The sequence below is a fragment of the Colius striatus genome, chromosome 16 (genome assembly GCF_028858725.1).
Source record: "Colius striatus isolate bColStr4 chromosome 16, bColStr4.1.hap1, whole genome shotgun sequence".
NCBI classification, from domain to species: Eukaryota; Metazoa; Chordata; class Aves; order Coliiformes; family Coliidae; genus Colius; species Colius striatus.
The window spans coordinates 15358471-15502649 of record NC_084774.1 but is presented as its reverse complement, the minus strand read 5'-3'; the positions used below and the strand labels follow the sequence as shown (position 1 = coordinate 15502649).

At 43.0% G+C, this 144179-nt stretch overlaps 1 protein-coding gene across 2 annotated transcripts; it reads right to left on the bottom strand.

Moving 5' to 3' along the window:
• Nucleotides 1–56150: 56150 nt before the first annotated feature.
• Nucleotides 56151–142859, bottom strand: NFATC2 (nuclear factor of activated T cells 2). 2 transcript variants are annotated; one of them, XM_062008978.1, is made up of 10 exons: nt 142727–142859; nt 133431–134457; nt 131946–132114; nt 115379–115581; nt 113189–113361; nt 102465–102605; nt 87936–87991; nt 86954–87080; nt 84611–85306; nt 56151–56536 (listed from the first exon to the last, which is right to left on the bottom strand). In XM_062008978.1, exons 1-10 carry the CDS (start codon nt 142857–142859, stop codon nt 56481–56483), a joined length of 2781 nt encoding a protein of 926 aa, XP_061864962.1. In that variant the 3' UTR covers nt 56151–56480. The 2 variants fall into 2 exon arrangements, with proteins under 2 accessions (XP_061864962.1, XP_061864963.1); XM_062008979.1 differs by lacking the exon at nt 56151–56536 and adding an exon at nt 60745–60817.
• Nucleotides 142860–144179: the final 1320 nt, after the last annotated feature.

Sequence of the window (144179 nt, the reverse complement as noted above, 5' to 3'; positions counted from 1 at the left end):
GTCTCTGTGACTTTTGTGCTCTTACTGTACAATTATTCTGTGAAGTGTCATGACGTGTTTTGGGATTTTACAAAAATATCATTCCACCTTCTCTAGCTAAAGCCATACTGTCTGTCTTTTGGAGAGGAGGGGAGCTCTGTGCTGAAATGGACTTTCTCTTTTTTGTTTCCTTTTTTTCTGGTATCAGCTCACACTACTCTTTAAAAATAATCTTTCCAAGGAGCATATGAAAGGAAAAGAAGCTGTGCAGAGAATTCTGCAAGGAGCAGTGCTTATTCTCATTCAGAATGACAATGAGGAGATGTCTTCAGCAGGGCTAATGATGTATAACAAAGAAAAAAGCCAACGTCTCCCCCTTACCAAAACCTTTCAACACAGACAAGTCACTTTTAATTTACAAGTCTGTTTGTCAGAGAATCATATATTTTAGGAAAGGTCACTCTCTGAACTTCAGAGAGTGTGGTTAAATCCTTAGTTCTAAGCAACATCCACCAGTGTGCTGTACCAGCATCGCTAAGGGAGGGGAAGGGGGACTAGTGAGGCAGACAAGCAGCTTTTTTTTTCTGATCTAGAGTTCCTGGCTGGGCTTCCTGTAAGTTGTCACAACCAATAACTTGTAATGCCTCAGCTCTTGTAAGCAGCTGTCTTTCATGTCCTAGAAAAATGTTCAGAGCCTCTCAAGACCAAGTCTTTTGTCATGGTGTTAATGGCTCTTTTGGCATGATGTTAATGACTGAGGCAATGAAGCCACAGCAGCTTAGTGCTAGTGAAGCAGTTGTGCTCAGGAGCTGCTGTGTGTGTTATGCAGGCTCTTCTTTTTGGCAGGTGGATTTTAGGGTAATACTTGGGTATGAAGGATCAGAAAAATGGCAGCCAATATACAAAACTGGCTGATTGCCAGAGTAAAAGCTGTAACTTCATGTAATCTAACACTCTCCAGCGGCTGGGTTTGAATAGAATAAGAACTGATGACTCATTCCTTCATCTCAAACTTTGAATGAACCTAAGCATGAAATTAAAACACAAGTAGCTTTTTCCTCTAGTTTATTTCCATGTTTCTCTATAAACCCCAATTCTTACTCAGGCTGGAAGTGGAGATCCTCCTAACATAGCAAAAACTGTGCTTCTAATACAACTGGAAGCACAAAATTCATAAAACTCAATAAGAAAGTCTGTTCTCAGAGTTCTGCACCAATTATGTAGGCACCAATGTCCATTTTCCTCTTCCATATGTAACTCCATTGCAATTGATGTTTAAAATTGAATTTTAAAAGGACTGGGTCATGGATTCTTAACGAAGTAAATGTGTGTATTTGAATACAATGTGCTGATGTGACAGTGGAAATGCAGATGCAGCAACTTCATGCAGTGCATACAAGGGACAGCATGGTTAATTGTGCGTGTTTCAGAGCAAAGAGCTCACATCATAGCCATACTGAATAACTTCATCTTGTAATGAGCCTAAGCTAATTCTGAGGCCTGCCTGAAAAAGATGAGTATTTGAGCTTTTCAGACGTGCCTGGATTTCAATGGGTTTGAAATCTCTGTCTTCATGGTACAATGAGTTTGTCACTGAGTTGTGTTTGAGGAAAGGAAAACATGTTATTGTGACCATTGCTGCAAATTATTGTTGCATTACAAAGAGAAGAGCCACAACAAGCCAGTCTTGAGAAAGGCAGGATGAAAACTCCAGGCAGTGTGGAAAATTTTGAAAGAGTTTCTTGTGATCTATGGTAGAAACACATTGTATTTTGCACAGAAACAGGGAGAACTTTCATAGCAGGCTTCCAGAAATGTAATGGCATTTTGAATTTGATTTATGAAAGTAATAACATGTTGCACTAGGGATATTTCATCACTTCAGGTCATTAATATAATGCATCAGTGACAACATAGAATGGATAAATCATAATATTCTTTGTAGCATTATGTTGGAAAGTATGTGATTTAGCTCCTGACATACCACAGAAGTCTTCAGACAGCAGGAGGCTGCAGTGAACTTTATACCAACTATTTAATTTTGTTAAAAATAGACATTTTAAAACTTTAACTATAGCTTGTTCAACCTAAGTGCTGTTGTATTTATCTGGAAGCCTACTGAAGATCTTACTGATTACACTTGTCACTTCGTTGGTCGAATCAGGCTTTTCAAATTGTGTGTTCCACTTTGGAGATCTTTTTGTTTTCTAAAACATTGATGAGGGACAGTCCAAAATATTTCCTTGCTGTTTTCTCTTGATATTTTGCAGGCTTAATTCATTGTTTTCTGATTCACTGGGGTTTCTAAACCTGCTTGTGATTGACATCTTACAGTTTTCAGTAATTTTATAGTTAAAGATCTGATAAAGGTAGCTACTAAAACCCCATGGATTATTATACTTGATGTTATTCAGGCTGATTAGGATTTGCCTGGCATTTTTAATAATGTAGTGCTGCAAAAATCTCCAGTCCCATCTGAAGAGTTATTCAGGAAATATTTCTTCTGATTTCATTGACTGTGTTTTCTTGATGAGTTTTGATTGAAGAACTCGGGGCTTAACTTCAGTGATTGCAAATGTGGAAGTAACAGAGAAGTACTATCTGCTTTTCTAGCCTTCTCCCTCTTACACCTTGCTAGGGTATGCATGTGTTAATACTGCAGCTGTGATCTATCTTTTATAATTATTTGGAACTAATGAAGTTTGCTGTGAATGGGAGCCATCCATGCAATTACTGAAGACAGTGTAATCTCCTTCAGAGGACGATTAGACTAAAAGCAGTTTTACTGCTTGCCCATTTCTTGCTGCTATTCTTGACTTCTTTCCCTTCCTTTGCCAGTAATGCTCAGTCTGAACATCTTGTTATCCTAAATTCCTATCTCCACTGTGTCTTGGATAGAGATGTAGCTGTGTCTAAGGACACTGCCAACAAGTATTAGTGCCTAATTGAAAACTCATGCTTTTTTTCCACACACTTCGAATGGACAAGCCATAGGATTGCAGCCACATCCTTCTCTAGGCTCTCCTTTCATCCCCAAATTACCTTGGTCTTGGTGCTTTTCTATATAGCTTGTGATTTTTTTTTTTTTCCTTGCAATCCTCTACTGTAAGATTTATACAAGAACCTTCTCCTCTGCAATTTCTAACAAGCAGGGTAGTTCCTTTCCATTGAAATGGCTTCCCAGCACTGCTTTTGATTCCAAATCTTATTGGAAAATCTCTTTTATTACCTGTTTCATTTCCTTTTCTTTCTTCCTCTGTCTCACCCTCTTCTGCTACTATTATGCTGACTTTGTAACTGGATTATTTAAGCGTGAAGAGCATTTTAGGTGGAACTTTATGAAAGACATTCCTTGACATATCTATAAAAAAATGCAACTTCCAAATAAGATTTGTAATCTCTGTTATGCCATATCAGAGACACTGCATCTAGATTTAAATTAAGACTATGAACATCAAAATGAACAGGAGCCACAAAGTGCCAGAGGGAAAGAATGGAAACTCAGCACTGAGAGGAAAGTGCAGAGTTTATAATGAGAGCAAAACTTTATCCCTGTGAACATATTTGTTATTCCTTCTCTGGCTTTGCCCAGTTTAATAAAATCTCAAAGAACTTTCAAGTCTGCACAACTCCTGCTTTTTAATGAAACTGATGAAAGAGATTAGAGATCTATGTGCTTGTAATCTCTTTCATAAAGTGTGTAGTTTTCTACACATCAGAAACTGCTCCTGCATAAAAATGCCCATGAAAGGCAATTTTTAAAGAAATCCCCATGATATTTATTCTCATTTTATTGGATGTGAAGCTGCTAAATCTAATACTCTCTGGATGTTCCCGGATTCTCATTTACACTGGAAAACAAAGATTGCCAAGGCATCTATCTCCTTTTTCTGATTACCACTGACTTGCTGTGGACAAGTCACTGTCACATCCCCCTGCTACAAGAGCAGTGTTACCCCTCTGTGCTGTGTAGTTTGCATTTCAGTATCATTGAGATACTACTCAGCTATTGTCCATCATGCTGCAGTCAGGGATGCCTGGGTTTGTGAAGCACTTTGAACTCCATGGATTTCAAATGAGTCTGTGATACAAAGCTACTAGTATCTCTTTTGCAAATGCCTGTTGGTTTGAAGAGAACAATCAAGTCAGACTGTGGTGTAGTCAGTGGTAAATGTGTATGAACACATTTTCCCTACTTGTAGATTGGGAAAAGTAGTATTTATGTAGTCCTTGCCACCCCATCAGTGGTGCTTAGTGATGCCTCTGGAGAGAGCCCTGGCCTCATCCACTGCCTGCCCATATACTCTTGAGATCCACAGGACTCCCCAGATATCTCACTTCTTTCCTATCCTGGAGACTATGAAACTCCAGGACCACCTTCCAGGGCCCCAGCTCTCTTTGTGCAATGAGTCTCTGTGCTCTTACACATGTTGAACCAAGGTTTTCCCTTAGCTGGTGTACAGCAAATCTGTACACATCTGCTAAAAAGCATCAGAGCAACTTCTGCAGCAACTAGGAGTTAGAAATGGGCTGTATACAGTATTTCCAGGCTCCCTGTTTTCAATTCTCTTACTTCCAACACCTGCAACATCCCAAAGGGCAGCTGCCACGTGAAGGTGGTTATTTCTGGACAGTTTTCCAATACATGCAGCAAATTTCTGTCTCTTGTGAAATCCTACTGTGGTTATAGGCTTAGATGTATCTATTGAATCAACTGATCTTAACATAGGCTGAGCTTTTGCTATGTCTCTGTGAGATTCTCCCCTGCATGGGCAGTCAGACTTGGCTATCTGTGGAGGAACTCCTCGGGACACAAAGGCTATTGCACAAAGACAAGATTTCACTGGGAAATGTGACCTTGGAGATGAACCATCTCCAGTAACGTGTCTCTGCTCATTGCTGCTGTTCATGCTCAAAGCCCTCAGAAGTCTGGAGGTGTGTTCCCATCTCTGTCAGAGTCAGTGGGAGTTCTGTCTTTGAATTCATTATCTTTTGTGTAGGACATTAACTGTTGTAGTAATGACAAAACACATGTCAGAGAGGCCCTGTTTCATGTCCTTCAGTATCTAAAAGGGTGCTAGCTAGCATGATATCTCCTGGAACAAGGTGTTACTTAGAGCGAGGATGGCAGGCTATGAAACCTTACATCATTTTACACTATCTGGTATCAGTGCTCATGGCTGGCCATCAAGCTTAATTGAAAGCACTTGTCACACTCCTAAATAAAATATTAAAGCTTAAAGCTGAGAGGCAGAAGCACATAAGTGATGTATGAAAATGTTGATTGCCAATTTCCATGTTCCAGGTGTGATTCATGGGGATGCTGCCTGGGAAGCATTTATATCCAACCATAGCAAACACAAACAGAATGACACAGTTTATTAAGCCAGAGGCAAATGTAAATGATGAAAGACTGCTGTGTAAAACCACATTAAACATGTCCCATTACATGATGTACACCACATTTTGTAGCTGCTTAAACATAATGCTCCTTTCATTCCTCTAATTCCTTGGTGATTTAAATTTCTATATTTTATGAGATAGGAAAAATAATAAAATATGAATTGCACTCATGCATGATAATGTGCTGTTATCAATGTAAAAATAAGAGATAAAATGGTGTCACTGGAAGGGATGTAGCTCTCTAAATACCTATTGTCAGAAAGGGAGAATTGTTTTGCACCCAGAGCTGAATATGGGGGAGTAACCACACCTTGCTTGTAGGTGTCCATCATACAGAGAAGCTTCTCAGGACTAAGGCACAAAAGTGCATAGAGAGGGTAAAACTGCACCAGGACACTGGAGGGCCCAAACCACACTTTTCAAACAACCCCTGCTAGTGGGTTTTTGTATTCTGAGGTACTTTTATTGCATCTGGTAAGAGAAGAGGAAAGGAGGCTGCTACCAGGTACCAGTCCAACTGACAAGAATGATTGTGCTGTTGTTTTGTAAGAAGAGCACAAGAAATATCTTTGAACCCCCACAGATACATGTAGTTCCCATAACACAAACCATTAACCACCCATCATGGGCACAGCTATTTTTTTCTGGGATGGACTGGCCAGCCCAGAAGAAACCAGTGTTTAGGGATTTCTTTCTAACCTCTCTTGCTTTTGAAAGTCATTGGACCTGTTTTGCTGTGCACCAACTTCCAATTTCTTGATGGTCACATGCAATAGCAAATGCAGAGCGTGACCTTGTGCTGCTCTCTGTGTGCTGGCATATCAGTCCTGCCTGAAAGTTTAATCCTATAAACACAGAAACGTGAGAAATGCTCAGAAATCCCTTGGTTTTTAGGAGAGTAATTTCACTTTTCTGGCATTAAGGCTTATAGAAAATCTTTTGCAGGGAGTATTCATCTTTCCTGATAGAAGGGCATTTAAATGCATTTAACAATTCATTGAGTTTCCACTGGTGTTATGTGAAGGGCATATATTAACTTGGTTCCACAAACCTTGCTTTTTTAAAGAAATGGCTTTTTTCCAGTTTATGGAAATCTGACAATTTGGGATCAGATTTTTTTTTTGAACTTAAAGCATGATTCTGAATGCAGAAATCATCTCTGTAATATGCAGGCATCACTATCAGGCACCTGGGTGTGCCATGGGGCTCATTTGGGTGGCATTGACAGCTTTCTGGGTTCATGCATGCGAGGCAATCAGGGATGGTTTAGCCTTCTTCTGCTGCCTTGTTCCTATCTGGTAGGCAACTGGCTGTACTGTTGTAGAAAGAACAATCTTGTGCTATTACCTTATCATCTCTTTTTATGCATATCTGAATTACAGTTATCACAAGATGCAGAGGAAGGAAACCTCTAAAAGCATAAAGGAAGTATTTAGTAGGTGGGTTTGTTCTGACTTACTGTTTAAAAATGGAATTGAGAAGGAAATTGATTTCCTGTCCTGAAAAAATATTTTCACTGTGGCATAAAAAATGTTTGAGCTGTGCTGCAGTGTGAGGCTGAAAGCCTTTCAAAACTTGGAAGGAGGTCTACCTACTTTGTAAAAGGCATCTTCCCAGGGCATGGACACTCATTTAGGTTAATCCAGAGAGAAAAAGAATCTAGATCTGTGTTCCAGGCACCACTGGCCAGCAGTGAAAACATTTCACACTCCTTAGATCCCGTGAAAATCCTCCCAGAGACTAAAATGCTTCCAGATGAAACCCTTTTAAAAATTGATACATTACTCTGTTTTTTGTGAAACTGGCACTTTCTGAGGGTTGTTTTTTTTCCAGATGGGCTGAAGACAATCAAATTCTGCTGTCAAGCCACAGAGGAGAGAGACCCATTTTGAAGAAAGATATATTACTTCTGCACTGCAAAGTACTCCCATTTATTCTACAGTATTTATTGTACTCTCATATCCCAGTTCTTGTTAGTGTGCATTCTGTGGAAACCATCAGCCAGTTTCAGTGATAAACTACTGATTTCAAAGCACAGACAGTGCACAGCACAAGCAGCAGAGAGCCATCATTCATAGCGCCAATTAAAAATATTTACAGTTCTGTATTTCCTATGCAAACTTTAAACACAGCTTTTTCATCTTCTTAGAGCTCTGGTTTGCATAAATTTGATTACAAATTGCAGCTCACAAATGTGGGGAATAGCAGTGATGTCTAGGATGTGATAGAGAGGGTTTGGAGGCATTGCAGGTCACCACTATGCATTTGCCCAAATCTATCCTGACCCTATGCTCTTATTTTTCAAGCATTTAGGCTCTTTGTGTAAACAGTCAGACCTGTCCCCCCAAGCAATGCACTTGCTGATAACCAGAGTCCCACTTGCTTTCTCCATAATTAATGTTCAGGTGTGGCAGAGGGGATGACAAAGAACAGGGTGCATCCATCTTTCCCTTCTGTGGGAAGCCCTCCTGGGCCTCGTGACAAAGTGGCTTTTAAGGAGTGTTGTCTCAGAAACTCAACTAAATGCATTACCAACAAAGGCACTGCAGCCTTAGAGAAGACCATCACCCTCATGGTACTTGCAGCTCATAACAACCAAATAACCAATGCTATTTTCTCAAGGATTCACAGAGGGATGTCACTTCTTTCAAGTGTTCTGCTCTGACTGCTAAGGGGAAGGTATTCTCAGCTGCTCCAGAGTCCTGAACTGACAAGTTTAGTGCAAAGCCAGTGAAAGAGGTTTCAGATTCACATCCCCTTGCATTTTAATACTTTTTTTTCTTTTAAGGTTTCAGCCTAGAATATCAGAGATGTTTCCAAGCACAGCTAATCACAAGAGGCTTTCAGAACCTTGGATGATACAAATTGTAGCAGAAATTACCCAGGATTTTTATCAGCAGCTAAATGAACCTAAAGGCAATGCTTCTTACAGCGTTTTGGCTGCATCTAGGCCAGAATAGGAAAATAAACTTCCTTTTGCTTTAATCCCCTTATGTTTTACAGTTGGAAATCGTTTCTAGGTCCTTTTAAGGGTAAGTGGTCTTCCTCTCAGAAGTAATTGCACTTTAACACAGTGTAAAACACAGGCTTACACTCATCCTTTCATAAGCTGGTCCCTCTTAAATGCAAGTCACACACAGCTGTACTTCATTCATGGTTTGCAGCACCTCTCCTGGCACCTGCCTCACTGGGCTTCATGGGACTGGAGAGCACTCAGAGGACAGGCAGTGATAACCTGCTGTAGGAGAGTTTTGCTGGGTCTGTGACTTCTTTGCTATCTTTGCCTGTGAGACGTAATGAGGGGCACAGGAGATGTGACGTTTGGAGACGTTTTCAGAAGCTGATTTTGCTTGGCTCCTTCTTTTTTTCAGTGAGTATTTTTATGCACCTCCCATTATAGTCATTAGACTTGTGTGGCTGTTCAACCCCTACATGCTCCACATTTGTTTCCTCCTACCTTTTTAAAAATAGATATTTCAGTGTTCTGCAGCATCACATTTGTTGCTGTGGAGACGATTGTGATGTTGCCAATGGAGATATGACTTCACTGACAACCTCTGAAGAAGGACAGACACGTGAAGACACAGTGTGGCTTTAATTCTGTTTTGAGGCCCATTTCCTAATAACCCCATTCTGTCATTCCCTCTTCCCTGGGCTTCTGTATGCTGCATCTTGAACCTTGAAAGATGCATAAATCTCTTTTTCTTAACCTGAGCTCTATTTTGGCATAAATAAACACATGTAGCAGATGCAAATTGCCTGTAATTAGAGGTAGAACACAATGCTAGTGCAACCATTTGTTGATTCTTGCTGCACTCTCAATCTCAGCTGCGCTGCCATCGCTGCCTACCAACACCCATTGGGCTGTAATCTGTAGGGAGAATCCCCTGAAAGCACATGCACAGAGAAATGGTCTAATATTCAGGGGAAATGAAAGCAATTTCCTAGTTCTTTGTGTGGGCAATCCCAAAGAAAAGTGTGACAGGTTGGAGGGAGGGGAAGGAAAAAGAGATGGGCAGGGTGATAAGCCATTATATTGCTCATGCTGAGTGTCTGGCAGAAATATAAATGATCCCCTGCAGGGTATGGATAGGGCCTTGTGGGTTCTTCTGCAGGACAAAATCCTTTCTGTGGTGGAAAGTTTTCTGTTTGGGTGATGCAGTAGTATAGTGCTATGGTCAATGTCAAACTAAAGCTTTCTGAAAAGGAAAAACTCAGCTCTATTGAGTAGTCTAGAGCCTGTATAGCAGTCCATGTAGTTTTTCATTGTTACAGAGTTTTGTAGAAAATTCCCAAACTGTGTAAACAAATGAGCTGTATTTGCCACTGGGGAAAAATGGTGCATTAGAAATACAGCAGTACTTCTTCCTGGCAATCTGAGTCCTCAGCAGAAGTGGCTGGTGCTGTGATGGTAATTGGGTTTCAGTTGATTGCAGCAAAGCTATGAATCAACTGCAGCCCATTTTTAATAATGAAGAACTAAAATATAATCAGAAATATATTCACAGCTCTCCAGCTTTCAGGGATTATCTGCAGCAACTGGTGCTTGTAGTCTCTCTTTGGACTCAGATTCTCTCTTCTTGTCTTTTTTTTAGTTTAAGCATTAGGGAAAAAAAATCAATATTTAGAACAGTTGATTTGGCATGAGATGGAACAGAATGCAAGAATTAATACTGCTCTTTTCTGTGCTCCAGTGCAGTCTTATTTCTGATTCCCTGTTGGAGGAGAGCTTCTTTTCCCTGCTTCTACCCCAGCCTGAGGGAATCAGCAGGTATCACTGGTAGCACAGTCTGGCAAGCAATGATGTAGTCTTGAAATCACTTGTGAAAATGGTGCAGTAGCCTTCAGAGCTGATAATGGGAAACTGTATTTTAGCTCACTTGAATAAAGGAAGATATTGTGTGGTATTAACAGAAGGATAAGTTACTATGGTGATGGAGACCATATAAATAGATGGAAGTAAATATATGTATAGTGCCTTTTAGATATGATCTGACAAGAAGACTGTGACCTATTTCCACAGGACTTTATGGAGCAATGGAGTGTGTTCACATTGATACTTTGTGGAAGTTAGAAGTGATAGAGACCTTGTTTTCTAACAGAAAAACACTGCAAGGACTTTGTGTGGTAGAGCAGCACCTACTGAATCTGAGACTTCGGCCATAATTGCTGCAGGCCTTGTACTCCCTCATCTCCAGCTCTGAGGACTGTGGTTACAGTGTTAACAATGCCTCTGTCCTTTCTTTGTCTTTTGTCTCTAGGCACTGGGGTCCGGTGAGGTCAGCTCAGCTTAAGGTTCTTTCCTCTCTGACCTTCCTCCTGTGTTACTATAGGCAAAGCTTCAAAACTGATAAGTTTTTGGTCTCTGTCCTTGATTCCTGCTCTTTCTGTTGGTTTGACTCTGCCATGCAATGTTCCTTTGCTCAGTATGCAAAGTTGTCTTGATTTTAAGCAGGAGGATATTACATGGTGACAATCAAGAGATCGAAAGGCAATGGATGCCCCTGATATAGAGGCTCTTGCAGAAGAGCAAGACCATGCTAAAGCTCCACATAAAACCATGTCCTGGGCTGCAGCTGGATTTGTGAGCACAGCTTTACACACTCAGGGACTCTGGGCATAACTTACTTGAACAGGCCAAATAAATGACATAAAAATGTGGGAGAGGGGATGAGGGGAGAACACTTGATTTCCCCACCCCATGTCTGGATGCTTAGGTTTCAAGGTAGACAAATGCTTTTGAGGGGAGGAGAACAGAAGAAGAAGAAGAAAGATATTCAATTGCTTCTCCTACTTTCTTCACCTCTCCCTTCCCCCAGGTCACTGGATCATTTTCAGCTAACCCTAAATGTAGTTGTGCTTTTCTCTTCCCACATCCCCACCTTTAGGCTATGGTAGCTTATCTAGTTGAACTCTTTATGTCCATTATCTGTAAAATGCTAAAGTGAGTTCTAGGAAGGATTTAGGCAGAACTGATGGTAATGTGATGATCACTTAGATTAGTTTTAAAGCCTTTTTGGCTTTCAGGATTTTGTTCATGACTCATGTCTGTTCACAAGACATGATTATAGCAGATTTTAGAGCAGTGGCATGTATGCAGCTTTGGAAGGCCTCTTGTGTTGATTTAAAGGAGACCTCTCAAATGAGAAGGTAAAAGTCAAGCCTCAGATGAGACATCAGGACTTGATTTTTCTACCAGATGGTATTTATTTGTCTGCATCTGCCATTCCTCAGAAAAAGCTTTTGGCAGCAAGAGCTGTGCTGCATCTTCATGATGCATGCAGGGGAATCTGCTCCCTGTGTTGGTTCTGCAGTGATGAAAGATGGAAAACTTGCTTTTGTCAATAAAATAAAAAGATATGACTCAAAGAGCAAAACAGGAGCTGAGTAAGGCTGCTCTGCTCTACCACTGTCAAAGCAAGATTTAAAGTGGGCTGTGAAAGAGCACTAAGCCACTGCCACACACTCGCAGCACCCTCACATCATTTGCCTGCTCAGTTTTCCACAGCTCCCCCTGGAAACAACAGTCACAGGTCACTTTGCAAAAAAGTGGACACATCAGCTTCCAGAATGGCCAAAGTCCCAGCACTACTAATGCAAGTCAAATACCCACTTTGAGGGCACATATTTATCTGTGCATATAATCCATGTTTTATTTCCCCATTCAGGGTGTTTGTTTCTCTCAGAAATGCTCCCAGCGTGCTGCGCAACCAGCAATTTTTGTGTATGTGATTCAGCCTCCATGAAGGTACCTTCTGCCTTAGCTGGGTAGCTGGTGGCACCAGCTATCTTTGCACTCACACCTAGCTATTCTGGAATTGCCAGCAGAGCCTGATTTTCACCTCTCACTTCTGCCAGCGTCTGACTCCTGAGGCACACACTATTTGCACTCATTTTCACGCCAGGCTCCCGAATGCCAGACGGGTTCTCACCAGCCCTGTGCTGAACTGTTCCACCAACTCAAGGTAAGATTTTGATTTACAGCAGAAGCCAGCACCAGGCATTCAGCTTTCTCCTTTTTTTGCAGTACAGAGACTGATTTGATAAAAGCTGTTTATTCAACTGTGCAAGCAGCTGGTGTGATCACGTACTGGTCAACAGTAGTGTTTTGGCTGCCTTGTAGCTGCTTTGGCCGGAGCCAGTTAACTGATTTATTCCTGCACAGGCAGTCATTGGGCATATGAATCACATCCATATTTGCATTTCCTAAATTTAGAGTGTGCATCTATGCATCCAGTCTGTATGCACGGTTTGGGCATGTTTTCATTTGCATTTTGTCACATTTGGCTGCGGGAGGTTTCCATCATTTTGGGTGGCGCAGGACCTCTAGTGGGCTGCGATGTCAGAGCACCGCTATTTCCAGAGCCATCCTGGGAGGACTTGCTTGCAAGGGAAGACTGCTGCAGTTACACCAATGAAACTAAACAAATCCAACAAATATCTCTGTTATATGGAGATTTGTCCATCGGGTACCTTTGTGGAAGGCTGCTCTGGTGAAATGCTATCAGCCTGGCTCCACAAACCAGCGTAACCAGTATAGTTTCTGGTGGAACTAGCCTATAAATCACAGGATTACAGAATGGTAGGAGTTGGAAGGGACCTCTAGAGATCATCCAGTCCAACCCCCTGCTAAAGCAGGTTCACCTAGATCAGGACACACAGGAATGTGTCCATGTGGCTTTGAAAACCTCTGGAGAAGGAGCCTCCACACCCTCCCTGGGCAGCCTGGGCCAGGGTTCCCTCTCCCTTACAGTGAAATAGTACTTTCTATTAGTACTATTAGTACTTTTTCCCATATCTTCCATTAAATACACTTGCTTAATATTATATAGCCATCAAGTTTCCTCCCATGGAGTCAGCAGGTACATTGAGGAGTCTGGACCAACACAGTGCAGTACTTGTACTAATGAACCCTGCCACATTTTTCTTCAATTATGGTGTTCCCATGGCTGCTTAGGTCCCAGGGCCATAACCCCAGTGTTCATTGCTGCACTTGGGTGCAATGGCACAGAATTTGGCCTTCGTGCTGTAAGCACAAGAGGCACACAGGAGAAAAGCAGAGCAGGGTGTGAGCAGTCAAATCTCACAGCTCTTTTATTTCCATTTTTCAGACATTTTCTCAGTACCTGATTTTATTTCCAATCCTGAGAGTAAGAGAAAGCTCATAGGGGTCTGGTTTGGTTTAGAGGAAACTAATACTCGATTTCATCCACATTCACTGTTGTGGAAGCTATTTAAGCAAAGGCAGAATAAATAGCAATGTTTGGGTTCATTGGCAATTTATCCTACTGAAATGAAAGCTAGCCTTTCAGGTTTAATTCCAGACTGGAGCAAAGCATATTACCACTGTTGGCTTTTGGTGCTGCTTGTGTTTTTGGCACACATCTGGGAGGCTGTGAAGCATTCCTCTATCCTACTACTGAGGCATTAGACCTTGAAGAAGATGCTAATGAAGCTTGAAATCACATTTACATTGCAAATGATACAATTTGTTCTGCCTTTATACAGAATTAATTTGAGCTGTTTGTTGTTTTGTTCCAATTGTGCAGCTGAATAATGCTGTTGCTTTAGGTGGCTCAGTGCTCTAAAGATCTTATTCATAAACAAGGCAGAGCAAATTGAAAATCTGCTGTGTTGGATAGATGATCTATTCAACCTTGACATTTGTTTCTCAGCCATCTTGAAATTACCAGGCAACATGGGAGTCCTGTTCTCTCTTGGTATTGGTCCTGATTTGTTCAATTAGAGGCAGAATTTTAACTACAACTACTTTAGATGACTACCTAAAGGGTTAAACCACCTCCCAAAGTGGTTTTATTAGTTCTTTTGAGTAGACAACACAGGAAAGTGTGAGTAACTGACTAACAACAAGTGGCAGGCCTTAGAGAAAACTAGGACTGAATTCATAGCAACCCCTCTCAGGACTAGCTTATTGATTCTGCCACCTCAGCAAGAGTTTTTGAAGACCTTTTTGTAGTGACAGCAGACAGCCAGGCCTATGTTTAGTTAGCCCAGTGTGAAGAAGAGTCCATCCAATCCAGTGACCTTGTTACAAGAGTTTATATGATTAAGAATTGCACAATTCCCCCATGACCTTGCTATGAATCTAAGAGCAAAGCTTATTACATGTTGGAGAGCCACACAATGTGTGCTTAGCTATATCTGAGAGACCCCAGCATCTCTCCAGGGTCCCACACTGGGTGGTTAACAAGGTGACGGGCAAACAAGTAGTTTGTGAGGCTGAAGAGTTTGAGCAGGTTTTCCCTCGTGCAATGCATAGACAGAGCAGATTTTCCCTTGTGTGTGGCATAGACAAAGCAACTCCTGTCTGTCTCTTCTCAAAGATTGTAACTTCATGACAAATATCTGTCTTGGCACGTAGAAAAAAGAAGGATGAGTTTTGTGTCTTTTCACCTTCTGTTGCTGGAAAAGCAGCAAGTCTTGGAAACATGACTGCTCTTCTGTGTATTGAAATCTCAAGTGAATGTGGGTGACAAAACAGGTTGGAAACCCAGGATCATGTCCTGATCCTGTTGCTGTTATTTCAGCATATATTTGAAAGGCGAAGATCACATTTTCTCGGCCTGTAGTGGTCATGTGCTTGTCTGGATGCAGCGTTTGTGTGGCAGAGATTAAATCTGCGGCTGAAGCCCTTTGTGAGCAGTTTACCTGCCAAACAGTAGCAATAAGTGTCAATGTCTTGGTCAGTAGAAGAAAATAGAAATGAGACTTGCTGTGTTATTGGTGCCTGTGAATACCTTTGAATCAAGGAGTGATGATTCCCCCCAGGAGTAGATTTAGGAGGCGTGCTTTAATCAGGATTAGTTGCCTCTGACTTTGTCTTGTACAGACTAGGTATTTCCTAGACACTAGTCTTGCATTGTTTGATCAAAGCCAGATGAGCCCCAGAAGGACAAGGCCTAAACAGCTTATTACAAGGCTGAGTCTAGTTCTAACAGATGTTAAACATCCACAAGTTCAGGTTTAGTCTGAGATTGTGTTCCTTGGCCAAAGCAGCCCTGCTCTGGAATGGTCAGAAAAACAGGAGCTGGTTTTTATTAGCTAGGGAAATATCTAAAGCCCATTGGTACAGATGCTTGTGGGTCACTTGTTTTGATTTAGCAAAACAGTCTCAGTCTCAGCTGACTTTTAAAAGGTTACTCATAATAATTTTAGGAGCCAGTTCTCGTTTTTACTGATAATGAATTGTAATGATGTGGGGCATATTCCATGAACTCTTGCAAAAGGGGTAGGTACGTTGAAATCCTAAAATAGTGACAGCTCTACCTTGCTTTTGTGATGAGGTAGAGGCCTTCTGATATGGCAAAGGTACAACTGGAACTCTGTCTCCATGGACACTCATGGCAGTTGTTCTCACATCCAGAGTGGATCTGTGGAAAAGCACCTTGGATGATGCCTGCAAACCATCATCTACCATCTACTGAGACGGTTAGCTTATGTTTTGCTGTGATTAGAGCTAAGCTAACGTTATCAGGCTTTACGTGTGTTTGGAAGGTTGTGGGTTTGTTTTTGGGTTGTGGGGTGTGGACAGAAATACCTTAAGACTTTAGGTTGAATGCAGTTGACTACTAGTGTGCTAAAGTACCTAAATGCTTGAAAAGAAGCTTTTAAAAGGGTGGTAAGAAAATATATGTTTCTACTCATGCAGTAGGTAGATGATATATATTCAGATATTAGTATCTTTCATATTGGACATCTAGATGCCATTTGGCAGTTTGAGATTAGTGTTTACACACTACAAAGTTTCAAGCAGACTTGTATCCATACTGAGATTTCTGCTGCATGCAGAAAAATGGGGGATTTTTGTCTGTAGTTTACTTTTTTCCCCCTTAAAGAAAAACATGAAACACAACACAAACTAAGGACCTCCAGTACTCTAAAATGACATTACTTGGATTTATTTTCAAAGAAAGGTCATTAGCTTATCTTCTTAAATATTATGTTTGGGCAAGGGATCATCTCATTTATACTTGTATCTAGCAATAACTATCATCCACCTTTCGAATGCTGTTTTATACTGTCCTCATCATTTCAGATATCTTCATCTATTTGCATATGGAACAAGAACATATCCTTAGGCAGTGACCTCCCTAAATGCAATGTGTATCCAGCTTGATTGACATCTCCTGTACTTCCTGAAGAGACTTTTGGATAAGTGTAGAGTGGTTCAGCTTCGTCTACGTACGGAGACACATCTTTTTTTGGCTTTCTGCAAACAGAGCCTTCAGAACAGTCACATCTACAAATTATTTAACTTTCAAATGCTCATTAAATTTTTGGCTCCTTCTGCAGGCTGTGCAAGTGCCATGTACAAAATTCTGGAAGTGAGGTAGGAGGAGAAACAGGATAAAAATTGCTTTTCCTTCACACTGTTATACCCTGCAATGCATTACTGTGTGGTCATGTACAGTCACACATTTGAAGTGTCCTGTGCAGTGCTCGGGGAGGGCTGTGATGTGTAACTGAGCTCTATAGTTAAGTTCATAACAAACCTTGACTAGCAGAAAAAAGGATGGACAACACTCACAAGGAATTGTCATTCAACTCTGTAAGTTTTGCTTGCATCTGAGCAGTCTGAAAAGTGACTGATGCTTTAAATGCCTGTGTGCCTCACACTGCTAAAGCAGGGAGAATTAGTCTGGTGTCTGATTTAAACCACAATTTTCACCATCTAAATCTTTTTTTTCATTCCCGCTGCATAGTTTTAGCAAGAAAAGCGAGTGAAAAATTGCTGTCATAAAAGACTCATCTGCTTTCCATTATACTGACATTTAAGGATTGTGCACATTAAAATGCTTCTATGTGCTACAGAGAGCGACAGAAAAAACAGGAGGTTGAAATTTATAACAAATGGGAGGTTTTTTAATTCATCCGCCCTGGGGTGGGTGTGGAACCAGATAAAGATCTCCCTGCACCTAACCCTTTCATTCCCTCCCCACATCTGCAGGGCAGGGGATTACATTTCTGGTGTGTAGGAAAACATTTTCTCAACACCCTTAGTAGTACTGATATTTTCAGCCCAAAGTCAGTTTATTGTACTCCCTTGTAGGTGTAACCCTACAGTCAGAGTTTTAATGGGATCTGGTTTATCAAGGGCTTTTGGTCTCTATTGGAATGCAATTGTTAAGATGACTTTTCTTTAAACTAGGAAAGCCAATTCCTCCTGTTTTTCTGGGCAGCTTCCAGCCACTGATATCTTTTGGTTTCTCACAAGTTTAGGAGCAGTGGTTTTTGAGAGTGAGATTTCTAAATATACTGGTTGTTTTATAAGCAAGTGGCAGACAAACAACTCTGTGTTCCTCTCCGTGGCACAGCAAAGGGATATCTCTCTGGGTAGAGGAGCATCAGCACGGAGTAAAATGTGGTCCTAAAAACTGCCTTCCCAGATAGCTTCAAATGACCCCATGAAACCACAATGGAAGTTTGTTTTTATAACAACAGCTCAGATCTGTCTTGGCATTTGAACCACAAAGTGCAAGCCCAGGCCTGAGAGGTTTTATGGCAATTCTGAGTGATTTTTCCTCCACAGCTTTTTCCTCAAACTTTCACATAATCATAAAACAGCTAAAAACTGTTTTTAAAAAAGCTTCTTATGGTGCAAACATGGAGTGTAAAAGCACAAACTCTCAGCTTCTGTCTCTTATTCTCCAGCTACCACTGCTGTATCAAATTTATTGTGTTTACAAGTCAAAAGCATGGGGGTTTTTCCCATCTCTGTGACTTCCTGCTTAGCCTATTTTTTGTAACTGAAGTTGTGTTTGCTCTGTTTTGGATCATGCTCCTGCCAGCAATGAACCTGGGCTGGAACTGCACCTGTCTTGGGGTGCTACTACCCGAGACTGAAAAGAAATGCTTGCTTTCTTACTAGTATAGCACTTGTCTCTCCAAATAGTCAAACCTTAGCTTTGCTAGTATACTATATGTTTTGTCTTAAGAGGGAAACTAAAAAGAGACACTGATGGGTTTTATAGGATTCAGCTTGCACTGTTTTTTCTGGCCTCTAGAAATCTTTAGTATCGATCTAGCTTTGTAGCAAATCCCCATCTTTGGTGTTTGGCAGTTACCCAGCCTCTGGTTGCAAAAATGATGTGTTTATTGCTTTGTAGTAAAGAATGAAATAATTAAGACCCCACACTGAAGCTCATCTCACACTGGAGCTGTGTGGTTCTGATTTCTGGCCTCCATCTGTCTTTCAGAGCTGAACATCTCTATTCATGCTAAGGCACATTGAAGTAAAGAAACGAATTGTCTTAGGCTCTCTGAAGATGGTCACTCATTGACCCATAAAATTCTACATCTGAAGGCTGAAGGGAGGTGATTTACCATCTAAGTAACTTCAAGTAATGTACAATGTAAGGTAGAAATTAGGCAAAGTTCTGCACAGCAGTATCAGATATCAACCCCCAGCCTACATTTGTGTGGGTGAACTTTTGCATCTGCAAATGATGATGCTCCAGTTTATCACCCCATATGAATGATGGGTTCAAACACAAAGCACTGAATTTAAGGCTCTGAAAGCTGCAACAGTGGGTAGCAGGAGGAAGTGAAGGAGGGGAAAGAAGATGCTCACAGGGAATAAAAGTGAAAGGAGTGAACACTTCCACTGAACCACAAATTGTTGGCCCTTTGTGTCCTGCTGATGCATTAGTGATCGATACCAGCTTCCTCCTTACAGTGTGTAGTGCACCATTCTGTTGCTTTGCTTGCCCTGTTTTTTGAGGCTGCACAACAGGAGCTCCTAGCAAGGACATAGGGAACCAGAATCAAAATCAAGCCAGAGGAAGAGTTATGGCAATCTAGAGGAGGGTGAACAGCAAACTGTAACTTTTTCAATGAAAAAGCCCAACCAAACAGCACCCCAACAAACAGTCTTGTTTCATCAAAGCATTTATTGTATGTCTCATTACACACATAGGCAGGTTTCTCGGCTTCAGTAGATCCCTGGCTTTAATATTTTAAGCATGTGCCTAACTTGGATGTATCTGGGCACAAGAAGTGAAAATGTCTTTGGAATATCTTACATTATAAAAATAATAAGACATTGTACTTAGGTAAGTGGAGAAAGTCAGACTGGAAAAATGAATGTTACTTAGTATGCTACCCAAAACAAAGGTATTGTATTTTCTAGTGTGGGGCAAGTCAAGGTAAAATTTGGTATGTAGGTTAGTGTTTAAACTGCACAAGAGATCAAAGGTCCTAATTCTAAGTTTGGGAGTAATATCAATGAATTAATGCAGGGCAAGCCTGATGTGGGATGAGAAGTTGGAGATTGAAGTTGTTTTGTGCTTGAAGAGGTATGCACTGATGGAAGTGCTGCTTTAACTGTTTGACAGAAACTGTGCTGGCAGGCTTTTGCAGGTTTAATGAGTTTCTCCAATAGGAATGTTCTCAAAAACAGTTTTTCTGAACTCTGACTTTGCCTTACTAGAAGACTTTCTCTCCAGGGACTGTCAGAGGGAAGATGAGGAGCTGTCCTGGCATTCCTTTATGAAACACTTTTGCAAATGGTGTCATTTGCAATTCCCCTGGTTTACAGGTTCCATTTGTTGCCCAGAACATCAGTTTGTGAGCTCTGACTTTGTTTGTGTCCCAACAAAGCGGGTTGTCTTGGAAATAGTTTACCTTCCTCAGACTATTCTCTCTTTCTCTGCCAGCAATGCTTGCTACATCATTGCAGTGGATATTGTTCATTCTAAATGAGTTACTTATAGAGGCAGAGTAGACTCTCTTCTGGACTTTTTGCTGTAACAGGTTCATCTTGTATTCCTATCATCACAGGGATCAATATTGGCAATCTAATGTAGTGTGTATATAAAATGATTCAAATATCTATGAAAATGAAATAACTCTGAAACACATGGACAGTGGCTTTCAGAGTTTTGCACATGACATGGCTCAGAATAAATCACATCAATATCCTCCACAGAAAGGTGCTGTTAATATTTCTATTTTTATCCACATCATCAAGGTTAAAAAATAGCTTTTCTAGAAAAACTATCCTTTGTTTAAAGGCTTGAGAGTACTTGAGGTTTTCATGGTAAATAGTAGTGTGCATACTGCTAGTTATTTAAATACTAATTGTGAAGATTTACTGCAGAACTGTAAATGTTAAAGGCCAAATTTATCCTGTCTCATACCATGCAAGTCTCATTAAATGTGAGATCAAAATCTGACCCAATAAAAAGACTTTTGTTCAGTGATCCTAACCATAGCTTTTAAGACAATTACCTTGGCTCAGCATTCTGATTTGATCTTAAACAGGAACCATATTCCTTTGGAAAGGATTTATTGCACCTATTTGAATCAATAATACTGTTAAAAGAATGATGGGAAAGAAAACTGAAAATACAATGAGGTAAATCAGTGGAAAAGGACAGTAAATTTTATGGAATATATAGACAAAATTTACAGTTAAAATAGTAGCCAAGGACTCTGTTCTGGTGCAGAGAATGGATGGTGTAAGCATTTAATCAAAGTAGCTGAAAATCTCCTGTAAGACATAGATCACAGTCAAGTCTGAAAGAAGACAGTGAGGGGAAGGAAATCTCTTGACAGCTTCTGAATGCCTCAAGTGCAGTGTATGCTAACAGTTTTAGGGCTTAAAATATTTATAACATGTGATACTGAAAGTCTGAGAACAGAGGCTCTCATGGCAGACAGACAGATCTTCTTTTGGCTCCTGTCTTGTCAGTGGAAGGGGTGAGAGGCCCTGCTACTTGTCAGTGCCTCTTGCTGTCCCCATCGCTCCCCACCAAGCTCTGGGTGAAAGGCTCCTGGGGAGCAGCAGCTAGTGCAGCTTTTGCATCCAACCCCTAGGTCTGGGCTCACCTGCCTGTCCCATCTGAATGAAGCACAGATGGCTTCAGCTGGGCATCAGCGAGAGGGAAAAGATAAAAAGGCAGAGAGAGGAGGGAAAACACTCAGGAGACAGTGACAGGCAGCTCAGGTGTGTCTACACAGAGGGATAATCATGGCACAACCTAAAAAGAACGACACCTAGTTTAGTAATGCCAGTCTGTGGCTTTGCCTTTAGTTTTGCTGCTGACTAGATGGGCAAATTATATCTCCTAGCAGAGAAATTTTACTACTCCTTGAAAATGTCAGTAATAATCATAATTAGTGCATGGAGTTGTCTAAACTGTGGCTGAAAAGCTTCATATCTGAGCAGTGAGATGGCATTATCTTTTATTATTAATAATTACATGCCAGAGTGATCATTTACCACCAGTTATTACTGAGAGCCACTTGGACCCAAAGTCCTTTTCCATGCAGATGCCTGCTCTGCAAGGTTCTACTGTAATGAAACAAATCTTGGCAACTTGCTGCTTGTTCCTGCCAAACTCCAGCTCACAGGCAAGAGGCACCAAACAGGATAAAACCTCCAAGATCTGGTTCGGTGATAAAGTTTTGCAATTTCCTCACCCCTTGCATCCAAAGGCTTCTCAGTGCTTCAGTGTCTGGGTTTGAAAACCCTCTGGATTCAATTGAAATCCTCTTGATTTTCTTAGCTTATATTTCTGAGCACATCAGGGGACTGTGAGTGGACTGTGTTGAGCCTGGCTGGCAGCCGTGGCCTCTTCATTAGGAGAAGAGGGATGTGTAATGTCTCAGAGTACTTAACTCTAACTGATTAGCTTGAGTTAAATCCTAGCAAACACAAGGCTGTTTGATACTTTCAAGTCAAAATCTGCCAGCTGACTTCTGTTTGGAATGCAAACTGTCCTGGGGTCTTTCTGGTATAGTTTTGGGGATGGCTAAGGAGGAACTCCTGCATTCAGCCTGGTTGGGGTACCACATGCATTGGGCTGTGCCCAGGGAAGCTGCTGCACTAGAACTGATGGCACATCTGTGGGTGCCAGATTCTCATCTTGAAGTGACTCAGGTGCATGTAGCTCAAGGAAGCTCAAAGGGCTTTCTCTTGTGTTTAGAAGGAAAAAAGATGAAAAAAGGAAACAAGTCTAGCTGAACTTTATGTCTGGCTATGCCACAGACCTCTCCTTTGACTCCTAATGGGAATATTGTCATTTCAGGGTATAAGGTATGAAATTAAAGCTGCAAAGGTCATCATTCTGATTTCTTCAACTCCCAAGTTTGTGACTCTGCAACATCATCATTCAGCTCAGCTAGTCTGCAGTTCAAAACACCTTCACACATACATCTGTACTTACTCATGTATTATTGGGAAAAAATGTTGCTCCTTTTGATACACATCTAGAGACAGACTATGCAATTACTTCCACCAAAGCATTAAGAATTTCACCCGAGTGGGTGGTTGATCAAATTCAAGTGTTTCTGACAGATTCTCCAATTTTCAGTTTTCCCCTGTTTTTGCTACCACTGGGTTGTTGGTAGGGAAAGTATCTTCAGTGCTGCCAGTGCCCTGTACTGCTGCTGTCCATTCTGCATGCAGAATGGGGTACCTGCAGCCTGCTGTGCACATCTTTGCTGCATCTCTGTTTTCTTAGTGAGCTACAATAAAGCCACGTTCCTTTGGTCAGAGGAACGCCTGTTTTCACGTGGACTCCTGAAGAGGCAGCAAGAGAAGGCAACAGCTAATTTCTGTGGATGGTGGTTTTCCAGTTAGAGTGCTTGAGGTGCAGGCTGTGGGTGAAAAAGGTGATGGTAGCACTTTTTGTATGCAGCAGTTTCACTGAGTGGAGGATGGGGACAGGAAGGCAGGGCAGGACACAGCCCTTTCCTGCAGAGACCTCAGCACCAGAGTCCTCACTGCTCCCTTCTTTCCCTCACCTCCTCAAGCAACTTACTGTTGTAAAATGTTTCATTAATGATTCAAAAGTGTGTTGAATTGTCCCAGTAGAATGACCTCTCAAATCCTCATGTGGCTCTTCCTAATCACAATAGGTTTTTTAAACCAGTACGTTGGGTTATCCTTATTCAGCCACCCCTTTTGATCTCTGAAGGTGGAGATTTTGATGTTAAGTATTATTATAAAACCTTGTTTCTATGAGGTTTTGAAGGTCCTAAAATGTTTGTTGCCTTAATGGTCATTGCATTGAGGTCTACAACTTCCTACCAGCCTATGACAAAACACACACTTGTGAGTGGTAATTAGAGGCAACGGTTTTATTTTAAGCCACATGAATTCAAATGCCTGTGCTTACACCAGCCCCTGAGTCACAGAACAGTGAAGGGCTGGTGATAGCCTCTGATTAATCCCAGCTGGGCTGTGAGCCAGTGGCAACCTGAGGCTGGAAGCTCCATCTGCAATTTCCAGCTGGCTCAGCCAAGCAGGGCCCTGAGGGTTTCACTCTGGGAGTCTGTTATTCCTAGGCAGAAGGCAAAGCAATCCATTGATTTCACACTGGTTTGGGGTTTTTTGTGGTTTTATGTTCCTCAGATAAAATCTTGTGCAAGTACAGATAATATTTAAATGGGGGTTTTTTTTAAGCAGAAAAAGAAATCTGCTGGTTTTTCTGTTTTCCCAAATCTGCCTCACAAATGTTGAATTCTGGAGATCACAGTCCTTTTTGAAGATCAGCTCACTTCTGACATCCACAAATGTTGCTCTACCAGTTCCTTCACAACGCTTTATTTCTAGAATCTATATTTTCCACTGTGGATCCTAGTGAGACGTTTCAGGCAGCTGCATTTTAGTCTCTTGAAGTAATTTGGTAAAGTATCGAGTAGCAGAAGCATGGATGACAATATTAATGAAAGTAATAAAAACAGATTAATGACTAAATCCAAAGAAACAGAACCCCAGCCTCCCTGCAGACATGGATATTAATGAGATTTCCTTTGTTTCTCTCCAGGGGTGGGCAGTTTCTCCCAGCCCACCAATCTCTGCAAGTGCCAAGGAGTTTGTTTACTTCATGCCTGATTCCAGTTAGAGCCGCAGGCAGGAGTTGGTAAATACAGTAAAATATTGTTAGAAACAGGGGTTTCTGACCTGATGGTAAATGTGACAAATCAGTAACTTTAATGGGATTCTTTTTAATGAGATGACCAAAGAGGAGGGAGAGGCAGCTTTGCTTTTGGTTATTTATGTGAACTGAAGTGCTGAGATCGCTTTGCTGGGGTAGGAAAGACAGGCATACAGTTTTCCATCATCTGCTCAGTTTATTAGGGGAATTTAAATATATGGAAATGGATGAAGGGAAGGAGGTGAATTAGAGATACAGCTGCTGGCCTGTTTGTCTTCTTGAGTAAATAGGACCAACAAGAGTCTTGAGGGCAAATTAAAGACAATCTTGAGTTAGTAATGCATGTAAACAGCTACTGGCTACTTGGCACTTTGTTTTTAACTAGTCTGTGTTGGATGCACCCTTCGCTCACTTCATTTCAACAGGCAAAATAGGGACAAGTTGCAGCCCCTTACAGCGATTGGTGGGGCATAACATCTCAATATTGGTCTGCCCAGAGCCTTTGTCCAGGGAAAGAAAGTAATAATGGACTGAATTTAAGAAACAAACCAACCCAAACCACTGCAGTGTGTGTTTGTCTGTGTCTGTTTAGGGAAGCAGAGAAGGTTGATTTGCAAATTCCTTCTGTAAATGACTTGTGATCCTGCAGCAAACTCAATTTGTATCCGTAATGAAACCTTATAATGATAGTGGCAGTATTAATATCAGTGTAATTAATAATACTATTTATATCATCAAGAGACAGTCACTAATTATGCAGAAGGATTGATAGCTAGCAGCAGATTAACCTCCTCTCAGTAGGCAACGGCTTGAACTTGTTTTCATCCAAGTAACTCATTAAGGGAGACGCTGAGAAGCATTGCCATGGTGGGAGAGCACTGCTGCAGGACAGCAGCTGAAACCTGGGCATCAGCCACTGCAGCATTGTGAGGTGGGCACAGTCTTAGGGACAAAGTTTCCACAGTTGAAGTTAAATAAAGTTATGCTTCCTAAATAAAGCGCTCTCATGCCTCTGAAAGGGAATCTGGTTCTCAGGAGTAGATCAATGCGACCAGTACGTTTCTGTCTAACACTGTTCTTTCCATTTGAGTTTGTCTGGATCTGGCTAAGTCAATTCCCTAAACATGGTTGTATGAAATAGTGGACACCATGATAAAGAAAAATTGTCATTTATAAAACCAAGAGCAGAAGAGGTTCAGTCATTCCCAGCAAGGGCATTTCTCGTGATGGGTTGGACTCCACATGGGTGAAAACTGTGGGAACTTTTTTTTTGTTGTGTCTTTCAAAATTTCTTGACTACTATGTACTTGGTTGAAGATACATCAAACATTTTAACTTGATAAATTCCTTCTCATTGTGTTTCTTTTTACATCAGTTCCTTCCCACGTAAATGACTGGAGAACTAGCAGGATGATGAAGCAAAAAATACTGTACAAATAAAGGCTGATCCATGATGATGAAGAGGAGAACTGTTTTCAAACTGTTTGAAGCTCCCTGGGTTTTCTTAGTGCTACTTTAACTCAGACTTCTGAAAAACTCTGAGGCATAAGATGTCTTTGTTCAAATTCATTGCTTCTTTCCCTTTATTTAAAGAAGGAGGAAAAAAAGAGTGTGAATCAGAGACTGCTGATGAGTTATATAGGAAAGTCAGAATTGATAGCAGCTGTAAAGAAGAACAAAACCACTTTAATATCTCATCCCTTTCTGGTGATAAAGAACATGATCTCAATTATTTTTCTCCTCAATGGACCTGTTTCAAGTGAGAGGTTTTTGTTATATGCAGTTTCTTCTCTGAAAACAAACTATACTGATAATAAAAAGTAGTCCTTTGAGTAAGCTTTAATCCATGAATTCTGACAACCCAGCAATCAAGGCTTGTCTCTTCATCCACAGGCTTATGGTTTATACCACACAAAGGGTTGTACATGTGCAGTGCACAGCCAGAATGATGCTCTGTGCTCTTTTGCTATAGGAGAATGATGTTGTGGTAAGAAGACAACGGGGTTCTCAAAAAGAGGTTGGAAACCCATCAAAACAGCTGCTGAGCTGCCTCTTGCTAGGAGCTGGCTTTCGAAAGACTGCTTAAACTACCTCAGATAATTTATGCTCTCGAAATTTCAGACAATGAAAACTGGAAGCCTCAGATACTTCCCCACTGACAGAGAGCTGTGCCTTACCTTGGTCTTTCTAGCAACCAGCAGTGGCTACTCAAAAGCAATGGGCTTTGGATTAGATAGCCATGGTGGCGGCAGTATCGTCTGAAACCTGTCACAGCTTGATTCAGACTGGTGTAGAGATGCCTACTAGTGCCACATCAGTGCTCAGTGCTCTGCAGATAGTAGCCTTTTACAAAGGTAGAGTGGTAGATGAAAATCCCATTGTATCCCTTCTGGTGCTACATGTTCTCTGATTTTTTTTACTGAGCTTATGAAGCGTTATCATAATGTAACTGCTCTCTGACTCCACAGCTTCAGGAGGGAAGGGAGGAGAGAGAAAAGCTATCCTTAAAATCAATTGAATTGCAAGTAGATAAAGGGATATGATATCCAAATACTCACACTAGAGCTCTTGAACAGCCAGCAGATAATCCTATTACAGGGACATGCAGGGGCTTAGCTGAAGTGAAAACACTACAGGCCAAATTCATCCTCAATACAACCAGAGGCAGCAAATTAGTGCCTAGAACCTCCATAGACCTTTCATGGCTCTGAACTGTACCGTCATAACCTCTGCCTGGCTCTGTGGAGGATAGATGGGCATGCACACAGTGGGAAGCAGATTGTCCTAGAGCTTCAAGTGCTTCCCAGGTCTGGTGGCAGCTCTCAGCTGAGCAGCAAGGCAGTACCTGCAGCCCCTCTGCTGCCTCTGCCTTGTGGGAGCCTCTTCAAGCAGCACTTGGTTTGATTTGAGGTTTTACATTTTCAAGGAAAATAGACTGTTCTTTTGTAGCTGGAAAGAAACGTGTTTGCAATGTGACTAGTACTCAGCGTAGGATCAGACTCTTGCTGGTTTTCATCCTGAGAGACTGAGCTTAGGCTTATCCAGAGACACAGGCACAACTCCAGAAATATAAACATCAAGCTGGGCTTTCTCCTATCCAGAACATCAAGAAGTATTTGAGCTCCAATTTATTGAATTAGAAAAACAATACAGCTCACATTTTTCCTTCCTTCTTTAATGTTTTCTATTTACATCTTGGAGCATTTTTCATCTGTCATCTTGGGTTTTAGTTTCCCATTCTCCTGGGCAGTCCTTAGTCACCCTTGCAGCCTTGTTCACCTCCTCTAGATGAAGGTATTGGCCCTGCAGCTGGCTCACACAGACAGCCTGAGCTGGCTGCTAGATGAAGCCAGGCAGGAGTTATCTGAGGCTTCCCGTGACTGGATTTTTTAAAATGATTTTTATTTTAACGGGAGTTTGCAGATAATAGCAGAGTAACACTCACGTTTCTGATTCCTAGCCTTGCAAGGCTCCCTCTGCCCTGAGCCATGCGTTTTGGGTTTGAGCCTGTGCTGGTCTTAACTGGATGTTAGTCTTCCTTTGCCACCCCCTTTCTCTCCAAAGAGCCACACCAGCACCTTCATGGAGTCCAGTCAGCATTTGCCAGCTTATGCTGCCAGCAAAGGCCATGGTGCCTCCTTGAGTGATGCTGAGACTTAGTGTCTGGGAGCCTCTCTGTAGCAGTGCTTAGTTTGAGAGGGGGGGTTCCACATTTTCTGTGGTCAACAGAAAGCTTATCTCACTCTGGTGAGTACAGATCCAGCCCCAACTCAGTAACACTCAACAAGAGAAAAACTCCTTCCTGCAAGTAAGTGCAGGTCTCACCAAATAATTAGCCTGGCCACATAAGAGAACATGCACAATAAACTGCTAAGGTTTAATAGCAGGCATGACATTTGAGCCTATAATTAATAAGCTCCCAGTCTGCAGCCAGCCCATGCTTTGTCATTGAAGAGTTGACTTCGAATAACTTGGCCTTTCAGCAGAAGCCTATGGATTCCCCCAGTGACCATAATGTGCTGAGTAGCAGCACAGGTTTCACACACACTCTCTCACAAGGGAGGAGAAGCACTGCAGACTTCTGTATAAATTGATTTTTCATGTAAAAGCCCTAGAACAATGAGTCTTCAGCATGCATATATAAATAATGAGTGTGGTTATAAGTTGGCTGGTTTCTTTTTAATTGACTGTATGTATGTGCTTAATGACTTTGAAAACAACACCAAACTTTTCTGCTAAATCAAAGGAGCTGACTTTCCTTCTTGCAATGGTTTCCGTGTGCTGAGTTTAACAGTTTGTCTAAGTTACAGAAGGAAAGGCTCCCCTCTTGTGGCTATGAAGGAAAAATGCCTTTTCTGCTCTGGATTCTCCATCTTAGCCATAGAGAAACATAAATAAGTTATACAATTACAGTTATCTTCCACTTCAGCGCAGCATGGAGCTTTGCCCCTCATGTGCTGTGACTGTGTTTTAGCAGTCTGTTCAGTAGCTGTCGTGTTTGCCTGGGGGTAAAGAGAAAGATTTGGGAGGGACTGGTTGAAGTTATTGCAACTAAAAGTTAGGCTCTGTATCAACAGTCAGAAACAGATTTAAAGAAAGGATTAGAGCTGGTTTGTGTTTAAAATAACTTTCTTAGTAAATATTGAGTTTTATGTGTTGGATTTATTGTGCTCTATAAAGTCTGCTCTTGAAGAGAAGACTTTATAGATAAATGTTTAAGCCATTCTGTAACTCAGCACTCATTCATGTTCTCAGGTGTTCTCTTTTATTACATCAGGAATGCTGAAATGCATATAAGTTACAGGATGGCTGATCTTGTGTCCAGATGGTGTGAAACTGCTTTTGAATAGAACCTGAAAGTTAATTTGGAAGTCACAAAAGCAGCAGCTTTAAATTATTAATTAAAAGTTGTCTTGGAATTCTTTGGATGCATCAGAAAGAAAAGCAGTGTTTGCAGAGGCCCATTTGACAATTCAAGTGAGCACATATAGGAACAGTTTTCTCAGAGTCAGCAAGCTGAAGCACTTGTTTCTCATCAGTCTGTCTGCCAAAGTTTTGGAGCTAACAGGACACAGCCTCTCATGTCTCATTTGTATGTATAAATTGCAAGAAGAAAACAAACTTTCTAGCTAGTTTTCCAGTGTGGAATGACCTACTCATTGAACACATATAATGAAACTCAAATACACTGAATTTTCTTTTCTCTATGATCCTACAGAAGAAACAATTGCTCCCCAAAGCAGAGTTCATTCACACACTTAGATGTGCAGCTTCTTGGAGAATAACTTCCTTCAGGCCAGTAGTTTGGCTTCTAACTCATTATGGTGCATAAGATAACTGGGGCTCCTTCAGGTGAAATGAGCTTCAGAAATACATTCAGCTTTTCAGCTCTACATTTGAGCAATAATAATTTATGGATCTAATTAGGCTCTGGTTTGCAAGAATGATGAATATTCACATTCTAAATAGATGAGAAATATTAAAAATGTATGACAGCTTTATTTGTTCCAGCTCTGAGGATTGTGGGTGAAGATTTTCCTGAATGTGCTGAGCTTACAGCATCATTCAAGTGCTAAAGTAGGAAAACAAGGCGTTTAGGCTGATGCAGGGCAGCACCTGCCAGGCAGCCCTGGGTGCAGTGCCCTGTCATTGCAGCCCATGTGCCTGTTCCAAAAAACAGCTGCAACAAAAAACTGGGGCACATTGGGCTTTAGAGTCTCTGTGAAAACTTGTTCTATTGCCATAGCTAATAGCTAAGTCATTTTCTAGCATATTTATTTTTAGGAACCTGATTTCTTAAAGTTAAGGACAGTGTTTTCCTAACAGCCTCCCCTTATTTTTTGTTTTCCGGTAACTTTGGAATTTCATTCTTTAAGCTGGAAGGCTTTGATAACTCTTTCTGCATTTCACCTTTAACTTGATGCCTTTTGCTCTGAATTCCTCTGCAAATAATGAATGCAGATAATCAGCTGTCTCATTGCCCTTAATAAGGTGTTTCATTTACAAATTCTAAGCTGCCTACAGAGCTTCACGTTGGAAAGAGTGTCCTTTGTTTTTTAATCTCCTTTTACTCACTCTCTGTATTTTGCTTTGCTAGCACAAGGGTACAGTATTTGATTTGCTTGTGTTACTGTGATCTTGACATAAGACCAAAATACAATTTTACCATCTATATGACCAGCCAAGACTAAATTGATGCCATCAGCTGAACACTGGTCTGTCAGAGAGCTCATCATATGGCATTTCATTGGAAATGCATGTTTGTATTTGGGGTTTTCTTGGTGGTTTTCTGTTGTGTGCTTTTTTAAATGATATCATTATAAGTATCAGGCTCAAGGAATTCAGAAACAGATATATAGATATCTTCCATAGTCTAGTGTTCTGTAGGGGGATTACTGTGGTCTTTACATTGGTATGGAGTTTGGAGCACAAAAACTCACACTGAGGAAACATTCTGTATCATGCTGAATTACCAAGTAGTGTGTCAGCCAGGATATAGAGGTCTCTATGTAATGATGCAAGTTTCTTTGGATTGGATTTGGTTTTCAGAAATTACTTGTGTACATATAAAACAAACCCAAACATTTCTACCTTGAAGCTTGTTGTCTGGACAGTACCAAATAGGCACCCTGAGAACTCTTGAGTCTACTATTTATGAATGAAAATTAGGTCAGAAACCCTAGAACTCAGCATTCATAAATTTCAAATACCTTGAACTAAAAAATTTACAGTCATGGAAACTATCTCTCTGCAACTTGAAAAGAGGAAAAACCCACCAATTCTATAATTCTATATTTTATTTGCTTTGTCCATCATATGAACCACTTTCTCTCACAACAGCAAGTTCCTCACACTATAGCAGCTTGGCTGTGACACTCTGGTCGAGATGTAGCAGCCTTCCCATTAGAAACTGCCTTTTCAGTGTGGCACGAGTGGTAGCAAGCCCTTTGCAAGACAAAGCTTGGTTTATGGGGTCTCAAACTGGAACAAGATTCCTTCTCCAAAAGGGTTGAACAACTTCCTAAAAATATGTTATGTTGGACAGTGCTGTTGACACCAAGTCCCAAGGGGACTAGTTACCACTTGGCTGCTGGACACTGGCTGGTTAGAGCCTGTGAAAGGACAGACTCTGATTTGATTAATTTTTCACCTAAGTGGATCAGACAGACAAAATGGGAGCGTGAGGAAGGGTCATTATCCCTGTTCCATGGACTGGGAAATGGAAGACAGTTACTCATTGAGAGTCACACAATAGATGTGTGGGTGCCAGATGCTGCAGATGCCAGAGATGGGATTGAAACCCAGATGTCCGTGCACTAAATTCATAGTTATCCATCCTCTCAAAAATCCAAGGTTTGCTGATTGTATTTAGACAATTTTGGCTACTGTAAAGTGATATTTCAGAGAACCTTACAATTTATTAATGTAAAAGACTATTTTTACTACCCCATTTGTCTCCTTTAGGAAGGAATGAGTTTAGCCTTCTATGAGGTAAGAGAATAACAACTAGAACAACTTTTCAGCAGTGGATGTTACAACACATATCTGAAGTGACTTGCCAATGGCACCTGAGAAATCTGTGTTAGAAGGAATAGTTCTGATTCCACTCTGTACTGCAGTGATTTTCAGGTATCTTCATTAATAATTTGTTCCTTGGTTTTCCTCTGTTCTTTGATGCACTTTTCAACTTTGCAGAGCATTCAAATGATGTTATTTTCAGATTGATAAAAATGCCTCCTTATGCCAGAATAAATGGAGCATCTCTGCTGGATGTGGTTGAACTGATTTGTAGCAAAGTAATACAATTTACACAAGGAAGCCACTACTTTCAAACAAAATGGGAGTAAAAAAGTCTGTAATTCTCAAGACTATGAGTTTTGGAGCATAAATGACAACAGAAGTTTGTGGAGCCTTTTGGATAAAACTAAAGGTCAGCTCCATTAAACTAAATAGAGCATTCCTTATCTGACATGTTGACAAGGACACCCCTGCCTATTCTAAAAGGGAGTTTCAAATGATCCCAGATTTATCTTATGTTCCCAATAGGGGCAGAGCTAGCTCCAAGGGAAGTTATCCAGGCCAAAAATAAACAAGATACACATGAAGCAGTTTGTGCCACCAGGAAACCTTCCAGGGAATATGTGGAGAGGAGAAGGAAAGCCAGCAGAATCACAGCTTGTCTTTCCTCTCTCCTCATTATGTCCTATCTCTATTTCTTCAGAGAATGTAAATCAAAGTTTCTTACCCAGGAGACCCTCTGCCCTTCTCCTCACCCTTGCTTCTCCAAGAATACGGCTCCATGTCCTGCTTCTGCCCAGCATTCAACTCTCCCTGTCCCACAGTTGCATGGAAGCAGCTGCAGTGATGCTCGGTGCTGCATTGCTGATCCTGCATCTGCTAACATTCATACTCAATTACTGACTTCTGCAGGGGCTGGCTGGTGCCAAACAGCCATGTTCTTCCCACGAGTGTGTGCACATAATTTCAATTCTATAGCTCTAAAAAGCAAATTTAGCCTTTTTCAGCTGCTTTTACTGTGGCAGACAGGGAGGGTCACAGTAATCACAAGTATTGGGACAGGTGCCTTTTGCATTTACATATTGTTGAACTGGGACCAACCTTTTAATTTGCAAAGAGACCCCAGGAGAGCTGTCCTGATGGCAGACATTGCTCTCTGCACTAGAATCTGACATGGGCTTCATAATTTGTTGGAGCAGAATCACTAAATTACATGCTGCTATGAGATACATGACCCCATGAGACACAGAACAGCTCCTTAACAACAGCCTTCGAGGAGGCATGAGCTCAAATACCACTGCAGAGAACAAAGCTTCCCAGTGTTAGATACAATACTTGAAGTTCTACCTTATGAAACATTGTAGACTCTGTTTTCAAAGGAAGTCCAAGTTTGTGTCCATAATAATAGCATGTTCAGAACTCCATGCCAGAGCAACAGTCTGTCTAGCTAGGCGTAGACAAGCATCAGTGCACGCCAAAAGGAAGGCTGTAGAGTGTGTCTCCTTTATAAAAGCAACCCTAGGGTTTCAGAACTGCTTGCTATACACATGCAGGATGGAGACAGTTTGAAGATGTTTGGCAGTGAGGGCCAGGGTATAAAATATGAGTCTCAGAAGGCTGTTTTGTAGCCTGAACTGTAGATTTTGCAGCAGTCTCAGTATCCTCTTAGCTGTATTTTGGAAATCAGAAATCTATTCCAGAGATGTGTGTTGCCTTCCATTTAGTATTAACACTTAAATCTCTCGTCATCAAAATGACAGCAGTCCCATTTGTCCATGAATTGTCATTTACCATCCCCAGTGATAACTGGATGATAATGGTCAGCTTCTTGTAGAGTCTGAGACTTGAAGGAAATATACTCACAGAATTGCATGTGAAAACCAGATTGCTAGTGTCACTTGCAGCAGTGAAAACCCTTGTGAAGAGGTGGTGTGGTACATTGCTACAGTACAGAAAACTGTGTTAAAACACTGCATATAAAAAAAGTCAGTTGGCTTTAATAGCTGTTGTATGTACAGAGACAAGGAAGAGTTTTATATCATATATATATAGAAATAGATACATGTTCCTATATGGATAGATGTTTTTATATATAAGGCCACACAAAGCCACAGCTTCTTGGTCTTGTTCTTTTGCTGTAACATTTAACAAAGCTGGCAGATATCTATTCTGATATTATTACAGTATATTTGTTGTAGGTACCAAGGGTTTGTTTGTTTGTTTGGGGTTTTCTTTGGGTACAAGGAAGGTAATTGGTAGGTTGCTGGGTTTTGGGGTTCAAGCAGATGCAAAAAAATCTGAGGCTGGCTTGATCAAGAGTTCAGTTGGAGGAGTGTGAAGTATCCAGCTGGATCACTCCAGAAGTTCTAGGGCAATAGTTTTGCTCGTGTCTGTCTGTAAGATAACTTTTGACTTGCTCAGTCTTGGCAAGAAGCTCACATTTGAGACTTTGGATCTCCTTCCAAGAAGGAATAGTTAGTCCAATACGGACACTTGACTCTCACAGTCCTCATAGGAACTGATAAAATGATGGGGAAGTTCCATTAAAGGGCGCTAGAGGGGTTTGTTTTTAAAATGATTTAGAATGAGGTCATGCCCATGGGACTCAGGCTGGATAAACCAGAAGGGAGTGAGGGACCTGTGTGGCTGGGTGATGAGCTGCTTGCCAGGCTGGAGATGGGGTGACACCACCTCAACACCCACTGTCCACAGCCCAGGGCTTGCAAACCGTTATGAGCTTTGGCCAGCAACACATTAGCCTCTCGGTGGGGCGGGTGATGACTCAGAGGGGTGTCTGAATCATCGGGGCTTCCCCTGGGTGAGGCAGGACTCGGGCACAGGGCCCTGCCGCAAGGCCAGGCAGGGGAGAAGGAGGACGAAGGAGCTTCTGGCTCCACAGACGTGCAGCCCCCGCAGCAATCTCCCTCCTGAAGACCCTTCCACCCTGTAGCCACAGGTGAGAAACAGGATCAAGATGCCACAGCGTTTGTAAAAGTCATTCCTATGACTTTTTTTCTCCGTGTTTGCTTTCAAGGTCTGTTTTCAGTTCACCAGGGCTACAAACTACAGCAGCTTCCCTGCAAAGTCTGCAGTAATGTTAAAACAGGAATAAGTGGTGAGTGGCTGTTGCAAACTCCACCGGCCTCCTGGCATTTTCGGCTGTTTTCCACCCACCCTTGAAAATCGTTTCTGGCCCAAAATGGAACTGAGAGCTGTACCACATGCTCTAAATGAAGTGATAATTAAATACTTCTACTTGATGTAGACAACATTTCTTTGAAAAGACTGTAATATATTGCAGATGTCACAAATTCCCTTAGAGAATGATGAAGGGAAGAGCATACACACTGCATCTCTCGTCAGGAGGCTGGGATGTAACCTGAATGGTTACAACTAATAAGGTCTAATGCTGAAGCAGCCTTTGTCTGATTCAAATTCCCATGCACCTTCTCTCACAGTGACCTTGGTATCAAGAATATTGTAGATGCTTCCACCTGGATGCACATTCTGACACATGGGAGATAAATGATGGAGCCATAGAACTTGAGAGATGCTTGGAGTCTAAAAGAGACAGGTAAGAACTGGCACATCTGGTAGAAAAGGACCTACCTCTCTCTGGGTAGAGGCTCAAGCCATGCTAGAGGAGCTGGCAAGTGGTTTCCCTCTCAGGCTATCTCAGTGCAGGATGGAGCTCCACAGCAAAGTAACTGAGAGGCACATACATTAAAACCCTTCCTGGCAACAGGAGAAAGGCTGAAAATCCAGGTCCAGGGTAGCTGGAAGGCTCTGCTAAAGTTACTGTGGTTGAAATCAGGGTTGGTCTTTAGGTTTCACGGTCAACAGTCATCAATCTCAGAAGAGCCAGATTACCCAGCTTTTGGGATATATTTTTGCTGTTAATGGGCCATATGTTCAAGTCCATCCTCGTCCATCCCCCTTTGCTCTCGTGCAAGCTCTGGCACAGACTCAAGTCCAGCTCTAGCTCTGTCTCAAGGGACAAGTTTGAGCAAAATGGGTCTCTTTGTACAGAACCAGGCTCTCTTCAATGCAGCCTGGGTGGATTAGACAAAAGCAGAGCTGTGCATACAGGGGTTCAGTTTTCCAGCATGAATCTCAAACTTGGATTGGAACACTTTATATGTCTACCAGATCCAAATTACCACCAGGCCAATAACTGTCTAAGTGGACTGAAACTTGCATGTCACGGAGCTTGTCCCCTGTGCTCATCACACACACGGGCTCTGTCTTCAGGGAGGCTCTGAGATCAAATTCTCTTGGGTTATGTTTTGAAGGAGGATATTTTTTTCATAAGCCACAGGACTAGAAATCCAGACTGTCCTTTCTATGACAGTTTAAGCCCTTGGGTATCCGAAGGGCTTCTAATGAGACATTGTGGGTCAGAAGAGGCCCCACTGCATGCAGTGGGGTAGAAAAGGGAGGTTTTGGGGTATTTCATCTGAATGTACCCCACACACAAACAAAGCAAGGCAGAAAGAATAAACTAGGAAATAAACTTTTCATGCAGTAATGGCTACTTACAGGGCTGGAAAAGCTGTCTCCTACTTTGGTGTCAGAATGGAAGAGAAAGCCTGATTAGGTAGAGATTCCAGTTGGGAGAGGAAAGACTGGGAGCCAGCATTACTGGCTTTAATTAGTTTGTGTTAATGAGCCTTTTTAGTGGCTTGCCTACTGATACAACAGATTGCTCTTCAGAATGATACTGCCCTATCTTGTTGGGATCCAACAACTAAGGTGTGATAGTGCAGGAGAAATAACATTGATGTAAGACTTCCTGGCCTCCAGGTGAATGTGGCAGTAGTGTTTGCATTTTGGGGTGTCAGTGATGGTGGATTAAATCTTATGTTAACACTGCATATGTGTAAATTTGTAAGTGCAATTTAGAGAAGGAGCTCAGCACGGGGAAAAAAACCAAGCCCAATTCTTTGTGTTTTCATTCTGCGACATGTTGCTTTGAACTACAGCCAGCATGAGCCACCTCTGCCCTAATTCAGCAGCACCTTCTCACTGCACTTACTGAGTTGTTCTCCCTGGGACTGTGTCCTGCAGGTCTCCCCAGCAGAAACAAAACTGGGTATTCATTGATCCCTCACTGCAAATTGAACTCCCTCTCTTTTTTTGAAGGTGGCAGCCTTGTAAAGATCTGAAGCTGGTTATCCACTGTTTGCTGCAGCGAGATTGTGCTTGTTGTGCAATGGTAAAAGTTACATTTATCCAAAGAGTGAAGCCAATTTGTTTCCTTGCCAGAGGAAGGACCAGTGTGTTCTGACTTTGTCTGCAAAATTGAAAGGTGCAGAGAGGGATGACTGGTCATCTTGGCAGTGCTGCTTCCATTGCCCTCTTCATGCTATCCCTGACCTGTCCTCATGTCTTCCACGCCCATCTCAGTAGCTCTACCACACCAGATAGTTACATCTCAGCTCTATCCGTGTTCACCTTCACCTTCCCGGTCTCAGGTGCTGTGTGGGGAAATGTGTGTCCTCATGCCATTGACAGTAGCCAGAAGAAGGCATGGACACCCTGGCACCCCAGATGCCAAACCAGCCTCTGGCAGCCCCACCCTTGGGGCAGAGGGAGCAAATTGCTCCTTCACCAGAAATCTGGGGATGAGTTGGTCTCAAACTGGACAATTTCTAAACAAATGACTTGTAAGGTGCCTGATGGCTCTGAGGGCAGCATTAAGGGTACAGCCACTGTAATCAGTATTTTGGACAGCACAATTCTTATGGGTGAGAAGGAAGTTTCAAGGAGGGATTCAAGCGTGCAGAGAGGGGTCACAGTTGCTTTGGTAGCTGCAGTGGGCACCAGCATGAAGGTGAAGCACAGGAAGCTGCAGTTGTACTATGGGGAGATAATCCCAGAGATAACAATCAAAAGCAGAGAAAATCTTTGTTTCAGAGTAATGAAGCAATTAATTAGTGCTATCTTTGCTCTTCTTTTGCTGGGGCTGATAACAGTGGTGGCTGAACAATCTGGGGACAGCTTCAAAGAGGCTCTTCATAATAAGACATATGCAGCGTCTTACTGTGTAAAGAATATGAAAGCTGCTCCTGTAAATATTCATAGACATTTCCACATTTCTTTCAAGATTGTTCTGCAATGTTGTGAGTGCTTTTCATGGATGTTCTCTTGGGAGAAAAAGGAGGTAGGAATCCAAGATGATGCAGAAATAAGAAAAAGGGGGAAGAGAAAGCAGATGGCTTGGTGGAGAGCTTTCCTTAATAAAGTACTGCACACTGAGGATGTGAATTTAATTGCCTGTTGCTATTTGTCATGACCACATAAAATTCAAAGTGCTTTGGTATTTAAATAGTTATAGAGTCAGAGATGAGTCATGAAGCAGAGCTGATATTTTATCCATGACCGTATTGGTGAATGGTTTTCTAATGCAAGGAACTTATTTCTCCTCTCTCTAATGGTCCTTCTGTTCTCAGATTATTTTGTTGTAGGTAAGTATGACAAAATGAATAGAACTAATGTTTCTGGGGTTAACTATTATTATAGACTAATTGTTTTATTTAAAAAACCACACTGGTACACAGTATTGCAGAGATGTTCCAAGTTCTCGCTCTCACAGTGATTTAATCAAGAAAGAGAGAGTTACCTTCTGGCTCTGCTTCTGTAGGACACTTTGAGGGAAAGTTTTGCTGCTGTTGGTGAGCAGATCTTTGAGTCAAGTCTCATTTTGTTCATCTTTTTGCCAAGAGACAATGTGCCATTTGTGTGATAGGCACTGCAAGCATCCTGCACAAGGGAGTGAGTGTTTGGGAGTGTATCCAGTGGCATGAACCTAAAAAAAAAAATCCTGCAAAGCTCAATTATGCATGTAGAAATGGATATCATTTCCAAATGTCCAAGTTTAATTCTCTTAGTATTTCTGGGTATGGCAAGCTAGAGTAGGCTGAAACTGGTACAATAAACAGAATCAGTTATATAGCATGTGCTTTGGTACAAAGTGTTCTCTTGTCCTGAAGACAACAGCTTCTCCAGCAGCCCCTGCACTCCTTAAAGAATTTCTGATGGTGCACTGGTAGTTTTCTCTTCCCCTGAAAGAAGAGTTAAATTTGAGAGAAGACAGATGTTTGTCCCAAGGAAAGCATTGCTGGTGTTAGAGTCAGGGACCTCAAACAGAGGCTGCTTTGGAAGATGCATGTTGAGGATTGTTAATGCTGGAGAGAGGACTGACTCATCACATCATCAATTCTGCTCCTCTGCCAATACAGCACAAAACATCTTTTATCATCACGCTCTCTCTTTCCTCTTCATTTCTTTTTTAAAGGAGTTTACAACTGTTCAGTGTTCTTGTCTTCCCTTTTAGCAGCTTGCTGCTGCTCTCTGGCTGGTGGTTACAGTTTGGGACGATGGAGCTCCCACTTGCCCTGTGCAGGAGGACTCTTCCCATTCAGGCATTCCCAAGGACAAGCCTGATGAATTCCTCAGCTTACCCTTTCACTCCTAGCACTGAGTTCCACACATACCCCTTAGCTGTAAGAAAACTAAGCTTTCCCCTCTGAGTCCTTTCTATTTTTTGCCTGCCTTAATCCCTCCTTTCTCTATGTTGTGGGAAGCACTGTTTACCTTCATGGGGACAGCAAGAACACTCTGGCCACGTAATTGCCACGAAGGCTACAGCGTGGTCCAGACTGTACCAGGCTGCAGTGATGTTTTTCTGGAGCATGACAACAAGCGGCTGCTGTGAGAGCTGAAATTGCTGCTTTTTTCTGTTCACATCTGCATTTGATTTTCAATCAAGAGTTAGTTGGTGAAAAGCCAACTAATCTGCAGTTCTTAGTGGGGGTTTTTTGTTTGTTTTTAAGAGGCTGGTTTGAGCCAAGTGTAGTACCACAGAACTAGTTTTTAATAGATTTTTTTCCCCCCTGAATTATAAGTACTTTTGGATACAGACTATTTTAATGAATCTTATGGGAAAATTATTATCCACCATTATTTCTATTAGTATCTTGTGCATGGCTTATGAAGGGCCAAGACCTTTCTGTGCCAGGTGCATTACAACCCACAACAGAATGGCAAATCACCCACCCAGGCCCTCACGGTGTCAGGGGTGCTGCTGGGGAAATGGGAGCCTCCAGCTTCATGCTCTGGAGCCAAGGAATCAGAGACATTTGACTTTTGTGAGAAGCAGAGGAATTTCCACAGGTTTTGCATGAAACTTGTGCATTTTGTTGGCGTGGTGCTCACATCCTCTTCCATTTGCTGCTGTTGTGGCAGACAAAGAATTGCTTTTGTAAGGAAGATACATGAAAAGTCCCTGTTCAATCAGAAATTTCAAAGGACCTGGGAAAGGATCCATTTGTGGTTCAACTATCTTTAGCTGTGGAGGACAAAAGGAGGAAAAGACCTTGGATCATTGAGTTTTCACTTTTTTTAATGGCAGTTTTTCTATGAATTACAGTAATAGAAAGCACTGACCTGTAATTAACATAATCTACAGAAGGGCTTCCACTATTGCTTGTCTTTTATTTATCCAAGGCTTCACTTGATACCTCACTCTGCTTTTAATAGAATGTTTTAAGCTGAACATACAGTTACTGTTGAAAGGTGCTGAACTTCTAACCCTCTGAAACTAGTTTCCTCTTAGTATGTGGAACATTGGTTGGGAGCGCTGGCTGGGTGAGGAAGAGAGCAAATTAATCATGCTGCCAACAGGAAAACATAAAAGGTAAAATCACCTAATATAACACAAGAGTGGTGCCATAAATCATCATCATTCATATCTCAGTGCTTTGTACTTGAATGTGTGCTAGTGCAATATCAGTGTAAAAATCTACCTTGGTCAACATGTTTGTATATTACACCCTGTGTGACCACAGCAGTGTGGCACTGAAAGCCTAAAGTACTTTGTGAGGTCCCAGGAAACACGTTGCCAAGACTTCTGTGCCTGTGCAAACATTGTAATGTGATGTAAGATTAGGAATAAGTGAGTGTTAGGGAGCTGGAGGCTGTTCCCAGGGGAGGGCTGCCCTCCCACAGCCCACCTTGCCCACCCTGGCTGTCCTGACATCCTTAGGGGCCTGTTCCTCTAGATACTTCTTTTATATAGGAGGAATCTGACCTTTCAGAATGTAGAAGTTATCCTCTTTTTTTACAGATTGCTTTATGTATAGTTTCTATAGCCAGTAATTTTTCAACTAAAGGTGTAGGCTTTAGTGATGAAAATCCCAAAGTCCCATCCCTCCTCTTCCTTCCTCTACTAACAGGCATGATGCATTTGCTGTAATAGTTTTGGCTTGTTAGAGAATCTATTTAAACAGCTGAAAATCCTAACTGGCTATCTGGTTGTAGGGCAAAGTACAACCTTTAGCAGTCCATGATTTTTTTTCTGCTATATAGCAAAAGCTTGAAAGGTCCCTTAGTAATGGACATCCCAGGACTAAAATTGGTTGTTCTTTTCTGGTTAGTTGTCTTTTAGGCATCAAAGGTATTAACTGCAGCATCAATATGGAAACCCTGTTCATTTCCCACCTACCTTCAATTCCCTGGGTTAATCCTAGTGGACTTAAAAATATGTGATAGTTGGAAGCTGAGTTCTAAGTGAACCTGCTTGAGCAGGGAGTTGGACTGGTTGATCTCTAAAGATCCCTTCCAGCTCCCACCATTCTGTGACTCTGTGATTGAGTGAGCTGCTGCAGTGTTTTTGTTTATCCAGGCAGCTGATGAAGGTTGGCAGCCCTGTTTGTACGGGTATTAGCCACAAAGGGCAGCTGGATGTGGCAGCTGATGCTGCCAGCAGCGGTGGGAGCATGTGCATGCTTGGGGCTGGCACCCTCAGCGGAGTGACAGGCTCTGCTCTGCCTTACAATGAAAGCAGAACAGACAGGATTTTACATCTCTACCTGTTTCAGGCTTGGAGGGAATTTTTATGGGGGTTGGAAAGCTTGATCTACATTCTAGGGTGTGCACAGTGCCATCAGTTCCTGCCTTCCCTGCTGTGCCTGAAAACCTGTCTCTTGATACAGTTTGTGCTTATGTCCAGCACATTCCCCTGTGTATCTGACCTAGGCACTAAAGGAGGATGAGCAATTAGAGATTTTAACTTGAAATTTCTTTCCTTCCTCCATGCTTGGCCTTCAGAAAATAGTTGTCTTTTTTTTTTGGGAAGGAAGGAAGGAAAACTGTTGAACTTCTGTTTACCTCATTTTGTTTGAACAGAGCCCTGTGTGTTAACCCTCCTCCACACAATGAAACTCTGTACAGTGAAAATTGGCTAAGTGGGTCCTTATTCAGGGTCATTCATCACCATGGCATGGCCTCGTGCATACATGGCAGATTTACATCAGTGAAACTGAGGAAGAAAAACAAAAGGGCCATGATCTGAAGGAAGGGCTGGCATTATTTATGAAGTGCCTGAAACGTGCTGAGGACTAGATGAAGATCTAATCAGCCTGGCTCTGTGCGGGTGCTGGTGGCAGGGTGGCACACCATTGAAGGCTGCCTGAGGAGGACAACATTTTAGGCAACTTGAGGCTCCTTAAAGGCATGTCATAGTGTACATTTTGCACACCAGACCCTCCCCTTTGTGAGATGTGGCATTTGCACAGGAAACTGTCTAATGATAAGTACAGACAGTAAAACTGGTTAAAGGACGTAATGTTCCTGTTAAACTCGCTGACTTGAAGCCTCAGGACCTTCACCAGGCCTGGAAGCCACAGTGATGTTTTGAGATCCCACTTTGCTTGTTTTGTCCAGGCAAAATAAATGCCAACAAACATCAGAGAGGATGCAGAGACTGAGAATGTGCTTCTTGAAATCAGTAATTCATGCCCCCTGAGGGGCTCAGATAGATCCCTTCCTTTGTCTCTCTCTGCTGCATTTCAGTGAAGGACCAGCAGCAGCTCAGAAGTTGTTGCCCAGGGGCCCAAAACCCAAGCAAGGCTCAGAGGGCATCCTTCAGAAGCTGCTGGGCTGGATGCAGGGTGTGCAGTGTCAGCTGCACGCTCTGCTCAGTCACAAGTTCTCAGCTCTTTCATAGCAACGGCAATATGATCTCAAGAGCCCCTTGCCAGGCCACACAGATGCTGTCTCCCACTCCCTGGATCCTGGTGGGTTTTGTTAGAGGAGGAATTGCATCTCTTGGCACCGGTGGAGATGAGAGTTGTTCTGGTTTCCGAGGCATTGCTTTTCAGTGAGTGTCTCCAGCTGCTGTGCTCTCCTTCACTCAGGGCACTGACTCATGCTTTTTGCCATCACAATAAGTCTGTTTTCATAAACAAAATTAAGTGCACTCTGTTTATTCATTAGGGAGATTTGAAGTCTCTCAGCAACCAAGAAATATGCTTTGTGGGATGAACTCCTCTCCCTTTTCCCCTTTTCTCTTTTAACAGCAAAGGGAAAAAAAAGGTTTGGGAAAACACTGGCCTGATGTTACCAGTGTGCTGATCCAGTGCCTACTGACAGGCAACTCAATGATGGAAGAGAAAGTATTGATGATTCAGCTGGAGCTTGTACATCTCAGAGACTCAGTGCTCTAGAAACTGGTATTTTAAATTGCACAAAGATGAAGAGGAAAAAATGGAACAAGTTAATGAATTAGGCTTTAAACAACACTCTAGGTAAGTATAGTACAGATGGAGGGTCCTGGCTTGGCAGCCAGAGAGAGAAGTTTGTCTGGCATGTGGATGGCTCTATGCCAGTGGCTCTTGTGTGGGTGGTTTTGGGCAGAACAAGTCCTGAGCATGGGCAAAGCCAAGCTGTGCCTCTGTTCTCCTGTTGTATCCATCTCACCACCTTTCCTGCAGTGGGAACACAGCTGGACCCAGCTCCTTATCCAAAATGGGATAAAATTCAAACTACCCACAGTGCTGATAGCTTTTAAGCTGGATCTGCATCAAGGTGAGAGGCTCATCCAGCCTCACCATGCCAAGACTCCTTACTTTTGGGTATCATTCCTCCCTGCTGCCAAGACTCTTGCAATTGCTGCCAGCTGGGATTACTGATGCATTGATGACACTGATATTTCTTCATTAAGGAATGGACTAATGCCTGCAGTATAGCTTGAGAGAAAAGAAAAATCTTGCTATGGTTAAGCCTGACATAGTCAGATGGAAACCGTGTGAGTGAGATCATGGCAACAGGGTGGGTAAAATGTTGTGGCTGAAACACCCCCTGTGCTGTCATGTAGAACAAGTGTAAAGGCAAGTAGCAACCAAGAGATGGCATTAAGCATGTGAAGACAGAATCCAGCTAAACTAATAAATCAACACCTTTAATTCACACATGTTTTAACTCGAGCATCGAGATCTAGAGATTCTGCACCTTGGTCAGCTGCAATGCTGCAGAAGGAGAAGTGCAAAATGCCACTTTAAGGATCATTATTAATACAGACAAATGCTGACGTTAGCTGAAGAAAATGGACTGGATCAGAATCAGCAAGCCTCTGTAAGGATATGTCTTTCCCATATCAGCTCACCAATACAGATTTACTCCCTAATGCGTGTCTTCCAGAGTGCCAACATGAGAGGGTACCCACTGCTCCCTTCACAATCTGGTTTATGTTATGGAACCCAAATCAGAGACTTGCAAAAGCATCTCCCATCCTGAGATCGTGCCTCCCTTCAGCTAGTTGTCACCCTGCAGAACAGAATGTAGAGGACATAAGAAACCCCTGAGCTGGTGGGAAGCAATGAGGGAGGGAGTTCAATCGACAAGGTACAAGGTCTATATACACAGAGTGTAATCCCAGCCTCTAAAACAGCAAGATCTGGCTTTGAATATTAATTAATAAAGCCATACTATTACAAAGGGCAGAATATAGCTTGAATTCCTACTCTTAACAACCACTCAGCAACTTCTTTATTAGTATGCAGATTTAATATGTATTGAAGAGGAAATAAATGTGGAATTTGCTGTCTGTGCAGCAAGTGGAAGGTATTGTGGCCATTCTTGAAATCTCACCTTCTACCACATACCATAAATGAAGTAAATACCTTTCACTTGTGCTTTAGAGAGATCCATAAATCAGAAACAAAGGACAGCAGAGTAACAGGGTGGTTTTTCTCCTTCTAGAGCACCAGATACCCCATGCCAACAGCAACAATGTCAGTGTGATTGGTAGTTTCCATGCCAGACAATTCTATTGGACTTGAACACAGTGGTTGCTTCCCTTCCAGGGAGCCAGCCCTCATTTACCAGCACCCAATCTTCCTCAGGGGTCGTTCCTCAGTAAGAGACACTGGCAGCCACCTCAAACTTCCTCAGTTTTGAGCAGGAGTATGGGTATTGATCTGGCATCTAACTTCTGATAACTGGAACTTGTCCCCAGTTATGACTGCAGCTGCTGGAGCTGAGGCTTTGGATGAGCCCCTTCCCCGTGCCTCAGTTTCACCATCTGTACAAACAAGGTTATAATATTTCCCTGAGAAATTTGTGCTGTGTGGCTGAAAAAACACACTGGATAAAACCAAAGAATTTTGTAATTTTAAAATGTTTAAATTTAGGAATGTTTTGTTTTCTGTGTGATTGACAGGGAATGCTGGGGGTCTTCTGGCTTTGATTCCCACATGGGAAAATGGATGCACTGATACGTGTAGGAGTTTATTGGCTTGAAAAGAACCATGTCTTCAAAAGCATAATCAGGTGGACTGTCCTGCTAAATAGTTACCAGCATTTGACTGTGCATAATTCTTCAAAGGAGACATCTTAACCTGCAGCCATTCTCTCATTGCTGTGTCTACAAATATTATTTCAAGACTATTCTACTTCTGTTGCTCTTGGGTTCCTTCACCAGTGAAAAATGCTCTGGGGGAAGAAATGGCCAGCCTGAATGAGTAAGGCTAATTTTCAGATCCTGCAAGGTCAGTATCTGTCTCTGATTGCTTATAAAACAGGTGAATCTCATGACTTGGTCTCTTCATCACCTTCAGGCAGTTCTGCTCCTCCTCCTGAGAGACAGCCAGTGATCCACTCCAGGTGCTGCTCTTTGCAGACTACAGGTGTGTGGCCCTCAAAAGACTTGAACAGAATTTCTAAGAATCTGTGGATTCAGAAACTAAAAAAAGACCCCACAGATATAGCAGAGATCATAGAATCATGGAATGGTAGGGGCTGGAAGGGACCTTTAGAGATCATCTAGTCCAACTCCCCTGCAGAAGCAGGTTCACCTAGATCAGGTCGCATAGGAACATGTCCAGGGGGGTCTTGAAGACCTCCAAGGAAGGAAGGTTTCATTTGGCCAGAGCTGCTGGATGCTGTGCCTTGGAGTGTCAGCTTCCACAAAGTCACAGCTAAAGCTCCACTCGATGTGTCACATATTTGAAGCAAAATTTGTCTCCCAGGTTTGGAGGAGAGAAGCCTCATGGGTATTTCTGTCACTGCATTCTTTTTCCTACTTAATCACGATGCTTTTCAGGCATAATTTCTTCAAAAAAAGCCCAAACCACAAACCAAAGCAAACTTATCCTCACACTTTCTTTTCATCCACCAAATCCTTGTTTCCTTAAGTTCTCTTGATGGAGGTCTTACTGTGGATAAGAAAAATAAAACAGCTAATCCATCATTAGTCTTATTTCAGAGGGTTTCAGGTTGGCCAGAAAAATCTGGGTTTGTCTGATGTAAATTTAGAGAAATGGATTAGTTTTGTCCTGTAACCAACCCAAAATGGGTCTTGTTTAGATGCAACTCCTTGTTTACAAAAACTACATGTTTAGCTTAGCCTAATTCTAAAGCATGGAGAAACAATTGAAGTACTGTTTTATTGTTGCCAGTCCCACTCCTGTTGTGTGAACCAGAGAAATTGTCAGAGACAGTCCATTCCTGCAGGGTATAAGGGCCCCATCCTTGCTCTGGTTTTCATAGCACCTCTGGAAGCCATGGCTGCTCTCAGGCCCTTTGGCTGCTGTTTGCCAGGTAGGCTTGTGAGGTTTTCCCAGCTGTTAAATAGGGAGATTGGCTTTTGGAGACTATAACAAGAGTGTTAAGGAATGAAGAAGGAGGTCAGGAAGCAGCATAGCCATTAAAGCAGCTGTGCAAACACTGATTGAACACAAAGCTTCTGTGATTAACAGAAAAGGCATCATCTGTGATCATCACCCACTATCCAGGAGATTAAATGCAGTGGCAGAGATCAGCTCAGCTAAACTCCCTGATTCCTTCTGAGACACCCAAGCAGCATGAGGTGAACCAAACTGCATGGAAGACTGCAAAAGTAAGTTTTTTTTCAGACAAAATAGTTTTCACAATCACAAAACACTAGAATTGGTGTAGCTGGGGAGAGATGGCTATGAAGCCCTGAAGGGGAAGGTGGGAGTATATGCCTGCATGGTTCTCAGTCTTGGAAAGGCTGGACAAATTGACCCATGCTTGGAAAAGTGCATGTTTCTGTCTGTCTGTCTATCTGTTTGTTGAGAGGAGTAATTGTTTTGCCTGGCAGTACTTCTCACTGTGTCGTGGTTCAATCCCAGGCAGCAGCGAAGCCCCTCACAGCCCCTCACTCACTGCCACATAGTTCCCATAGGGGAATTGGAAAAGAAAATCAAAACTGGTGAGTTAAGGACAAATATAAGAACTAAATTAAAATAAAATATAATAACAGTAAGAAGAGGAAAGTATCATAATAGTAATCAGGAGAAACAAAACCCAAGAAAAGACAAGTGATGCCCAAGGCAACTGCTCCCTACCCACTGACCAATGTCCCAGCAATGATCTGTCCCACCTCAGCCAACTCCCTCCAGTTTCTGTACTGGGCATGGTGTAGAATAGCTCTGTGGCTAGTTGGGGTCAGCTGTCCTGGCCATGCAGCATGTGTGGTCATTACCAGTAATTCTCATCCTTCTCCAGCCAATTTGCTATCTTTTTCCAGCTAGAAGTACATAGGTATTTGGGTGTATAAAGGACAGCGTTAGAGCAAATGGCTCCAGATATTGTAGTACAGATTATGGCAAATTTTGCAAGATCAGACAATAATATGAGGAGGTCTGTTTTGTCATACAATTAGGTGGAACATATACACATTGATGAATCTTGGATGGCTTTTAATGCCTTGAGTTCACCTGGTGTGAAAACTTAAAGCACATGAGTTTGTGACAATTCTGACACTGGAAAAAATGAGTGAATGCAAGGGGTTGAGAGGAAGCACGTAGCTGGTGAAATAGGCATTGATATTATCTGTCAAAACTAACAGAAATAAAACTCAGCTCCCGTGATTACACCTAGGCTATCATTAAAGGCTTGCCACAAAATCACAGTATTCATCTCTGTTCTGCTCTGCAGGGACAGAGGCTGTAATATTTTCCCTTCAGCCATGCTGCTGCACTGGTGGTTCCCACTGAGGGCCAGCAGAGCACATCGGTGCAGACAGTCCCCATGGCTTTGCCTTTCCCAAGCTGACGTTCTAATCTGCTTTAAATCTTCCACAATACCTTGGAATAGGCATTCTTGGTTGCTTCTCCTCACTAGAGGTGATGGATTGGACTGTGCCTGGGGGAACCTTTTGGTCACATTTCCTCTGCCCACTCCTTGCAGCACTGCTGGAGAAGAGGGCTCAGGGCAGCAGCAGGCTCCCAGCAAAGGGCCAGCAGCAGCCTTGCTGTCTCTCCCCATGCCCGAGGCAGAGAGCCAGGATATAGCCTAGGGCAAGCCCAGAGCTGGGAGGAGTTCCACTGCAGTTCCTCCCAGCTGGCGGCTATCTGGAGCCCAAAGGCACAGGCTTGCTTTTAGGGCAGTTAATATTGCCTGGAAATAACTCCTTTAGTTGCACACACTCTCATAGTTGTGCATAAATACTGCAGCTGGAAGAGGAGGGCTTCTTATGCTTTTAGCTTGGTTTCTGAAGAAAACAAGGCTGGTATGGTGAAGGCTTGGATGCTTGTTCCCCATACCCCACCCCTGGCCTGAAAGTCCATTTCACCCAGCATTTCTGAGCTGACTACCTACCTACCTACCTAACAGGTAGTCAGACAGCTAACAGACTGTAACTCTGAATAAATCAATAGAAAAATCTTTTCCCTATTTCTATTTCAGTGTATCTGAGTGACAGAGAATCTCTTTTTCCCCCATGGCTGCTTGCCTTGCCCTAGTCTGCCTCTGTGCTCTCCTGCTTGATCTCAGCTACAAATGCAGCCCTACCATGTATGGAATAAAGAGGTGCCTTTGTGCTGAGGATTCAGCCAATTTGAGAGCGGCTCAGCTTCCAACAGCCCCCCCCTGCCCTCAGCAATCTGCTGTGCCAGCAGTCTTGCCCTTCAGTTTAGCCAGAGCTCAGACCCTGTGCTGTGGACTTTCCTTCCCTAAATAACTGCAGCTCCTCTAGGCCATGAGTTGCCGGAGCTGAGATCTGCTCACAGGAGCAGCTGAGGCACGGGTGGTGTGCAGGGAGAGGGAAGCAAGGGGCAGGAGCTCATCTCTCCTGTGAAGCATCTCCCTTAGCAGCAGCCCAGTTGAGCGTGGCTGCCTGAGCAAGCCAGTGCTGATGTATGTAGAAAAGAATCTGGTACAAAGCGGAAAAGCAGCTTCTTAAATTGAGTAAATTACATTTGTATTAAAAAAAAGAGAGAGAAAACAAAAAAAGCAAGCAGTTGTAAATGGCATATTTACACAGCAGAGCACGCGAGCCAGGGAGGGCTCCTATCAAATCCAGATGTCCACTAGAAACAGGGATCTTTCTTCTTTGCTACTACCACTAAAAAAAAGATTAAAACTGGGGCAAAAGTTGTTGAAGGGGCATAAAGGAGTCAAAGCTACAAACTCCGGGAGATTTCCCATTAAGACTAAAAATCTGGGGTACTGTTGTACTCGTTTAATTTGGACTCAAGCTATAAGTTAAAGCCACGTCATCAGGTCAGGTGCTCAAGTTCTCAGCCCTTAGCTGTGGAATTTCCAGGTTAAGTTACTTAAATTTTCCTGGTGCTGAATAAAGCTAAAATCCTGTGTGCCATATATTTGCTCATCATAAAATGCTCTCTCTCCTAGCCAGTAACAGCTTCTTTGTTGGCGAAGCCTGTCTGGTTTATGAGCTTCCCAGCCTTTGTACAGTGTACTGGGAGTTAAGAACTTCCACATGGTGCTTGCTTTGAGGCTTTTGTGAATAAGCAAAGCAAAGCACTTGCTCTATGTCCAACAAATGCATCAAATATGGTTTGAATTCTCTGTTTTTAAATGCAAAGGATAATATTGATTTTGTTAAGGTAAATGTCTTTAATTGTACGCTGTATAAACTCGACTCTTACAGAGACATAATGGGCTCTGGGCATTCTTCCAGCACAGCAGTATGAAAAATGTCTCTTTTAGTGTCTCCAGTAGAGAAACGCAGAATTAAACGTAAACAAAAATCAAATGGGGTACATCCCCACTCTCTGAAAAGCCTATACTGCTGCAGAAGGACACTTACACAGATGGAAATCAATGCTGTTGTAAGGAGAAGACTCTGGAGTACCTGTTGATGTGGACTGTTTAGTGCTTTATATTGGGATAGAAAATGAAATGAGGGAAAACAGACAGTAAGAGAAAACGTAGAAGTTCATAACAGTGTCACTGTATGAATGAATTTGTATTTCAGCTACAGAAACCGAAAGGGACCTTGATGCAAAGGGATACCAGCCAGCTCATTAACAAAGAAGTTCTCCCTACTCTGAAATCCAATGTACGTCTCATTTTTGAGTATTTAGAGGGGAGTGATTTGGACAAGACTGTCAAGTGGGTGACTGACCCATTTGAAATTAGTTCATCAAAGGTATTTAGGAATGTAAAGATATTTAAGAATAGACCAAACACTCATGCAGCAGATGATATCCTTTCATTTATTGCTAAACTACCATAGTACAGGCAATATGTAAAAATATTTTACAGATAGCAAAAAAAATCATTACATTGGAGGTTAACAATGTTGCTGTAGGAATGTGAATGGTAGAAACCCCTTTGCAATTCTTAAAGTTAGGCTTTTGAACAAAGAGTTTGGTTAAAAAGACATCTGTTGGGATGATCTGAGTGACAATTGCTCACTCGTGTATCTGTGAACATGTGGTTTTACCTGAACATACAGGGTAGGGCTTCAGCAAGGAGGCTTGGACTTTGGGGCAGGGGGATCACTTCATAAGTAGATCACACGCACAAAATCACACACTAAATCACACACACACAAATATGTAACTCCCAATTAGGCCACATCACTAAGACTGAGCTGTACCTTGAGTCTCTATTCCCAGGGCTCACCACACTGTTGGTGTAGTATGGTACTGATCAGCATCAGTAAAACATTGGCAGTTTATTCCTAGAATACCTGATTATTCCAACACCACCTGTGGATTTCTAGGCTATTCATTTCTGTGACAGTCATTCTAGAACTTTCTACCTAAATTTGCTATTTTGTGAGAGTTATGGAAAAGAAACTCAAAATACTAACTTTTCCCCAGATAACCACTCGTTTGCAGCCTATATATGATTTTTTACAGTCCCAGCATCTTCATTTGGAATGTATTGCAATGTGGTTCAGGTGCCAATTGATTTTTTTTCTATCCAAGGAACAATGAAATGACTAAAGAAATCTTGCAGACTGTAGTAGCTTTGATACTGGCACATAAACAAATTTCCATCAGCTGTCATCTGCTGCAGTTATAAAGTGGCAGACATAAAAAAAGCCTGATGTCAATCTTCTGTCAAACATTCAAAAAGGTGAATTATTCATTTTGAACTGAGATGAATAAAGAATTACAGCTTTCCACATGTGATGGTAGATAGATGCCTTAAATTTACAGGTAAGAAATCACTGTAATGTAAACAATGAGGGAAACAGTTGATTTCTGGAGAAATTCACCCAATCTAAATACGACAATCTCAACTCTCTTCCCACTGCACAGGAACACATCATATAAATAAGTCAGAATTGCAGATAAACTGGACCTTTAGATGATTTTAAGTGTTGCAAAACTTATGAAGATCTGAATCAATTTAAGATTTGAAATTAAACCAGTCATTTTCTTGAATCCCATCTGGCAAATAATTGTTCCCTATTAAGTAGCAATTTGGAAAGAAATAGAGGGGGAAAAGTCAGATTGAAATATTTAGAAACACATTTCTGGAGCGTTTAAAGCTGTCTTTGAAGTCTTTGAAAAATTTATCAAATACATATTTTTTAGGACAATACAATTCAACAACAACTGCATAGAAAATGAATAAACTCAGAAAAATGAAAATTGATCCTTTATAAATACTATCCTTAATCCAAAAGGTGTTGCATATTTGGTCAGACAACAAGCATAGACACTTTTTTTGGTAAAGATATGGATTACAAAATATACTTTAAAAAAACATGCTAGCTAATTGGAGAACTGGTTTAGATATGTTATTAAGCAGCAGCATTTTATACAATAGAGAATAACATAGTGCTGGTTTGGGAAATATTCTACATTCAGAAAATGCTGTATTCCTACCAGAAGAATGGAAGTGATACATATTTACATGGATACAAACAAAGCAAGTGCAAAAACCATGGCTCTTCGACATTCTTTCTACCAATAAAACACATGCATAGACACTTTCATTCCATCGCTGCTGTTTGTTGTTCAGATCTTACACTTCGCTCATTCTCATGGAGAAAAACAACTTCATCTTTCATTGCAAGTATCTTCATGAGCAGTTCTCCTGGCAAACTGTACTTCCAACACTCGTAACTGACACCAAAAAAAATCTTCCTGGTATCTGTCCACTCCCACTCCACTCTCAGACTGTTTACATATCATGAATGATAGTCTTATTCTATGTATTCATATAGTTGATACAGAAGTTTATAGAAGCCCATCCTGTATTTGCAGCCAAAGCTTGGATGGAAAAGTGGAAGTAAAAAAAAAACACACACACAGACACACACACACACACACAAAGAGATGAACTTCTGAGTTCCAATGAGCCCCATGTCCTTCACATGGTATAACTTTGATGGAAAATGCATTAGAGTTGTTCACCCTGTAGACAATATATTTGGAGGCCTTTGGTACAATGGCAGGAAGGCACTGTGGTGAAACATTCAGACAACTGAGGAAAGACAGAATTTCCTCATGTGCAAATATGGCTATCTTCCAGATAAAGTGAGAACAAATTACTCACTAAATGGTATTAACTCTTCCAAGGTTAAGCTAAGGCTTCTACAAAAAGAGAGCAAGTTGCATTAAGTAAAAAAATATTAATACTGGAAAAACACTGCTCAGCAAGAACAGGAAATAATTTAGTACTGTATATTTTGAAGTTCTTCAGCATAGCTATATAATTTTAACGTAGCAGTTTTCTTTTTAGGAGACAACAACGTGCCACGCTATGGCTGAGGCTACTCCTTTTCTCTGGAAATAAATATCGACTTGGTTAAAGCTGTGCTATTTAACTAACAGTTGCATGTAAAAGCAGATAGAGTAGTACAGCCTGACCTCATGGAGCTGTAAATAAAACCACTAAAATGTAGTCTATATTATATACATCTTATGAACCCTTAATCCAGTATCTGGCTCCATGTGCCAGCATGTGTCTGGCTGACTGGAGCCAACTATTGGATCACGACCCAAGTTTGTAATGGAGGGGGGCTGTGTGTTCACATATAATCATATGTATATAATATAGCCACATGTATTTATGGTTATATTATATAAATATACATGTATATGCACCTACACAAATGCACACAGATTAATATCTGTGCTTTAAAAATGAGGAATACAGCTAATGCAAGCACGACTAAAGCACTTGTAGCACATTAAAAACAAAAACCCAAAGAATCCTCTCCCCCTCTCTCTAGCAATGTGCCCGAAGGAGCACACAAGAGCAGTGGCAATCCTGTCTTTTGGTTAAAAAGCACATGTTTCTGGGGTGCATCCTGCAAAGCTGCTTCCAAGAAGCATTGCAGGAACTCAGGGGTTTGCCTGCCCGAGTCCCTTGGGATGCTGAAAAGCCTTTAGCACGAGCCCACACTTTTCTTGTCTGCTATACGCATTTATGCCTTATAGGGGAGAAAGATGCTTAAATGATCAGCGAGGGACAGAGGGAAAAAATAAGAATGTGGTTATCTGACTTCAAGACTGGCCATTCATCTGTGTACAGAGGACTATTGATAAGCAGTTGCTATGGACAAGCACCAAATAAGCAGCAACATTTTTAGACTACATCAGTGCATCTACACTTGAAAAGATGTTCATGTTCTTGATATTCTATTCAAAATCCAGCAAAATAAAAAGTTTCTGACAGTTATTTGGGGATTTTTGGTTTTCTGTGAATGGGGGTTTTGTTGGTTTGGGGTTTTTCTTTAATTTCTCCTATACTCTACAGGTTGGATCAGGGAAAATCAGATGGTCATTTTTTAATACTCCCAAACATTGAATTCTGTGAAACCAACAGACACATTTGGTCTTTTCTTTTAGCTGCAGCAAAGAACTTCTGACAGGCAACTTTTGGCTTGAGGAATTTTTTCAGAATTGTCCAAAACATCAGACTGCATTAAAAATCCACAATATGTGTCAGACTCTGGCAAACTGGCAGTTTTAAACCAATCTAAATAGCTTATTTGAAGGTATATGAGCTAGCCAAAGTACTATATGAGTGCTCTTTAACAACCAATAAATGCCCTGTGCAGAAGCCGTTTCAGCTGCTCTGAGCCTCAGGTTTGTTTCTGTAAAAGTCATCAATAAAAAAGGACACTTTCACCCCTGTGGGTAACTGGATGAGGCTCAGCTATCTAGACATCTGTACTCACGCAACATGTGGATCTCACAAGATGAGCACCAGAATAAGGCACCCAGTGACATTTTGGTGCTGCTGAAATGAGACACAGGAGACGCATCTTGGACAAAGGATGTGAATCTTGCCAAGGGGACTCGTGCCTGCGCCCTGTTGTCTGCACTAGTGCTGCAGTAGGTGTTGGCAGTGTTTCAAGGGGAAAAGGAAACAAACTCCTCAAGCTGTGTTATTAATGCCAGTTTGGGATGTGAAGTCAGGAAGGGCTCTGCTCTACTTCTGAATCCAGAGCTTAGACCTGCTCTTGTGAAATTCAGGTTTCAGTTTAACATCTGAGATTACAGCTGAGACCTAGGTCAGGTTTTCTGGAAAGCCTAACGTTTTCAACACTGAAAATCTTGCAGAGTTTAAGCACCAGCTTTTAGGAGCAGAAAATATCTTATTCTCAATATTCCTGAAAAGGTTCCTGTTGAAGCTAGCACACACTCTGCAGAGTTTACACAAGATCTTGCAATATTCAGGAACCAAATCTGCAGCTGCTCTGCTGTATTCATATAATCTAATTCCTGCTGTGAGCATGTGGACACAGTATTCAGCAAAGTTTACTGTGAAAACAACTGAAAACAAGACAGTTTCACTGTGATTTCCAGAACTGAGCTCAGGCTCTTAAAAATATCAGCTTCCCTCATTTACAAAACCAGGAAAGATCACGATGCGCTTCCTACAACATGATGACTTTTACTGTACACTGATTACCCATTTTCTCACGCTGTGGTCGCAATGACACACCATAAGGCTACAAACCCGCTAGCTGTAGGACTGCAGATGGCAGCGGTTATCTTTTACCGTGATACACGTGTCAGGGCAGTATAAGCTAACACATGAAGCAAAATGTAACAAACATGCTAACTCGCATGGAAATTTAACCTTTCCAGAAACTGCTGGTAGCTTTGCAAAGCTTTAAAAAGACAAGGTGAATATAAGTAAGTGTATATTTTTTTCTGGAACATAAGGCTTCTGTAAGATGCAATTATTTTCCTCTGTAGCTTGTGTGGTTAAATGTTAACGGCTGCTAAATGAGAGAAGTTATGAGCCAAGAGCAGGTTCTATATGAAAAGAAACAGCAACAATTTATCAGAGAGAAAAATCTACCTAAGATGTCTTCATACACTGCCTAAATATTAACAAGGATCAATCATAAAATCTTTGGATTTACTGCGACTCCTATATATTAATCTCTGGTTTATCTGGGCTTATTTTACCTTGGGACAGCTGTCGTAACTGCTGAATTGCTCTTTTCACTTGTTCTCTGTGAGCATCCCTTTCCTTCAACCTTCAATCCAGTCTGACAAGAAAAAATGAAGAAACTCCTGGATTCAGCTGACGTCTACTCTTTGAAATACTGATCACAGTGCTCAGAGGCAGAAAACAAATGGCTTTTGATCCCAGGTCGGATAAAGGCCGAGCGAGCTTGGGTTGCCTCAGTTTCCTACAACAATAACATTTCTCAAAGGGCTTTGAGACCTGGAGGACAAGACATTGTTAGTGAACTACGAAATGTCATGATTCTTTTATGGAATATATTACTCTTTCTTCCCTCGTTTCCCACCCCACCCAAATAAGCGCTAATATATAACCTCCCTTGCCTTGTGTGGTGTTCAGGAGTGACATATCACTTCTCCCTTATTACTGAGATAGATCAATAGGTAGATACTTTACAGCAGGCTTGAAGAGTTTCCTCAGACAGATGCTCTGTTATACGAGAACAATACAATCTTTGGACGAAAGGAAGGGTGTCCTTCTCGATGTTTACAGAGAGAGGTGGCGAGTTGCTTAGTCAAGGCTGTCAGCTTGATGCCAATACATTGTTCCTTGCATTGAATCGGTGCCTTGAGATGAACAGTTACGGAAGCAGGAGGTTGCAGGGGCACTGGAAGGATCTAAGAGGTCAGTTATGGAAGGATTTGGTAAAAGTTGTTTCACAAATCTCTTCTTCTATGTCTGATTTCTGGCAGGGAGTCCAGAAAATTCCTTCCTGATAATTTCGTTAACTGTGACATAAAAGAAAGAGGAAGAAACGTTAGAGCACTTAGAAAATCACAACAAGTAAAAGCAATCCTTGGGCAGTTTGCTGTTAAGCTGGAAACATCCCCTCTGTATTCATAACATAATTTAATTAAAACCTAACTTTTGATCCTTTTCACCCAGACTACAGATTTTTGGAAGGCAGGGGGGAAGGAGCAGAGAGAGAGAGTTTACACAGTGTTCAGCATGCTTCAAGTACCATAAAAACACAACTAAGAAGCTGTACCATGTGTCCAGTACCTGCTACATCCCTTACAACACTTTCCCTCTTTCACAGACACTTCCTTTAACCGAGGTGAAAAAGAAAACTCTCTAAGTATCTAAGCATTTTAACACTTCCACTAGGCTTAAGTAAGAATATTTTGAAAAAGGCCAGGTTTGAAGGAAATACAGTGCTGAAAAGACAGAGCTTGCAATTCAAGTGAAAAAGTGATGACTTTTTTGTGTCTGGGGATTTTTTTTTGCTGTCTTTTAAAATTTATCTGAAACCTCACTGTAGACTCTATTTGCTTTATATTTTTACTATAATTTGTTTGTAGATTGTAGCATAAGCAAACTTCCATGCACCACAATGACACCTGAAGAGGCTGGAACAGGCCTGTTAATAAATCTCAAAAGAAGACACTGACAGACTTTGTTTAAAAAAATCAGAACAATATTACATGTTACAGACAACTCTCTCCTGTCTACCTTTCACACTTATTTGCCCAAAGCACCCTTTGGTACCTCCTGGAACAACAATTCTCTTTCTAGGCTGCACTTTTATTAGGAAAGACCTAAAGCATGAGCATTTTTGAGCAAAATTCCAGAACTGCCTGTTTTAGGGCTCCATTTCACATGCAGCTCCTTGGCACTGTATTCACCAAGGGACCCACACTTTGGAAACTGTGTATCTACTTTGAAAAAAATTCCTCAAATCAGAAGAACAATTTTTCTAAGATTTCAGAGCTCAGATCTAAAGGATTTGTGCCCATCCATATTTAAGAGCTAAGACAAGGACTAGCTCAAACCATAGAAGACCTTCACCCAAGTCTGACTGATGCAGCTGTAAGATTCCTCCATATTTAGGGCCATTTCTAATAAATGTTTGTGAAAAAAATTACCACTTCCCACAATTAAAAAAACCGTGGTGCCCAATCTCTGTCTCTGGGAAGGGGAACACATGTGTTAGGTTTTAATCATTATGACTAGTAGTTTGACATCTCCCTCCACTCTGCATGCAATGGAATTTATCTCTGAGAAAGTAAAATCCATGTTTTACCCAAAGCTCCATCTTATTCTTGTACAGATGCCTGCTTGGTGGGCTACAATCAGCAAGGACTATGTATTTGCACAGGTGCTTGATGGGGGGAGCAGGGAGCCAGCACTCTGCATATCTCCTGAATGGACCTCATAGCTTGTGCCACATAGGCAGTTCCCATCCCTCCACAGTCAAAAATCACACTGTTAACAGCCCAGAGCTTCTCTCCTCCTAATTCCAATCAGGAAATGCCTGATTGCAACCATTTGGTGCCTCTTGGAGAGGCATGGCTGACAGAAAAACTCCTGTCCTCTCCTGCAGCCCAATGTCCTACCTGCCACCATCATCTGCTGACTTCTATCAGTCTCTTGGGTGAACCCTTGCAAATAAAGCGTACACGTAGGGTTGGTGTGTTGCTGCTGTGCAGTGCAAGCAAGCAACCAGTGGGAGGTGAGGTTGGTCCACTTTCAGGCAAAAAGCCTTCAGCTCAGTCAGAAGAGCTTCCTGTTTGCTCTACCCAGGAAATGACAGGAGCAGGTCTTCAATGGAAATTTGTCACAGCCTCTGCTAAAAATAGCACTGAGGTGAAACAAGTGGGCACCCACTCTTACAGGGTCATTTCCTTTCTAAAAACAAGTGGGCCGAGACTGTGGGCCGATTTATTTATCGACACGTTTGGTTGAGCAGCCAACGTACCAAAAATGCCGTGTATGAGTTTCCTTTCATTTAACAGAGCCACCACTTGTGGAAATATTGGAACCAACTGTCATCTGCATCTAGGAAGTGTTAAATATTGAGTGGAAAATGAGAAGATAATGAAATGGAATGTACTAAACCCACAGTATTTTGAGGAGTCCAGTTTGGTTCTGTTTCCCAGACTGAGCTTTAGGCAAAGCGAAGTCTGTCCCGCATCAGCGGCAGCCTGTGAGCTCAGAGCCTGGCTGGAGGTTGGACGGTGTGGTAAAGGGCTTACTCAGCCTCCCAACTTCACTTTCTCTCCTGTGTGCTGCATAGGAGGTCAGCAGTGGGTTTTGTGGGTTGAGGTTATAGGGGGACTACAATCTGAAAAGATTTTCAGGGGAACAGTATGAAACATTCACACCATAGATGGGCTGCAGGGCTGTGCTCGGGTGCAGCTGAGCTCTCGCTATGTGAGCTCTCACAGGTGGCAAATTGGATTTTTGCTGTAAGCATCTAAAGGACAAGAGAGCTTCCTATTATCTGGTGGCCTGAAAGTCCTGTTGTCATCCCAAATTTCATCTAAATCCAAACTGTGAGGGGTTAGGTACAGCTTAAGCTGAGCAATGCTAGCCTGGGAGCTCTAGGGGAAAAGATGTGTAAATTAGTGACTGTCTCAGCACAAAAACTCCTAATCTACAACCAGAGCTCCTAAATCTAATGAGTATATAAACATAACAGGAATGGATTCCAAGGCAAGTATCCCTCTCCCGGCTTGGAGCCACTTTCAGACCAAGTCTAGTGAAATCACACATCTTTGGAGATCTGCTCCAGATCCGGGAGCATGTGGATCCATATCCAGGTTTAATCTCAGGAGCTTGGGTTTCAATGGTAATCAGCAAACTGAGACATATCTAAACTTCAGAGGAAGCTGAGATCATGTGCTGAACTTGCTGTTCTGAACTGCCATCTATCTTTTTTTGGTAGCACGGTTAAAATGTATCTCAAGTATCGGTTCTCATTATTTGCTCATTTCTAGCCAAGAGGAAATGGAGATGATGTGATTAATAAATAAAATATTGCTATTTAAGGTGGCATGTGGCAGCTCTGGAGAACACTGCTATTGATCCACTTAATGAGAGAGAACTGATTAAGCAGGGCCATGAGGATATATGCAAAGACAATGGAAGATTAAATCATTAAAAAGGGTATTGATATTACAGCTGATATCAGCCACCTTCTGTCTGATACTGCTGCTGTACAAGCATTACAACAGCCCCTGTGCTTGGAGATCCCTGAGCAAGCTGGATGTGAAAATTCTGGCTGAAATCATGGCAGAATGTCTGTGTTCTTCTGAACACTCAGCTTTGGTGGGTTGGAGTCAGTCTCTCAGGCTCCAGTCCTCAAAGACTAATTCCCATGCTCTCAGATAGAAATCTGGAGTGTATTCACTTGCGGGATGACAGTGGGTTGTATCAAATACCAAGATTCAACTAGTAGTCCAGAGACAGAAAACAGTCTCCAATTTTAGCTGGCAATGAGTCAGGCCCCTTGTAATTGATTATACACACGCACACCCACTCATGTGCACACATCACACACACGGTGCAATAACAACTTCACTGGTGATGTTCCCTGTGTATGTCTGGAACAGCCCTGATGAAATGGATGTTGTCACATCTGCTCGTGGCAGTGACTGGGGTCTTGTGCCCTTTGCAGATCCTGCAACAGTGAGGGTCTCATCAATGAAGGCAAAGCTCAGCTTCAGTGGGCTCCTCCCTGCACCAGGCAGCGATCCTGCAACACTCTATGTTTGCTCTTCTGATGCAACCAAGAGGCATTTCAACATGCAAAGCAAAGACAAGACATGCAGGGAAGAGCTAATGGCATAACAGCAACTGGAGAGGAGAGCTCAACACTGATTTTTTAGTGTGCTCTCAAAACATGACCAGACAAATCATGATCCTAAAGTGGTTCTAGCTGCTGCCTGGGAACAACAGGTTGATTGAGCCCAGCATGCACAACCCCATCTCTGCTTCCCTGCCCACCAGACCCCAGCTACTTCAGGACAGCTCTGTGGTACACAAGTGGGGAAGAAAAAGGATGAAAAAAAAATAATAAATAAGATTTAAAACCCTTTAAGCCAAATAAAAAGGGGCATGACTTTTTAATTGAAAAAATAAATAAAGTTAAACAGAAACACACAGCTGGAGGAAAAAAAAGCAGAAAAATACCAATTACCTTTCTTTTTGATTGCTTGGATCAAAGATCACAGTCATTCTTTTTCATATAATGTTTTGTATCCAGCTAAGGTGTGTATCTATCAGCTCTGAAAAAGATTTGCAAAACCATTTTTGAGAAAAAAAGGTAACTTTTGACCTATGTTGCAAGGTCAAATGTTACAGTTTTCAGCTACTCTTTTATTTTGTGGATGTATTAAAAGGACATTTCAGTATATACAATACATAAGGCAGAACTTAACCGCTGACCTTTCTATCTGCTCAGATCCAGCACTAGATTGTACGTTTTTCTCCTCTTTTCCAACTGATCTTATCTAAAAATAAGTATGCAAAAAATTACACTCCTAAACTGATCACTAAACATGCAAAAAGCCGGCAATGTGATCTGAGACTCCAGAGGCACAGGAGGTCCATGCATCTTGTACATCAGGTCAAAGACTAGTCACTGCCTTTTGCAAAATTCAGTTCTGTTATCATCTCATTGGCCCCAACAAAACACAAAACATTTATGTCAAATCCAAAGTCAGTCCTTTTTAAATAAGAGATCTAACCAGAGTGGCTGTTTAAATTAGACTTTGCCTTAATTGTAAAGAACAGGAAAGATACATGCAAAGAAATCACAAAGGTTCCAAAGTCTTTGCTTCAAACACAAATAAAGTGATTTTTTTTTTCCTCATAAAATGGCATCATTTAGAATTCTGGGGTTCTTTTTCTGTCTGACTTTTTCAGTTTCCTTTTCATCATGAAAGCACTTGGCACTTGTGCAAAAAATATGTGGAAATAAAAATAAATAATTGCAATATTAAGGAGGAAAAACTGCTGCTTAAAAACTAAGCTTCGAGTGCAAGATTCAGAAGTGTCTTTGCTGCTGGATTTCAGGTGACTATATATAGAAAAGAAATATTTTACTTGGCTCCTTAAGATTGTGCAGCCACGTATCATACACTGGAACCTACCACTCAGTACACAGCCTATTTTATATTCTGCATCCTGGAAAATCAGCTTTTGCACATGCAAGCATAGCAATCGATTGGTCAATACAAACTTAGATCTATCAGGCACAAGGAGGCCAAACCCAACAAATAGTGTTAGGGAAAAATATTGGGGCGGGGCAAGGGGCAGGGGGAGGTGTTTTATAAATTAACAGCAATGAAAAGCTGTTTTTCTGGAAAATGGGGATGTATAACTACCAGGGGTTTCTTAGCTGTAAAGCTTTAATTTAATTACACATCAAAAAGAGGTTTTACTCTTCATCAAAATAATGGCAGCTTTCCTCCCTTGTCCTGTTTGTAATCTATGTAGTCTGTGTAAATTACAAACCTCTTCAATGCCATCCAGCCCAGCAGCAATCATGCCATCTCCAATAAATAAGCAAACTCTTGGATACTGATCTCAGCCTAAGTGACAATTTAATTCCCAAGATGCCTTTTTGCTAATATTTTCAATAGGCTCAAAACTCACTGGTATCTTTCCATGAATTTAACATCATAATCTACATAGTTGAATGAAAACAGAATCTAAATAAAACGCATATTTTTGGCTAAAGCCTGTCCCAGCTGAAATCAACATCTAAACTCCTCATGATTCACAGGATCTGGATTTCACTCACAACATTTAAATGTCCTTCCCTTACATTTCAGTATAGTTCCAGAGTGAGGTGCAAAAATAAAACTATCAGTATCTATGGTACTATCCTACCCAAAATCTCTAACAGGAAGCTGGGTGTGCCTGTAAGAAAAAGAGCAGAAAATGAAGAGAGAATTTCTGCTGAGAAAAAAAAAACCCCTTGTCTCCTAAACACACTATACATCAAAACTACCCAGAAGGAAATACTCAAAACACAAATCTGTCTGCAACACTAGCTCAGAAATTTTAAGGACTTTCTAAGTATTTCCATTACTGTTAGTGGGCTTCCAGAAAGACCAACAGCCTGCCACTACAAAAAGTGCATTAAAACTGTCAGGAAAAAGCATGACTGAGTGGTTAGAGCAGAAGACTGGATTGTGGGACTCCAGAGCCTGGATCTCTGCTATATCATCATCTTGCCATATGGCTCTGTCCAAGTCCAAATTATCCCTGAAGGACCAGATTTATTACAGGTTTGCTTTGGTAAGAAAAATGCAGGAAGATTGTGAAGGTCACACTCAGGGAACTTAAACAATACATGCCTAGATAACAGGGAAAAAAAGCATGAAATGATGATGATCTGCATAGAATGAGCCTGTACGGAGTGTGTGAATGTAGAAGAGAGCAATCACTTTCAAAGGTCCCTAGAGGGATGTCTTAAAGTCCTTAGATAGTTTAGATCTCAAATTACCAAAGGCATGAGGTGCTGAGCTCACTCAGGCACTCTAAAAATCCTAACAAGCAATAATTATGGTTACCAATCTAAAGCTTTTAAACTATAAATGTCAGAGTGCTCAATACCATTTAAAACTAGCTCCTAAGTATTTCTATTAGGAAATTGAGCTATAATAGGTAATGGAGAGCACTTTGAAGACAGTTACCTGCTCTGAATTTGCTGTGTAGCATCTAAAGTCAGCAGATGACTAAAGAGCATCCGTCAGCCCCGGAGATGCCGTGTCCTGGAAGACACTGGTGTTCCACTTGTGAGGAGCTGCACATATGCTCGCTCCACCGACTGTGCATCAAGTCTGGGACTGGTATCCCCAGACAGCTGGTAGCCTGAATTGATTTCTCTGAGATGAACAACCCTTTCCTTTTGTTTATCCACATATAATCCTCAGACAGAAGTTGTTACTCTGCAGTTCCCTCCACAAAGCAAAAATAGTTACATGGGAAGGAGAACAGCAGTTTGCAGCAGGGGAGATAACATGGAACCTGTGCTGCTGTCCCTGTACTACCTGCTGTGCATGGAGCCCTTGGGTGTCTGTCCTATTTTGCCATGCTTCACTTCAGCTTGTTACACAAATGGTTACAATCTTGTAAATCAGTAATAAGTTGCACCTGAACCTGTAAGTGATTAGTAAAAAATCATTACACTTCCATGGCCAGAGGACTTTCACACAGTTAATCAGTTAAGAAAAGAACTGGGTGTTAACTAGTGGTTTAATTCCCCTGGAAGCCCAGTTTATTGGGACCCTGTAGCAAGGAGACTGAAATCTGAAGTGCAAACAATGTGTAGGAGAATTATACTGCTCACAAATGATACTTTCCTGGAGAAACAGATCTCAGATGTTGCCCTAAAGTGAGCTGAATGGAGGATTTCTACAGCTACGCAGGTGCCACTTGTGCTACTTTCAGTTATTTAATCCATTTGATCCTGGTTTGGATCTACTGGAAATCAACGAGTTAAGTTCTTCAGGCACTTTCTCCATGAACCAGGAAACTGGGTTTATGCAGTTCTGGCAGGACACACATGCACACATGCAAGACCTTTCTCATCCTGGGCTGCTGACTGGAACAGCAAGAGAGAGCGCAATTTTTGCTCCAGAGAGTGATTTCCTGTTTGCATGATGGATTTCAGTATTTAGTCATCAAATTTGTACCAGAAGATTCTAAGATAGGCACAAACCCTGCCTACACATCGACTGGAGGAAGGATCCACTCAACTGGCAATCTGGAGAGTGCACAATTTCATGCCCTTTCACCCCTGCCCTGTCAGGCTTCAGCACATCCCTGTGAGAAGCCCTCAGAGATCATCTGCAGGCTAAATCTCTCTGGTGTAAAAAACCTGATTTAAAGGAGCTGCAACTTAGTCACTGCATGAGTACAGTGGGAAAAGGCATCCCATCAAGTTTGAGTGTTTCTTCAAATCTCATTCTCAGAACCCTTTTTCTTCACAGTTCACAGCACTGCACGTGCCGAAACTCAACCTGAGGGCTGGTGTGCAGGGTGGCACCCACTGCCAGGCACTGCCCATCTCATTCACAAAGGTCTGGCTCTGAATACTAATGCTGACACTGTTGGGAACTATATGAATATGAAGAAAAACCTCTTGTATCATTTAATTTGCTAAGATGATGATAAATATCCTGTTTATTTATTAGATAAACCCTTTAAGTCTGTTTAGTTGCTACACATAGGGCATAAAGAGACTTAAACAAGAAGTAATAGCTTTGTGCAGCTCTTCTGTGAGTGTCAGCTGCCACTTTGGGAAGCGTACCTTGAAAGTGGAAAACTAGAATAGCCTGGATGTGATGAGGAACTCCAGGCCACCGTGGATTTGGTTTGTAGTAGCTTTCCATAACAAAGTCTTTTTTTAACTGACTTTCTTTCTGCTCACATATATTTAGATATGACTTTCATTCTGCAGTACTCTGATGCCAGATAGTTTTGGCTGAAATTCTAAGGGAAGGGACACATGTTTGAGTCATGCAGTTGGCTCTCTCTAGTCAATAGTTAGCAAGTTACTGAGCAAAGATGAAGTTTGCATTTCGTTTTAGCTAACATGCAGTGAGACCAAGTAAAATATTCCAAGTAGAATACATACATAACAAATAATTATACAACAACTTACACCAGAAGGGGATGGAGTTAATTTTCTTAAACCACACTAGTTGGCTAAACCAAACAGAAATATCAGGCTGATAGAATGAAACTTTAAGAAATACAGGGCAAGAGTCTTCATTTTGTCACTCCTAACTCTTGATCTAACTCTGCGGCAGCTGCTGCTGCTGCAAAGCACACGGGTGGGCTGTGCTCACGTCTATTTTTGTGTGTGTGGTTTGGACCTTATGAACTTGCTACATAACTGCTGAGATAAGCAAAGCCATTTGGTACTAAGGCATATTCCTTTTACATTAAAAACAGTAAAACCAAAGGAGCTTAGTGATGAATTTTTCCTACAGTAGCTTGCGCCTCATGGTTTAAAATCTAATGAAATTGGGAATAGACAGCACAATGCCTCTAAAATAGTATTTGCCATCAGGAAAAGCACCCAAGTGATAGCACTACTTATTCACATGTCAGTTTGCAGTTTCATCATCCTCTTAGACTTAACCTATTTACTAAGAGGCGAGATGAGTCATTCAGTGAAGCGTTTAAAAAACAGAGAGAAAAGAGAATGGATGGGAGAAAGCTATTTTTTACAGGAAATAATTGGGGGGTAGGAACCAAAGAACAGTTACAGCATGTTCAGGATTAACTGAAAGTAACAAGAACAGGCAATGCTGCTACTCTTGTTTTTTAATTATTTCTGTCACAAAGGAACTACCAGAACAAATATGTAATTGAGGGGAAACAAACCATTTAACAAATATTTAATTAAGGGGAAACAAACCATATTACTCCTCCCTCTAGGCAATTTCACAGGGGATGAACAGTCAGTAATGTAACCTGTTTTCCTCCCTTGAGCACTAGAGCTTATGTCCATTAATCCACAAAACTATTTACTGGCTCTGATTCTCCGGCATTTTATCTTCTGCTACCTCTTATGTTTGCAAGTGTCCCTGATGAAGGGCTTGTGGATTCTTGCAGAACCCAGGCCTCTCCAGCAAACCAGGTTTCCTTCAGAACATGTCTGAACTTAAATTTGAGCCTGGTTCTCAGGAGAAAACAGCCAGCAGAAAATCCCTGTCTCAAGGTAACAGGGAAGATGCATCAGTGACCTACAAACAATTTTGCCAGACAAACCATGCTGTCCTCTGGAAGAGGCATGCAAATAGCCTTCTGCTTGCAATTATTCTGCTTTCACAAATGACTCTTGTGACCAGCAAGCACAAAGAAGGCAGATGTTTCTTTTGTGCTTTACTTTAAAGAGGGCTATGGGCAGCAGGCACACGGCTCATAGTGAAAAGCACTGAGCAGGGGAACCCATGAAGTCAGTTTTGCACACAGATTATTTTTTCATGACTCCACATCCTTCAGCAAATGATTGCAAACATTTAGACTTTTAAAAAGCTCGTGCCTAACTTTACATTAGGCCCTGAATGGTGAGGGCTGTTTCAGGAGCCCTGCTATCAGGAACTGCCTCCACAGGCAACAGAAAAGGCTAGGCACTGATAGAGAGGTCTGTGGCTCTTGGCAAGGAGAGTCCAGGTTAGCTGAGCACCTCACTTTGGGGCTACAGCTACAAGTCCCAAGATAGCTGGAAACAATCCAGACCATTCAATATTTATGTAGTATTGACAGTGTTGCAATTCACATATAACAATGTCAAGGAAGTGCCACATACAAGATGCTGTGTGTTTGCCCACATACATCTGTTTGCTTTTATTTTGCACTTTGACTATAAATCCTTCAAGGCAGGAACTGGGTTTTTTTCCTTTGGAGTCACACACAGCATTTGCCACAATGGAGTTCTCATCCAAGCTTGAGTTAATAACATAAAATAATAGAATAATAAAAATTATACATAATACTCTGGAGTACATGTAAAATTAGAGACTATTGTGAACAGAGGGGGAGAGCTAATTATAAGATATCTATAACTAAAAAACAGGAGTGCAAAAGATGATGGGGAGCAGACACTATAACTGACTTTGCATCTCACTTTGAGAAGGCCAGGAATGTCTGACAGTAAATATTTTGAGAGAGTAAGAAAAAGGTATATGCATCATCCAAAGACTTCAAACTTTCAATATGAATCAATGCCAGAAAAGAAAAGAAAAGAAAAGAAAAGAAAAGAAAAGAAAAGAAAAGAAAAGAAAAGAAAAGAAAAGAAAAGAAAAGAAAAGAAAAGAAAAGAAAAGAAAAGAAAAGAAAAGAAAAGAAAAGAAAAGAAAAGAAAAGAAAAGAGAAAAGAAAAAGGAGAAGCCAGAAATAAACCCAAGCTCCTTGATGTTCAATAGCCGTTGAGGTGACAATCTTTAGCTGAAGTGCAGCCGGTGCTATTGAGGTTGGGCAATTCCCAGCTTCACCATGACAGCAATAACCTACATTTGTTCAGAAATCAGTCCGCAATTATTTGCAGACCTTCCATCCCAATTCCAGATCAAGACATAGAAACAACTACTCAAAGAGACTGCCCCAGGGAATCCTTCCCAGGATTTAATGATGAGCCATCCTAAATTTTCCAACTGTGAGGTCTGAGAGCTCTGTGTATCCCCATGCAACCCAGGCAGGAGGTGAAATACTATCCTCACTGCAGTGTCCCAGGGGCATGCTGCAAGACACTGCACGTACCTAGGAAGACCACCCTAATCACTCCCAAGTTCTCATCAGCTGCATGACAATGTTCTCCTTTATACAGGAGGTTGCACAGCCAGCTCACGAGCTCTACATCTGTAGATCATATTGAACCTATTAGTTTGCATTTAACCATCTATTGCTAAAGTCCTGGGTGAATTCCAACCAAACAACGAAGGCTTTGGAACCACATCATGATAAAGCACCCTCTTGCCTAAAATAAAGATAAAACTTGCTTACGTTTGATATGATCTCATCTGACTACAGAACACATTCAGAAGCAATTGGCAGGCCATCCCCTCAGCCAGGAATGAGGACTGAATGGGAACACTGTTTGTCCTGCAGTTGGGGAACTAGCCACAGACAGCTGGAAGACACAGTAGCAGCAAAGTTGAAGGCCAAGATCACCATAACTCTTTCTGAGCAGTCTTGGAAGGAGAATGACTGCCAACAGGAATGAAGTGCCCCAGCTAACACACACAGTATAATGAAGCTGTGCAAAGCCACCAGATGTGTTCCACAAGGACAGGGTTTTTTTAAGCATTTTGGTAACTAGCTGTCAACTGAATCACTGGGGACTAGACATCCAGCCATGTAGAAAAAAGTCAAATACATAGAGACAAGCACACATTACCTCTCCAGACCTGGCCTAGACTGTATCCATTTCCCTGACAGATGAGATGGAATAAGTGTTGAGGAACATCAATGGAGGGTGTCCTACAATAGAAACTGGGCATTGTCCTTTGGGATGCAGAGTAAAGATAGGCAGCCTTCTGTACTAGTAAGGGCTGACTCATGGCTGGGAGGTAATGCTGACTCCTTGCAGCAGCACTGTGAGGAAGGACTACAGTGTGTCTGTGCAGCACCATGATGTGACTTCCCCACCATCACTATCAGAGTGACGCTCCACAGCGCTGCCGTAATCTCTTGTCTAGGACATGGGAACAGCTCTGATGGCTGACGGCCACCAGTCGCTTTTCTGCAAGCTCAACGTGGATGGGAAGTCATGGTTGGGAGAAACTCATCGGAAGCAACAGGATGGTTGTCCACCCTTCCTTGCGCTCCCCTGCAACTTGTGATGCTCAGAGGCTTGACTGTGGGCTGCAGAACCTGTCCCAGGCAGCCCCAGCTCTCGCCGTGTTCCTTGGCACTGCAGCACAGTCTGGCAGTGAGCACAGGTGCAACACTTCAAACCACACTGAAATGAATTGCTGGCCATAGCATCACTGAGCCCAGCAGAAGCAAAAAAGACAGGTGCCTGGTAAAGGAGAGGTGATATTCTAGGTACTACAAATTTGCTGCATCAAGAGACCTAAAGATGAAAGCAATTTATTGGTCGAATATATCAGCTATTCAAGAGGCTGGGTCTTCCCCTTTTAGAACCAAGTAGTTAAAATGCTTTGAGTGCAAGTGGTTAAGCCATGATGACTTCAGAACAGCCTCATACTACAGTGAGGGATGGGAGAGGACAGAAGGAGACATGCAGAACTGATAACTCCCCTGTTTAATGCTGACCGTGATTAGGGACTTTGAGAGGGCCTCATCAAGTAGAGATCAGTTATGTCTCACAGCCAAGCCAGCAGCCAACATCCCCACAGGACCTTTCAGCACAGAGGGTCAGGTGGGAGCATGCTCTGCCCTGGCTGTGCCACAGGTCACTCAATGGGGCTTTCCTCTCAGGGGGCCCCCTTGAGATGACTGTAATCAACAATAAAAATAATAGCAGGGTTTATATTTGGGCTGGAAATCACCATAGATAATAGTGACAGCCAGCAGAGTCTCCAGAGAGGCTTTGGTCACTGCTGACCCTGGCTGAGATCTGAAGGATGATTAGAAGGCTGCAGCCTTTCAGTCACAAAGACAGAGGCAATTATGGTTCAAAAGGATGATCACTTCCAGTGGACACTCTGCTCTCTCTCATCACTTCTGCAATGTGCCCCAGAAACATTCCCAAGTTGCATTTCTTCTTCACCCACTTGTGCAAGGCTCTCAGCCTGGCTCTGCTGCTGCAGGAGGGAAGCAATGGAAGGGGGCCAGGGAGCAACACGAGAGCGAATAGCTTAGTTTGGGCTTCTGTCCTTTTTTTTCCCTTTCTTGATTCAGAATTGTCATCTGCATCCAGCTGTTAGTATTTTGGAAATGTGCTGGGTTTTGTTTTCTTCGTGTGGTTCAGTGTGGCTGATGCTCCAGCTGCAAAACCCTCGGCAGCCAGTGAGCCCGCTTAAAGCAACTATACATGAAAGCCCACATCCAGGCCAGCACATCCTCTCCTGGGAACACTCTGGGGCTCCTCTTGGGCAGCCTCCTCATCATTCTAATGGGAATGGTGCTTAAATTAATTGCAACCACACCAAATGAGAGTGTGGTGATCAGGAACTGCACAAATAGGTATCTACATCGACTAACGTAGCCGCGAAAATATTTTAGTTGCAGCCAACAGCACTCTGAGCCTGACTTCTGAATGCATGGCAATGCTTACACTGTGAACTGCAGTCTAATAAATACGTTGCAAACTGATAAACTTCCAAAGCACTGCAGCATTGCTGTCCACTTTCAGATTTTCTGCTTTTTTGTAGTTTGTCTTTTAAAACCTCCTAAGTTTTATCTTTGATATCTAGACAGAGACTGTGATTCAACAACAGGGAAGATTACACATGAATGAGGGTAATACCTTTACCCCTGGATGTTTTCCTTACAATATGCTTCTCCCATGCCCACTTCAGCTACCTGCCCTCTCTCAAGCCCTTCTCCTTTCCCACTATACCAGAGCAGACATCCCTGCTACAGAGAACTGATGACCCCAACTGCAGGAGAGACTGTGGCATGTTATGAGGAGATGGGGGCTTGCTGATACTTATTTTCCAAGGAACAAACTTCAAATGGAGTGTGTATCAGTAAAGTTTAGAGACAGGGCTTTATTACTTAAATAATTCTTCCATTGGACAGCTAAATTCCAACTCCCTAATTTTTATCCACACAACTCTAATTCCATGCTGAGTTACTCTATGACACAGAGAAAATCATCAATAATAATACTCAAGTAAATACAAAGCACTACTAAATGCAGCCTGGTCACAAAAGTAGCCTTTATGTCTTTCCCCTCCTGAGCAATGTCAGAACCACTATTGGGTGATTAATAACCTCTGACAATTATATTTACCAAGTAAACTATGAAGGGAAATATAGGTGATATGCAAGTGTATTTGCTGCAGCAGAGGCATTTGGAGGCATGCTGGGGAGTGTTTCCCTGGCAGGGGTAGGCTGGTCCCAGGAGGTAGGGATGCAGTGCTGCAAGGAAAGGGGTAGGCAAAATCTTTAGAGAATCCCTAACTCCTGCATGTGAGAAGCACATTGTAGCTGAAGCTAAACAAAGAAAACAAAATATGTAGTGTGGGCTGCTTGTAAGGCCACTAAACCAGTGGGGAAGAGACTACTTTAATTTCCCTTTTACCTGGAAAGAAAAATAAACTGAAAAAAAACCCCAAAACAAAACAACCACACCACTTCTTTAAAGGGTTGGAAAAAACCTATCTGAGAAGGGAGATAGTTGAAAACGCCTCGTTGAGCACATGCTGTTTTCCATCGCCCACGAGCAGGCCTCAGAGAGCCTTTCACCACGGCTGGCCTGGACACAGGCGTTTCGCAGCGCGGGAGAGGCGGGGCGAGGAGCAGGAGGACGTGAAGCTTGCTGTGCTGTCCAGAAGATGAAAACACTAGTGCTGTTTATAGAGGGAAACCCAATTCGTCAGCCCAAATGAATTCCTCTGCTAATCCGTGCAGGCTTCATGTTTTCCACCAGCTCCAGCCACTGTAAAGACTATCTTTAGGAGGCACAGTGTGTTTGGAAAGGAGCAGCTGGAAAGAGGGGACGTTTATGCCAGCTTGGAAGGCTTTCTGGTATGGAAAAAGAGGAATGCTCTCTTGGGTCTCCCCACAAAATTAAAGCATCTTCATCCAGAGCAAAACGATGCCAAGCACAACAAACAAAAGCGGCTTTCCCCAACTCTCCTGGGCAGCCTCACTCCAGGGTTCACAATGGTTTCCATAGAACTTGTTTTGCTATCATAACAAATTCGATCTATCCGGGCGTGATGGCGCGCACTGTTTGCTAAAGACAAGAAAATGAATTTCCTTGCTTATTTATCTGCCAAAGCATTTTTGTCTGATGCCACAGACAGGGACTCCCCAGATAACTAGTGCATCTGCCTGTCGGCTGAATGCAGCGTGCGTGCTGAAATGAAAAATCCTCGAGAGGTTTTGTCTGTGTGGCACAATGTGAATTACCTCTGCTGCAGAGGCTGGGGGAGAGGCTGCCCTTGGCTGATCGCACTGGTTCCTCAGCCTCTGAACCTCCCAAGCTGTGCTAGCCTCAGCCTCAGCACAGTGTGCTTGTGTGCAGCAACATGAGCTTCCTGTAATAAACCAGCCATCAACTGTGTGCATCTCTGGTTGCATACACGGGAGGAAATGATTGTCTTGTTATATTGACCACAATCTGTTGAAATGCTTGGTAAATTTTACAGCCTAACTGTGATTAAGGGCTAGATTATTTGCATGGTTGGGGTATACTCCCCCAGAGCGAGAGCTGCGCTGGAATGTCTTATGCAGGAGAGGTTTCTTCCAGCCTTTCTGAAGAGACACTCGTGCTCAGGAATGGTTTTTGAAAAGCAGAGATGTTTTTCTGCCTGACAGAAAAAGCTGGAGGAGTGTTTAATGCTACATCTAACCCAAGACCATTATCAGAACAGTCTGAAATTTTGGGAAGTCTTAATCTTGATCTAAAACTTGCACTAGTTTTGAAGCTAGGAAGAGCTACGAACATAATCAAGTATAAAACCAAGGTCCTCACATACTAATTTCTAAAGCAGATATAATTATAGTTTTGTGTGGTTTCTATTTTAATAATAGCCAATAAAATTTATACTGAGGAAAAAATTGTTTTCAAGTCAATGGCTTTTTTTAAAAGAAGGAAACATATCTGAAAACACAGTAGAAGTTCTTTGAAAACATAAAGCTGCAGGATGACCACAGAAGAGCTCTCCTGTAACCCAGCCTATCTAGCTGAAAATCTCACCCCAGGGTTTGCCTGCTGGAAATCAGTATCTTGTGATTCTTTCCAAAGGAGAGAGCACCCCACTCAAAGCAAATGAAGATGTGTGAAGAAAAAAAAACAGACAAGGAAAAATTACTTGCAATTTTAAGGAAAAAAGACTCACAAACCACAATGTAATTAAAAAATACAGCTGCTAAAAGTCCTCCTCCAATTTACCTCGGTTCTGGATTAGATTAAGCCCATTTGCTCACTGGACCTGCCTGATGCCTACAGTGGCCAGTGTCTGTGGACTGTTTCCAGCCTTTGCAAGAAGTTTGCACAAACTAAAAATTACTTCATCTTTAGTGATTAGAACTGGGTGACTTCCTCAAGTCCTAAGGACAACTTCCCGTGTTGGTAACTACCTACAGAAATGCTGAGCCTTATTTTTAAGTGGCTCTGACTGACCAAAGAAACATGTATGGATATAGCAGTGCCTTGTGTGCCTCCAGCTGTGCCCCCTCCCCTGGAAAGCAGCAGTCAAAGGTACTGCCTGTGAGCAAGTTGGACACACCACAACCACACAGAGAGTCTGAGGGCAGGTCCCTTTCAAAGTCAGGACCTTCACAAGCACTTTTGGAGAACAGGCCTGCTGCCTCATGGTAAGAATCAGAAACCCAAATGTGACTGATGAAGACAGGGCATGAGCACCAGGAGGTATTTGACCATAAAGGGAATGCAATGTCTGGTACATCATCCAGCTTCCTTTGGCCTTGTGGCTACAGAGTCTCCTGGAACCAAGCTCTTACAAAATAACCGACGCTGTGTTGCTCATAATGACAGACATTTAACCCAGGGAGGTTTAACTGTCACAATACTTTCACCATTGACTTCCATACCTCTGAAGTGTCTCCCCTTTCATTTAGTCATTCTCACTCTTTCCAAAGAAACTTAGAAACCACCTAAATAAACCAGCGCCGATTGAGACATTGCAAATGTCATAAGAGTCATTCATGTGTCTCACTATTTGTCCTACATTAAGCACAATTCATTCACAGATGATGAAGTCATTCATCATTAAGAAACGAAACCAAACCACACCACACCACACCACAATTTGGGAATCTTTGACTAGAGATGATCAGAGGGAATGATTGCAAACTCACTCCTCTATTTTACTGCTGCTTTACCCTGGCCCAAATTGTTCTTTGCACATTGAAAGCAAAGGTTCAGAGTCCTTGCACAAAGGCAGAACAAGTCAACACATAAACACTGAAACCGGACTAAAGTATGCTGTCACTTTGTTGTGATGTCATCCAACTATTTCTGCAGGGCCTCAAGGTTTTCTGGTCATTCAGTGCACACTCCTTTGGTGCACAAACAGGTCTGGCACATGACCACCACACTGCCAGCACCCTCCCACCACCCACAAGTCAGAGTGTGCCCAAATGAACACAGCTGGGTGGAAGCAAATAACAGTCTGCTTTGACCTTTACTTTCACACCTGACAATTATCCATGTGGAAAAATTCTCCCTTAGATGTAAACCTGTCACTCACTTCAACATGCACAGGCAGAAGTCAAGAATACTTTTCTCACCAAATCTAGTTCTACTACATTTTCATTCTAAAGAAATCATGTTTGTTCAGCTGAGGGCAGAGTTTAGCCTATGTTTTGGAATGCACAGTTTCCAATTTCAGAACTCACAAAAGGACATGGGCTGATTAAAATGGGAACTGTGTTGATTCAGAGAACCTGCAGGAGGATGGAGAGTCTTAGACCAGTTTCACACTAAGTAAAATAGTGTTGCTCTGCTGAGTCACATGGGCATCACTTTAGAAATCCTTTGATCCTCAGTGGTTTTACTCTAGTTAACAGTAGCTGAAGATTTAACTCTTTTATACCTGTTACTGGTTAAATCCAACTCAAGACCAAGTTTTCAAAGTCATTTCTATCAGACCACTGGTCTGGATATAGAGATATCAGTTTTAATTACCAAACAAACTGTAGTATTTCTAGCAGACGTGCACGTGAGTATCAATGTTTCCAAAGTTGAGAGAACTTGGATTTAGGGGTTTTGTGGAGATCCCTTCTAGAGAGAAAATCCATCTGTAAAATTCACAGCTGGATGTATGCCCAGATTTCTGTGCTTGCAAAAGCAAAAGATGGGGACTTTGAGTGATTGAAGATTCAGACACAACTGTGGTGTTTATACTTTTTTAGGTTGCCTTTACCTTCCTCTGGTTTCTTCTTAGTAAACACAGAAAACAATATCACAGAGTGAGAAAGAGTGTGAAAGACAGTAGCTGGCTGAAAACTCAAATTAGGAGCTAATATGCTGGGAAGGGAATTGAGTATTTGAGTATTAGCTCTTCTTCCCCTGTCTCTGACTCTTGCTGGCACAACTACAGATATGCTGCTTGTTTTTCAAATCAGAGAAGTAGGAATGACCTATGAGGACATCTCTTAGCCAGTGCAGGATTGTCTTTTTGCATATTGGTCCAGTCTGCTTTTAAAATTCTTCTAAAATCATACTGCATCCAAATTAGAACATAGAAGTCTCTTGGAACGGGTGAGTAAGCAGCACTATAAAATGACCGGGGAGTATAAGGCCATACCACCTTCTGCTGGGGAGAAAAGTAGCTCTTACTACTCAGAGTTCTTGTAAGAAAATTATCTTTGATGGGAAATTCAGATGATTCATTCTCAATTTTTTATTTTAAAATGGCCAAGGTTTTATAAACAACAATAGTAACAACTACATTTCCATAAGGAGTGAAGTACGAAAAACAGGTGCAAGAAAAACGGATTTTAAATTAATCACCTATAGGTTCTCATTATTGCTAGAGAAAAGATCTATACAGACAAAAAGTTCTCCATCAACTATCAACATTGCCTGGCAGGATGTGAACTTAACTGGAAATGTTCTGCTTGCGTGAATAATGCTGACAATCCACCATAAGTAGAAGACCTATAACTGTGTTTCAGTTTGCACCATAAACAGACTGTGTATCTTTAAGATGGTTATTCTTGCCAGGCATTTTATTTCACAATAGTTAAAGAAATGTGCAGATGTTGTCCAAACTTTTCAAAGCTCTTTGCAGCTGCTTGCAAGACTTCAGAATTGCAGTTCAAAAATGTCTCATGCTGCCTTTCTGCTAGCCATTGCAGGGGGAGCTGAACCCTCCCGTGTATTACCCTGCTCTGTAAGGGGAGAAAAGATCCCTACCCTTTTCCTACCTTTGTGTATCCTTAACACAACTGATATCAAATGAAACTGCAGAACAGCGATGTCAAACCTAGGTGTTTAGGTTTGATGACTCAGGGCTCTGATAATCATGAGATAGGTTTTTAAATCATGCAATCACAACTCCCCACCCCCAAAGTTGCATCATCTTTATCTGCCTGGATTTTGAAAGACCAAAACACTGAAGTTCACATTTTTTTTATGTTTTGCTTTTTCTTGGATCTGATTTGAAAAGCTCACTAAGAATAAAAAAACTCACACATTTTGCTGCAGTCACCTGCACAGTGACTTTTAAGTTACTATAAACATTGCAAGACTCACAATGAAATTGCAAAGAATTAGCAAAAGCTTTGAGTTGCCGTGTGGATATAAGCCAGCTCACTGGCTATGCTTATTCAATTACATCTTGCTAATGTTAAAGAGGAGATAACAGGATAAACTGTGAGGACCAATACATACCTAGTTGCAGGTTCTTTCTATAGTACACCTACCCTCAGCAAAGCACCTCTCTAATAAATGAATTCAGCACATTGCATATTCTTTTCTGGAAGCTGCTAGCACCAGGATTCATACTGAGGTGGTCGACATACAAAGCAAGCAGGCTGAGCTCATACAATTATTGACCATGAGAAAATCCCTTCTACTGCATATAATAAGTCACTCCTGCAAGTTTAGCCAGCTTGGCAACACTGGCATTACTGGTGGATACCCTTCTTCCAATGCATAGTCATCCCAGTACAAAAGCCTTTCGGTGAAACAGCTGGTGGTGGTTCCCTGACTTGGCATAAACGGTGCTAATTCCAGTGTTTTTGCACCAACAGAGCTGTGTCTATACAAGAGCTTTTACCATAATAGCTGTGTTAGCAAAATAAATAAAAACCCCAACCACCTTAAGCAGCACAGTTCTGTGGTAAGCTGCCTAAGTGTAAAGCAAGCCTTGTTAAAGGTTTCCAGAGAGCCCTTCTCTGGTTCAATGCAAAATGGTGAATTTAGCGCTAGAAGGAGTTAATCCCCTTTCCTGCTTTGCACAGTTTTGTCATAAGCCATTTCCTATCCACACATTTCTTGCCTCTCATCTCCAAAGCCCTCATTTTTAAAAAAAAGTTGTCAAAACAGTTATGATTTTGACTGAGCCGAAAGAATTTCTGTGTAAAACACCCAGCATCACCCCTAGCTGGCAGGAAGACCACTGATTCGTTTTCCTTACGTCCTGTACTTGCTCATGCAACACCTTTGCTCCATCTCCAGACTTTACCCTAAGAAATGAGGGTATCCCTAGCAGACATATCTGGTTTTGGTGACAGGTAGCCTACTACATGCCATCAATCAATCGGTTGTCTACTTCAGGAAAGCAGGTAATATTCTTTGATATATACAACATAAAAGGAGTGAGTTAGATGGAAACATGAGAAAAGTGAGAGAATAGCTCTGCTGATCCCTCTCTTTAGTGCAACACGTGTTTCAACAACCTACAGCACAGCCAGAACTGCCCCAGCTCCTGCTCGCTGGGCAACAGGTTCACATGCCCTTGGTACCCCCCCTGTCTGTGCGAGGGATGCGGCTGCGGGGACCTGGCAGCCCGGGATCCCCTAGGCAAGTTAGAGTTTTACCAGTGACTTTCTTCATCATCTAGGGCAAGCCACCTCTCTTCACCCATCTGTAACAGCTGGGGAAAAAGCTTGTGTGCTTCTTTCTGCAGCGAAACTATTTTAATTCATTACTGTTTCTCTGCACTGGGTGAATAGTGTCACTGGACTGAAAACTGTTATTGTTGTTATCCCTTTAAATTGAAAGTGGATTAAAGGAATAAAAGTAAATGTATGGTCTATGTTGGCAGATGTCTTCCAACAGATGGGTGTCTATGGTCTTCTTTATAAGAGCTGTCTGCTGTCTGTGATTCAGACTGTCTAAGGAATGCCATGAGCGCAGAGTAAATGGACAGCAAGTCTGGGAAAGGACTTTATTGTGGTTTAGAAGCTTTCAATTCCCAACTGCATGAACAACTTCTTTTTTTCAAGTAACTCTTTGCCAATATTTCAAAACTATCATTGAAAATTGCTTGATGCCTTCCAAAAATGGAGCACTTTCTGCTGATAACAGTCCACTGGTATAGCTTTCAAATGGTGGCATGTCTACCACCAGCCAACGGCTACAACTGGGATTTACTGCCTTGGTGCATCAGTTCGTGGTGAGACCCTGCCCACTGCAGCACCATCCTGCAGTGTCAGTTCTTGGCAGCAGTGCCCGTGGTCTCCTAATGGAGTCTGCATGTTCTTTTGAACAGGAAACGCTTTGTAACACAACTTGCCTGTGGGCACTTACTGCACCAATTAAAGATTCCTGAGCTCAAGAACAAAGAGGTGCCAGTGGAACTATGGTTTTAATCACTTGATTCATTTTCTTCCTTCCTCCACTGCTGATTTTGGATGTGTGGGTTTTTCTTTTTCTCGCTTTGTTTTGTTTTGCATGTTTTTAGGCAGCAGGACAGCTGCTCAGAACGTGCAAGGGAAAGAGCAGCCTCAACAAGGGGCTGGATCTGTCTGAACTTTCAAATACTGAAAAGTTTCTAGAGGTGAAGAACATCAGATGCCAGCCTGCCATAACAATACAAATACTTAGTTCTTATTCTGGTGTGCAGCTTTTTTTTCTGAGAATCCACGTGAGTTTTAGTAACATGAATTAATTAGATGCTTGACTGTACTACAGAGAAGGATAAAAAGACAATTTTTATGATGGTAAGCTGAGGTACAGGGAAATTAAATAGTTTGCTGAAAGGCCAAGCTTAGACACAATCCAGAAGACCAGCTTTCAGATATAATGGTCTTGCTGTTTTTTGCCAATATATGACTTTGGGGAACAGAACCACCTTTTTGTTCTTTTCATTGCATCTAGAAAAGCAAAACTCAGGCAAATTGCTGGGGCACTTAGGTCCTAATGTGACAAAAAACACAATAGCGGGGATCCAAAAATAAAGCATGAAGTGTACCCACAGAGTGCTGTAAGGTCCCAAGAGAAGACAGAAAATCTGGAATAAACTGAGTCAGAGCTTCAAGGATGTCTGATGAATACATAGATTTGCTAGAGTGTTTGAGCAAAATGTTTTGGAGAATGTACATGCTTCACTCTTAGTCAAACTCTGCCTGAGCAGAAATGACCACACCTTGTATGAAAAGTAGTTCTAATTAAAAACAGAGCATGGCTTTTTTTGATGCAAATTGTTGCTCTAACTGAACCACAGCCCATTTGCAACATTCAAATTCACTCCTGTCTAAAATGCCAGCAACCAGGAACACTTCCACTTCTGTCGTGCACTGCTGTTTTACTCTGTGCTTGGACATAGGATGAAAACAACTACAGACCAAACTAAAACATGTTCCTAAAGCCATTATCTTCTGTGCTTTCTGGGAATAAAATCAATATAGTGTTAAGAGAGAAAAGCAGCTTCTCTGCAGCCAGGCAGGCGGCCAGCTCTCCAGCCCCTGCTAGTCTAGCTCAACTGCTCTAACGCACAGAGGGCTTAAAACTGCTTTCACCACGCAGCTGAGGTTCCCCTAGCACAGGGAAATCCCCAGCTGGCAGCATGCTGACACAGCTGGCTTCATGCCACCCCCTTCTCCATTGCTGTGCAGGGGCTGGAGAGGGAGAGCAGGATGTTCACAATGTTCTAGCATCCTGAGGACCATGCTGGCTGCGAGGTGGGCCGTGTCCTGCCTTCCCTCCTGGCTGACTGGCCCCTCTCCTTTCGCCCCCACACATATTCTGGTCTCCTCAAGGAGCACGTGGGACCAGCACAGATGCAGAGTGGGCTGTGTGCTGCGGGAAGGGCAGTCAGAGGCTGAAGACGTCAGGACAGAGCTCAGCCCCCAACTGCTGCTTACTCAGGGCTGACACAGTAGCTTTGCTGCTTGGGTCCCCAGGAGACCCAGGGTTTCCTGGAGGTACACCCTGCTCAAGCCTGTGTCTAACAGCTACTGGCTTAAGGAGAAAAAAGCTGGTCAATAAAGAAAGATTCTTCCTGAATGTGGAGGCAAGAAGAATTTGAATTTCACTTCATGCCACTGTGGAGACAGATTGCAGATTTCTTTGCTGTTGAATGAAAGAACAGAGAATGCAGGGACCTTACGCACTCTGAATGCTCTTGGATGACCACAGTTAGGGCACTGGTGACTGTGCTGAGGAGTAAAACTGTGTAAATTAACACATCACTCATAGTAAAGGTGATGGAAAGTACTGGGTGATTTACAAGCACCACACTTCACACCCTCCAGATCCATTTTCTAAGGAAGTATCTGCTGCATCTGAAATTTTCTGTGAAATACATGAGTTAACCATGAAGCATCTCTGCTGATTAGCAGTCTGATAAACCACTACACAAGCATCTGCCTTGCTTTTCTCCTCCCCATCAAAGATTACTGCTGCACCAAAAATAATTTAGAACTGATGCACCAAGCAGACAGTTCTGAGTGTCAGATGTGGTTACACAGTTACTATTAGAATAATGGCAATCATTTTTCTTTGTAAAGTAAAAAGCACACTGACAAGATTAACTAAATCTAAGGAAGGCAAGTTGATAACATTCAAGAAAACAGCCACACGCCCGTTATTTGTCTATGGAAAGAGCCTAACACCATACTCGACACTCAATCTCTACAAGGCACTTCTAGATCTGTCACATCTGACTGCTTGAGAGTCTGTGATGCATTTATCCTCCTATTGCTCTTGTCACACAATCTCGATACCTCTGTGTCACAGATGGGGAACTGTGCACACGGCTTCCCCAGGGCAACACAGGAAACCTCTGGCTCTGCAGCATGAGTGTGGGCAGCCCAGGGCACAACCAGTGCCCAAGTCTCTCTCTCCATCTTGCCCCACCAAAGGATTTTGGATCCTGCTGCAAATAACAATTTTTTTTAACCAGGTTTGTGCTTTAAAGAGATAATCTGATTGCTCAGGAGGTCCTGGAAGAACTAAGTTCTATTTGTCAGCATATTTCTGTGGTTGTTTGTGTAACTTTTACCACTGTGGGTGGTAAAGAATGTTAAGATCAGTCCTTGGCTGAAATGTGCTGAGCACTCTCTTGTCCCTACTTTCACTTGCATTTGAAGCTAATCACTGGTTTTCACCATTAAGCCTGGACACTTAATGCACCTTGAAAGATCTCCTGACTGTGGTAATGAATTTCTGCAGCAGAGGTGTGTAACAAAGGTTTCTCTGCCAATTTTTCATGAATAGCACCTTCCCCTGGGGTTTCATCTTTACACTATGTTATGCCTAAAAGTTACAGCTATTTATTTCTTTTGGACAGACAGATATGGAGGTCCAGGGAGGGATATGCACATGAAGGTATACATGTGTGGCACTGTCTAACCTGCATCAGTCTCCCTAATGGCTGCATTTCCAAATCCAGCCTCTGTGACTTGACAGAGCCTTCCTGCCAGTAACCACAGGTTTTAGAATTCTTTCTGGGAGGGGAAAGTTGAGAAGTTACAAAGGGGCTGCATAAGCAGAGCTAGGTATCTCTTGCTCTAAGGTAGCAGTAGCAAGAGGAGGGTAGAGGCAGATGTCTCCTTCCAAGAAAGCACATGGCAGGTCTCTACATCTGCAGTATGGTCAGAAATGAGCTACAGATATGCTAAAGTTACTATTAAGGTAGCCAGTATGGATGGCATCAGTTGTGCAGCTACTGTACAAACACAGGTCCTCACACATGGCAAAACCTACTTAAGCCAGGTAAATACTTGCATCATCTGCCCTAAGGTCTGTGCTGTTTTGGCTGCACTGCTAGTGATATTCGACCTTGAGAGATTAAATCTTTGTGAGCTATGGTCACACATTTTACTGTAATCTTCCCATGGAGGTGGAACCAGTTCTTATTTTCACAAGGCAGAAGTAAGGACAGGCTAAGCCTCTAGTATTACGTGTTCTATGGAGCAGTGAAGACTGAGCAAAAAACAAGCCATGGTCTCAGGAAGGACAACAAATGCTTATTTTTTTAACAGCAGGGAAGATAAGAAAATAATGAAGGGTTCTGCCAGCAGTGGCAGCAAGAAGCTGGAAAAGGTAAAGAGAAACAGCAACTGTGTTAGCTATGAGATGTTCTTCTCTAGTCACTTCAGGAGAGCTCAAAGACTGGGACAGTGTATCCACTCTTAGAGGCAATAGTCTCAAGGGACAAGGAACTGATGGAGCAGGGCTTGTCCCAGGTCACTCAAGAAGCTCATGGCAAAGCTCAGAATAGAAGCAAAGTCCAGAACACCAAGAAGGCACTTTAACCACTAAGGCAGAGAACGAGAGTTGACAGGAGGAGTTCACACCATAGAAAGGCACGAAAGCTGGACTGTCAGCAGAAATATGGAGAAAGAAGAACAAAGAAGAGGGAGGAGGAAGATGGGGGAAGGGAAGAAGAGTGAAGGGAAGCGAGAGACACCAAGACAGTGATTGCCTAAGAGCCTCTGCACCAGTGGCTGTGCAGTGCTCTCATGCCAAGCCTGGCTGGGGAACCCTCATCTCAGTATCTGTCCATGACAAATCACAGCAAGGCCTAGCAGCTCACTTTATCTCAGAAGAGCTTTCTGGATAAAAGGGATTTGAGGGTAAAGCCTCCATGATCCTTTGGGTTTGCTTTCTTTTAATACTATAAGGCACAAAAATAAACTTTCTAGTCAGGAAAAACATGGCTTTTGTTATGTTCTGAGTCACTTTTGCCCAGCAGCAAACAAAGTGGCTTTCCAATTCAAGTCTTCAACATTTCAGAATGAAATGTTTTGCAAAGTCCTAAAGTAAATCACAGTTCTCCAAGCCACACTTCTCACTAATGTAAATTCACTGAGGCCAGTAAAGAGACGACATGTGACCAATCTCGCCTGGCCTGACTTGGGTGGCATAATTGATAGCTGAAATCAATTCAAGTCAACCAGGCAGAAGCTAGCAATTTCATTATTGCTGCTATTCGTCCTAATGGCTCCTCTTAACATTAAGGTCAAGTGCATCCCTTGTGAGCTATGCTGTAGTTAGATATTACTGGCCTGATCCAAAACCCAGTGAAATTAATATTGCAGTCCATTTTGTGAGTTCATTTAAGCAGACTTTGGCTCCACTGTGAAGTTTCTAGCTTTAACTTCATATTCTTTTTTTTCCCCTATATCTTTTACAAGGTTTGTATCAAGTATTTTTAGAAACATGGAAGAATCTCTCAGCTTCTCATATTAAAAGTACCTTAAAACGCAGTGATCACTTTTCCTATTAGAAAGATTATCCTACTTTCTTAACATGCTCTATTCCGTGAATGGGAAGTGGATTTTACTTAGGTGTATTCTTGCGGATCCAGCAAACATCTTAAGTCAATTTCATTCTTAAAACCCAACTCAAGAGAGTAACTCTTCAGATTTTACTGTGATGGTACCAAAGCTATATCAACCACACTTCAAACAGACTAATGCAGAAAACCATCCCAACTCCACTGGGCCCACAAAAGCAGCAATGAAGACTGTACATGATTCAGCAACAGAGCACTCAGTACCTGACATGAAGAAAGTAAAACTTCCATGGACACAATTTCACAACTCTAGGTGAGTAACTGCACTAAAACTCCCAAACTACTGGGTGTTTACAAAGCACATAATGCACGTTCACAAGATCAAACCATGCATGCAGTTGCCTAGACTGAGAGGACAGCAGCAGTGAATAGATGTGAGAATCAGATCTTCATGCATAAGAACACCTTGTATTTGCAGCAACATAACCAGCAACTTCACTTTGCTCCCACTAAAATCAATGGCAGTTTTACTACTGGTCTTTATGACTGCAGTGTCCATCTGCACTATTAACTTTGCATTGACTTCCTCTTGCAAGGAACGTATTTTAATAAAAGAACCAATCAACCAGAACGCCAATAACTGCCTACCTAAGAATAAGCAGGATATGCTCAAAGAAAGCTTTACTCTAACTTATATTCAGTCCTAAAGGCTAAATCTGCTGGGCTAACAACAAACACCATTGTTTTACTTATCAATGTCCTACTGTTCATCTAGAACATCTGCAATAGTTTTGCCTGCAGCACTACCCCATTCATTACAGGCCTTGATAGACTGCTCAATGGGCTTTTTTTTTGGTATAAAACGTACAAAAGCATTTTACAAAGTGGACTTTGCCCTGAGATGAATAATAAAAAAATAATTTTAAAGTGCATTTTGTTTCAGATTCTCCATTTTCCAAACTAACCTTTGGCACATGGAAACAAAATGGCAACGACCTGCAACCTGACAGAGCACTCCACGGCACGAAGCAAGACAGTGTTTCTGCACAACACTGGTTTTTGCTCGGTTGCTGGAGTGCATTGCCATCTACCAAAAATGCAGCTGATGAAAGACCAAAGCATGAGCAAACAACAAGTATCCACACTCATCAAAAAGAGGCCATGTTGCTTTCGTGCCAAGGAACAGGTGGAATTTACAAGTCCTAAACTTTGTCCCTCCCTCCGGCAAACCAACCCATCAAAGAGAAGAGCGGTGCTTACCATCATCCAGATATGCTTGGTCCAGATTCTGTTCCTGCTTAATAGTGACCCCAGCTGGTAACATTTCTTTCTGGTCGCTAACTGGTGGTCCATTTTTTGCTGCTCGCTGGCCTGAGGCTGTCTGCTGCTGAATCACGGTAGGATATGAACTTGGACTTAACCTTTGTGCTTGACTGACCTGGGGCTGGCTGGATCTTGCAATATTGGGGGTAAAATTTTCACAGCACATGATGTGCTGAAATTCTTGGTGACTTCCACACCTCAGCTGCTGGTTGGTTGGAGAATAGTGGATCACTGGAGAAGACTGCTGGTTGCCTGGAGAGTGGTGGAGCACTGCTGAGGTTTGGCCTGGAGAACCAGCGTGCACCAGCACTGACCTATGGGCATCTGAAATAGCAACCGGTGTAGCCATCAAATTGGATTGCTGGTAGCCCATTTGGCTCGGGCTGAGGCTCTTGCTTCTTTGGTATATTACAGCGGCTGGATTCTGCTGATGGTATCGAGAATCAGGAGAAGAAAGGCCTGAGCGCAACTGCTGGCAAGGAGCCATAGTGGCCACAAGACAGGAAGGGGATTCGGTGGCCATTGTATGCTGTGAATAGTAAGGCTGTGTTACTGTTCCCAGACCACTGTGTACTGTATTGCAGATTAAGGCTGGATCATAGTCATCAATGGGCTCTGTTTTGATTGATGGTACTAGAATAAAGCATGCAAAGGACATTATTCGTAACAAGCTGATGAGAAACAGAGAGGTTTTCCTTGAAGTAATAAGAGATTTAAGCTGTTTACAAGATTTGCACGTGCAAGCTCATCTCTCATGGGCATTGAATTCAATAAATCCCATTTATGCAATCATAGAATGGTAGGGTTGGAAGAGACTTTTAGAGATCATCTAGTCCAACCCCCCTGCCAAGGCAGGTCTATTTAGATCAGGTCACACAAGCATTCTGTATTCAAAGGTTCTTGAAAATCTTTAATAATTTATTTAATGAGAAATTTCTAAAAATAAAAATAAAAAAATCAACAGTTTAGCTCATATTTTCATTCATTTAAGAGGAATTCTGAATATAAGCAAAACAAGAAGCTCTGGATAGGTGTTTCATGTAGTACTTCCACCTCAAAGGAGGACGGAATAAACAGACATCCTATGACATATACGTAGACATATCCTATGACATATCATTTCTCTGTCCAACATTCAACTAGTGACCAAAGGCAGAGTTGAACTATTTTAGAGCTTTCTTTTTAGTTCCCTTGCTGCATGCAAGTTCCTCAATACTGAAAGCTGAAGACCTTTCCAACATCTTCATTTAAAAGACCATGATTACTAGGAGTTGTGTGAAGCTTACTGTGGACAAACGATGGTCCTCTGCAAAGAAATTCTCACATTTCCAGTGATGGGGTTTTTTTTCAAATCTTCCCCAAAACTCAGGACAGAAATACCACAAAATACTCAAGCACAGGGTTATTTTTTGGAAATGTAAGGATTCCTTCTCTGAAGTGGTCTATTTTAGAGATCACATTCAGACAATATTGTACTTCTCAATACTATTCCATAGCAGAAAAATTTAGCAACTATACAAAATCTTCAAATTGATGATACTCTATGAAATCAGGTTGAAGACCAAAGATTTTCAGGCTGGAGGACATCAAAATAAGAAGAAGGAGGAATGTTTGCCTAAGAAACTAGGCAAATTAAGACATCATTTTGAATCTTGCATAAAATTTAGTACTGTTATTTTATGCTTTCTGGTTTCCACAAACACAATACTTTGATTTTCTCACAATATTTTTCTCCCAGCCAAAGCTGAGAAATTCTGGGAAACTCATTAGTAATCCTGTTGCATTTATTGTGACATGGTTCACCAACTCCCAAGAGGAAGAACATCAGAAAAGCATTCCTATTTTTTTCTCAACCACTCTCATTCTGAAGCACATATACTGCTTGTCTTTCTCCATACCAAGACCTTGTTACTTTCCCAGATCTGATGTTATCTTCCTGTCGCACATGTCAGCTGGGGAACGCTATGCTCATGGTTTTCACAGGGTCATACCAAGTCACAGACTGAGTCTGCTCCCACTGAGGCTGTTGGCAAACTTCCATGAAGTGAATGGGGCAACATCATCCTATTGCCAAGATAACTGTCCCCTTACATTTATGGAAATTCCTCATCATAAATCGTATGCATCCTTTAAACCAAACAGTTGTCGAGTGTTCAGCTGTACTCAGCTGAATTAAATTAGTAAAACTGAGATTCTCAAATAACAGCAAGAAACCATCATAGCAGAAAATAAAATCCTGCTTGTGAGAACCAGGCAACATTCTCTGTGCTTGAGGATTACCTGGGTGATAGGTAAAATGCTGGGGTTGGCTTCGTTTTCTTTTCCCATTGATGACATAGAAATTCACCTTCACAGCTGTGCGAATGTGCTTGTTCCGATACTCTGGTATTTCTACAAAAAGCATGCTCTGAAACAGTAAAATGTGACAGTACACAATCAGTAACAGGCTGACCAGAGATTTGTGTTACACATCCAGGCATAAAGGAAGAGAAATCGTCCTATTTGTCCCTATAGAGCAGGGTATGAGAAGAAGAAAGGGAAAAAAATGGGCAGATGGTGAAAGACTTGAAGATTTTTGGCACCGGGAAGCTGGTTCGTATGTCCTGAACTTAGAGAGAAGTTCCAGCTACAAATAAAACATACAGAATGGTGATAAATGCAGCAGCATTGTTAATCACACTGTGCTTCATAGAAAAGTCTGTATTGCAGAATACCTCTTTTTGTTAGAATAAACTTGACTACTCTATAGGCTTTTTACTTATACACAGCCGGATCCTGCTTCCATGGAAATTAGCAGGCATGGCCCATGGCAATGTAAGTGCTAGCTCCTAAATGCACTGAAAGACTATAGTACAGTCCCATTAAGCAAAGTGAACAAAGAGGCTCATTCCCTTGAAAGATCAACGTTCATTTTAAATACTATAGTGCAAATCCTGTCCTGCAAAGTACAGAGCACCCAAGACTTCCATGCAGGCGAAAGGAAGCCAGGATGCCCAGCATCCTACAGAGGATTGGGCTGATACAATTGAGTCTTCTGCAAGAACACAACATCTAGCAGTTATTCAATTTGCTGTGAGTTACTGCTAAATGAATAGTTTCTTTTTGCATCACATTTACTGCTGGAGCATTTGACATTTGTTCATCACAGCAGTAAGATAGTTGCTCTTTCTGCTTTTGAGATGCTCTTTGAAAACTACCCCTTGAATACAACTTGCTGTCTGAGAAGCCTAAGGAGAGGACATTCAATGTTTTGCATACTTACAGGCTGGCTCTTATCTTTATCCACTGTTGCCTCCATTTCCCAGATCTGCTGCCCATCTAGAAGAATATCACAATGTTAACCTCACTGTTGGGTTTTTTTAATGGTAAAGTTTGACTTTAAAAAAAGACACAAATTAAAGGCACCAAGTTAGCAAAGCTCTCAAAATGGACTTAATTTCAAGCACCTTCCCAGTCCTAACCAAAAGCAACGTTTTATGCAAACATAGCATTGAACACACCAGGAAATGGCTTATATACACAGAATCATAGATTGGTAGGAGATGGAAGGGACCTTTAGAGATTATCTAGTCCAACCCTTCTGCAGAAGCAGGTTCATGTTTATATAGAAATTAGCCAAACTGAGGAATTAAATATTTAGCACAGGTGTAACATCTGCATTTCACTAGACTTAATTTCAGCCAGCTTGACTGATGGAGGGCATCAGAAGGTCAGATAACTTGGTAATGGCCACATTCAGTCAGCAGCTCAGCAAATTTTCTGCTATTTTAAGCTGAGACCACATGCCTCCCCACTGGTGTGCTAAGTGGTGGAATGGGCAAGGAGCTGGAGGAAAGGCTAGCTAAAAATCCAGATCTCATATGGGGTCATGGAGATGGAAGCAACCAAACTGAGCCACTTTAGGGCTGACTTTTAGAGGTGCTGTATAGTGAAACTGGCAGCTGCTCTGAATTCTCACAAGAGCATAGATTTTTCTAGAAGTAGTTCAACAGGGACTGATTCCTATACATAGGGTGCATAACTTCTGTCATGCACACCCTCTTACTATTTAGAATTGTTTCTTATATGTGCAACATGAAATCTCAACACATGATATCTAGCAATACACCTCCTCTGATCAAGGAACGAGCCCAACATCTCCAACAGTGGATCCACACTTCAGTGCTGTTGCCACTGTGGGCTGTGACAGAGTGCTACTGACAGTCCTGAAGTCACTCTAAAGCACCAAATATTCACCATACTCAATAGAAAAGCACTTTATTGCATGTGTGACAGCCTCTACCTCCAAACCGCTGGAAGACTTTCTGCTCCTAATTACATCCACACAGCTCATCTCCAAATTACACAGAACTGTATTTATAGAAGAAAATAAAATTCAATCCCCTTGTATGGAATCCTATCAAAGTAACCCTCGTGCTTTAAGAGTACAGCAGTAGTGACAGGACATTGCTACAAACACTGACTGTTTCATCTGACTACAAATATTTCTTCCAAGAAGCATCTTTTAGCAATGCCTTCCTTATTAATTTCTTTCTTTTTAGATTTTAATCTCTACCCCTTTGATTGTTATATTCTGCTGAGCCTTTCAGCCAAGCAATTTGCCAGAGAAAAATACTGATGGGGGAAAAGAAAAATGCCTCATACGTTTCTGAAAGCTTGATTTAAAAATGAATAGGGGACACATATCCAAACCAACTGATAGGACTTGAAATACTGCAGCCACAAGGCTGGTGTTTGCTTTAGAGCGGGGGAGGCAGCTCCAAGGCATGTTTCTGAGGGGTTCCTCATACTGCACACCCAGGACTGGCAAGACAAGGGTGGAAGTCTCCTAAAAACTGTCCTTCTCAGAGGACTTTTATTTTTCCCAATTCTTGGAAATTCTGCAAGAGCTGCTTTTGTCCTCTGTTATTTAAGTACTTCTGCTTCTGGCGAAAAGGGAAATGGAAGAGTATTTTTAAATGCATTTTGCATTTTTTCTGTTGTTTTCCTCTTTGTTCTCCACTCTGTGCAGACAATGAGCTGACAGATGTGCTCAGCTCTCCGGGTAGTCTTTCCCCAAGAGGGACTTGAGCTGCTGCTCTATGACTGGGCCAGGCTGCAGCTCCAGAGAGGGCCCTGCCTGCCCCATCTCAATGTCCTTTCAGCCCAGGAGTCCCTCCCAGTGTGCCCACTGGCAGGCAGGACCTTGCTTCTGCCTGCACCCTACGCCTGAGACACCTCTGCTATGTTTTGGGTCCAAAACAAATGCATCACAGAATCACAGAATGGTCGGGGTTGGAAGGGACCTCTAGAGATCATCCAGTCCAATCCCTGCTAAAGCAGGTTCCCCTCAATCAGGTCACACGGGAACATGTCGGGGGGGGTTTGGAAACCTCCAGAGAAGGAGACCCCACACTCTCCCTTTGCAGCCTGTGCCAGGGCTCCCTCACCCTCACAGCGAAGAAGTTTATCCTCATTTTCAAGTTGAATTTCCTGTGTTCCAGCTTGTACCCATACCCAATACCCCTTGTCCTGTCACTGGACACTACAGAAAAAAATCTGGACCCATCCTCTCAACACCCACCCTTTAAGTATTTCTAAGCATTGATAAGGTTCTCTCTCAGTCTTCTCCAGGCTAAACAGCCCCAGGTCTCTCAGCCTTTCCTCATAAGACAGATGTTCCAGTCTCCTCACCATCGTGGTAGCCCTACGTTGGGATCTCTCCACAAGTTCTCTATCACTCTAGAACTAGGAAGCCCAAAACTGAATGCAGTACTCCATATGTGGCCTCACCAGGGCAGAGAAGAAGAGAAGGGAAGAGAGGGCTTTTCCCTGAGGCTGTCACCAACAGCATTCCCCTTTCTCCCACAGGACAGACCAGATCCCCAGGGCATACAAGCAGGGTGTCTGGCATGTGCTGGGGTAGGAATCCTCACACAGTGCTGGCTGGGTCTCCTCACCTTTCCTGCTTGGAAAGTGGAGACAACCAAGGAATTGCAGGAAGTTTGGCTCCATTCATCAGCTACTTGATGAACCTCACCAGGAGAGAGAGCAGAGAGTCAGCCCAGACCTCCAACACCTCACGCCACTACTGCCACACCATTTCAGTGCAAGGAGAAAACAGTGGATAATTCAGACTTTTTCCTTTAAGTGTTTCAAGTTCTGCCACCATGAGTCAGTTTTCTTTTCAATGGTAACACGTGGATTAGTGACAGACTGCTGGAGCAGAGACGGTCTAAGCATGCTGTGTCATTAGGGCCGGCAAGGCTCTCGCCCAGTATGCTGTTTAGCCCTCACACTCCAGAAGACTGCTGTGCAAAGGAATGGAAAATACTTCATTATTTAACAATAAGCCTTGACTTTAGCCACTGCTCTGGACTGCTGAAGGTTAAATCTCTATCCCTATTAACTCAGCTAACTCTTCATCATTGCTGAAATGGTAGACATCTCAGGAAGGGAGAAGCCAAATACTAGGGGTTTACTGCAGCAAATACTAAATGCATCATCTGGTGACAAGGCAATAAATACTTAATGGAGGGATTCCACTTCTAGGTGATCTTTGCAAAAAGAAACCATCATAATATGTGTTACAAAACCTCCACACATTCCCAAAAAATACTTTCAAAAGTTAGATTTTTATAGTTCTCTGTGGAAAAGAGGAGGGAAAGGAAAACAACAAGATACATCATAAAATAGGAGCTCTGATAGAGACACACATCAGGAACCGTCTAAGCAATGCAATATGAAGATGTTCTGACAAAGAGAGCCAAGCAGGAATATTTGACATTGGTTTTCCTCCAGGCAGAATGTTTTCATCTTTGTTTCTGTACTGCTAAATTTGAACAGTCTGTGTAGATACAACAGCACTAACTTCTCAAAGAAAGTAGAAATCAAAATGATTTGTTGGTCCAAAAGGCATAAAATAAAGGAGAAACGGGCCTCCAAGTCATCTGTTGTATTCAAGAGGCCTGTGAAGCACATGCAGCCACAATCACAGTAGATTTGATTTAGTAACTGAGCCACTGAAATTGCACTAAAAGCTAATGAAGCCAACCATAAAAATCAAATGGTGTTTAGGCTGAGTCCAAACACTATGGGAACTAAGAGGAAGGAGGAGAATAAGCCCAATCAAACAAGAAATAAATGTATTAGTGGTTATCATTCTAATGTTGATAGATGCTTCTGTTTGGATACATTTATGCTCATGGCAGCTAAACAGGTTTCTAACAAATCTGTCAGCAGCGGCAATCCCAGTTTCTTTAAGCACTGAAGTCTTGTTGAATATAACCACTCTACAGCCCACTCCCTGACCTTTATGCTCAAATGTCATAATGTGGCTCCATCTGTCTCACTGCTTCACTTTTATAGTTGTGAATGAACAAACTTTAGCTCAAGACAATCAATATTTGCTTTTCCTTTAGCCCCTCTGGATACGTACGTTACGGTGAGCTTTTGGCAGAAGAATAAGGAAGGTTGTGAATAAAATGAAAAATACAACTGCATTCACAAATATCTCTCTACTTTAACCTATCCTTTTTGCTGGTAATGAAATCTTTTGATTGTCCACAATCAGAAAGTTAATGGAGAGCAGGAGGAATAACCTGAGAAGTCTAAGGGCCATCTGCAGGACAATTTGAGGAAATTTTGAACAGAGAAAACTTGCACCAAACATTTATCATCTTTAGAACATACATCAAGGAGGGTTTTTTTAGGAGGAAATCAAACTGGATGCTTGAAGAAAGTCATCAGCAAAAACAGGATTTTTATTGGAAGGATGTGTTAAGAATCATAATGCTGTCCCCAATACAAAACGTGTGTTATAACCTGGCTATGCTGAAGCAGGCTCTTTTCTCCAGTGCCAGTGTTGCAACCCAGGTGGTGCCTAAACACTACAGATGCATTTTGCTTTAAGGTGGAGGTTGTGCTCAGTGACCTCCCATGGTCCCTTCTGGCCTTAATTACCCTGTAATTCTGTCACTTCAAACTGGACAAATGACTGGTTCCCTCCCTGCTTGCAAAGTGAGATTAAGCTCCAGCTTGGCTAATAACCTAAAGCCTACAAGTACAGATAGCTGTTTACTGCACGGAATTAAACCCACTTCAACAGTAGAGAGCTAAGAAAACTGCTAACTGTTTATCCTGAAGTGCTGTAAGAGTGTGAGTGCCAGATGCAGAGAACATGCGCTCTGTGGGTTGTGTTCAGCGCTGGGCTGTCCTGACAGCGACACACACCAGCCAGAGCCCTGCAGGGATGTCTCAGTACATGCGTGAATCATACAGGAACTCAGTGCCAGGTCCACGTGTGATGTGTGTCTCAAATTCTACCTCCACTATGGGCAATTCAATCTGCACCTCTGAAAAGCACAGTAGTTCCACTAAATATGATAAAATCGTTTTGGATTTAGACCTTGAGGTCTTACCAGCTATGGCTGCCTCATGCAGTATTTTTACTGTTGTGGTTCTCTGCTCATTTAATGATTTGTCTTAGTTGGCAAGTCTTTAACACCACAGGTCAGTGAAATATTCAGGAAACAGACATTTTTGTGCTGCTTCAGGGCTATGAGACTTAGCATTAAACCCTGATGAGAGATCTGATTGTGTCAGCACTCTTTGGAGGAATGAATGAGTTGTTGGAAGAAAGTAATTCTACCCTCTCTAACTCAAACTGTGATCGTACCAAAATTCTTGCTTCAAACTTTGAGGAAAATCAAAGTGTCAGTCTGCATTAGGAACATTTTGGGTGATTCTCTGCAGCCCCATATAGGGCTTTTTTTAATTAGCCAATTAAAGGTTTTCTGAACCAGTTACAGCCTTTACACATTATTCACCATCCCTTACTCATGACTTTGGGGTCAGCAACTAGCAGAGAAACAAACTTACTGCTTTATTTGAAAAAGCATGACTGATGGGCTGAGAGGTTCAGGAAATTTTCTTTGCAGTTCTCTCTAATTGAAGATCAAGTATACTATTGTACCGATTCTGTATGTGATTCTGGGCCTGCATGTGATTTTAGGCTTGAAAATGTACACTGCTAGTCAGTCAAGCATTACACAAATTACTTAATGAACAACCTGTTACCTTTTTCCCAGGAAACAAACCATGCTAGTTCCCCAAAGAAACTGAGCCTGGTAGCTGGTGGGACAGCTGCTACAACTGCACATTTCTTCAGAGTTCCCTTTGGGCTTGCAATGAATCGTCCCTATTCACCGTGTTTCTTAGATGATCGTCCAAAAAACCACAACAATTATCTCTGTCGGCTTTTATCAGTAGATGACAGGCATCTCTGGAAACAGTCAAGGTTTTTTAGAGCCACTCCAAGAACAAAGTAAACAACAAAGAATGCTTTCCAGCAGAACAGCCACAACTTCTGCGACACAGAAGCCTTACGGGTAGGGGAACACACACACAGAGTCTCTCCTGCTCTTTTTGGGGACAAATTCTGATTTCAGCTAGGAAGTTATTTTGCTTCACATTGCTCAGCATCTCATTCTAAGCAGTTGTCTCTTTCTAAGCTCTTACTTGAGAATAGTTTTCAGACTTGAAAGCAAACACAGCATGAACAAATTTAAAACTCAAAAAGTAGAGCTACTGATTGTTTCACTGAGCTTGATTTCCATGGATTTCTTTTTCTTCCTGAAGCAGGACTGCCCACTGCAACTAATGAAGCTCTGTTTATGACAGGCTGAAGCCAGTGCCTTCATTTCACTGAGGACATAAGTTTGAGTCACCAAGGCCAAAGATACAAGTCAAGGTTTGGGAGGTAAAAGGCCAATGGATTAGTCATCCACCATTCAGCCCAGCCCCAAATCTGACATTTTGAACACTGAGAACAAGTCTAGAGGAGATTTCTCCTCATCTATTGTCGAGGAATTCAATTCACACTAAAATAAAACATAAATACAGTAGTTGAGTAGTGAAGCAGCAGGGGCAAGCCTGTCATTCCAGAGCTCTTCCAAATGATTCCTTCTGCCAATTCATCAAAATAGATTTGTTGGGTTTTTAAGATTGTACATATGTGTGTGTTTGTGTGTGTGTGTGTGTGTATGTGTATAAATTATTAAACAAAAGCTCCTCTCAAAATAAAACCACTGGGAACCTCCATGTAATAAAATGAGTCACACCAGGATGCGATGACTAAGTGGGAGAATAGGGAATTCCACTCCCCATGCCAGCTTTCTACATGATCCATATTCTGTCAACAGGTGATGGGAGCTTGTCTCTCTGCCTTTTGTTTATCCCAAGAATGATTATTATTTTTTAATATTCTCTTCAAACAATTAAGAATAATCAGCACCAGGCACACTTCCACTAGGCACCCCCGCAGTGAACAGCGAGCCAGGGAATCCAGGCCAGCAGTGGCTGCCTGTGTTAATAAGGATTTACCAGCTGTAAAATTCCAAAATCTTGTGTCATACAGGGAAACCTTCCAAAACACTGGATTCCACCCTGTCTCGCTGAGTCTCTAACAGCTATGGCAACTCCGTTTCTGCAGCCACACTCTTGCATTTTTGTGTGTGTGATCCTTAGATTTTTTCCTGTTTTGCAGTGTTTCTCTGGGATCCCCAGTTTAACGTGTGGCAATTGCCCCATGGGATTACAGGAACACCTGAGACAGGCAGCATATTTCAGCCAAGGGGGTAAACCTGTGGGCAGAAAGGTTTGCTGGGTTTTCAGCAGCTGTAATAGCAAGGAAAAGCAGAAGGTGTTCCATTTATCCTGAAACTTTTGGATTTGCACAGCAAAAAAAAAGAAAAAGGCAAACCCTAATCCTCCTGATTAATACTTGTTAGTCTTCAGTATTCACAAATGGTGGGATTTGCTGAGGCACCTTCCTCTTTTCCTGAGAAAGAACAAACAAAACAGAAACCCAAAGAGAACAAAATCTCCCTGTTCCTCTCCACTTCTGAGAACTTTTCAGACAGAACTACAAAGCAAGCCCTGTGCTCCACTTTGCTGCTGCCTCCCTTTGGTGCACTGCAAGGCACGAGGAGTGGAGATTAACCTGGAAGGTGATCACCTTTAGCTAATGCAAAAATCAGGTGGGCCTCTTGACAGACATCTGTAATTTACTCCCCTACTTCATCTCATCACTCTGCAGGTTTTGAGTGGAGAAGATATGCATCCAGCTTTAAATGCTGGACTGCAGCCACAGACTACATGGAGCAGAGAAAGTGCTCTTTCTAAACTGTCAAAGAAATAGCAAGATAGCAAATTTATTTTATATACTCTCTGTAGAACCTCACATACTGCAAACAAATTGAATCATTTAGGATTACAGTACCACTCGCAGTTTTTCAACCCTATAACTATTTCCAGATATTTGTGGTGTTTTTTTCCTTAGCTCTCCCTATTAAAAAAAACTCAAACAATAGTTTGGATTCTTTTCCTTAGATGCTGGGCTTTTGTCTCAAGTCAAGGTATCTTAAAAACCAACACTGTAATGCATGTTAGCAGTGGATTGACACTAGCTCTAAGATCTGTCCTGTTCCTCTCAGTTTATAACTTAAACTCTCTCTTTGAGCTCTTAAATTTACAAATTCAGTGAGGGAACAGAGCTCAGAGCATTAAATATTTAAAGTTGTTTTCTGGGTCAAAGAGCAAACATCTTTTTTTGATGGATCTAAGAAATAACTGAAAGTTTAAAGAAAAAAATGTTGGTCTCTTTTTAATCTTTAATTTGTCAGAGAAAATTGTATCATTACTTTTGCATCATTAAGTTCAAAGAGATAATAGTTGAAAACAGACCGCTATTTTTTGCATTTCCTGGAAGGTTTTTGATCATTCATGAAACTGTCAGACTACCAACAGGAGTTTAGTTCCCTGATTGGGGCACAGTGAGAAATTTCAGACAACAGAAAATAAGACCATTACTGTAGACAGTCTTACAGTTTCTTTCCAGATTTCCCACAAAGGACCATAATCCTCAGCCCTGGTTCCCCACTATCACCAAAACCAATATACAAGCCACCTTCTTTCTATTCATGTGATATGTCCCATAATGCCATCCCACCACAGTTTTCTATAGTGAACTGCCCTGGCCACAAGACTGTTCCATGTTTCAAGTCATTTGGCTGATTTTGAGCAGATACATATCAACTTACATCACTACAACACACTGGGGCTGTACAAGGCATTCACTGCATAGAAGAGCACTTTCAACAGTGGCTTTACTTATAAAATGTCAGCCAGCATGTATCTTGGGACTAATGGCTCTGGAACGACATTTGCTGTGGACTCAGCCTCCACATGAGCTTTGGCTAAAACTACAACTTCATCCCTTTTAACTCCTTGTTTGTCAAGCTTCCTCACTCTTTACATTGTTGCATGGCAGTGAATAGCTGTTCACCGCTCCAGCAATGATTGCTGAGGACTCCCCCATTCCCCATTAACAAAGGATTTACCCCATTTCACTGAACTCTTTGGCTGCTTTTCATAATTAAGTCCCATGCCCAAACACACTCAAGTACTGAGCTCTTGCTGCAGCTGCAATCCACAAGGGAGTGATGTAAAAAATTATATGTTCTTAATTTTCTATACATTTTAGATCTGTTGTGCATTTTAACTATATCTAAATATATATTTTAAAAATCATCACTATTGCCAGCTCTAAGCTGTGACTATAAAGCCTTTCTAGGGAGCTGTGATTTCCTTTTAACTTTTGCAGGAAGAGGTACAGGAAGATCAATAGCACCATTGGGCCCAACTTAGTATGCTTTATAAACAAGACTTTTTCTAGAAAGTGGAAATTCCAAAACCAGAAAGCACTGCTATGCTTATCTGCCAGCTTGTGATGCAGCAGGAACACTGAAAAGTGCAAGTTTGAGAGCAAAATCACTCTCGAGCCTGCTTGTTTGCTTCTAAAAGTGAAAGTAATGTTTCAAAGAAATTAAATTATCTGCCCAGAGTTAAAATAAAGCATGTCAGAAGGGTACAGAAGTGCTGGAAATCAGAGATGCACTGTGAATTAGAACACGATGGTCGTGATCCTGTGGTAAGCTCTCCTGAAACCAGTAGACATTCAAGTACGTCCAAGCTCACCTGCTTTAGCTATTAGTATCCTAAGAAACCACTGTCAGGAAAAGATCACCGAAGTGTCTGGCATGCAAAAAGAAACTAGAACTTCACTGCTTGAATCTAGAGCTGAAAATATTTGTTTTTGTCAAGCAGACTTCGAGTGTCCACGTTTCAGGGGTCTTGACAGCTGCATCAGTTCAAAGGGCACAGAGAGCACCACCTCCTCTTCACACTGCATGGCCCAACTGGAAGATTTACGGTGGATCTAGTCCAAAGATGTATGCTTTCTGTTTGGGTTGTTCCTCCACCACCCACATTGTCCTAGAGATGATTCATGATGTCCATGTGGCCACCATAAGAGTTTGGCAGGGGAAAGCACAGTCCATTTGCACTTTTCTCCCTGAGAAACATGATACTGCTCTATCACTCACAGCAGAGCAGCAGTAACCAGTACACAAATGGGAGTAAACACAATGCAACTAACATCATCTGAATTGCAAATTATTACATGATAATTCAAATAAATAAAAGGGGAATTCCAAACCTTTTCTATTTTTAACTGCATTATAAGATCTGGGCTGCAACCAAACACAAACACCCTTGACCTTTAGCATGTTCCAAATCCTTGATAGCCCTAAGACTGCTTTTTAGGCTCTCTCCCTTCCAGATCAAAACTAAAAGAATACATTCACTTAGAAAACTCTTACCTGTGCAATCCGATCTAGTTGCTTCCCCTGACCTATTTTTATTTAGAATCAATTACGTGTGTCTGAGCTCAGATCTTAAAACTCCTTCAAACAAACTCTGTTTTTCTCTGCTGGACTGAATGTACCAAACTCACAGCTCTCCTGGCTTACAGCACCTACAGATTACAATCTTTCATCAGGAAAAGATAACCTTAAAAAGAACTCCCAGCTATAATGTTTGCATGTTGGTACACCTTATCATTAAGAAAATGAATGCTATTTATGCATCAGCATTACCAATGCAAGTGCTTTATCTCCTTGCTCATACACAGAGCGCTGAGCCCTTTCAGTTCGCTTCCTGCTGCCGTTTCCTGTCACAAGCCTAAAATGAGAGACTTTTACAGACTTCTCATTGGCGAGCTCATTGCATTAGCTTGTAGGTCACATAATATAAGGCAGTTATTTTCATAATGACAGCCCAGCAAAATTTGGGGAATATTCTTTATTTTCCAAGTATTTCTGGGGGAAAATCTACATATCTATGGCACTGAGCAACAGACAAATAAAACCTGCTCATTGTTGTGCTCAGAAGCACGTAGTATTTCAGTCACAAATATGAACAGTTCTACATTTCTTTGCATTGCTAGTTGTGAGTGAAGAATTGCCTACAAGATCCCGAGGAAATGGGTTTCGAGCATCTACGAGGGATAAAACCAACTTCACAATCGTGAGCCCCACCAGTAGTTTCCTCCGTTTTGCAAGGCACAGCAACTGCCACCATCTCAGCACCCGCTTCATTGCAGACTGATCCAGACTCCAGAATCAACGTGCACTCAGTTTTGGGGAGTTTAAGGAACAATTAACAGGAGAATATCTCGCTGCACAATGATACCTGAACACAAATTTTTGGGGATAAAAGTCTTGCTACTCTCATATTAAACACGGGACCAAACAAGCCAAGTCATGAGCTCTGGGAATATGGCATGCCAAAAGCTATCACGTGGTCACCTATACTACTGCTCTCACCCTTGTCCTTACTAGTAAAGCTAAAACTGATGGCAAAAGTGGGAAATCAAATACCAGTTGCTAGCACAGATGAGGCTTGAAAGTTAAAATGAATCTCAAAGAAAATGTTTCCCCTGTCAGATTGGCTTGTCTTCCTGCCTTCACAAAGGTGTGAGTCTTTCACAGGGTCCCTGGGGCAGTGTCACGCTCTGCAAGGGCACCAACGATGACAGGGTCACACCAGCAACACACTATCCACCCACTGGGATGTTTATTGTGGCTTGGCTTCTGAGCAGCTTATCGGTGCTTTTTGCAAGGTGCTGCGTAGATCTGCAGCAGCGAGCTCCCGGGGCAAGCGCAGGATCCACCTCCTCCTTCCACTCCAGGATCCACCTCCTCCTTCCACTCACATTTCTAATCGATAGTCGGGCTGCAGAACTGGCCCTTTTTGTTCTGTGTTCATGTGGCCTAATTCAACAACTAAGCATGGAGGTGGCAACAGCAGTTAAAATTGTCTGCAGTTTTATAAAGAGGTGAATAAGATCCTAATTTTCAGGCAGACTGGGACACTCATTAACCTCTGAAAAGCCAAGCACAAAGGCTTCATTCTCAATCTGCTGCAGTCGGCCAGAGTCAGCTCAGCTGCTGCAAGATCTGCATATCCAACTCAGCTCCTTAACCTTCCTCACCTTAAGATATACCTATTAAAGAAAGCAATCTTCACTTAAAAGCACTCCAGGGCATACCTCTTAACAGGTATCACTACATAATAAAACACTGCATGGATACAGAGCTTGCTTCAGCACGGAGCAGAGTCCCCCAGACAACTCACTGCAAACTACAGAGACTTCTGATTCAGACCAAAGATTTTACTCTGGGCCTCCCATCCTCTACATTCCACCTTTGACAATCATTTATTCAAAGTCCAGCAGACTGAGACTGCCTGCAGAGGGGCCATGGGGAAGGCAGGATATGGAACACCAGCATGCAAATCCCTGTTCCAGACTGGGCACTGCTGTTGGGATAAGTCATGCCTCTCTGCTACTAGGAGGTAAAAAAAGAAAAAAGAAAATAAAAAGCAGTTTCCCCAGCAGTGAAGAAAAGCTTTAGATTTAGTGTGGAAAATGTTGTTGTTCTTTTTACTTTCTAACATCTATTCCATCCAGAGCCTTCTGTGCTCTTATATGGAAACAGGGGCAGGACACTTCTGGATGTTTCCTCGAAATGGCATTACCTCCTCTTAGTGTACCATCTCCTTTAGTTACTGCAAAACATTCTTGGGACAGGTACCATCATGGGCTGCCAAGCATGATCCCATGCACCTTCATGACTTGCTGATGGAACAGTGGCAGCACAGTGGGAAAGAATTAACACGTGGGCTTAAAAGCAAATACAGAGTGCCAAGAAAATTGCTCTGACTGCATAGGCTCATCATAGCTCAGGGGCCCCAAGCCTTTCATTCTCATTGTAAGATTGCATGGCTTGCTGGTGGTGTGGGAAGAAGTTGGGACCCACCACTGCTTTTTTTCATCAAATCACCTGATGATGCCCAGATACACTGATTTTTAGCTCTATTCTTACTTTTTGCCAAAGGCAATCATGCACATGCTGTTCACTTGGGCAATGCAACTTCCTAAGACTTTGTAAGTCACTGGATATATTACTTTACCAACAGAAAACTTAGGAGCAACATGTTTTCTTAACAGCACAAAGAGAACACAAAGTTTTCTTAACAGTGCAAGGGAACACAAAGTTTACATAAAATAGGCCAATGCTTTTTCATACTGGACAGTCCTTTTTCTCACTGAAATCAACAGGAGTAAAGGGTAGCAGAGTCTGTCCTATCATATTTGCAAAGTGGTTTTTTGATCCCTGGACATTGTTATTACCCTTGCAGAGCAAAGGATAGAATACAAAAATCCAGGTTAATGAAGGGTAAATTAAACAAGTCCAGACCATTTACAAAGCAACAAATGTCCCTTTGCAAAAGCCTTAGAAAATCCAATAAAATACACATACTGCCTAGTGAGGCGAGATGAAATGCTTGCATGCGTATGATATTAGAAAATAAACAATTCAGCTCTGAAAAACCAGGTAACTAACTACAGCAGAATGCATTTGTTTGCATTTCCTCCTGTAAACAAGAAAACCTGGATTTCTGCTGCCCACTTTAACCATTAGATAATGCTAAGTGTATTTTCTGGGGTCAGGTTTTCTCTGAGTTAGAAATCAAATGATGTTTATTATATCATGGCATTATGAAAACAGATACAAAGAACTTTGTAAAGGCAGTAAAGGTGATGCTAGGCAACTAAATAACTCCCAGTATCCATTCTTTATTCCTATTATTTATTTATATTCATTCAACATCAGTCAGGGCTTAGGACCATCTTGTACTGGCTCTGTGCTAGTCAAGCAAATAAGACAAGATGAAAAGACAAGAGAATATACAATCTGCCACTTGAGAGGTAGCAAGATCACCTGGAAACTTTGGTAAAACATGTTTTAAAAGAAGCAACTTTACTGGAAAAAAGTTGCATTGGTCTGTAGCAGAGGGCTTTTCTCTTTGAATTTAATTTGATTTGTTTTGCTACAGTCTGAATCTATGTAGAAATATCTGAAAAGATATGGAACATGAAGTGATGTATTCTTGTATCTCACTGTGTGTATAAAACTAATTTTACTTTTCGATAAGACACATTATATATATTCTACCTCATAGACTTCTAAACACAAAAAATTTGCAATCTTTGCCTGCAGCTCACATCAAAAAAAAAAGTTATGATTTCTAAAGGAGCATTCACTAAACATGAGTTGAACAAGCACAGAGAAGTATGTAACGATCATCCCCTTTCTTTGACAGGGTGTCCTCCTCCTGCTCATTCCCACTGGCTGTATTCTTGTGAACCAATAATGCAAACATTTGCTCCAAAGTGTGGTTTTACTCACATGGTTAAGTGATTTGGTTTTACTTACATGAACTCAAATGGGATTACTCACTTCAGTAGTTATTCATGAGCACAGATCTTAGGACAAGACCATGAGACACAACAGCACTACAGATTTGCCTTATCCCATTAGGGAAGGTTAGAAACAAAACACCTTACCTGATGTTTTTTCTGTGAACACCACCTTGGACTCTGCTGTGAAATTTTGTCCAGTCAGGATCATCTGTTGTCCTCCATAAACAAGGCAGCTATCAATATCTTGTCTTTCAACCATTGGAAGTTCATGAGCAGACCTTTGGGCTGTGGACAAATTGCAGACATGAATGAAACCAACTCTGTTTTACCAGGACTTTCCAAATCTTCCCAGAACTATCCACAGATTGATCTTGTCATCGTTACCATCCACCGACTGCCAAAGCAGCTTCTCTAGGCTGCTAAATTTAGGTTTGAGAGGGAAAAATAAACTTACTCAAGGCATTTTATTTGGAAAGATTCAGGAGCTGGCTGCAGTGTTTCAGCTGTGCTGGCCTTACTCCTTGTCCTTGAGAAAGGACAGCTTGGATGAATGAGCTGGAACTTGCCCATGTCTGTTTCCAAATAAATGGCCAAATTTTCAAGTGCAGGCACACTACAGCCCTGGAGCCCAAAAATTCCACCTGCAGAGAGGATTCCACTAAACAACGCTGAATTCCTTCAGAAAAAATTAAAAATAAACCTCTTCTACAAAAGCCCACTGCCTCCTACAGAACAGGGACTACTCTGGGCCAGGAACAGTACCAAGAAAAGCACCGTTTCCATGTGTAAGCACCAAGTCTTGTGCACACAACAAGCGGAGCAATCACGAAGCCGTGTTTGCGAGCAGGAAAGGTCACCCAGGGACTCTGCTGCAGCCCAGGCTTTTTGTAAAGGTCTGAACATCTGAGGAGCAGGGCCCTGTGTTGCAGACTGAATAAAAGGCAAGGAAAGAAAAGGTAGGGTGGAATCTAGATGGGCATGTATACGATCAAGGTTTTCTAAGGTCTTTACTGTTCTTGGCCACAGACTTGGAGCGTGACTTTGGCAAGTTATTCTCTCTTTCCCCCGCCAGAAAACCAGGACACCACCATCTCTCCACCTACTTTCATCTCAGTAAAACAGCCACATGCACACTCAGGAAAGCTCTGGAGAATCCTGGTCATCATCCCTGCAAGCTCAATCCAACTGTTTATTAACAAGCATCAGGAGCCGAAGAAAATAAAGATGGGAGAATTGTTCCCTACAATGCAGACAGCTGGAAAATATCAAGAGCTTCCCTGTGACCAGACCAGGTGGGCAGCAGTTTGGGTCTGGTGAACTGTGAGTTCATGACCTGCACTCAAACTCCTCCAGATTCATCCACCCCAACTGGAAAGGTCTCCAGAGGATATCGCTCATCTATTTAACAGCTGCCTTGGCTGGATATTAACTTTCTCTGACAAAGAGCCTGCTCCCAAGAGACCCCGTGCACTTGTGTCTTCTCTTTGCTGAACACCGTTGGCTGCTGAGCCAAAAATAAAGAAATGTTATCCTATATGTCCAGTGCTGGGCCTCCATTCAGACACAGGCAAGGCTGAGCTTTCTGTGACCTGGCCCCAGCACCACCTCACTGCTGTAGAGCCTTCAGAAAGCTGAAAACCCAACAGCTCTTGGCCACAGGGAGAGCTGTATAAATTATCTCATCATATTAAGAAAATCTAGAATATTTAGTTGGAAAACACAAGCATTAAACCTTTCAGACCTTACAGGTGTCTGTAGAAGCAGGGAGCAACCTTTCTAGCAAGGACAAGCTCAGGTGAACTCTTTCTGTCAGTCATGACACGGAGGCTTTGCTCGTGTTAAAAATATAGATAATTCAATATTTTTAATTTAGTTGTGCTCTTTGAGAGGGGATTTTTTAAAAAATCTGTTTAAAACAACCTTATGACTCACTGTTCCCGTCAAATATATAACAGCTGGGCTAAGATATTGCCAATTAAGAATATATATTGAGATTATTTTCACAGAAGCTGCTAATTTCTTTCACATGGCTGTATGATTAATTTCTTTCCCTAAATACTCCAATTTTTTATGAGTTCATAATTGGATTTATCACAAAGACAGATTTGTAATCATCAAAAACATGTCTGCAACAGTCAAGAGAAAATGTATTTGCATTGCCCTGGACACTGTTTATTCCAATTCAGTCCCCAAATTTCACTTCCAAAGCAATCCAAATCATCAAAATTCCAGATCAACTTACATGTCCTTCAGACTTCATGTGTTAATGGAGAGCTTTGTACCTGACATCCCACAGACCAGTGGTTCTCGAGGCTTTTTCAGGATGAGGAAGGGCAAATTTTAGCCTGGAAATAACCGTCTGACTCATCTTAATTATATTTGGATCTCGGCAAGTTGGAAATCGCTGCTGAAGACCAAGGCTCTGTCCAACTTCCATAGAGCACAGTGTTTGTGTACACTGCGACCTACCAGGGAGCTGGGGAGGAGAGCTGGTTCACTGGGAATGTGCACCCTGGCTCTCAGGAAATGCCAAAAATCCTTCTGCCATCTGCAATTGAGCTGAAGTGGCCTCAGCAGAGCTGCCTGGAAGCCTGTGACAGCAGAGGTGTTCTGCTGGTACCCTGATGCAGCTGCCACAGAACTGACCAGCAGCAGTCAGGCTGATGCAGAGCTACGTTCTGGCACAGCTACAGCACAAGCAGGCTACAGGCATCTGTAGCCTCAAAACTACTGTATCATACTACTGTATCTGTAACATCAAAACTACTTTTGCCCTGACCCAAATTTGGTCACTCCTGTAAGTGTACAAAACCCACCTGTGCTTTATATGTGCTGCAGAGTATTCCATTTGGAAGTGTTTCAGTTGAGTGTCTCAATGCAGATACCGTGCTAAGGGCCAAGGTGGAGGAATACAAGTACTGCCTCAGCACTGTTTTCCCCTGCCTCATTTTGTCTGCACTCTTCTCCTCCTACTTGGTGGTTTTCAAACCTTTTTCTAAAAAAAACATACTACATTTTCCAAGATCTTCTGTTTTTTTTTCCCCAGGCCTATAAGAAAGTTTCATCCCATTCTCCATTTCCATCAGAGAGGAGGCTCAAGGTTCAGTGTGGAGCTGCCTCAATAGGATTACTTTTTATTCCTCTGCAAGAAATATTAATTGCCAATAAATCCCCTTCCTTCAAGGCTCATCATGGGTGGACTGCATGCAATAATTTCACACTATTCCTTCTCTTCCCCCAGGGGTTGGCACTTCATAAAGTGACCTACAGCTACTGAAGTTTATGAGCTTTGAATAAACAAAACGCTGTTGATTTAACCAGTTGGGGTGTTTACTTTCAATAGCAACAGTTACTGACATAAAGCAGCAAAGTAAATTCTATAGAAATATTCACTCTTGGCCTGAAGCAGCGTGTCAACCTATTAACAAGGGACATTATTTTTCTATTTTATTTGACTGTCTGCAAATCAAGATGTCATGGATGGATGGTGCCAAGAAATACAATGCACACAGAGACACAGGAGAGAAAGGGAGCTGCTGTCTCGGAGTGCAGCAGCACCTCCAGCAAGCCCCAGCCTGGGAGGGAAACAGCCCACGCTGCCTGGAGGTCCTGCTGCTGCCCACAGCCCACCCAGCTCACAAACACTCACTGCAAGGGCACAGGGTGCTTGTCAGGGGATGAGCTTTATCCCCTTCCCTTTGCCAGCTATTGAAAGAAAGGTTAAGGAGGCCTAAACCACTGGCTGGCAGGCTGACTGCCTCACAGGGGATGCACACTGCTCAGCTCTCTCCATCAGCACTCCTGCATGCATCTCCTGGGATGAGCAGTTCTATCCCTTCCTGAGCATCATGTTTCCTTCCACCAGCTTGGAGGGCTTCCAAGCACCGCCTTGTCTCGCCCAAAAGCTGACTCGTTTTATGAGGAGTCTTAACTGAAGTTAATGTCTCTTAACAGCCTCCAGAGAGGAACTGTCTCGGCAGTCTCTCTCCCTGGATGTGCAATAAGAACAAGGGCTGCACTAGGTAATGTAGGCAAAGCAGAAACACTAATGTCATCTGCCTCTTCGGAGGAATGGGCTTGGGAACTATGTGCAGAGCAGTGCAGGTCTGAATAACACTTCCAGAGCAGGAATACTCTACAGCCCACATGTATCAGTGCACTGTCTCAGTGCTGCCTTCTGCAGAGTGGCTGGAGGCCTCCATGCAAACCTCTGTATAAAAAGAGGCCAAATAATAGCTGCTGGAGTGAAATCTGCCCCACATCATCTTTCTGACACTTGTAGCACTGGATACAGAGCTTGGGTTTCCTTTTTGTCTCAGTAGCTGACCACAGTTCAGGAGAGATCTTATCCTGGGCAATCAGAAGGAGCAGGACTGAGGTTCACCTGCAGCTCAGTGTGTCACTTCTAATTATCTCCAACTGCCATCACAAGCCAAATAAATAAAAATGTGTGGCTAGTCATCCTAGGCCAAATGTCCAGATCCCTCCTTGGATCCACCTTGTCCTTACTGTGCCCCTGCACAGGGCAGACCCAACCCACCCCAGATTGATGAAGTCTTCAAGTCACGACACACCACTCCTGATATGTCTTTCCAAATGCCCAAAGGCTCTTGGCTCCAGTCAGTAGTTTCTGTTGGACTTGAGCAGATAGAGATGTCTATCTAGTACTAAAAAAAAAATACCAAACCCTAGAAGCAGTAGCAGAGACATAATTTGTTGTGGGATTAATTCTTTCACCTCAGTGCAAACCTTAATGAGCCAAAGTAAATATTTCATTCCTCCTGTCACGCTGTGTTTATTTACTATGAGCTGCCTGCCGGTGGTAGGATTGATAGGAGGAGAGCTCCTGTGCCCAATGCTTACCCAACACATTAAGGTCCTGAGAGACTTTGATCCCATCTATCACTTGCTGCAGCACCCTGAGCTCTCTGGTGGGAGGAGAGGCAAAGGATGGTGAGCTGCAGCAGGGGAGCCATGTGAGGACCAGAGGCAGGAGATACCTCTAGCAGGCAGCTAGACATCAGTAAGGCACCCTAGAGAGCAGCAATCTTCTAATCAAAGAGATGGGATCAGTTACCAGCTGATAGGAGTATGGGGCAGTGGAAGACTTAAGTGAGAATCAAGTAAATAAAGCAAATCTCCAAGCCTCGTGGTTAGATGGGAAACCTTGAAAATGTGATCTAAATACTATGAAAAGAAGAACCCAGTGTGAATGACAACAGTTTCCAATTTGTTGCCAGCAAGACTTAATCAGCAGTTTGTGCAGAGCTATCCAAGAAAAAAAGCACCAAAAATAGAGGGCTTTTCTCCACCTCCCTTTCTGCACATAATTCATTTTACAATGTCCTCGTGAAGGAGGAGTGACAAGCACTGATGGCAGCAGTGTCAGATACGTATGATACTTTCTATGAACTGCAGCCAGCTCACCAAACCAGCATGTGATTAATGACAGGAAAACCATGGCCTCGGTTCACTTCTCTGTCGATCATCTCTGTGGGTATGCACAGTATTTCCCTTTAATCCCTTGTGGAGGAGATCTGCTGAGCTTAAGTTATGCTCAGAAATCTATGCTCTCCATAACATGCTGCAGTGCCTGCCTTTACCAACAGCAGTATTGCAAAGACAAGAAGGAAACAGGAGTTTATCCTCAGAGCAGGGCTTGCAGCCTGCAACAAGGGCGGGCATTTTCCTTCTGTCTGACTCAGACTTTCCCGATTGAAATATTCTGGTTCCACATTAAAAGTGGCAAATGTTGTCAGAATTAGCTTTTTAATTCTGTGCTTTAAGAGAGAAAAAAAAAAAATCACTTCAGAAAAACAACCAGGTTTTGTGTCAGCTGTATTTATGGTAAACTGCAAGGCTGCCTTGAAGTTGAAACGAAAGGAGCAAAAAAATCACTTTCATTCAACTGGAAACCATGCTACTCACATAATAAAATCATGGTTATGGTTAAACTCGCAAAAGGGTATCTCCCAAGTGCAGAGAGACCATTTGTTTCTGATTTTTTGTCTCAATAAACTAGGGCTCCTTCTTGCCTGCCATCATATTCCAACCAGCACAGCTCCCGAGGAAAAGCACTCACTAGTTTGCCAAGACAACATTCTTTTACATGACTAGCTCTTTCCTCTGTAGTTATTAATGTGTCACACATCATAGGCTCAGATTGTCTAATATTATGGGAAAATCTACTAGAAGGAGAGAAAAATAAAGGAAACTTCCAGGGAAATTGATTAAAGGGAAATAAGATATTTGACCCAATTTAGTGGAACAAAATCTGGTCAATAATAGAAACTATTTAAGTTCCTCAGATGGATACACAGTTCTTTAGCAATAAGTTTTGTTTGTTTTGCTTTTTCACCACCTCGGAATATCTATTATAAGAACAAGATTTTAGGCTCCTTCTCACTCGTGCCAAGTGCAATTGTTTGCATTTTAAGGGACTCATAAGCACAGCTTAGAATCAGCAAACATGGAATATATGAAACAAGAACTGTGACACACTTCAGGAAGGTTTAACCAAGATCCAGTAGAATAAAAACTCTGACACAGTGTGAATGATGCTTCTAAGCCTTACTCTCACATCTTGCAGACACTTACATAAAGCAGGTTTTGGTTGCTGACAGCATGTAGTAAAACAAGCTGCCTCACAGGTGCTTATGTGGCTGCTCTGAACTCCCTTCAATACTGCTCCTTCTCTGTTCCATGGATGCTTCAGCTGAGGAGTAGAAACAGAACTCCAGAGATCAATCACTCACCAAGAAATGAGTTTCAGGTTATGGTGAAAAGGTAAATCAAAGCAAATGAATAGAACTAGTGTCTACTTGTCTTAACAAGCAGAGCAATGATCATGTCTGCAAATACCAAGACCTTCCATGGCTGATTTTCTGACTGGCTTGCTGTAATTAGGACTGTATTTGAAGGGACAAGTTGACCCAGTAACATTTCATGCCTGCCATTTCACCACCTCCTGTGATGGCAGCTCTGTGACAGCCCCCTGGCCCAGCAAGCTCCTTGCCATCAGCTGCCTTATGCCTGTGCCTAAAGCACAGACCCACACCAGCAGAGATGGACATTCAGGCACACACAACTGTAGCACAGATGACAGCACAAGGCTGTTACAGGGGCGCAGACAGAGGAGTCAGGCCACGGACCCATCAGCTGTGGATCCCAGGGACATCTCACATTAGTGCCTTTTGGGCTTGCTGCCATTTCATGGACTCAGTGTGGAACAATGCCCAGGACAAGAGATTTTTCTCACTCTTTCAGCACCACACCTACAAGACAGTGGCTTTTGATTTCTAAGCGATGGCCTGTTGCTACAATTATCAGAGGTCTTTCAAATGCCTTTGCCTCCTCAGTGACTTCAGAATGAATCAACAGGCAACGGGAGAAAAAAGCTGCAAGCTGCTGAATGTGCCAGCTTGTCTGGATATGAGGTCCATTTTGAGGCATAACTGATCATTTAACAACATACCACCTCCTTGGTCCTCCTACACAGCTGCCTGGGGAGGAACTTGCTCCGGATGATGCTTTGAACCTGTGATATCCCCTCCTAAAACCTGTCAAGTGCTGAATGTGACACAGATGAGGTGGAATTAAATGGACCCATGAAAAACAGATACTTCACAGTTCTTGCTTCATTGCAGCTAATGATCTGCTGACACCAGTGGGAGTTTCGAGCCGGGATCGGCTTCTGCCGAGGAGAGAGCTCAGATATTCTGTTGGTAGCAACAGTGCTCTCGGGGGGAACACCACTGGTGGGGAAACATCCAGTTATCTTAAAGCTGCTACTTACTAAGACTTTCCCAGTAGGCTATTGTTAACAGCTACCAGACAGGAGAATCCCTCAGGTGGGAATTCCCAGGAGGCATTGTCAGAAACAATGAAAAACAAACAAAGGAAAAACAAAACCAGAGAATCCCAGCAGCACACAAAGGTGGGAGGTGGGACACAAGGAGAAAACGTCACAGCTGCTCAGCATGTCCCTTCTTGACAAGGCACCTGAGCTTGCCTGAGACTACGAGCTCTGCAACATGTGCAGATTGTCTGGAAGAAACTGAGATTATTATCTCCGGTGTGATTTAACTTCCATTACTAATGCTGGCTGAAGCAACTAATGTTTTTAGCCATCTTCCCAGAACTGGGCTGAGATCAGGAAGTGCTATCAAAATGCAAAAAACATTGCTAAATATGCAACATGCATTCCAAATGGAAGAGGCTTACTACACCAGATCACACTCTACTCCATGAGTTCAGAAAAGCACAGTCCTTAATGTATCTCTCCAAACTGCCAGTATATCCAGTATTCCAAAAATAACACTTTTTTTTTCCTTAGGGAACAAATGATTTTGTTCTTGTAGGACCTTTGCTGGCTGCTATGCAGACAACACTTTCATATTTTAATTTTAAAAACAAACCAAAAAGATAAGCCACTTACACTGGTATCTCCATTCTTGGCTTTTTTATGCCCCTAAGACACATCAAAGCAAACACATGTCAGTATAAATGCCTAGTCATCTGAAACAAGCCATTGTAAATAGCAGTCACTGCACAGGCAAATGAGGTGTGCATGTACAATTTGGAAAAACGTGATCTTATTCTGCAAACCAGACTGGATTTCTGCTCAAACACTCTTTGGCAATGGGCACAAATACAATGTGCAATTGTGGAAGGGTCTTAGAAATGTCTGGCTAACTCATATTTGATTTTCCCATAGGAGAATCTGAATATGTGGGGTGTGAGCTGCGGGGCTCCCTGCATGACCCAGGAACCATCCACCCTCTGCCCTGGGCTCGTGCTGGTTTTCTATACAATGGATGTAGGAATTACATCTGGAGTTTCCCCACCTGAGAAGCTCCCCATTGCAGGCAGGAATGGGCTGTTTCCACCCAGAAAAGAAATTGAGGGAGAAGCCAGGTGATCCTTTGCCACAGTTCTCTTCCTATCCACAGAAGCTGCAGTTTGCTGGTTTCCTTTAGCAAATGGGCCTTTGTTTCAGCAGGGACAGGTTTGGGGTGGAGGCTACTATTGTTTCAGCCATCTGGTCCCATCAAGGATCTTTAATGTTTCCTATGGAGAAAGGTAGTGGCTACTCCTACTATTTTCCCTTCCCTGTCATGGAGACTTCACTCAGCTGTTAAAATGCTCTGATGGTTGGCAGCTTCTCATAAACACTGCCAAGAGATCATACATACCCATCATCATCTCCTTGGCCTTGCCTTGTTTATTCATTTCTACTGTTTTATAAAAAGCTGCCATCAATAATTCCCCAGCCACAATATCTCTTAATTTAGCACACAAAACTGTCTCCTTTCTCATTCTAAGCAGTTGTTACTTAAGTTGTCTGTATCTCCATAATTAAAACTCACACATGAGAAACTTTCTTCACATGATTTACAGCAAAAGGGATGAGTCATCCAGCAAAGGTAGAGGAAAACTGTTATGTATTTGTGAAATCCCCAAACCACTGAAAAGGCACCATTTACCAACAAAAAGCATCACAGGATGCACATGAACCAGCAAAGTGGGTGGAGCCCTTCCAGAAATGACTGCAACACCCCCGTGGCACCTTATCAGAGGCCTCTCTTTCTCAGGATCCAGTATGTTAACATGAGTGGGAGGTGCAGGTTTCTCAGCTTACATGCTAATAGAATTTACCCCTCAGAAGTCAAAACTGCAAGTTTGCTCTGTCCCTCAGGGGAATACCAGAGCAACCCAGGTTTTTCATGCTTCAGCTGCAGCCTCCTGAGCTGTACACTCCCTAGTGCTGACATCCAGAATAAAAATCAATATTCAGGATGCACCTAAGCCTCAAAATTAAACCTGCTTCTCCATTTCAGTTGTGTTCCTGCCACAGCTCAGATCAAGAGGAATATGGTCACTACTTCAGCTGTGCGACTGGCCACAGCAGGATCCAGCCCAGGTTTGAGTTCAAAACCTCCAGCCACCTGCCAGCTTGTAGATAACAAGCTCTGGTTCTGCCTTCACTCAAAAGAAAACCACTCCTGGGAAGGCAGACAGCTTACATGCTCATGCACAAACAAGGAGAATGTATATAAAACCCTATACACACACCCACACTGGCTCCCTGCTCCCAGAAAAGACATGCTAGCCAGAAGGATCCAGCAGCAACACATTAATAAATAAACTTTGCAAAAAGCCCCAAAGTCCCTCCTTGCCCTCACAAACTTTAAACACTGTGAAGAGCCACCTGCCACCAAAGCTTGTTTCAGAAAAGGAAGTATATATAGGTAAGAGCCACAGGTCACTCAAATCGTGGCGGAGACACAACCAGCACAGGAAGAGCAGAGCACCTTGGGCTTGCCTACCTGAGCATAAAGACACAGAACCATACAATCATTTTGGTTGGAAAAGACCTTTAAGATCACTAAATCCAACTACTCACGTCACACTGCCAAGTTCACCACTAACCCATGGCCCTCAGCTCCAGGGCTGGGGACTCCCCCAGCTCCCTGGGCAGCCTGGGACAGGGGCTGAAAACCCTCTCAGGGAAAAAGTTCTTCCTCAGCTTCAATCTAAACCTCCCCTGGGGCAACTTGAGGCTATTTCCGCGCTCATTACTTGAGAGAAGAGATTGACCTCGACCTTGCTACAACCTCCTGTCAGGTAGTTGCAGAGAGTGCAATTGTCTCCCCTCAGCCTCCCCATCACACTTGTGCTCCAGGTCCTTCCCCAGCTCCAGTGCCCGTCTCTGGACACACTCCAGCACCTCAGTATCTCTTTCTTGTAGTGAGGGACCAACACTGAACACAGCGCTCACAGTGAACACTGGGTGTTTTCCCCTCAGAACTAGCTTTGAGCAGAGTGGCAAGACGACAGAGAACGAGCAACTCTCAGGGGATACTTACAGCATTCGATGGGGTTGGAAGCTGCCTGCAGAGAAATGATCCTGCCGTTGGCCTCGGGGATGTGCACGCGGAAGACGAGGCGCACGCGGGTGTTCTTCCTGCCGATGTCCGTCTCTCCCTTGCGCAGCTCAATGTCCGCGTTCCGCAGCTTCAGGATCCCCGCGCAGTCAATGCTGCCAAACACACCACCGGTTAGCTTAACGCTCCTGCTCTCAAACAGCTGACAGTCCAGAGGATTAAGCTGTTTTGCTTGGGTTCTGTTTAGGATCTACACATCACCATTTCGGCAGATACAGGGGAAGAAAGCACTGACATGCAGCAAGTTTGGACCCCGTGGCTCAGCACACCCCAGGCATGTCCCAGCCAAAGGCTAGCAGTGGCCTTTACTCTAGGGACTGCAGAGGCCATTCTCCAAACATTACAACCCCGTCTTATTTTCCCCCTGTGCTAAGCAGAGAGTGCCCACAGCAGAGCCCATCCTGCCATACCAGGGCAGGGAGAGTGAGCCAGAACCAGAAGTGCATGCTGAGACAGGTGATAAGCTAAGCCTGTGGTGCAGCCCTCTGTGAACTAAAGAGAATTAAAGCCTCCACTGGTAGCTCTCCAAACAGCTCAGTGCCCAGAGACTGCACAGCAGCCATTGTCTGGGCAAATTAGTTCAGCTCCACAGGGAATCATGACAGATGAAACAGCTAATTGCATGCACAATTCAGGCATGTTTTCCCCACTGATGTAACTCAAGCATTCAAGTCCAAAATAGGAATCAAATTGCTCTCTCCTCCTTTTGGACAAGGTAGGTGCTTCTGCTACAACTGGGCTCTCTATCCCTGGTCCAGGTCACCACATGATCCTCAAAAGCCCTGAGTTGTTGCTCCCAGACAAGGCAATAGCCTGGCAGAGCAGAAATGGTTCTCAGCTCCCATTCACCACACTCCTGCACAACGGAAGGATACAGGGCACAGGATGGGGCTGAGCAGCAATGAAAGGATTAGGATTGCTTAAACCAGTATTACAATTTAATATTGGTGTAAGTGCAGGTTAACTTCTTAGAGAGTCCAGTGTAACCTAGTGAATGTGCCAATTAATATTTACAGTATCTGAGATCTTCAGCTCAGCAACAGTCTTCAGAGGGTGCAGTGAGCACTGTTATTACAGGCACTGCCAACCCATTTTGATATCAGTTTTAAAGATAAACCATTTCTCTTCCTTTGATTTCACATTTTGGGAGGCATAAATGCCAAGCTGTTTCCTACACCTACACTCCTCCTTGCCATTGCATGTGTGCAGGGGTTTAGTATTCCAGCGTTACTCATTAGAAACAATCATGTACCGTTCAGCATTTGGCTGCTTAACTTTGAGATATGGACTTTTATTTATTTCCTTGGGTGTAGAGAGGAGAGACTTGAAGGAAAGGAAGGAATGAGGTACATTTTCTGAAAAAGAGATATATGAAGAAAGAATGTGGATTTTGCGATGAAGTAGGGGGGCTTAAAAACATAGCTGCTCTGCCAATTTTGTCAGTATCCCCTGAAGGATGGAGATACAGCTCTTCCTTCTGCAGAGCAATCACTCTCATGCTACCTGGCACACATCCAAGCCTGAAGTTTCAGACTGGTGCCCACTTCATCCCTTTGCCTCCATAAAACTGGAAGGAGTAATACAGAAAAGATGTGCCTGTACTTGCTTTTCTGTTCACCTATGACAAGAAGAGAGTGGGATTTGGTGGACAGAGAACTTGGCTGAGCTCAGAAGAGATGTTTTCTATTCCATTAAATGTTGTAAAATGAATCGTACATCTTTCCTCCACTGTCTAGGGTCCTTGCTTTCCCGTTGCATCCCTGCAGCATAAACATTTGGGATTGGAGTCTTGTTTTCCTTAGTGCCCTACAAAACCATTCTGAGTTTGAAGACAACAGATGACTCCAATATAGTCACTATGGCAATTGGGGTAAAGAGCAAAAATGCCTGCATGGTCACCTGATGAACCGTAACTCTGAGCAGCTTCAACCCAGGTGCTTGTAATGCTGCTCATGCTTATGTAAAAAGGGTCTTAAACTCATATATCATCCCAATGCTTTGGAAAGGGGAGTCCCTCCAGAGCAGACATCATTACTCCTTTCCAAAGAGATGGAATTTCACATGGCCAGTTTAATCCTCCTCAACTTTGCTAATAAAAAGAAATATGCTTACGTTGCTTTCATGTTGTTTTTGGGTTCCAGTGGGATCTCTAAAACTTTGGTGTTGCCAATGATTTTTTCATAGCTGGTGGTGGTGACGGTTTTTCCCGTAATGCGATGGACTTGATAGAAAGCGTGAGGTTTAAGTATCCGTTCATCTGCTGTTCCAATGAAGATCTGGAGACCCAAGGGCTTGTTCTCCATGTAACCGTGAAGCTGGCAAGACATTAAAAATCTGTTATCACACACAGTGCTCACAATGCCTTTGTGTCAGAAACCAAACAGATCTACAGACATCTATACAGATGTGGAGATGCACGGAGACTTAAAGATAAGTACAGCACAGACTCTTTCCAACTCTCAGAGAGAGACAAGCTCTTAAGAATATTTGCTGGAGTCCGTGACACACAGGGAATGGAAAACATGTAATTAATGGTTATAATACCAAATAACTCAAGAAGAAAAAAATATCAGGAAAAAAAAATTTCAGACAAGTTATCTATTACCAGAAATGTGTTGGTTCTCTCCAAAACAGATTGGTAAATCCCCTCAAAAGATACACTTTTGAATGCACTTGTTTAATTTGCAGTGACTGATTTGTAAATGAGGTTCAGAAGATTCTTCTCTGTGGAGTGGATAAAGCTGCAAAGCTGCATTGACTCCTCACACTTGCAGCCTTGGGCAGCGATTCCTGCTTCCCATCAGCAGGAAACACGGCAAGGACAGAAGAAAGTCTCCCACTTGTATTGCTGAAGATACACAAAGTACCTTCTGCATCTTCTCCAGACCGTATCAAAACTAATGGGAAGTGCCCACTGACATAGGGGGCTTTGAATCAGACCCTATGTGATGTCCAGCCTGCAGATGATATTTTACTGAATGTTAGGCTGGACAGAAACTGACACGCTCAGCTTCAGCTTTTGATTCCTAATTCAAGGCCAGTTTAGATGTTAAGGGGGTTTTACCCCTGAACAGGAAGTATCCAGCAAATGTGTCCATGATTTAGAGAACTGAAATGTTAAAACTGTGTATAAACATTTCAGAAATTCGTGAACCCTGCCACATCCCTTTCTCTGGCCCTGGCACATGCAATCTTGCTCAGCTCACATCCATTTCAAACCCAGCTGGAAGGACTGTCCTTCCAATCCCTCACTCTGCTCGAGTCACCCCAAGCTTCAGATCTCTCCAGCTTCCCCTGTGTCACTCACATCAGACATAAGCTGCCTGCCTTCATCTTCAAAGCTCTGCTCTTCTGTTTGCCCTCTCACCTCTCATTTTTTACTCAGTTATCAACACCTTTTCTCAAACATCCCCAATCCAGCCTCAAACACCAGCATCTTAAACACTTAGAGCATTGCATTTTCTGCCCATCAGCCTCTTCTCCCAGGGAGGATGTTCCCTCTTCACAGCTACATCTCCACCCTACAAATCTCCCTGTCTGCAGAATTCTTAAGAGGAAATATGTTCTTGTTCCTGAAATCACTTCAGTGAACTAGCATTGACTCACTGCTCCTTGAAGCTCATCTTTCCCTCAACTACTGGTTCACCTTTAGCCATTCCTTTTGCATTATATTAAAATACTATCTGTACAGGTAGGGATGGCATTTTTGGTCTTAGACTATACAGCACAAGGTCTTAGTTGACCTTAGGGACTGAGGCCTCTGGGGTTCAAGAGCATAAACAGACTCTTCTGTACTAAATAACATTTCATAAGCAGCATTTGCTGCAAGAGAAGCAAGAAAGCCAGAAAGGCAGAATTCCTCCACAGGCATAGGCAGGAGACGAAGAAACTTTTCCTTCTTTATTAACATTCAGAATTACAAATCAAACCATTCTAAATTTCTCACATAACCAAAAAATGAAAACCAGACATTTATCTACCACATAGCCAGCGATCTAGCTGAAAGGGAACTTTATGGTCTGAGACATGCCAAATTTGTTTTCAATTATTCTGTCCACATACAAAACCTTGATGAAGCCATACAAAGCAAATAGTACTGGAAGATCAGAGAAAAGGAAGATTAAGCTAATGGTATTCATGGCCAAACCATTTTTTCCCCCCTTTTTTTTTCTTTTCACCAGTCAGCAGGAGGTATCTTTGCATAGAGGGATTAATTCCCTCCCTGGAAGGGGACCACATGCAGCATCAATGCAATCCTGGCAACCTTCCTCCAGTATGGCAAATGTAAAGCGACACTCACTCTTCTGAGCTATCATTACTCATCTAGCACATATTTGCAAGGCATACAAAGACAGGGTCTATGCCCCAGAGACCTTACAACCCAAGGGCCTGAATGTGCAGCCTCCACTTACATGAATAGCTCCATTGAAGTCAACAGGCCTTAAGAATGGATTGTGCAAGAAAGAATTACAGAAACCAGCCCAGCTGCAGCTCAGACACCTACGATAACTCACTCACACAAGCGCTTCGGGAGATTGTGAGGAGGGAAAATAGGGTACGAGGCTTTGTGCAAACATGCCAGTTGGCTCTGAGAGTGAGGTGGAGGAGGAGCAGAGCTGGACTCCAAGCACAAGGGTTGGTACTGGGGAGCAGCATTGCCAAGAATGTGATAAGTACAATGGCAGCCATGGGGAGATTTGGAAACGTATAGAGTGTATAGAAGATTAAAGGCAGCAGAGATCAAAATGATAGATCTACTAGGAACAGGCATGACTGTAGGAATCACCCCCCTGTTTACCCATGAAGACCCATTAAGCCCAGGTCCTACGAGAGTCATACTGAAACTCATCCTAAGCACAGTACTTTTAAAATCCAAGATTTCCTGGCCTCCAATGAAAAGCTATTGTATGACCAAAAGCCATCTTGTCTTTACAAGGGGGGAGAGAGAAGAGGAGTTTTGAAGTACTGAGCATGTTTATTATCATGCCTGACTTGAGAATCCAGCTAAAATGATGAGAGGATCCTTTGGACTGTAATGGTTTTTACTGTGACAGCAAAACAGCTTTCACCCTACCCTTTGTCCAGCCAGAACAAAATCCCAGAGTTGTAGGTGAGAGACTGGAGCAGAAGAAAACAGATAATAAATTACAAAAGCAAATTTGCCCCCAGTGAGCAGAGTCAGTAGCAGCTGTAGCAGAACTGGCTATGTGCACAGTTTTTTAATACTGGCCACCTTTAAAAGTAATTTTAAGTGGTGTTTGCTCATGTATAGAATGAGTTTCCCAAGGCAAAACTATTCAGTCTTGTAATAATATGTATGTCTGTGGATGTGTGTCTGTATAAATGCATGCATACTTAAAGAAAAGAGGACTTGATTGCCTGTTCATATGGCAATGTTTGTATCATCTGCTGGATGAGAGGTTATAAAATGCATTGTAAAAGGCCTTCTGGTCCTTCACAGGACCAGATTTTAAATAGCTGTCTGATCGGTTGAAGAAAGCAGCATAATTATTTGATAATTTATGGCATTATGGCAATGTTTTGGGATGACATCACTGTGAAATCAAAATAGCATTATAAAATGCCACTATGCAAAAGAGTGTCCTTATTTTGAGTTAGTTGATTATGTTTTAAAGGATAATATAGGTGATCATTTACCATAAGCATTTCCATCTACCTTTCACCTGCTAAGGACACATCAGTGTGAGGAATGAAAAAAGAAGGTGGACAGCCCACAGAAATGTTCCAGGAACTTTGAATTCAGTTTGACACCCAGTCCTGAGACCAACTTACTAAACCTCTCTATTGTCTGCAACATGGGAACAGCAATGCTAACCCTGCTTTGCAGGGACACAAATGAGTTCATATTGTGTGCTTCATTTTTATATAGAAACATTCATTGTGAAATGAAGGAACACATTAAAGCTGCATTCCAGATCTATGTCTCTCCTCAACACTGAGCTATAAGAGACTCATTCCCAGTAAATGCTCACCTCTACTATGCTAGGCAGCTGCTTTAGCGTTTAACCATAATACTGATCTGTACTTTGGCAGGGCAAAGGAGTAAAAGTGACCCTTCAAGAACCCCACAAAGAAGCAAAGACTTAAAACTTTTTTTTTCCCTACGTAACAACTTTTAAATTCATTTTTTCCCCCTCCCTTAGCAACACCCAAGCCATGGGGAAGCTGCTTTCTCAGTCCTGCTCTTCCCCGGGGAAGGGAGAGGGGAGGGCGAAGGGCTCTGCACCGGCAGCTTCGGCAGTGCCGGGAACCGACGTGCAGCCCTTGCCAAGGTGTTCCTTTGCTCTGTTCCACTCTTCTTGCCTCAAAGAAAACGGAATCCCTTGGATTTCAGTTTCAAGAGAGTGAGAATCGAGAAAGATTTATGAATGCAGAACTCTGGGAGGAAATATTTTTTGTGTACTATAAGGTGACCTATTCACAATAAAACGTCCCCAAACTGTATACAGATCGAGCTGGAAAGAACCCAACTCCTTTGAGTCACATTTGCCACAAGGGGAAAGAGAAGCCAGACATGATGTGTACCTTTCCATACTCTGTTTTGGGATTTTAAGATCCTATTTCTTTCAGTTGAAGGATTTTTCTTAAACTTTGCTTTTGCATAACTCTTACAGTATTAACATAGCCAGACATGGGCTGGTCTGTGACCTGAGGAAATGCTAAACACTTTGGCAGATAAACAAATAACATCATTCAGAATACAAGGAGACTTTTCTTGTTTGGTTTGCTGCTATGATTGAGTTTCTAAACAAAATGGAAATGTGTGGCTTGATTAAAATCATCGGCTCACCTCTGCATAAAGAAAATTCATTCATTCTGCACTGCATCCATGGATCAATATCAGTCAAATTTGGGAGAGGGGGGTATTTAAGTTCCATTTTCAGGAAAGCACATATAATTCTGTATGCAAAAAATGACATGTGCCTTCAGCTGCTGTGTATCAGCAGTCCAGCTACCCACCTAAACACAACTCCTGTGATGGCACCAGCGACCACAGCCATCAGGACCACACATTAGGCATATGAAACAACACTTTTTCTTTTTTCCCCTGCACTACTGCAAAACTCTTTGTACAAACTGAATCCCCAGCTCCCAGTGCACAAGCACTTAAAAGTAGAGTTTAAAATTCACATCTAAATGAGTCCCTGCCCCAGAGTTCAGATGCACCAACCCCTGCATCTGCATTTGGCACTGCCTCCAGCTGCAGGGATTTAAAAACACAGGTTCACCCTTGCACAAATAGCAAATATCTTTGCACAAGTGAAGCCTGCAACAGTGCTTAGTTATGCTGTCTGGTAAATTGACAGCAGAGTCAGAAAGAAAGACAAATTCCTTAAAGATTCTGAAGGAATATAGATATTATAGAGAGATATATATGTAGATACATATATCTCATATATATTATACGTATAGATTTATATAGATACAACATATACATATACAAGGGAAATCAAATGAAAACTTTAGAATTTAGATCTTTGAATCTTGGTCACATTTACCTGAATTAAATATTACTGTATTTTATACAGAATTATATTGTCAGCAAGAGGAAGGATTCACAGGAGATCAGTAGGATAACATTTTTTTCTTAAATAGGGAAGCCAGGGCAGAGAGGTGCAGTGATTTGCTGGGTCACATGCACTCAGAGTGCAGTGAGAAGCCTCAGGTGGCCACCCCTCTGTGTTCTGCTTTTCTGCAAGGGTGCAAATGGCACAAACCTTGGGGAACTCCACTCGCCAGCTGCAGCACCTTGGTTTCCAACAGTATTGCAAAGGCTCAGAGCCTAAGTTTCAGAGCAAACTTTTCTTGGGGATGTCTAGCTTGGGTGTTGTACATCTGGAAGTCTGCATGCAAACAGTGACAGGCTTTGCAAGACAAAAGCAAGAGCATTGGCAAATCTTAGGAGGCACCTTCAGAGAGCCCCAGTAAGAACACTGCCCTGTGCAATACCAATGTCGGCTGCCTTCGAGAGTAAAAGGGAGTAATTTGTTTCCCATTCACCCTAACAGAGCTTTGCTTGTCAGGAATGTAGGTCTTTCTCCCCTGGGAGGTATAAAGCTGCATCTTTAAAGCTGATTGCACACATCTTCCTGTCTAGACAACGCAAGCTACTGCCAGAAGGAAAGTATAAAATTGGGGAATAAATTCACTACTCTTGGTGACTTTATTTGCTTGAAAGTAATCAGCTCTCTTACTTGTTTCAGCTCACTGTAACATGAGGCCGAGTCCATTAACTGCTGCATATTACTTGCTATCTCCCCATGGAAGTCACTCCAGCTTCTCCCAAACAGCGTGTGCATGTGTGTGGTCAGCCATGAGAATAGCGCCGGGGCGATCCAGAGACACCATCCCCAGGCCGGCAGTGAAAGGTGGGAAAGCAGAGATCGACTACCAACATTTAATTAGGAGCAAATACAAAGCCGCGTGAGAAATCGCTTCCTCTTCCCGCTTCCCTTTTCCTGCTGTACACACGGAGATAAGGGAGCGCTGAGAGTCTGGCCAGGAGCGGCACGTGGTTGCGGCTCCGGCTGCCCGAGGAAGCAGCCCCGGCTCACCCAACACCCACCTTCCTCTACAACCAGCCAAAGCTGCAGGGCTAAACCCCCATCTCAAAGCTTTTGGCACCACAAGCTGTCCCCTGCTCACTCTTCATCAGCCCTGAGGGTGTTTTCCTCGCCAGGAAGCCTTTTTGGACACTCTGTGGCCAATACAAGGAAGATGAGCCTGTGAGAACAGCCCCTGCTTGGCACAGTGTTTCTGTTGCGCCTATTCAGCTCCCTTCTTGTTGGATGCAACTTTGCCCCTCATCATTTTCACCTTTGCCCTTTGATCATTAACTCTCATCATTAATAGCCTTTGATTGCAACAATTTCAAGGATTTTTGAGGGGTCTTTACTCAACAATACTCCTACCAAGATGGAAAATGTCACTGTATTGTCTCTGGGAGAGTGGCATATCAATAGCTGTCAGCACTTAAGACAAAGACCTCATCCAGACACCATATCAAGTAGCGGCTGGCCTGACTGCTTCCCTTAGAGCTGACATTGAGCAACAAAGTTGAATCTTGTCACATGTTTTTGTTCAATTTAATGTACTTGGGACACAGCAGAAGAACACAAACCAGAAGGAAGTTTCTGCTTTGGTTCTTTTTGCTTCATACTGAAGCAGTCTAAAAAGGCCTCTGAAGATAATCCTTTGAACATCTGATTCTGCTAAATGATGAGTTTTTATTATACTCAGATTTAAGTGTTTCTTATTTTGGTGACAATTTTGTCAAAATTCCAAGGACTGAATCTCATTTGCTCTGTTGCTCCTTACAGCAAATGACAACCAGACTCCCAGTGTCTAACTGGTATCTCTGCTTCCACATGGGGTAAAGTACAGGTCTAGGACAAAGACAGCAGCTCTTGGGAGAAAGCAGTTGGAGGGTTTTTTTGTTGTGATACTGATCTTACATTGCAATGTAAGGACAGGGAGGTTTTTTCCCTCCCTGTGCCTCAGTTTCCCTATCCCTATGAAGAGCTAATCCTCTTTCCAAGATGCTTTGACTATCTCAGATGAAAGTTTAAAAGAAAAGGCACTGTGGATCTGATTACTGCACATGTACTGATGGGGATTTGGAGATCAGATTTTCATAGCTGACTGAAAATACAATTTTTTTCCCACTAAGAAAAGCAGCTGTGTCATTAAAGAGCTTCCATGCAGCACATCCATCACAGAAAATTTTAACTTTCCCCAGCATGACAAAACTCTCTCTGCCACAAGTAAATCAGAGGGTGCAAATCTGCTGATTTTGTCAGAATCGCACTGTGGCAGTCCCTGGGCAAGGCCCCTGCCATCAGTTAGCAACTTCAAGGCACTGTGGGAACCAGCCTTAGGACCAGAGGGTGGCAAGCAGAGCTGCTTTCTTATCACCTAACCCTATAGCTTCCTCTGCCACAGCCAGTTCATCCTTCCCTGCAGATAGGCGAGGCAGCGATGCTTCAGCTGCAGCCCCGAGGGCTTCATGCTGTGCTGCAAAGATGAGGCACAAAGTTTGAGAGCAACCATGCTGCCAAGGGGCAGCAGTAGCAGCATGAGCACTTTGGGGTTACTCAGTTCAGCCCAAGATTATTGATTTGACTACAACAAACCCAGTCTCCAACACTGAATCCTCTGCCAGGACTTGGTGCCACGCCTCCCGTGAGCTGGATTTGGGGTCCTGGAACCCAGGCCTTTGCTTGGGCACTAGCTATTGGACTGAATGTCAGACAGATTTTTTAAAGGATCTTGACCAAGAAGCATTTTTGGGAAGAAGAAAAAAACAAAAGATGAAAAAAAAAAGTAAAGCCTGGGAACCTCTCTCCTCCTCAACTTCGTTCTCATGCTGAAACCCAGAGCACACAGCATGCTCAGGGAGAGAATAACTCCACTCCGCTGGAAGCATCAGGGTTTCAACAGTTGTTTCAGAATGAAATAGAGACTCTAGGAAATTTTTACTGAGCAGCAGCAGGCAGGAGGAGCAGGAGGAGTCCAGTCCCTTTCCCCCTGAACAGCCATTAGCTCAGTGAGCACAACACTCCTCCAGATGCGGGAGACCCAGGTGTGAGTCCTCGCCTGGCGTGAGGCTCTTCCAATTCAACAGACATTGGTCTTGAGAGAGGAAGGGAGGAACTAGAGACTTATCTGGACAGTGAAGCCCACAAACAGAGAGCTCAGATGCGAGTTTACAGGACACTCTCCAGCCTGCATGAACTTCTCCTGCGAATACTCAAGTGCACTCTGAGCAGATGAGTTATGCCGGTGCTGGAAGTGTGCACATTCATGGCAAACAGCCATACTTCGGTTTACTGCACACTGTCTCCCATGTATAGTCCTGCAGTGAGAGCAGTAAGTGCAAGAGTAGTTTCAATCTTGCATCTGCCTAATCTGAGCATATTCCTAATGCAGGGAATAACCCAAGCCTTCTGCATAGCACAGGCATCACCTTCAACCCAGCTGGTACCTTCCTTCCCTTCATCTCTGCCAAAATTACTTTCCATAATGAGCAATGTATTCTGAATGAGGCTTTTACCTCTAACTCCAAGCAGGATGGCACAAGTCCCACTGCTGCCTCGAAGTCTGTGATTCACAGATTATCCGTCCTGCATCTCTGCACCCCAGCTACACCACACTGATTCTGCCTGTCTTTCTGTTAGGGACAAGTTGCACTCACTCAACCATAACATTTGGGTGATAGGCATCCGCTTTCACAGAGAGGGATGCAGACCCAGTTTAAAGACTTTAAGCAACAGAGGATGCAACTTACCTACAGTTAAATTCTCCTAGTAGCTAATTATCCTCACTGCTAGCACACAGATCAGCCCTTCCTCTAACCTTGGTTTATTAGATATCATATTTGATATTGCCTGGTTTTCAGTCCAGTCTCAGACATAAGTAAAAGCAAATTTCAGGCTCATCTGTGTTTTCCTACACTACTTTCAATTTATCTAGCAATTGAGCTTCCTCAGCTAGAGAGATCTCAAGGTACAGCCATGCTATCAGTACACCAGTAGTACAGGGTGAGGGGTACTGACCTGTCCTGACATTTGATGGGATATTAGTTTTGAAGATCATTTCCTAAAACCTGCATTTTCAGCATTGCACATTAACATGTGTAACAACAGCAAATACATCCATGACCCATCAGCTCAAAGCTCTAGAGGCACCGACAATCATCACAGTTGTGCAAACGAGCCCCACAGTCCCTCAGGTAAATCAGGCATGAAACATTCAGCCCATTTGTCATTTACAGCTCTCAAGTTGGGGACAGAAATCCCTCCAAGAGACCAAAGCTGCTGACAGCATGTGTGAGGCTCCTGCTTGCTAGAAAAGGGAAGTAAAGGCCACAGGAATGGTACAAAGATGTTGCAAAGCACGAGCTTTGGTTGTGGGAGTCCAGCACAGCCTGCCCTGGCAGTGCACACACACAGAGCTCCGTCCCAGACCTTGGGCTTCCCCTTCACTGCACGGGAGGAGTGGGAAGTAGGCAGAAGGGGACAAACCCAGCTCCTCCAACATGCCCTCAACAGTAAATCTTCCTGGGAGGGCTGGTTTGGGTTGCAGCAGGAGCGCATCTCCAGCCCAGCCCTACTTGTGAGGGTGTGAATCACAGTATCAAGCTGTGATTTGGTTTTGAGTTTCCATCAAAGGTTTTGGTTTCACTAATACACAAAGGAATTAGTTGAATGTTGGAAGTCACATACAGCTAAAAATTCAAGGCCCCATGGGAAGCCTAGGCCTGGAAACAATGTCTCCTTTGACTTAGAAACCACAAGAAAACACATAGGGCAAAACTGAAGTATAAAAGAAAGTGGAACATACGTTTGTTATTGTAAGGCAGCTCCTGTGTGCTCCATTAACAACTGTACCATTCCAGCTTCTTTTTCATTCAAAAAGAAAATAAGGTGGTGAAAGTCACCAGTTTTAAAAGTTAAAACCCAGGAGAAAGCTGAACAGGAGCCCCTGTCTCTACAGCTTTCCTGCTTTAGAGAGGAGTGAGCAGGAGAGCAGCACAAACGGGTGGGGGATGGATTGCGGGTACCCTGTGCCCTCCGCTGCCCTCCACCTGAGCACTGGGGCTTGGTAGATCTGGTCTATGTTTGGGTGTGGTACCAAATTAAACAGTTGGGTAAGGCATTTAACCTTTACCATTACAGTCAAGTCTGTATGGGATATGTAATTGTAGCAGTAGGATGATAACTCATCCTACCTCCTCCCCTTTGCTGCTGAAATTAAGCCCATGGGGAGGGACATCCTTTTCCATATTCACTGCAGACACGAGAAGCCTGACTGGTGCCCAGTTTGCCCATTATTGCCATGCTGAAGGTGACTGCTCCTGATCCTCTGTTAGAGAAACCATCAGCAGCTTTTGAAGTCATATTGGCCAAGAAGAGACTAAGGATCTCACTGATGTCCAAGACATCTGCATTGGCAGGGCTTTTGTTAAATAAATACAACTCCCATGAGATTTTAAGATAGTGGCAGCAGGCAGGGACTGAAGTCTCAGTTCACTTGTGATGTAGCTCCCTCCTGCTGGGAGGAGGAGATGGATAAGGAATCCCTGGTGCTCTGACCTGAAGGAAACATTCCCTCCTCTATCCCAGCCCTGTTACTCAGTTTAACCTACTGCATTTGATGAAACAAAGACCCCAGAACTCAGCAGCAGCCTCAGTCACAGGGATGTTGCCTTCCTGTCTGCAGATGACCAGGGGCAGGGAAAGCTGTGAGCCATCAGTGCAAGATGTTAGGAAGGCTGTGTGAGGCTCAAGTCAGGGATCATCCCAAGTCAGGGACCACTGATGCAAGGTGCTGCCTTGAAAAAATGAGGCCCAGGAGACCAACATCCTCAGCTGCTTTCAATTATCTGGTGCAAGCAGTGGAAAAAAGGAGGTTTGTTGATGAAGAACTGAGTTAATAATGTAGTAGAAGCGAGAGAAATAAAGTGAGAGATGCAAATGATTTACTGATTATATGCTGGTTTTCATTCAGAAGTATGTGAGAAGGTTTTGTACAGATAAGTTAGAGAAGCAATACATCAGGGGAAGGATTTGCTAAGAAGGCACTAAAAAACCCAAAAATGCTGGAGGTTAGGCACACTCTTTGAGAACAAGACTACAATACTGTGCTGAAGGGCTATGTAAAACATCACCTTCCTCAAGGATTCTCTACAGCAACGTAAGTCCAAACCACACAAATTTTTAACAAAATAGTAAACCTCAGTCTCTGTACAAGTCTGTGGCAGATGCACGTCTGAAGTCAATGCCATATCACTACTCTCAATTATATGAGGCAAATGCAGCAGTAAATCACACATTTATCTCACACCGATGATCTCCAAGAATCCCAGAATGTGGGAAGATTATGATGTGCAATAAGTTTGTTTCATTTATACCCATGGGCTGCAACATGTGTAAAAGCAACTTCCAGTGAAACGTGTACAGATCAGCTGTCCAAAGGACAGTTGGACAACCATTTGCATAAACTGACTGCTCCTCTTCTGTGAAAGCTTTTCCTTTCCCTTCCCCTTCTCTTGAGAGTGCTTAGAACTCCCTGAAAAGTCACAAAATCATGCAAAACACCATTTCCACCTCAAAAAAAAAAAAATCTGGCCTCATGCAAAGCAGTAGGAAAAAATCAGAACCATTATGGTTAATGTGTATCTTCAGAATAATACTTTCATGACTTTTCAGGGACCACAGGCTCCACTTGACCATGGGGCGACGCTCATCCAGAACCAACCTTTGCTACTGGAAAGGTCTTTCCTTCTCATTACTGCCTTAAACAGTTCAAAGACAGGAGAATCTATGCTGAAGAACTGAAAATGTGTCTCTCCATGAAGCAGAGAGGTTCTTATCACTATGTTTTCCTGTGAGCACTAGATGAAAGACACCTATGCCAGCATCCAGTGTTATTCAAGTGCTACCTTTCCTGTTTCCCCTGGATAACAGGACAGTGAGCAATGCCAACAACCAAAAAATTTACTTTCCTTTAAGTGGTGGGAGCTTCTGGAAGGATTACTGAAAACAATGCTGGGAGAGATCTCAAGGAATTATCTAGTTCACCTCTCCTGTCCCAAGCAGAATTCCAATATATGCATGTCCTTCCTAGCAGATGTTTGCATAAAAGCATGGCAAGATGGAGATTTCTGTACCCCTCTGTGCAGGACATGTTGCTGCAAGGTGAGCTGAGACAGAGCTTGGCTTGTGTTTTCATTGCTGCTTCTACCCTGATCACAGCCATAAGCTCTTTACACAGGAGCAGTCACTGCCTTTCCTAATGGACAGTCTCCTCAGAACCCTGACTGGAGCAGTTGGGTATAAATAAGCAGCTGTCCCTCAATTTTGGTGGAAAAGTGTTGGAAACCAATCATGCCTACTTCTCCTCTGTGGTCTCAGCAACCAGGTGGACCTGAAGGTGCACACAAACTTCAGCTTTGTTCTTGCTATGCAGGATTTCCTTGCAGTTCTCAATAACTTAACATCTAGAGGATGTCCACACTGGATTCAGCTTACATCCCTAAAATCAAAACCTGAGTTTCTCTACAGTTAACAGCAAGCTGTAGTTTCCTCCCAGGAGTGACTCAGAACCCCTAAACTAGGAGCCTACGCTTCTCCATGTGACTACAGATGGTTTCTGAAGTGAGATAAGGAGAACACTACACAGCCTGCATGGCTTCTCTCTCCTTCCCCCTAGCAAACAAAGCTAATGCCCTCTTCCATGTGGCCCATCTAAACAGAGGCTTTGATTAACCAGACTCTTCTCTTGCCATACTTGGAGTGCACAACCAGTACAGAATCTTCAGCACAAACTCTCGGAGCTAGACATGTGAAGAAGAGGAAGCAGCATCAGAAAGATAAACCACAAGATAAGGCTTGGAGGATATGAGATCTGCTGGGCTGTAGCTTCAGAGCACCAAAAAGAAGAAACTTACATGCAAAATGCAGTTTTCAAAAAAATAAATCTTGCAGGCCAACACTGTGCTGCAAAAACTAGCCAACACCTCTTCCTCCAGAGGCTCAGCTGGATAAATGGTCATGTGCAGGGTTAATTTAGTGGGATTTCTTTTTCAATCAGATTTTTTTGAAAAAAAGAGTTTGTATTTTAGAAAAGGCAATCAAAGCAGTAGGTCAGAAGTGGTAGTAAAATGGATGGGACATGAATGGGACATGCAGCCTTAGGATAAATATCACCACTCTGGGCAAGCTGGGCTTCTCAATATTTAAATCCAAATGTCTAAGAGACACACTGCATTGCTAAGGAGAGGTCCTAGGGCTCCAGAAAAATCCCAAGGGTGGTGTGCCTGTCACTTGGGTCTCCAGCAGCAGGAGAAATCCAGCCCTGTCACCCGGGGTCAGCACTGTCATTCCTGCTCTAGGGCCAAACACAGACAGAACCTCTTGAAAACATTTAATTTTATTTCCTTGCAACAGTCTCCTTGAACTCCTGCACACTTCCCTCAGCACAGCATCTGCCTTTTAAAAAATCTCTCCTGCTTCATTTTCTCTGTTTCTGTGTTTGCTTCTGATGAGAACACAAAAGTCAAAATTCACTGAAGAGAAAGAAGGAAGAAAAAAGGAAACCTAAAAACCAAATAATTTATGACATGAAAGCTTTGAATTTTACTAGCCTTCCCAAGTTACAGCTGTCATAAACCATACAGGTGCAACTATCTCATTGCTCAGCACCCATATAACCCTGTTCTGCTAAAGTGAACACAAATCCAACAAATACTTCCAGGTTTATCATAAACCTTCATAAAGAAGCTGTCCATATTTTTCCCATATGCAGGCACAGCTGTGCAGAGGCACATCTGCTTGGGACACTAGTGTGGATCCTTGAATTTATAGTTCAAGATCCTTAAGCTTGACGGTAAGTTATGATAAAGCTAGGAATATCAGTTCCTGTCTCCAACAGAAAATATAAATCCCTGTTTGATTGATATTGATTACAGGAAGAAACAAAGCACTTATATTTCCCCATGTCACGAGAAACTCATTTATTGCAATAAACATCCGGTTGATAGGAATATCTTGGCAAGGTAAATGATACTCTGTTTGTAAGAAAACTGAGAAAAGAGCAAGTGCTGATTGACCATACAGTCTATACATCCATGTAGCTTCAAACATACCACAGAGGGCTGGGAGACTGTCAGATTCATAAACTAAAAAGATTGCATATATTAAGGTATGTCAAATGTGATTGCTATTCATTATTATCCTGCACCCCTTACTCAAATATCCAGTCCATACACGCAAATCCAGCTCAACCAAAGTAAACAATTTCATTGGTTTAACAATTTATGGCTTGATTTTAAAAGGGAGTGAGCCTGCAGGGGAATATCTAACATATGTTTGAAGCTAATCACAAGTCAACCGAGTGAAATTAGTGGTATTGGTCACATGCTTAAAACTAAGCACAAATTTCAACGTTTCCCTGGTCCAGGAAGACTTGCCATAGCGAATCTTGAGTGTGACAGGACCGTCTGGAGGATGCAACCCAGCTTGGCTTAGTGAAAGCTGTAGCTGTGGCTGATCTGTACAGCTGCCATACATCATTACCAGCAATATTGCCCTGACACCTCACAAGCCCAACCAAAAGCCAGCCTTTCCTTCCTGAATGGCACTGGCTGAAACGAAGAGGAAATGAGTGAAAAGACTGATGCGGCCCCAAATAGCTACAGTGCAGATACTCAGCCATTATTTTACATTACCCTTGAAAAGGTGAAGGAAAAGCCCTTCACAACAGAGGAAGGGTTAGCTCATCCACCCCTCAGGTCAGCAAAGGGACAAATTTTGTTATCTCCACCACTGCGAGCTTGGATTTTGTTCACTGCTTTCAGCAGAGTGACTCCCCTTCTCACAGCACAACTAGGACCAGAATTGGACTCTTTAGGACAATATAAATGGTATCTCAAAAGAGATATAAAAATTTTGTTCTGTAGCAAAATCAGCCCAAATCACTAGGGAGCTTCTGCCTAAGCTCATTCACTCTTTCTCTATAGCATCACAAAGCCCATAAACATGTCCTCTGTATTTGCAGATTGATAGAGGCTACATTTTTTCCCACTGCTATGTAATTATCTTGCTGTCTCCTTATCACATGGCTACTACAGCTAGTACCAAGGTTTCTCCTCAGCAGTGTTCATTCAGGGCAAAAACAAGGCAGTGTTAACACAGATGGCAAGCAGAACTGCATGCAAGGTGGGAGACAGCGTCAGCAGGTTACATATAAACCAGGCACTAGATTGAAATAGATATACCAAGGGCTTGAATTACACACAGGTGAAACTCTCTGACCTAAATTTAAACTCACTTAAAATTAGAAGTTCTACCATGTCACCAGAGGTCTGGGGGGGGTGGGGGGGAAAGAGTAAAATTGCTGCAGAAAAAGCAAATGTATAAATTTCTAGCAAAAGGTAGCTGTGAACCAGTGTAAGATCTACATCATCCTAACCCATGGAGGTTAATAAAGGTTGCTTTGTCCTTCTTTAAACTTCAGGACATGTATGAGTCTTGTACAGTCTGAATGTATGGACCAGGGAGTACTCAAAGTTAGATGCAGTCAGAAACATGGGGAGTAACACGTCTGCGTGACTTGTTCTGTGGGAACCTGGGGGAGCACAGCTCCAAAACCCTCGTTCACCACACGCAGGAGGACGTGGTACTGCAGATCTAAGGCCATCAGCTACTTATCTTCGATCTGAGTTCAGCAGGTCTCTGAGCTACACGAGCTTGTAAGCCAGGCTTGATGTCTGTACATTTTGAACCTCACAAAAAGCTCTAGTTTACACAGAAGAATCTGTTGTCAAGATGAAATGGGCTCTGCTGGAATTCAGGACAGCTGAGCATCTTATGACACAGTTGGGTCACAGGAGGTTTCACATATAGCCCAGAGGAAGGGGTAAATATTTTGCCCAAGTTTCTGAGCTTCCACAAGCTAATCCAAACCAACTTTCCAAACGTTTAGGACTTCACCACAGTTCAGCTTCAGTCACTTCACACACATAGATACGATACACAGGAACACCCAAGGTTCACATTGTCCTCGTCTTTCAGGGTCAGTCCCCAGCAAGACTTCCCAAACCAAACGCACTCCCCTCACACCTTCTCCTTTCAGGAGGTGTTCTCCAGCCCCTTACCTGGACTACGGGGTGGCCTCCGGTTGGTGCCTTGACGGCTCCTCGGCTTCCCTCCGTCTCGTAGTGTGCCCGGTGGTGGGGCTTCGGCTGCACCTCGATGCGCAGCTCGTAGGAGCCGGACTGGCTGGACAGAGGCCACTCGAGCGGCGGGAGCGACTGCACAGGCAAACTGGGCAGAGACAGACCATACCAGCTGAAACTCTTTTACACTTCATTTCTCAAGGCCCTGACCCCTTCTCCCTCCAAGTGCCCCACAGGGGCTGCTCCTGCTGAAATATTGAGGAGCCTTCTTCTAATGTCAATATGCTGTCCTGCTCACGTTTGATTACAAATGCTGCTGAAATTAAGGATGAACATGAAATTTTCTGTGGGCCCATCTCCTTGCAGAAGAGAACAGAACATTTCTCTTTCTTCAATCTAAATATCTGTAGCAGGTACATTTTTGTCAGAGATCCTCCTCTTTTTTCTAGCTTTTGCTGTGCACCTTAAACTTTGATCACAGAACATGTATTGCCAAATATCAACTCCATTTACCAGTACCTACCAGTGTCTAAATCATTAATCTTTATGATTTCCATAAATATTAAAATGCATGAGAATAAAAGGCTAAATATTCTTACCTGGTACTAGTTTTCCCATTACCAAAACACACAAGGGTTTATAACACGAAGTTAAGACACTGACATCTACAACCAGAGCTTGCACTGGATTTTAAACAGCTTTTGTTTTGATAGTACAAACTGCTGCCAGGACCCACCTAACAAGCCAAGGAAAGTCACAGACACATTCTTTCACTCACAGTTTGTGTGTAGCAGGTCAAAAGCAGCATGGCATAACGTCAGCATGGGGACAACCTTGCTGCCAAGCAGAATGGCAGGGCTGACAGAGTGCCAGCGGCGACTGGCAAGTGGAGTCACACATTTGGCAATCTCTGTCCTGGCAGATGTGCACTGCTCAGGGTCCAGACCTGCCTGTGCCAGACAACGCAGGGAGCTGATAGGGTAGTGCCAACGACTGAGATTTGGGTTAAACGACAATTAGCAGCCAACAACAATACATTTTGGATTGACCAAATGCTCAGTGGGACCTGGAGCAATGTGCTGTATTTCAAATCAGGAAATATCTAAAGTATTTATATCCTTGATGGAAATTTGTGAGAGATTCCCTGAATTTATAAAATCAAGGCTGCAGGATGGAATGAGAGTGTGAAGCCTTTGTCAAAGGCTGTCTGTAACCTGTTTTTTAGACAAATAGTTTGGAAAACTGAATTTGTCATATGCTGGGCCATCCACAAACCACTTTGATGATGTTTCCTCCAAACACAGAATCCTATGGATTGGGTTCCCATTAAGCAGTGCTGTCCCTGAGTACTTAGCTCTGGCCTGCAGCAGAATCTGCCCAAGGAAATGCTCCCTAGGGATTGCAACACATGACTGAGAACATCATACCACAGGAAAACACACAACCACAAGGAACATTACATACCTGCAGATGGGTATTGCAGGCACCAGTTGCTTTGTCCAAGACGGAGGTACCAACAAAATTGATTCTGGGGCTGAGTTTCTCCTGTCCTCCTGCTCACAAGGCCCATGGAAGTCAACAGTCTGAAAGACGTGACATGGAATGCTGTTTTTGTGGGAAGGCATTGATGAAGGGTCGGGGCTGGTTTTCCAGATTTTCGTGGGAACACCACAGGAAGGATCCGTAGGAAGGCTGTTCATAGCATCCATGGAAAGAGAAGCGCTGGGCAACTGCGTGTAAGTAACTGAAGCGTTGTCTTCTCTCAAAGGGATGCGAGGAGAGGACTGTGGAGAGGGGGTCCTTGACTGTCGTGGAGAAGTGGAAGGCAGCTGAGAACTGCAGAGCTCAGTGCAAGAGTACCTCCGTTTTGCACCTGGTGATGAAGACCTTGAGTTGGGACAGGGTGATGGTGAATGACGTCCCAAGCAGGTTTCCTCCGTGATGCTTGTTCGTGGTGACATTATTGGAGAGGTTCTAGGAGAATAATGAGTATGGATGTTTTGAAACTGTGGACAAAGGTCATCACTAGGACCATTATTTGGTGAAACACATGGTGATGTGCAAGGAGATACATTTGTCTCTGAAATGAAACTTGCAGAGGAGCCGCTACTAGCTGGGCTCAGACACAGTGGTTCTCTGTAGCCCTCAAAGCCAGGGACGGGCAGGGTAACCCTTGGGCTAGTGGTAGCTGAGTTTGACTGATGTTCTACCAAAAGAACATCTGTGTCTCTGCTGCGGAAGGGACCCCCTGAATGAATCAGTTCATGATATGGAGTAATTTCAATCCTAGGGCTCGGAGCAGAGGCCCCTGCGACGTTGGCAGGGTGTGTAGGTGTTGTCCCTATGCTATCTGGCTGTCCATATCTGCCCATGGGATCTGCAGAAAGGTTAGAAAAAGGCAGGGGGCATGGCTTGAGGCCACAGTCCAAGACATCATGAGCGTATGTAACTCCAGAGGGTGGGCTGTTGGTTTTATGTGGAGTCGGTTCTTCTGGAAAAAGAAGGGTCTCTTTAAGACTGGGTATTATTACAGAAGCTGAGCAAGCATGGATTTTTAAAAATGCATATTTATAAACTAGTTGTGAGCTGAGATTAGGTAAATAATTCTTTTTAACTGAAATTAATGCTTTTGAAAAGTACTGGATTAACAGTCAGGGAAGCTCAAGCGCTCAGAGCAGATGCAGCATGGACAGAAGCCCTGCAAACACCTCCACACCACCCAGCCAGGCGGCTTCTACCTGAGCCCTGAGCTAGAAGGGTCACCTGGCAGGGTCAGCAACATGTCAGCCTCCCTGCCCACCTCAACACTTCCCTTCCTACCCTTTCTGCCAAAATATACCACTTAGTGCCAACTAGGGTGTTGGGACTTTAGTCAACTTTTGTCACCTAAGAACCAGACTGGGACCGTCATGTCACAAAACCACTTCCAAATCAGTCTACATAAAACCAAAAGGTTGAGGAACAGCTTTTGGTGAGGGCAGAAAAACTCTTCTTACACAGCAAAATCCAGCCAGAAAAGGCTTCATGAAACCAAAGTGGAGCTCAAGCTCTTAAATTTAAAAGTCAGTTCTGTGTGATGATTTGTTTGGCTCCATAGCAATATCAACAAGACTTAGTGATAGGTTTCAATGGAGAAAGCACCAGATGATCAGAAAATACATTCATAAATATTTACTACAAAGGAAAATGAGAGAGATGGAATGTTTACAGACAATCACTTTCTAATTTCAGCTCAAGGACATTTTGACCAGAGAAAGATTAAGAAGATACAAAGTAATAGGTAAGAGTTCAGTGCAATCCTCTCTCCTCATGCAAAAAAAGTCTCAATTTTCAGAGATTCTCAGGCTTGCAAAGTACCCCCAGGTTGTAGAGTATCAGGATGCTTCTGGCCAACACAGAATTCCCACCATCATCTCTAAACCCAGTTCTGATCTCATCCCAGCATCCCATCAGGTGCTCAATGCCAGCCGCACAGGAGACAGCAGAGTCATGCCACGTATCCCTGGGACAGATCCCTTCATGTACATCAGCTCCTCAAGCTTCCCCTGTCTGGGAGCTGAATAGTATTTGTCATTACACAAAAGTAGGCAAAATATTATCAGGATTTGTATATGTTTTTAAAGATTTCAGTGCTTCCAGCAGGAAATACCTGAAAGAGCTCCACAGCCTGAGATTAATTTGCACTATCTGCACACTCCTGGGCACAGATCAGTGAGGGTCTGAGGCAAAGAGTTTCCTTTCAATATTTAAATAACTGTTCCAGCATTTTCTCTAACTCTTGTACTACATGAGGCAGCATTTCCCATGAGCAAATAATATTGTACACAAAACTGAGGAGGAGCTGACTGTGCTTTCTGCAGAAGTAACAGAAGTTTGTACTGAAACTTTTACACAGAGACTGTGACTTAATTTCAGGGGGTTTCAGTTCATTTTCAGTTTGAAACGTGTCTTACAGTGAAAGCAAAATCCTCCACTGATTTTTGAATGCTACTTTTTGGGCTCAATGTTTTGCACAACATGCAGAAAACTCCAACAAACGAACAGATGTAGCAGGAACTGCTGAGCCTTCGTGTTTAGTGGGAAACCCTGACTGCCAACCAAACAAACCAACACACAGAATGTCTATGTGACAGGATGGAAGACGACTGGGAGAGTCCAGCTTGCAGATTTCTTAAGGTTCCCTCTGGCTTTTAATCCCAGCACACAGCTGCTTTGGGGACGGGGGAAACAGCAAGGAGTAACTGAATTTTGAGCAGAATATATTTTTAGCATCATTGCTCTCAGATATCAGAGCTTTGGCATTCACAGGATAAGCATCTCATTCACATAACCCAAACTCTGACACATCCAGCTCAGACACTGATGCTACAATTCACTTTGAATAAAACTCATCACCCCTTCAGACTCAATAGAGCAAGACACGCCTCCAGAGTCACACAAAACATCACTCCCACCACCAACCTCTCTTTAAGCTGATGCAGGACAGCAATATCAGCACCAAGCAGAGTGAGGCTTGATGTCAGGACTTGAGGTGGGATTTGTACATAGAGTGACCAGCAAGTACAGAAAAGCTCTGCAGGCTGAACAGCTTCACGTCAAGTAACAGGCGACCGTTTCAATTCCCTATTCAACACACCTACAGTGAGAGCTGCCCCCATCGTACACGTTAAACCACACAATCTGTGCCAGACACACGGAGAACAGGTAGAAATGCACAGCTCCTCACAAGATGCATTGAGCAGCAAAGCTCATGTCTGTAGATTTGTGTTGAGGGCTACAGAGAATAAAAGCTTCTATCTGTATGTGAGCATGTAAAGCCTTTTGAATGACACAAACCACACTTTCTGCCGATGAAAACTTGGGCTTTAGAGAACCCAAATTGTATTTGTTTTTCTCTGAAATACTGTGTTTAAATGAGTATTTCATCCTTGGCATCCACTCTCCAAAAGAATCCAGATTCCAGATATTAATAACATTGTTTATGCACAACAACAAGCTGCAACGTGCCCTTGCCTTCACGCAGGGCTCTAGCAGAGCACTGCTCCGAGTGCTTCACGGGCCGTGCAAGCAGGATTGCTCACCCAGCAGCGAGCGGGGCAGGCACCCTGTGCCAAGCAGACAACACCCACAGCCTTCTGCACAGCACAAATATTTAGCTTCCCCCCACATGGCAAATTATCAATAAAGCAGGCAGCGGTGTAGGAATGTGGGCAAGACTGCAGACAAGAAAACCTCAGCCCGTTTGAAGAGTGCTTGGGGGACCACACTGGGCAGAGATGTCCAGAGGCTGAGGCTGCGTCTCAGGCAGGGGAGAGGCTGCTGGCCCTGACTCATCGGCACGGCTTCGTCAGGACCCAGGGCCTGTGAAGAGCTCCTGACCGAGTCCCAGCCCTGCCTAACTTCAGAGGTACAATGAAATCACTGTCCCAGCTCCTGTTGCCCACGCCTGTGACATCAGTCTTTCGCAATAGAAATGCCCGGGATGCTACAATGAAAGGCTCTGACCTCACCGGGGGGAGGGAAAGGAGGTGAAGTAGCAAATCCATCAAATTCAGGAGAAATTATGCTTTTCGCTTCAGTAAGAGAGGACTGGCTCCCCCATCCCTGGCCAACTTGGCTACAGCAGGCTGGGGTTTGAAACCCGCTTAAGGAAGGGGCAGCCCCAAGCCAACACGTCAGCTTCCCTGCACAAGTGCCACAGGAGTTCAGTTTTGTAACCAATGTCAAGCTCCCGGCTTTGAGGGGGGTAATGAGGGACAGGGGGAGCTTGCTCAGCTGCCCAACTGCTTTCTCTCTGCATTTGCAGATACCACTGGGAACATGGAGAAGCCCATGGCACAGAAATGGCTCCAGGCAGATGACTCCAGCAATACCCATGTTTCTGCCCAAGCTGCCAGGAGGAGCTCGGTTAGGATGTCAGGAGCTGAGTTTAGCAAACCTCACACTGCTGGCCCTCTGCTACACTGGGGATAGCAGGGAGCAGCCCTGCTACACACCAGCTGGGCTCCCCAGTGATGTGAGAGGCTGTGGCATCCCCTAAAAGAGAATAATTATGTGACAGATCAACCTAGTAAAGGTGTTTTTCAAGAACTGAAGCAGCTTCAAAACCTTTGTGCAGATGTCCCAGAGGCACAGCTTTGCATCTGAGGTTGTGCCACCTTTGAGGGTTCATCTGTCCCCTACATATTGCATCCCAGAACGCTGACATCTTCCTGCATATGACTGTCCCCCCCAGTTTTTCTGATGGTAACCTCAGTGAGCAGCACCACAGCTTCAGCACAACATTCCTGACAGCCCTCTGCATGTGCTTCCCTACCTCCTTTCACTCGGGCATTTCCCAGCCTGAGGTTTCACTGCTGAATCATCCTCTGATTCAGTACCAGAAGATCCTTCTTATTTGACAGGGGGGTAAAAAGAAAACCCAACAAAATGAGCTTCACATCCAGACAGCACTGGCACCTCACATTCTCAGTCCACTGTACTGCCAGCAAACAGCCTATTCCCTTCTATCACACAAGCCTCATGACTAGAGAAGCCCCCAGGATCCCACCCAAACTGCCTCCAGGCTCTTACCTCCCACTTTTTTCCATAGCCTTTAACCAGTTACTAGCTCACAAGACCATCTCTCTCCATAATAAGGAATGGAAGCAGGGCTCTGCATCCCACCATGTTGTAAATAAGCAGCAAACCAGATCCTATAGCCAGGGTCCCACATGCTGGAGGCAGCTCCACCAAACCTCAGGGTGGCTGGGCAGCTTACACAGGCAGATGCCCTTCATGCTAATTAGCTAGACGAGCTAAAACACAGGTGAAAAAGATCAAGGGAATTAAGTTTCAGAGGACTTAACCATTGATTTTTAAAACTCCTTTTCACAGATGGTTGAAAGGCAGAAAGGCACACCCACACCGTGCCCTGCCAGGCTCCAGAGATTTCGCAGCCGGGACAGGAGGCACAGCAGTGCGTGCACACGCGGCTCTGCACCCGCACACCCTCTGCTGCTTCTCCAACAAGGCAGCAACTTCAAAGCCAAAGTCAGCCAAATGTGACCTTGCCAATTAGCATGAAATAAGGGAAGAACAGATCACCCGAGCAACTGCATTCCATGATGGGTTTATACAAATCATCAGCTAGGAAAAGCTAAAGATAGCCACGAGCAGGACAAGGGAGAGCGAGGGGATAAGTTTGGGTTTGACCTCAAGTCTGTCTGCTGCAGTGCAGCTCCTGGGATTTCAATAGAATTCCTTAGCTACATGAGTAAAAGAGTTAATTGGGTTTTTTTTTTTTCTTTTTTAACTAATGTGCTTAGTGCAGTTTGAAGAGGACAGTCCAGAGCTGTTCTGCACTTTGCAACAGCCGAGCCGACTGCTATTTACACTAGCTGCTTGGAAACTCAAAGTGAAAGTTGGCTTCCTGAGCAAAATCTGGTATTCTCTCAGACATGTGCCTGTCTGTCTCTTTGCTGCAGTTGAACATGGCCTCCTGTGTTACTGAGCCACTCACCAGGGCTGAGCAGCAACTTGGAGGGGTTTTTTCTCCTTTTAACAGCTTTGCATTGGGGAGAAAAAGAAAGGATGAGGCAAATTTTGGAGGACTTAACATGTACAAGATGTGGCAATGTCTCTAGGAAGCTGTCTACACAAAACAACTATTTAGAGGAATATTAATATGTACAGATGCTTCCTGCTTCCCTTCTATACTTATACATACATACACCTTGTACATCCATATCACCAGATGCAACACAAGAGTCTGCTGAGCTACAGCAATGGCTTCAGCCTGTAAGAAACTACTTCCAAGATCCATCCTCAGCTGTCTGAGGGCAGGATTTTGTCAGGAATCTTATTTAAAGATGGATTCTGTTTGGATTTTAATTTTCAAAGGCTCCTAAGAGGATCATCCCTCGGAAGGCTTAACCTCAAATATTAAAAATTATGTGGTAGCTTTACCTGTCAGTGGATCATCACCCAGAAAACACAGAATAAACATAGTGAGAGCTGCTGGAGCAGAGCAATGGTCTGTCTTTTCAGTATTTTGTCTCTCATAAAGGCCAATATCAGGGATTATGGAATAATACACAAAGGAGTTACCAGAGTTTACTCATCTGGGAGTCCCATCTGTTGGTCTTCCTACCAATGTTCTCCACTGAGGAACAAGGATTTCCAGCACCTTTCATGTCTGAAGTAAGCTAAAACTTGGGATATCACTAGCAATCCCTCCACATGTCTATCAAGGGAATGCATCTAACATGTATTTTTTTAAAGGAGACAGGAAACATCACGAATGCCCAAGTGAAATCACAATTTCAACCTAACAGTCCAGGACACCCACTTTGCCCAAAGCTCCCAAAGCCTGTTCACCTGGGCACATCTCCCAGCTCAGCCTGCTGAAGGCAGATGCTTGTGGTTTGCAAATGCTGAGAGGATGATAGCTAATTAAAGTCTGGCAAGTAAGGGAAAAGTAAAAGGCACATGGAAAATGGCACTTTGTACAGCACTCCTGCTTTTGCAAACAGCTGGCTTAGAAAGGAATATCTAATATTAATAATATTGACCGTAGGGTTTTTATTTACCCCTTTTTTTCCCCTGTTGCTTTCATAGCAGTCTATGTTCCTGTTGTCTCAGGCACACATAGGCCCTACTGAGTGCCAACTGCTTTCAGGAAGGATATTTCTGGCACTGCCATGGCAACCAGTTGTGATATAGATCCTACTTTTCAAACACAAGCTTAGGTGGGTACTGTCAAATCACAACTTTTAAAACAACTGCTCATCTGAAATAAACTTTCACCCTAATCCATTCCTAGAGCCTCCAACTTGCTTTTTTCCCCTAAAAAAAGGAAACAATTTAAAACAAAAATCCCCAAACACTTTTAGTGTGTTTACAGAGATTTGTTATGACAGGAGCTGTCGTGAGCAGTGGGTGGAGCAGACCAGACTCTGAGGAAACCAGAGTGTCTCTCAAACAGGCTTTGAACGCAAGAACCAGACTGAAGTGCTGGGATCCACAGACACTCCTATGGTTTTGGTTCCATTTTGAACCTTCCACTGAAAAGGATTTGTTTTCCTAACTGCAGTTCAGCCGAGGCCAGAATCGCACATGAACAAGGAGCATCATTTACCACCAGCATGTGGATAAAGCTCTTTCTTGAAATCTGAACATTTTCTCTTCTCCTGTAAACATGCTTTAATCTTTCGTACATGAAAGGTCACGGATGTACACTGGATTGCTTACAGACTCTAGCTGGTGCCTTTTCAAAGCCAGGGAGAATGTTCTCCAGATTACAATGTTAGTATATATGGTTGTGATCATCTCTTTTTTTATGCTAATGATTTCCATCTTTGGAACAAACAAAATTACTACTAATTATGGTTTCCAGTCATTCAAATGTGGAGAAAGCAGGCTCAAGAAGGAAGTTACTTCTACAACAAGCATACACTGCTCTGCATTTATGTGGTTTAGAGATTAAACTTTCTACCCCCCACCTACGTACTATTATATTCTGTGGAACTTCCCACTCAAGGCTTCACAGCAGTGCTCTCGCTATAAAGATGTGGAAAAAAACCCCATCATCTGAAGCTTTCCCTGAGACCTAATATATTTTCATTAAAATCACTGTCCTCTCCTCAACAGGAATTTATTTTAGCATAGCTAGATCTACATTAAACCTTGAAAGACAATTCAGCTTTGTATATTTCATGACATTAACTGTCCTCACTCAGCTTTGATGCTGGTGTACATCTGTATATTTCAACAAGTAAACAAAGACCAAAACTCAGTAACAACACTCCATTGCACTAATGATGAAGAAGATCTAATAGGTCGTCTTCTCCTGCGCTGTCCCCTAGGAACACGACATCTATTTCTTCAAATGCCCTAAAGAAATGCCTCCTCTCAACTCTGCACAAGCAAAACACATGTATCTTAGAAACAATACACCAGCAATTCTTTCTGCTGGATCCTGTCTCTTTGGGCTTTGTCTAGTTTACACAAATCCATGTTTTATGGGATAGGAAGAGTCAATTTTTAGTGTCATCATCTGATCAAACTACCATCTAGAAAGTGAGGGAACACCTGTCACGATGCTTTTAGTATCACAGACTTGCAGAAACTCCAAAAAGTAGAATAGGCTGTCATTTTTGTGGGTTTTTTTTTAAACAAGCTATAGTGCTTCATCCCAAATTGGAAACTGGATCTCCCCAGCTTCTTGCCATCCAAGCAGGATGGTCAGGCTCTTCAAACCGGCTGCGTTTCCAAAATACTCTCTACCATCACCACGATGACGGTCGCAAGGCGACCAACGAGCTGAACTCTTCACAGCTATGCTCTGATCCCCACGGACACAACTTTGTACATCATAGGAAGGTCCCGCAGCTGCTTTCACATACTCCATCACCAGATGGGGACCAACCTACTTGCCGACAGCGCCAGTGACCCTTCGCGAGCACCTGCATGCTAAAGCCGCACCACAAACCCCGGCAAGCCCAGCGCTGAGCAAAGCCGGTCCAGCAGCACATGGCTCCGCATCCACCGCGCGTCCCGAGCATCGCACCGGCGCACACGCCCGGCTGCAGACGAAGCGAGGGCCCCGGCGGAGCCGGCCCCGGGCAGGGCAGGGGCCCGGCAGCACGCCGGGTGCCCTCCGAGGAGTGGCCGGAGGAGCGGGCAGCAGCCAGAGGAGCGGGACGGGCCGCCCTGCCCCCGGCACCGCTCGGCCCGGCTGAGGCGGCCCCGTCGGGGCGCGGCCCCGGCTCCTCACCAACCTTCGATCGGCTTCAAGTAGTCGTAGTCGAAGAGGATGGAGAAGTCAAACTCCTCCTGCGGGCTGCCCTCCGGGGCTGGCCCGGGGCCCCCGTCCCGCGGGTCGGGCTCCGGAGCCGGAGCAGAGGCGCTCATCGCGGCCAGAGCCCGCCGGGCAGCGGCGGGGCCGCACTGGAGGGCAGGGGAGGCTCGCCCGGGACTGCCGGCTGCCGACAGGAGCCTCGAGTGCCACAGCCGCCGCCAAAGCCGTCAGTGTCCTTCCAAGTGCAAGTGGCGAGAAGTTAGAAGGGAGAGGAAGAATTAAAAAAAGAGGGGGAGAAAGAGGGAGAAAGAAGCAAAAAAGGCTGTGCCGGAGGTCGCTGAGGCGGGCGCGGCTGCCCCCGACGGCGGGGCCGCGGGCTGCGAGCGGCGGCACACGAGGGGCTGGCGAGGAGCGGCGGCGGCTTCCTGGTCCCGAGCAGCACCTGCCGCCGGGGCCGCCCCCGCGGAGGAGGAGCCCGGCCCGGCCCGGCCGCACCGCTCCGGGAGGGATGCCCACGGCGGCCGTGGGGGGAGAGCAGCGAGGGGCCTGGGGAGGAGGGCAGGTGGAACGGGCAAGGGAAAAGCGGGGCTGCGAGCGGAGGCACGGCCTGGCTTCAGGATGGGAGTCTCTAGAAACCCCATTCGGTGAGCTGTCTCTGCTCTGTTACCCAAGGGTTGAGCGTGACTTGCTGTCTTGCACACAGCCTCCTCCTCCCCAGCAGTCGGGCACCTTTCTGCTGAAGCTTCCAGGGTAGCTCCAGGTAGCCCAGGTGCTGCCTTTGCCTTCTCCAGGCTTCATGTGTCCCACGCCACGTGCTCCTGCCTGTCATCACAGGCTGCTGCTAAGGCAGCAGGCAGGTTTCTGGGTGCATCTCTCACTGCAATCACAAGCCAACCTCCCTTAACTGGAGCACCATTAGAAACATCAAGCTCACCATGCACAAAGCCTCTGTTCTCCTCCTGCCTTGCTCACAGACAGTGTTTCACAGGATGGGTTCTTGCTGCATTCTCTGCTGACCACAGTGCCAGCGCTGCCAGCTTCCCCAGGTACCCTCAGCCACCTTCACCACATTGACTCTATTCATCAACAGCTCCCCCAGGCCCTTCACAGGGTTCTGGTCAGTGCCTCCTGACAGCCTCCTACCCCTCCAGTGCCTGCTACAACCAGCAATGACTTCACTCGTGGGTAACTGGAGACCCTAAATGTGTGTGTTTAGAGGATCTGTGGTCAGAAGACTCTGTTCCCTCGCTTACCTGTTTGTGTGGTCCCTTTTATTAGTGTACAGATGGCTGTCACCGAGTCTGAAAAACTGCTCTCAGTCTGTAGACATGGAAGGGAGGCAAAGGCAAAGGGACCAAGATCATTAAAAAAGTATTTTGGTGTTTACTTCAACTTGGTTTTATTTGCTAAGCCTGTTAGCACGACAGCATTAA

Excerpts from the sequence above, each read along its gene's own strand:
- NFATC2 (XM_062008978.1), bottom strand. The coding sequence starts at position 142,859 with ATGAGCGCCTCTGCTCCGGCTCCGGAGCCCGACCCGCGGGACGGGGGC. Across the intron at positions 134,458-142,726 it reads CTACTTGAAGCCGATCGAAG|AAGAACCGACTCCACATAAA; the intron begins GTTGGTGAGGAG and ends TTCTTTTTCCAG. Across the intron at positions 87,081-87,935 it reads ATAAAGATAAGAGCCAGCCT|AGCATGCTTTTTGTAGAAAT; the intron begins GTAAGTATGCAA and ends TTACTGTTTCAG.